The 119,308-nt window shown below is 40.2% G+C and overlaps 6 protein-coding genes across 11 annotated transcripts; 2 read left to right on the forward strand and 4 right to left on the reverse strand.

Moving 5' to 3' along the window:
- The first annotated feature begins 896 nt into the window (after positions 1-896).
- ntn5 (netrin 5) lies at positions 897-25,049 on the forward strand. Of its 3 annotated transcripts, XM_014998691.2 has the most exons (8): positions 897-1,023; positions 2,828-2,901; positions 12,283-13,751; positions 15,575-15,763; positions 18,610-18,759; positions 21,194-21,244; positions 22,453-22,533; positions 23,920-25,049. In XM_014998691.2, exons 3-8 carry the CDS (start codon positions 12,293-12,295, stop codon positions 24,480-24,482), a joined length of 2,493 nt encoding a protein of 830 aa, XP_014854177.2. In that variant the 5' UTR covers positions 897-1,023; positions 2,828-2,901; positions 12,283-12,292; the 3' UTR covers positions 24,483-25,049. The 3 variants fall into 3 exon arrangements, with proteins under 3 accessions (XP_014854177.2, XP_087872322.1, XP_014854176.2); XM_088016196.1 differs by lacking the exon at positions 2,828-2,901 and having other exon boundaries at positions 897-1,025; XM_014998690.2 differs by lacking the exons at positions 897-1,023; positions 2,828-2,901 and adding an exon at positions 5,831-6,503.
- A 5,997-nt stretch (positions 25,050-31,046) lies between these two features.
- On the reverse strand, positions 31,047-50,592 carry LOC106924806 (active breakpoint cluster region-related protein). Of its 2 annotated transcripts, none has more exons than XM_014998685.2 (22): positions 50,057-50,592; positions 49,782-49,876; positions 47,127-47,231; positions 44,682-44,915; positions 44,062-44,169; positions 43,936-43,987; positions 43,799-43,851; positions 43,217-43,354; positions 42,993-43,114; positions 42,681-42,837; positions 42,460-42,579; positions 42,269-42,344; positions 39,921-40,016; positions 39,660-39,734; positions 38,277-38,374; positions 38,024-38,122; positions 34,467-34,630; positions 34,054-34,193; positions 33,684-33,818; positions 32,867-32,972; positions 32,532-32,673; positions 31,047-31,263 (listed from the first exon to the last, which is right to left on the reverse strand). In XM_014998685.2, the coding sequence occupies exons 1-22, from the start codon at positions 50,106-50,108 to the stop codon at positions 31,162-31,164; spliced, it is 2,469 nt and encodes an 822-aa protein (XP_014854171.2). In that variant the 5' UTR covers positions 50,109-50,592; the 3' UTR covers positions 31,047-31,161. The 2 variants fall into 2 exon arrangements, with proteins under 2 accessions (XP_014854171.2, XP_014854170.2); XM_014998684.2 differs by having other exon boundaries at positions 49,782-49,879.
- A 2,353-nt stretch (positions 50,593-52,945) lies between these two features.
- LOC106924805 (cornifelin homolog B-like) lies at positions 52,946-64,611 on the reverse strand. Of its 2 annotated transcripts, none has more exons than XM_088015944.1 (4): positions 64,401-64,611; positions 57,476-57,556; positions 54,302-54,447; positions 52,946-53,328 (listed from the first exon to the last, which is right to left on the reverse strand). In XM_088015944.1, the coding sequence occupies exons 2-4, from the start codon at positions 57,552-57,554 to the stop codon at positions 53,197-53,199; spliced, it is 357 nt and encodes a 118-aa protein (XP_087872070.1). In that variant the 5' UTR covers positions 57,555-57,556; positions 64,401-64,611; the 3' UTR covers positions 52,946-53,196. The 2 variants fall into 2 exon arrangements, with proteins under 2 accessions (XP_087872070.1, XP_014854169.2); XM_014998683.2 differs by lacking the exon at positions 64,401-64,611 and adding an exon at positions 60,239-60,387.
- Positions 64,612-69,154: 4,543 nt separating this feature from the next.
- On the reverse strand, positions 69,155-88,007 carry ponzr1 (plac8 onzin related protein 1). The gene is made up of 4 exons (XM_014998682.2): positions 87,866-88,007; positions 77,834-77,938; positions 74,606-74,751; positions 69,155-69,575 (listed from the first exon to the last, which is right to left on the reverse strand). Exons 2-4 carry the CDS (start codon positions 77,934-77,936, stop codon positions 69,438-69,440), a joined length of 387 nt encoding a protein of 128 aa, XP_014854168.2. The 5' UTR covers positions 77,937-77,938; positions 87,866-88,007; the 3' UTR covers positions 69,155-69,437.
- A 6,694-nt stretch (positions 88,008-94,701) lies between these two features.
- LOC106906749 (olfactory receptor 5P53) lies at positions 94,702-101,742 on the forward strand. The gene is made up of 2 exons (XM_014972153.2): positions 94,702-97,065; positions 100,502-101,742. Exons 1-2 carry the CDS (start codon positions 96,134-96,136, stop codon positions 100,638-100,640), a joined length of 1,071 nt encoding a protein of 356 aa, XP_014827639.1. The 5' UTR covers positions 94,702-96,133; the 3' UTR covers positions 100,641-101,742.
- Positions 101,743-103,228: 1,486 nt separating this feature from the next.
- Positions 103,229-118,814, reverse strand: acadvl (acyl-CoA dehydrogenase very long chain). Of its 2 annotated transcripts, none has more exons than XM_014972152.2 (21): positions 118,678-118,814; positions 118,331-118,418; positions 118,152-118,221; positions 116,810-116,881; positions 116,629-116,701; positions 116,477-116,541; positions 116,246-116,380; positions 114,655-114,799; positions 114,376-114,505; positions 114,138-114,263; positions 113,375-113,573; positions 111,280-111,384; positions 110,944-111,030; positions 110,543-110,605; positions 107,233-107,334; positions 106,665-106,762; positions 106,116-106,188; positions 105,716-105,788; positions 105,465-105,537; positions 105,239-105,314; positions 103,229-104,371 (listed from the first exon to the last, which is right to left on the reverse strand). In XM_014972152.2, exons 2-21 carry the CDS (start codon positions 118,402-118,404, stop codon positions 104,234-104,236), a joined length of 1,977 nt encoding a protein of 658 aa, XP_014827638.1. In that variant the 5' UTR covers positions 118,405-118,418; positions 118,678-118,814; the 3' UTR covers positions 103,229-104,233. The 2 variants fall into 2 exon arrangements, with proteins under 2 accessions (XP_014827638.1, XP_087871294.1); XM_088015168.1 differs by having other exon boundaries at positions 118,643-118,786.
- Between the last annotated feature and the right edge of the window lie 494 nt (positions 118,815-119,308).

The raw sequence follows: 119,308 nt of genomic DNA on the forward strand, positions 1-119,308 counted from the left end.
AAAGTGCCTCAATTTAAATGGGTATATTGGTAGAGGTCCTTTAGAAAACCTGGAGAAAATATTCTTGAAGATCACCATCACATTCAAAAGATATGAAAGTAAAATATGAATCAATCGGAGCTTTCCCAAAAGTATAAATTAAGGAGACCTAATCTGATAGGACAACTGAGTCATGTTGAAGCTAAAATAATTAGAGATTTTTTTTTTTCACTGTCAGATGACTGAAGCAGAGAGAGAAACTCACCTGTTTACTTCATGAGTGAGATGGTGGACATCCTGGCCTCGATAGACCACCATCATCATCATCACCCTCCTCCCTCCGCCTGTATGCATGCAGCTGCGTGGCCACCCTGACTCCTGATGTGGCCTCTCGGCCCAGATACCCCTTCATAGACCACCGGGGGCGAGCGCTGCGGTCTTTAACGTCTGCTGCGGTTCCTCCACGGCCGATCCATCCACTTCCTGCTTCGCATTATGTCCGGGCTGCAGGGGTTAAATCTGATAAGGACATGCCTGTTGTTTGCAGATGTTTCACAGACTCCCAGCTGAGCGGCTCCGGCTCTCGCTTCCTGCCCCGGGTCCGGGACGACCTCCTTCACATTCAGCTGGAGCCTTTCCTCTTCCATCAGGACCGGACACGCTCTGTCAGTGCCAAATTTCAATGCTTTATCATTTCAGTTCCTGCACAGATAAAAAAAGAAAAAGAAATGTACATTCTACTATCCTCCCTGCAGATTTACATCACTTGCTACCTGGAAGCTGTTTCCCTCTCTTAGAAGGACCCAGAGAAAAAAGCCTGCGCTTTTACAACCGGGAGGTCAGTCAGTGTTTGGGAAGACGGTCATCCTTAAAAAATCCATGCGATGCAAAACACATTTGGTTTTGCTTTCAGGTGGAGGTCAGCAGATGGGGACGATCATGCGTGCGAGAGCTGTGACAGACCCGGAGAGGCGGCCGAAGGCAGCAGTGCTTATTTCATCCACGAGAGGGCGCAGAGGAGCAACAGAGAGCGCGGACTAAATGGTGTAAGTGTCCTGGGTTTCCCCCTGGGTCGCAGTGTGCAGGTCATGTGAACAGCAGACGATGACCGAGATGTCGTTTTATTGCAGAGCTGCTCAGAGAAGCAACTCTGGGTCCAATCACGTTTCTTCCAGAGCGAGATGACGAGACGGCAGGACTTGATTCCGCGAAGAACAATAATTGAATCATGAAATAATCCTGGCATCTGGAAGATGTCTGTCTGGCAATTCTGCTACAATTTAATAAAAGCAAAAGATGTCAGTGTGTGGAGCAGGATTTATGACCGCTCTAGGATTATTTGCATGCATCTGAGCTGTGCAGCTGTGTAATTCACCTTGTTTAGATAATTGTTCGCTCGAATATTTCTGAGTGAAAGGAAGCATAAAGCATTTGGAGATAAAGAAAACAGATAAGGCCCGTTTGCAAAATGAGACGTAGATGCAGAAACTCATATATTATGAAAATATATTACAGGCTTTTGCAGCTGCTTTGTATTGAATCGGGTCCAATCTGATCACAATCTTTAAAATGTCTGCGAGGTTACTGATGTGCTGATCTCTCATTGTGTGAGTGTGTGTGTGTGCGCCACAGAATAATAGTTCATTATGACAACTATGAGAGTGTGAGAACAAAAAAGGCACTACTTTAAAGATGCCTAAGCTCACATTTTAATGCACAACTAAAATTATGATTCAGTTTCCATGACTTTAAGCATCTCGGCTACTCAAGATGTGCATCTGGTGTGGGCATTAGAGGTACTTAGTCCTTCCGACTAGCTTAATATGTTATCAATATGCAGAGAGCGAAGGCCTGACACTTGAAATGTAATGTGCTACCAAAAATTGCGTCTAGGCAATCATTTGGGATTGCGATTTTGCAAACACTCGTGGTGATTACCATATGTTCAGCTCTAGCAGAGACAGATGGGAAGATGGATGGAAATGAGAACAAGGGAAGAGTGGAAGAAAACATGTTGGCTGCAAAAGATTTGAGTGAGAGGTTCCCATTCCAGTAGGATAACGGCTCTGAACAAACGGGTAGAGACGCAGCAGAATTATTCAGATCAATATATGTAGGAATAGTCCAGTCAAAGTTTAAACTTAAATCTTATTCAGAATGTGTGACAAGAGTTTAAAAGTGGTGTTTTTGTTTGTGTTGATAAGAAGAGCATGGAAGCTACCAGCAGGTCCTCCAACACCGTTGCCGTGGACACGCTAGGAACAAAGTTCGGCTCCATAAGTCCTGACAAGCTGTTATCTGGCTGAATGGCTGAAGCAGTGGCTCAGGGGAGCCGTAACTTTTCTATCTTCCCCTCGCAGCCAGCTGTACTGCAACATCATCTAACCTGTAGTACTTGTACAATAACACAACCCATTCTCTGTTGCTCTCTTACTTAATTTTTGGTACGTTATTTTTTCTTTCTTCTGCTAAATGGATGAACAAGATGCGATAGGAAATAATGGGAAAACCAGGGAGGAGTTTGATGATCCATGAGCTGCATTTTTTTTTTTTTTTTTTTTATCCACCAGGACATCCCACACGGGGAAATATTTGACAGCGTGTAACCATGTCAACATAAGCAGAAGCTGCGGCCCAGCTTTAAATCCTGTCTCTCTGAGCTTTGACTGTGATGAAAATCAGTTTTCTTTGCGAGTCTTCCTCCCCCTGCAGATCAACAGCCTGCTCTTCATCTCCAACTGTCAACACTCACCAAAGACACAAAGCGAAGAAAACTCTGGAGAAACAAAACATTGTGTTTGGACTCATGACAGACAGGGATAATTTTCCACTCTGCTCTCTGTGCCAGGTTGGATTTGTGCAGCCAGAGGCGCTCAGCCACGAGCTTCCTGGAGACATCTCCCTCGTACGGTAAACTAAAAGGTGAAATTATGTCTAGAAAATAGCGCTTTTTAAAATTTTTTCTGGCAGTATGTGGATCCACCTGCAGTGATAAACATGGATGGATTGATTTGGACATAATGTGAACAATTTGATTTCAAAAGATCTAGCAGATTCCATATGGGGAATGATCTTGATTGAGTTCACTTCACTGACCTTATTTATTTCACTCGCATTTTACTCTTCACTTGCACTGAAACTACTTTTATTTCTTATTTTATGCCAGATTCATAAGTACATGCAATGAATACTACCTTAGTATTTAGGTTATTAGATTAAAAATAAAGGTGTAAATACAAAAAGAGATTCATCAGCGTACAGCACTTTGTGAAACTTTTACAAAACGTTTTAGCAGAACACAAACCTCACCCCGTATCATGTTGAACTGTGTAAAGCTCTTCGTGTTGACGAAAAGCATTACCGCATCATGATGCATTTACATCCTATTTGGAAAAAAAGAGAAATTATTAGGGAAATATGTTCAGATTTTCAGAGATCCACTACTTTATTTGTAGCTTGAAGTTTTAAAATAAAACATCTAAGTTTTATAAGAACAGAAAAGAATGACTACATCTTATTCCATAGATTGTTGGTATTTTTGGGAAATTATGTTCAAAAATGTTTGCGGTTTGTGATGTAAAGATACAAAAAAAAGTTTCAAAAAAGTTGTATTTCTTGCCATGCTTTTGTCATTACCCAGATATCACGTGAACACGGAGAGAAGCGACTAAAAACATGCTCAACCGGTTAGAGTTTTTTGAGCCCCTGTCGAGGGAAGACGGAGCCACCTGCTGCTCCGGAGCCGCATGTTTTACACCACCGCTATATCACATAAAACATCACATAAAATGGTTACTATGTGACAAAGCGTGACACAGTTGCAGGGTGAAGGGTGACCCTTAGGAGGCTATATAGATTCTAGGAATTTCAAGCTGCTCTTGAGGGCCCCCTGCTGGTTTAGGAAGGGTTAGCAGCGGCGTGGATTGCTTGTTTCTCAGGCCGGTTCAGGACCTCGACTACACAGTCCGTAGGAGTTGACTTATCTTATGTTTGGATGAAAGAATTCAGTTCATCAAACCTCCGACCAACAGAGCGCCGTTCCTGCTCCGCGTTAAGAAATCCCGTTCTGTCACAGAGGTTTATTGCTGTGTTTTATGACTACATCGCGCTGGTACTTTGTTTATTATTACTTTTTGGTCTCTTAGCACCTCAGAGCCTCCGGGTGTGAAGTTTGGCAGCGCGAAGCACCTGTCAGCAGCAGCCACCTCAAAGAATCTGATTAAAGCGGTTAAACAATACCTTACATCATTTTTACGGAGGCCTTCTGTTATCAATTAGCGTGTGCTTTATTAAAACCTTTATCAAACCGTGCCAATCCACCTCCACCATCACCGCCAGCCACCTCACGTCTCTTGTGTCTCTGTATTTATGTTGCCAAAGTGCATTATTGACGCAAAAACGTGCTATTTCACCCCTCAATTTAGTTTATTGCTCTTGTTCCTGGTCCAAACATTTCTTAAGTGCACTGTAAGCACACACACACACACACACACACACGGCACACCTGGGGAAACATTCCCCGAGGGAAGCCATCAATCAGTTTTATGTCCTTCTCTGGGAAAGTTTCCTCCTCTCCAATCAAGCCCCCCTGCCCCCACGCTTCAATTCCTCTTCTTATATTTCCATCTGTATCAGTTTTGCTTCACATCTGAGAACCATCCAGGCCAGCCAATTAGCTTCAAACATTTTCTTTTTCTCTTGTTTTGCCTCTCTGGAGGATAATTGGAGCAAAGCGGAGGGCGAGACGTCAGCTCGGTCAGTGCTTCGAGTTTCCTGTGTGTCCCGAATTTGCCCGCCAGGTGCTAATAAAGAGGATGTGTTTGGTGTAAAATAAAATTGCATAACAAGCAATGAAACGTAGAGCCCAGCTTTTATTTTTATTTTTTTTATTTTTTCTTCATTTTTTAAAAGGGAAAAGCTGCCAGGGGAGGAAAATAAAACCTTTTTTTTTCACGCTGATCAAAAATGTTCAAGGTGATTTTTTGTTTCACCACATCCCAAAATGACGGGGAGTGGGGAAAGCTATAAAAACATAAACCCTGAGAGTTCAACACAAAGATACCAGAATAATAGCAGCATTTGTGTTGAATTGGCACTTTTACTGTACTAATATAACAAACTTAATAGACGCATTCTGATATTTACACAATGCAACCCCTCGCAGAAGCGTTCACATCTCATGTTCTCATGTTACAACCACAAGCTTCCATGTAGTTTATTGGGATTTTATGTGACAGACCAGCAGAGCGCTTTGAAGTGGAAGGAACTGACAGACGCTTTTCAGCAGTTTCTACCGTAAAAATCTGCAAGGTGTGGCATGCATCTGTATTTGTATTAGGGGCAGCTGAATAAAAGGGGCTAAATATACAAAAAAAGAATGCACTACATTCTGTTTTATGCATAAACTTCTCAATAATTACATTGATTTTGTGTTTTGTTACAGAGCACCTTATTTACTTTAGTGTATTTGTTTCTTCTTAACAGTAGCATTATTGTTGCCTTATATGTTTTAGTCTGTTTGTATGCATGACACAAATATGTGTGTTTCTATATGTGTGCATATATACTTTAAGGAACAATGACTACTAAAAGAATCAGAAGAAAATGTAATAAAACTCAAGGAGGACTTTTGCAATACGCTGTAGGATTGTTTGATTTGGAGAAAAGAAAATTCTGAAGTTGATTCAGATAAATTTAGAAAGAAGAAACAGTCACAGAGAGGTAGAAGGTCTTTGATAAATTAATATAGGAAAAAATATTCCCACTCTCAACAATAAATAGGCAAAAATATGTGGAACGTAAGGCAGATACTTGCAAATGCAAATGTTTAAAGTTTACTAATAAAATCTTGGATAGTAGCTTACATTTATTTTATGTTAAGTTTTTGTGACTATTAAAAAAAATCTAGTTTATTCGCAAATGTTGAACATTTCTCCACAGAAAAGTTCTTTATCGACAATGACTGCGTCTGCTGCGTTGAGGCATTTTTTTAATTTATTTTTATTTATTTAATAAACTCTATCGTTAACTGCTTTATTGCAAAACGCAACTCAGAAAACAGCTTTGCAGGAAACGTGAATTTCAGGGGGGGGGATGCCTGCAGCATGTGTGTGTTGTTCCACAACGTCCAGAGCAAAATTCAAACGCCTTCCGCACATATTCAGATCCGAGTTCAGATTTATGGACGTTTGGTCCTGCGTGTGCGCCAGTTTGAGGCGCGGCGTTTCGAGGTGGAGACTCTTGGCTCAGTCGGTGTAAGGAGAGACACCTCCCAGCTTATCCCGTTAATTTCCAACTGCTCTCCTCCTCTTCCTCTTCCTTCTCCCTCCCCCCCCCCCTATAGACACACACACACACACACACGCGGCGTGTTGCCCCCCTCTCCTCTCCTCGGTGTGCGCTCCTCTTCTGTAAAGTGCGCACACTTTACTGCGCCGCTCTCGGTGATCAGGAGGCGCCGCGGGAGCAGAGGGAGAAGGAAGAATTTAAAAAAAAAAGAAAAAAAAAAAGCTGGGACGCACATGGTGAGCTTCTCGGTCCGGCTTCTCGGACCCTTTTTCACTTGAAAATGTGATGGATTTGAAATGTTTGTCTGCGTCTTTCTCTGCTGGAGCGACTCGGCGCAAAAGGAGCGCATGTGCGGCGAGACTTTAGGAAAAAATGAAGGGAAATGAGACGCGAACTGTTTTCCGTATGTTGCTCTTAAAGTTTGTGGTCGGTTATGATAATCTTGTGGCTTTTTTTGATTATTCTAAATGATGTAACTTAGAAAATTCGTAGCCTTATTTTCCACAAATGTTCTTGAATTATTACTATAATTGTTATACAAGCAATAATAGTAATTATTAATATTATATTAATATTTTTTTAATTTCGCTCATTCTAAAAAAATGTATAATTTATTTATATATATATATATATATATATATATATATATATAAGAATGAAAGATACCTAATTAGGCTACATGCATGCAAGTCATCATCTTAACTAAATTGACCGTTGCCTTTTACTTGTTTTCTTTTAAATGTATTTTTTTTTAAAAAGTTTTAGATGTATTACATTTATTTTTTTATATAATTATTCATTACTGCAAGATGAAAATAAAATAAAAATAATTACATCTAATAAGCCTCGTTGGCCCCGGTCTTTTTCGGTTAATTGCCCATAATTCGTCCAACAAATTCTGAAAAAACAAAAACCAAAGCAAAACACGTGATTTCAGCTGTTTGATCAACCTGACCCAGCCCCGCTGAGCAAATATTATCCTTTCCATTCGCGATAAAGCTAATTGGCTGCAGCCAATTTCTGCTCAACAAGCGCAATTAGCCGGAGTTTTCCCGGGGCTTCACTCTCAGCGCCTGCCAAAGTAATCCTGACTCAATATGATGAACATCAGCTTCTGACGAACCGCGGTCGGTCCCGGGTTTGAGCGCGCGCTCCCTCCAAGTGGCTGCAGGCTGTTTTCTCATTAGCATCCGTCCTCGTTTCCACGAGAAACTCAAACTTTACAATGTTTGTACTGCGCTGGAATGTAAATGCGCAAAAAACAAAGCCATCCACCCAGTTTTGTTTTTCTTTTCCTTCTTTTTCTTCCCTTTACATGAAACACATTTCCGTCTATGAATTAGCAGCTCTTTGGCTGTTTTTTTTTTTTTGTTTTTTCAAATTCTCAACAACAGCCTCAGAAACCCTGCAGGCGTCTCTGATTTTAATTACCAACCTGCCAATTTCAGCGACACAAAATTACAACCCGAGAGATTTTATTTATTGTTTAATTATTCGCCCACAAGTTGTCTTTGGCTCAGCTGCCACGTGGAAATCAGAATGATTTCATCTCCATCTGTTTCTCAGTCTCATCATGTGGAGCTGGAGGCCCGTGGAGCCTCCCTGCCAACTTGTGTGCGGCTGTAAAGAAGAACAGAGGAGGAAGGGGAGAGAGGAGGAGTGGGGGGGGGGAGAGATTTGCAGGGAAAGTTGTCTTTAAATATCAACATGTGTTTTTTTAGTCAAAAAAAAAAAGTAAAGAAAGCAAAGCTCTGGCGTGGGTCAGTGCAGTCAGTGGTATGATGGCCAAGTAGCGCACGCCATGTGAAGTTGGAGGAGGGCCCCAAGTTGCACCAAGTGGTGGTTTGAGTCTTTTAGGCCACAAGCAGATACAATCTGCTCTAAAATTAGGTCACTACACCTAAAACCAGGAATCTGCTCCGTGTGGAAGTCGGAATGCGCTTTGGGAATACGCGGACGAGCGCGCTCGGCCGTCGTCTCCTCGCCCCAGAGGTCCAGTGTTGGATTTCTGACCCCGGCTGAGAACAATTGCGAAATTAACAAAAGGTGTCAGTGTGGGAACATGGGCCAACAGGTGCAGCTTCAAGCGCAACGCGAGAGACGGCAAGCCTAAATAACCGATCATATTTATCCGCGAAAGGCTCCCCCAGTCTTGGGAGTGGAGCTGCAACGTAAGAACCCTGCTTTGGAAATCTTCTGCCTCGTTAAACCGAGCTCATTTAGATCGTTTAGTCCGTAGAAATCCAAAACGTGGAAGGAGAGCAGCTTGAGTTGGCTTCGGCGTGAACGGAGAGGGCTGCTGCTGCTGCTGCTCCTGCTGTCCATGACGAGGAATGTTAAAATGTGTTAGACCGGCCAAATCCAGCTCATCTGCTGAGCAGAACATGAGTCACGCACGGCAGGCCCGCTGCTCCCAAGTGTGGACAGGTCTTCATCGGTTTAGCAGGTAAAAAGGCACAGAATGCCACACACCAGCTTGGCCCGGTGTAGAGGGAACATCTGACACCAAGAGGATGAGAGTAAAACTGGAGTTACAGATCTTAACTTTTGAGTTGAGATCTGCCCTTCTGTCTAAGCTTCATTTATTTTACAAGGCTTGTCTCCGATAGTCCAACGCATACTTACAGAAATGATCCCGGACAGATTAGATCAGGGCCTTCTAGCAGAAGGCTGACCCTCAACACACAGGCGGCGCGAGCACGACGGCTTTCATCGAAGCATATTAGACCGGCTCAGTCAAAGTCCGGACCTGCTCCCAAATGACTTGGAAACTTGAGTGGAGGTTATTGTTTCCCACTGGAGCTGTGGGAGGATTCCTTAGAGAACGGCAAAGATTTCAGTCTCTAGATGTCCAAAACCGATAGAGACACACAGCAAAAGACCTGTAGGTATAAATGTAATGATTCAAAACATTAGAAAAACAAAATCAATCAGATCAGTGCATCATTTTCCTGACACTTTGGAATTAGTTTGTGGTTATAATGCGAGAAAATGTAAAAAAAAATAAATAAATCCAAGGTTCATTAATGCTTTTGCAAAACGCTGAATACAGTGAATTAACAGCATTCATTCATTTGCATTGCTGTGCCGTCTCTGCATCTACTTAGATTTGTTGTTGCTAATCCCAGAATAATTTTAAAATAATAGTAAATTTGAAAAAGTTTTGACCAAAAAAAGGAGAAAAGAACAAATCGAACTATCCTCATGTTTCACACATTTCTGCTTCACGAGCAGCAAAAAGAACATTCAGTAACCGACGAGGACTCCAGATCCGTCGCCCTCCTTCGCTCGCATCTGTCGGGCCGCGCCGTAAACAAGCCCCCAGGTTGTCAGCAAGTATTTTTCCGGCCCCCTCGCTGGCCAAGCATAGCTGCCTCCACAGATCACCCGCCGGAGATGCGGTTGATCTCATCACTCCACTATTTGACTGTTTGAGCTTTCTGCGAGACGTATCACTGCCGGCCGGGACACTTCAAAACTCTCCGTTTCATGGGCAGCGTGATAAGTGTCCATGCTTGTGTCTCAGGAAGACGTCTTAGTGTTTTATGTCCTATTTTGAACTGATGAGATTTTTTGCCTAAATGGCATTTCAGTAGTGAATGCTCTGTGTATGTCCAGAATCAGATGGATTATGTTAGATGATGTAGTTTTGGGAGAGGAGAAAATCTGGATCAAGCCCTTGTTGTGGTCGTTTAAAATGACAAACGGGGCTCTTATCTCGTATCTTCACTCTCACTGAATCCTTCAACCTTTTCCCTACATTCATTCCCCTCTATGCCGCCTTCCTCGTTTTTTTTTTTGTTTTTTTTTTATGCGTCCGTGGTACAAACACCAAATAATACCAGAGAACTAATTAATCAACCAACAACTTATAAGTCCAGCTTCTTATCGGTGCGTTCATGTTCCCCCGGGGCATGTCTCGACACGCCAGGAATGGCTAGCTGAGGCATCCTGGACGTCAGGAATGTGGCTCTTTGGGACCGGGGTCACAGTCAGACCTCTCATCGCCGCATGTTTCCTGCACAATCTGCAGCACAAAACTTTACTCCTCTCCCAGATTTAGCTGGCCGCCGCCTTCGGGAGGTGAGGGGCGCAGGAGTTTGGAGGGCACAGACCCCTCGGAGCTGTGTGGTCTCCCAGGAAAGCCTCGGATTTCGGTCGTTTGCTAATTGAGCGGGATGACGAGGCCAGAGAGGCTCTCTGCCTCTCCCCCCCCCTTCCCCCATCCCCAACCCCGTTCTCTCCTACAGGTTTGGTTTATGCTGCCCTGCTGACTTTGCTGTCAGTGTCAAATGCTTGTTAGGACGCCATCAATCTCACAGCAGTTAAGAATATTCCCAGAACAGAACGAAGGGGGCAGGTGACAGGAGAGAGACGAGGAGGCAAATGGCAAAGAGTCTGGAAAGAAAATGCACAAGGCAGGAAGATATATTATGTAAAATAGAGAGTTTGGAAAGTATTTACACTGTTTTTTTTTTTATTTTATTTTCTGTGATTTACCTGCAGAAAATAATATATTATTATAAGATAAGAGGAAAACAACACAGTTTAATTAAAAAAAATATCGGCACTTTGACACTGATTTCTTCTTGGAGTTTGAAGACATTTCTCCCCCCAATTTAAATATTTTTCTTCTCCCTGCTAAATTCCCACAGCACTACGTAGGCACTACCATGCATCTCCTTAGAGATGATGTGTTCAGGATGATGAACAGTGTTGGGTTTTGTTAGTTCAGATTTTATTTACATTTTGTTCTCAGCTGATTACCTTTTTCTTCCATAAAAGAGGAGGAGTGAGGCGTCTTTCTTTCGACCTGTGGAAAACTGCAAATGGGAATGTATTTATTTATTGAAGCTGTTATTGTTCTTGCCACTCTTAATCCCATTTTTAATATCAAGTAGCTTTTTTCCTGTGTAAATAAAGGCTAAATAAAATGATTCGACTTGATAATTGACATTTAGGTGAGGGCAAATTCTCCCACAGGAGTTATGGACTGTTGCAGCTCCTCCAGGTTTACCACGGGACCATAGACTGAATAGATCTCTGTGAGATGTTCAAAGATGGTTTGCTTTATAACTTTTTCCGCTTCTCTGACCTCGGTGTGGACAGAACAGCTGGATTTATTCTGAGATTAGATCACACGCAGGTCGACTCTGCTGGTGACTTGGAAGGCAACTGATTGAACTGGGTTTTATTTACGAGCATCAGAGTGAAAGGGGTCGATGGAAAAAAATGGAATGGTTTATTTTTTTAAAAATCCATTGGTTTTGTGAGTGTATTATCACCAAATGTGGAAAAGTGAAGCAGACAGATTGTTTGCTTTGTCCGTTTTGGCTCCGTCATCAAATCTCGACAGAAGAGTAATTTACAGCTATCAGCCGTTGTAAGCAATAGGAAGGGATTTGTTCACACTCTGGATAGACACAGGTCCGTGTTTGTTTTCCACCACGGAAGTAGCAAAAGCAGGGCTCAAGTCAAACGCGTCTTTCAGTCCATAAATCACTTCCAGCCAACCCAGGAACAAATCTCTGGCTCCTCTTCCTCCCTCCCTTTCTTCAGTTTTTCCTCCGTTTTCTCATGTGCTCTGCTCTGCACCGTGACAGCGCCCGCTGCTCACGCTCGGGCCTCTCCGAGCCTGCAGAGCCAACCAAGGGTAAAACGGTTTGAAAAGAGAGCAATAAATGTGATGGATGTGGGCCAGCGCAGGGTTTAGCTCCAGCTGTCGGGCATGTTTTTTGTCATTACAGACAAGATTATGGGTTTGAAGCGGTGGCGACACCACTGTGATGATCGAGGTCACGTTTTTATGTGATGAGTTCTTAACCGGGATCCGCAGAAAGCACGTAAGGTGCGAGTGGCGGCAGCATGTGTTTTCAATGAAGACACAGGTGGTCGTCTATCTTAGATTTCGTTCTCATGCTTCACATGCCAACGTAAATCAATCAGATTGTCTCTCTCTTCTTCCACAATGCTCATGAATTTCCTTTAAAAAATGTTCTCTTTCTTCTCCCTCAGGCTCGATGACATGATGGTCCGACCCTCTTCCCTTCCCCCCTCCATCTCTCTCATTCCTGTTCTCCTCCGACTCCTCCTCCTCCCTCCGTCTCTCGTCTCCTCTTCCTTCTCCAACGCCCCGCTGAGCTGGACCTCGCCTCACGAGCCCTGCTACCACCCAGATGGCCGTCCTCGACACTGCCTGTCGGAGTTCATCAATGCCGCTTACGGGGTCCAAGTCAACGTCACCCACTCCCTGCACGGGCCCGACAACAACCCCAACATCACCACCCTAACGGACCTGCACAACCCGCACAACCTGACCTGCTGGAGGGCCCGGGCTGGAGCCGACTCCGGCGATTGGGTCTTCACCTTACCTCTGGGCCGCCGCTTTGAGATCACCTACATCAGCTTGCAGTTCTGCAGCCAAGGGCAGCCGTCTGACCCCATATCCATCTCCATCCTTAAATCCATGGACCACGGGCGTAGCTGGCGGCCGATGCAGCACTACTCCAGCAACTGTCTGGAGGACTTCAAGCAACCCTCTCTGACCATCGCCCAAACGAGACACCAAGAGACTGAGCCGCTCTGTTCGGACCCCCGGCCCCTGCAGAGGCAGCGGGGCAGCACAGTCCTCGCCTTCTCCACTCTGGACGGTCGCCCGTCTTCTCCTGATTTCGATTACAGCCCCACCCTCCAGGACTGGGTCACGGCCACGGACATCCGGGTTGTCTTCCACAGAACTTCCAACAATGTGAAGGCTACGGATAAAATAGAAGAGACCCAGTGGCGTGACGGCCTCCATGACGCCAAACGAACTGGGATCCTGAAGTGGAGGTCGGACACAAAGAGCGACACTGGAGATCAGGTGGACAAATTAAGAGACAATACACTGGCTTTTTTTGACAGGGACAAAAGAAAAAACTCAGAGTTAAGTAGGGGGAATAAGGAGGAGCGGATAGACAAGCAGCGTCGGAAGGACCACCGCAAAGGTTCTGGCCATGGCCAAGATGGCCACAACGTGACCAGCAAGGAAGGGGAAGACACTTTTGGCACCACCGACTTACTCGCTTCGCCAAAGAAAGGTGGCAAGGCCAGAAAGCGAAATCGCAACAGGGACAACAACTTCTGGGTGCCTTGCTCAAACGGAGACTGCACGTGGACGGTGGAAGGGCGGAGCAGGACGAACGGCGGCCGGGAACTGAGGAAGAGGAGGAACAACAACCCCAACACTAAACAGAACTTAAGGACTTCCCAGCCCTCTGGCCTGATCCTTCCTGTCCGAGCTCCTCTGGCCATTTCCGACCTGCAAGTCGGCGGGAGGTGCAAATGTAACGGGCACGCTTCCAGGTGTCGCCGTGACGACGCAGGCCAGGCAGTATGTGTGTGCGAGCATCACACGGCGGGCCCCGACTGTGACATGTGTGAGGATTTCTATGTTGATAGACCGTGGCATCGCGCTACACCCACTCACCCAAACCCCTGCGTTGGTGAGTCTTGCTAAATGAAGGCATGCATTAAAACACAGCAGGCTAATGGAACCAGATGGTAATGCTGACCACACAGAAACTCTGTTCTTGCTTTTTGATTGTTTCAGGATTGTTTTTTTTTTTTCCCTAACATCTGTTTTCCAGACTGGTGGTGAAGAAACCATTTAGAAAACCTTCCATTTAGATCATTTTGTTGTTAGAGACACATGAGAAATTGTTTTAGCCCGTTTAAAACATTAAAAAAATACACAGTTTTAGTATTATTTTAAGTGAGAAATTCTATTGAAACACAAATTAATTTTTTTCTTTGTTTAAATGATTGCAGTCAGTACCTCTATTATAACTGTTCTTTTCTTCAAATGTGAAAAGAAAATTATTTTTCCAGACTATTGTCACTATTTATGAATACAGATGAGACCAGATGTTTACAAACACTGCATCAAAAGACAATCTTTTTTACTCTCTCTGCTTGACATTAAATCAGACTAAATGCTTCCTGTTTTAAGTTAGTTAGAATTTCCAAAATTATTCTTGGTATTTGACAGAACTACATTTTAGTCTGTATGACTCACTCCAAAGTTTTTGGGTCCCTTTCCAGATGTCTTCCACAAATAGTTTGGAGGAATCTTGTCCCATTCTTGCTGACAGAACTACCAGGAGTGAGTCAGCTGCAAGGTTGTCTTGCTCAAACTCCGCCTAGAAATTATCTATGAGACAGACATCAGAATTGACCACTCAAAAACATTGAACTTCTTGTTCTTTAGCCATTTCATTGTACTTTATAGGAAGACACATTTACTCTCAAGATTTCAACATAATGGTTTGAAATGCACCACCCCCTCCTACAGCTGAGTAACCACATAACTTGATTTTGAATCCTCAAGGATAGTTTTCTTAAGCTTTTTCCCTTCAAATGTAACAAGGATAACTATAATCAGACTGTACCATTTTACTTTCTCACACCACATGACATGTTTTAAAAATGAAGGTTTTTGTCCCCTGGTCATATTGGTAAACTGTTACCTGTCTCCCTTATGTTGTTTTGGGGGTTTTGGCTTCTTCCTGACTGAGTGGCCGTTCAGCTCATATCAGAAATGGCCTCCTTTCACTGCAGCTAATGACACTGTCAGCTTCAGTCAGCATCGTCACTGGGTCTTTGCTCTGAGGTTGAAGTGCTTAGAGGAATTTCTCCAAAGACTTTTGTTTAAAAACTGTTATTTTTGACCATTCCTTTCATGTTGGGAAGGGTTAAGTTAAGCTCAAGCTCAACCAAATTGGTTAGAGTGTCTGTGAACATCAAATTCTTGGTTCAGACTCTGTTGAATTTAAATCTGGACTCTAAAACATGAACACATTTTAAACCATGTCATTCCAGCTCTGCTGTGTATTTAGACTTTTTTTTCCTTCTGGAAGATTAACTCTGCCTGTCCTCAAGACTTTTGCATCCCAAAATGTTTTTTTTTTTTCCAGATTGTTTTTCCCACAGTTGTCACTATGGTCTGCTCGTGGTTCAGGTTCATTGTTAAATTATTACTCATTTGAATTTGTTTATCATATAAAATCTTAGAAAAATAAATTGAAGATTTTAGTTGTCTATCCAATTACAACTGATGTGTCAAAACGGAAAATATAAATTTGTAAACATGACGTCTACTGCGGTTGTAGTGCTCTTGGGGGCCCCCTGGTGGTGCGGAGACATTAGCTCACCGCTTAGTTGGCCACCGTTCGGCTTTGCGCAGCTATCACGCTATGGAGCATAAAGCACGTTTTGATTGTTTCATTATATAATGTCAATACTGCTCTTTATTTTCGCTTTTGTCCAGCCTGTGAGTGTAATGGCCACTCCAACAAATGCCGCTTCAGCATGGAGGTGTTCCAGCAGTCGGGCAGGAAGAGCGGAGGCGTGTGCCTGAAGTGTCGCCACCACACGGCCGGGCGCCACTGCCAGTACTGCCAGAACGGCTTCACCCGCGACACCAGCAAGCCGCTGGACCACCGCAAGGCCTGCCAACGTCGGTCACTGTTCAGGTTTCTGTGATAACGCTCTGTGTGAAGGGGGAGGTGGGGGCAAAAGAGGGCAGAAAGGCCAGGAAGCTGTTCGTGACGTAAACGAGACCAACATACGTCATTTGAGAACTTCATCCATATTTGATTTGACCTATAACTACGGAAGACCATTAGGGCCACTGGGAAAAAAAAAAATAATAATAATAAAAAATTCTGACTTTAATCTCAGAATTCTGAGAAAAAAGTCAGAATTTTTTTTTTCAGTGGCCCTAATCCTCTTCCGTATATAACAACTGAAGCTCAATTTAAATAAATCTTATAAGGTGTAAAAGGAAAAAAAAACAATATGGTTTTGCAATAGCGGACAGGCTTAATTAAATCCTGCAGATTTTGATCAAAGTTATCAAACTTTTTGAATTGGAGGAATTTACAGTTATGCCCAAAATTATGTAGACAAATAGGAAATTTCTGTTTAAAATAACCTTTTAATTTTACATGCATGTTTCTTCAGATTCATCTGATTTAGCCAAAAACCCTCAAATCTGAATTAAAAATGATTAGACAGTGATAAGAATTAAGGTGATGACGAAGAGACCTTCAAAACTCAGAGATAAATCATCAAAATACAAGTGTCAAGTTACATTTTGTAACTTGACACTTAGAACTTTAAATGATCTCTCTGTTAAGAGATATGTTTCTCGTTTCCTATCAGAAGCATAAATGAAAACAATTTAAAATCTGAAATTAAAAATTCCTGCAGCTCCTTAAATGTTGCTTTGCTTCTCTTTGCTGCCTCCCTGATAAACGTTCTTCGTGTCTTTACATTACTTTTGCAGAAACATCTGGTTAAATGTTCATGAGCAACGTTTTGACTGCTTGCCTGTGAATGATTTAGAACCCATCTCCTGACTGATACCATTTAGACAATGAGATCCATCCTGCTGCTTTGGAAGCCCTTTGGATCATGACATTTGTTGTTGTAGCAATAATACTACTTGGGAGCATTATTGCTGCCAAAGAGCTGAGGAATGTGGAGACTTCTTGTTTCCACTCAATGCTCTCTGTTGCACTGCGTCGCTGCTTCTGCTTACATGGTCGGGATTGTGTTAGCAATGTAGACACAAAAAGCTTCCCGCTGAGCCTTAACACCTGTATCCTCATTGCTAGCACTGGTTGGCAAATGCCACGACTGCTGACCTTTGACCGGTCACAACTGACTGTGACACCTTGGCGCGCTCACATGGCGCCTCGACCAGCAGCCTGACATATCCAACGTTAATAGTTCCTCTAGTCTTGACAAGAAAGGGTTAAATAAGCTCATATTTCACCATTTTTTGTTCAGACCAGCAAATTGACATTATGCCTCGGCATTGCCTAATTGAAGCTTTACATCACTGCCATTCTGGAGCAACTGGGGACATTATTCTTTATTTTCTCCAGTCAGGCTGTTAGGAACCATTACAAGTTTCTGTGTAAACAACACTCGAGTGTGCTGAAGTGCAGCTTCCTTTTTTTTCCCCCGTCTGTCCTCTCTCATTTAGTCGCGTGATTGAAACGTTAAATAATAAAAAAAAGCTTTCCTATGTAAACTGGGTGGTAATAACTGTGCTGCTTCACAGCCCTTCCTAAAGGAAACGTATGACTTAGGGCACAACATTTGTCTTCATTTAGACGAAGGTTGTTCATCCTCTCAGAAAAGCGCCGGAGCGGTACGGATACCGTGTCAGGATTTGTTATTTTCTTGTTACCCTTCAAGGAGGAATTTGTCTTTGTTAGCCGTCGAGACGGCTACAAAATAGATTCGCCGGTCTCCCGGGGACGTGCTTTGTCTCACTCAAGGACGCACGTTTAGGACAGATGCCTGCTGTCGTTTGGGATTAAACCACTGACTAGTTGTCCACTTTGGGACGGGTTCTGTCTGTCTTTGCCTTTCTAAAAACCTTTATGAATTGCTTTTACTTTGTCACTCCACGGAGATATGCCGGGAGATGCTATTTTTTATCCATTTTTCAGCCAATTGTTCTGGCGTAATAATTCAATTAATTTGGTTTGTTTTTCCTGCTTCTATTAGTGCAAATAAGAGCAAATGTTGTTTCAAGCCATAGCCCAGTTAGAGATTCTCACATTGATCATTACAGCTGTAATGTGCTTTGATACAGTTTTTTTTAACCCATAAATTTAAGAAGAAAAAAAACCTGAATAATATTTAAACACTTACTATGCAAAATTGTAACAATTTTTGCTGTCCTGATTGTTGTAATATAACAAAATATCATTAGGACTTAAATATAACACTTACACAAATTGCTTAAATTAACTTAATTTACTTAACAATTAATGTTAAACTCATCTTGCATGGTCAGCTTGTAAATGCTGTGTTAATGAAACTGATGTTTTTTCATGCTTCCCTTTTTCAAGTGCAGCACTTGGTAAGCTTGGTGACGGTTCATTTTAAGCTCATTTTAGTGTGTTTTCAAGTCAAATATATGCTTTTCAATGACAAACTTAATGTTGCTAATTGAGGTAAAAAGTACATCTTGATTTTAATTGCGTAAGAAATTAAGCTAATTTTCAACTGATGAATTCCTGTCAAAAAAATAAAAAAAAGACTTGTTGCTTCCCAGCATTATGGACCTTGTAGTTTTGTTGCCATTTAAAACAAAACTACTGCCATTTTAACTGCAAATGACAATATGAACAAATACACTTTCTCCCCTCGAAAACAAACTAAACATAAAGTGATAGAGGAAACGTTGAATAAATGAAGAAACATGATGGTTTTTTTTGTTTGTTTTGTTTGTTTTAATTCCTGAAACCAAGACTTTTGGTGTTTTGTTATTTCCTAACCCAGCATGCCAGTGCCATCCTCTGGGAGCTGTGGGCCGCTGGTGCAACCAAACGTCGGGTCAGTGTCTGTGTCGAGAAGGAGTGACCGGCCTCAGGTGCAACCGCTGCGCCCCAGGATACAAGCAGGGCAAGTCCCCGCTGCGGCCCTGCATACGTGAGTCTGAATGAACGAAAGAAAGATCCGGTAACACAGAACGGAGTCGTGCGAATGCAAACTTTTTCTAAGATTTAACTGTGTCAAGAATTGCTATGAAATTCATAATATTCTGTGGGGTTTTTGGTGAATTTCTTTCCTCATGGATGTAGCTTTTGCTCTTGAGTTGTTATTATGTTCATGTATTAAAAGTGTTTTTTTTTAATAATCAGTTCTTTGTTCTTTGCCAAGTCAAATTAAGAACTGTTTTTACTAAACTGGCCCTGTCTTGTTTTTAATAACTTGCTATTTACTTAACAAAGAGACATCTTTCATTTTCCCTTTTTTTTTTCTAAATGGTTGAAGCTGTTATATAAAGCTTATTCAGTATTTTATTAAATATCAAGAGGAGTGATTGTTTTTCAGGTAATCATTCCTCAAATTATGCAATAATTCATGCATTATGACATTGCCTATAACTTTCGCTAATTAACTCATTTGAAAAATATTTTAATAAACTCTTGCCTAATTCCAGCAGCCTACTTTTGCCAATTTTACAGAAGAAGAACCTGAAGCTAATTACTTTTCTTTTTTTTTTTTTTACTTAACACACCCTCTGTGGTTTTTAATAGATTCATGTCTATTTGATGTACAGACATCTTTATTTTTTTTCCATTAGCTTTATTTGCTTATGGTTTACTGTCTTAAACCCTAATTTAATCTCTTAATCCTTCAACCAAATGAGAGGCTGGTGAAGGAGAGCAACTTGCACCCAAGTTCACTCAGCCCAGTCTTTCGCAGCGTCTCCCTCTCGTCGTCCCCGGAGACGGTTTCCACGGCAGCGTTAAACATGAGCCGAGCAATACAAGGAAACCTCATCTCACGCTGATCTCTGATCAAACGGATCGCTGCTGCTCCCCTCTCTGCCTGCGCAGCAGCAAAAATCAGCCTGCGGTGATAATCCGCACGCACAGCCCCAGCTAATCACTCGAGTGCCAACAACTACACAGGCAGCGCTGCTCTGTGAGCCCCAATCAGGTGACGCTGTGAGCCCGAAGCAGGGACCGCCACACCTGTTTCACGGCTCAAACGCCCACCATGACACCCCCAGACCCATAACTCTTCCCAGTGAAAGCAGTGAGTGAAAGAAAACCTTGTTTGTTTTTACTGCCAGACCATCGCAGGCTATATATAGCATCCCTCCGTCCCCACTGCCGCCTCCAGCACCTTAACTCATCTCCAATGAGGCGAAGCTCCAAGCTGGCTGCTGCCAGACACTTTTATTTGCTTGGTATTTATGCTATTTTCTCCTACAAAAGCAACACAATTACTTTTAGCAGCCTGCTAGCTGGCACAGTTAGACTTGTTAATTAATAAATAATACAGCTCTGGGGAAAAATTAAGAGCCCACTGCACTGAACGCCACTGAAAACCTCCTGGTTTTTCCACCCAAGACTGATTCCTGAACTCTTCCTGAGTTAAAACATTAGTATTGTTGTTTCTAAATGAATATCAACTTGTTTTCTTTGCATTATCTTTTCCCATATTTTGACCGTTTCTCATTTTCAGCAAATAAATACTAAATTTTTGCTTTGAACTTTAACATGTTGTCAGTAGTTCATAGAATAAAATAACAATGTTCATTTTACTCAAACACAAACCTATAAAAAGTAAAATGAGAGAAATGGATCATTTTAAGTGGTCTCTTTATTTTTTCCAGAGATATGTTTTTTTTTTACTAATTTAGTCAACCATATTATTATTATTGCTAAAATATTTGATTTGTGAGACTTCAACTAACTTTAAGATAAACTAACTTTAAAAAAAGAAGACGTATCGCTTTAAAAAACTGTGGATGTTGTATTCACAAAGGAAGTTTAAATAAACGTTCTCCTTTGCATACAGCGCACTGACCACCCTATAACAATGGGAGGATCAGACACACACCGTGTCCAGTTTACGCCTGCGTCTGCTCCGGGTCGGGTGTCGCTGTGTCAAAGACACGACACACAGAAAGTAATTCATTTGTGAAGCCGTCATACATGGGCTATTTTACAAGAAGTCTGTGTAATGTATAAGCAGGCCACAAGTTATTAATTTTCACTCCTGAATTTGACACACACACACACACACACACACACTAAAAGAGCAGCTGACTTTACTAGCCTCTGTTTAATGTTTCGGCTAAAGCTGTACAAGGAGTTGAAAGCCTTACCTTACTGAATTACTGAAAGTAACATTCACATCTGTGTTTGTCTGAGCAAGCCTCGCAGGCTGCGCTTCCAGGCTGTAAAAGGACCACACACCCCTTTTGCTTATCTTTTGCGAAGGCATGCCTGTGCACCACGAGGCATTCGAGCTCAACGCCTATAAAACACGACTGCAGCAGAACTGACGGCCCTCGCAGGTGAAGTTTGTCTGCGTCTGACACCTGATGGTGTGTTTCTGCTCGCAGGCATTCAGGAGGTCGCGCCAACCCCTGTGTACCAACCTCAGTACAGCATCAGTGAGTAACTTACCAAAAAATCTTTAATCTGTTTGTATAAACACACGATTTCTTTTTGTAGTGCTTTTTAAAGTACTATGAAATCTGTTCACTGCGGCATATATTGTGACTTTTATGGCTGTTACGGATATGTTTGTCTTGAACCTCATCCAGTTTGAAAATAGGAAGCCTCTCGATAAAAATAAAATTCAAACTCCTGCCTTGTCGCTTTAATTTTTACAGTCTCATGTGTACATTTTAACCAGAGCTAATTTCTTTTCCCTTCCTGTTATTTTTTTCTTCAGACTTTTCCTACTTTTTCACCCATTTGCAGTTTATGTACCTTATCACAATATCGTGTAACTCTTAAAGAGTTTAAGAGCCTCCTTATGTCTGATCTGGTTCACTTGTCAGAGCTAAAATTAGTGTGTTTTCAGAAAAGTCCAGAGAAATGTTGGTCAAAGCCAGTTTAAAAAGAACGCCTGACTTCAAAGCAAATTACAAATAAGTATTTGTAATTTTACAATTTTTATTTTTATTTTTACAAAATCGTTCATTACACACAAACGACAGTCTTAAATAACATTTCTCATACAAACTGTTCAACTTCTCCAGGTTAAATACTTACATTTCCAGTTGAAATTTTTCCTTATATTTTATTTTATAAGGCAGACAAAAGTTATATTTCTGTCTCTATAAACACATTATAAGTAGCACTTATTTGCACTTTAATACTTTTGAAATAAATTCAGACAGTCATAGCTGGCCGGTCAAACCTACTTTGATAAAGCATGATGAACACATCTGTAGTTTTATTATATAGATTAACTTAAAAAACAAACAAAGATTCTTGCATGAAACAGTTTAGTACAGAATAAGATGAAATAAGGATACATGAGCTTTCAGCATGAATTTCCAGTACAAAGGTTTTAGTCTCGCGTGTCGACAGATATCAGATCTGTTCTCAGGCGTCTCTATTGCCTAGCGGATCGGCCCTCGAAACGCTTTCGGCTGCTTTACGCCGCGCTGAAGTAGGGAACCGGTCCCTCCTAGTGGCAGCTTGGAGAAATCCCCAGCTGCTGCCGCTGCCGAGATGATCAGATCCAGCGACGACACGTGGAAGGAGTCGTACTGCAATTACACTAAAAGACGCGTGTTGATGTGTGTGCTGAGGAATGATGCGGCCTCTCACCTCGCTGCATTTTTCTCTGTCTTCCTTTTTCCTGCAGCGGAGGAGTGTGTGTCTTACTGCCAGCCCTCTGAGGTCAAAGTCAGGATGAACCTGGAGACGTATTGTCTCAAGGACTACGGTTGGTTTCAAGTTATTTATTTTAAAAAATTAGTGAAGATCCTAGATTTGAGAATTTTAATGTATCTTATCATAAATTTGAGGTATGATTAATTACACTACACAATAAGTAGGTCTTATTAATTAAACACACTGCAAAACTGCTAGGTAAAACACAAATTTGTATATTTTTTTGTTATTTTTAATCACTTGTTTTAGCACAGAACTCAGGAAACTTAGACAAATTTACAACCCAAAAATTTTAGAAATAATTGAAAAACTGTAGTGGGAAATTTATTTACCTTTTTACAAATTTCTTCTTTTTTTTACTTTTTCATCTCATTTTAATGTTTCAGCCCACTGAATAAATTTATATATATATAAACTGTTTTTGACGTCGCTTACTAAGGGAATAAATCTGTCCAAATTAATCGGGCCTTTAGTGAAAAAGTAGTTGCCTGTAACCATAACATGTTTGCACAACCCACAGAACCAACAATTGCTCTGACGAATCATAAATTAACAGTTTTTAAACACAGTTTATATACATAATTCAGTTTCACACCCCGGCCTGAATAGTAGAGTCGTGAAATCACTTAAACAGAACCAGTCTGGCAACATTAAAAGTTTAAAAAAAAGCAACACATCATGTGATTTGAAGGAATTTGAAGAGCTGGGGGAAAGAAAAGCAATTAACATCTAAGGATTTGAGAATGAAGAATGAAGTGAGCCAAAGCAGAAACCATCATGCTCAAATGGAAAATCGTAAAACGGTGGTGAATTTTCCAAGGAGAGGCTGGCTGACCAAAATTACTCAACAGGAACATCAACAACAACTCATCCAGGACGCAACAGAAAGACATTTTAAAATGTTTCACCAAGTGAAACGTTTTTAAAAATGTACATCCTACTACGCCTGCGATAAAAGTATAACAACATAACACTGGAGGTCAGATAATGATGGTTGTAGTTTGATGAAGTGGGACGGCTTTGCTGCTTCTGGACTTCTTTTGAAGGATGGAACCTTGAGTTCTGCAAGAAGATACAAAAAAAAAAAAAAAAAATCCGACCATCACTTAAAAAGTCTTGCGTCTGACATGCAGCAGAGCGATCGTCCAAATCTCACCAGTAGGTTCTCTGATCGGCTCCAAAAACATTCATGAAAGAAACGGGGTGGTCTAGTCAAAGTTGGGAATTAAATCCAATTGAAATTCTGGATGTTTTACGGGGCACCTTTCAGTGTTGCTGAATTAAAATAGTCCTATAAGGAAAAGAAGGTCAAATCTCTGTAAACCAGTGTAAAAAGATCACATACACCTGTCACTCGCTGCTGTATTTACTCAGATTATCTTAGCGTAATCCCTTCAGAATGTAAAGGACGACATTACAGTGTTTTTCTCTTTGTCAGTGCTGAAGGTGCAGGTGAGAGGGATGGAGCGTTCAGGACCCTGGTGGCAGTTCTCCATCGCTGTACAAACCGTCTTCCGGACCGGCTCTAGCTCCCGCATCCGGAGGGGCTCCCAGTCCCTCTGGGTTCCCGACCGCGACCTCGGCTGCGGCTGCCCCGCCCTCCACGTGGGCCGGACGTTCCTCCTCATCGGCGCGGAGGAAGGGGAGCGGAGTTTGGCTCCGGAAGAGAGTCGCCTGGTGGCGGACCGCTCCACGCTGGCCCTCCAGTGGCGGGAACACTGGAGCCCCAAGCTCAGGGGCTTCCGGGGGCAGGACAAGAAGGGCCGCTGCCCCCAAAAACCCCCAAACGCCCACCGGCCCCGGAGCAGGGAGCACGCAAAGACACGCTCTGCATACATCCCCCCTCACCTGCTGACTGAGAAGGACGCCAGCGTTCATTTTGACAAAACTGTGAACTCGGATGAGGCTCAGAGCAGCGCAGAGAGAAGCGTCGCACCCACAGAGACGGCGCCCGTTTCTTCCACCGTCGCTCTGGTGTGTTCGACTCCAAATCCTGAGTAAAATAAAAAAAATTACAACTACAAAAAAAAATATATATATATATATTTAAAGACAGGTGTTCTTGTCATGTTGAAGGTTTTAGTAGAGAGTTTGGATTTCTTTGTCCATTTTGAGGGAAAAAAATCCATCTTCACACATGAGAAACATCTGGATTAGCTTTTAGCTGCTGCTGCGTGAATTTACAGGAGAAAATTACAAAAGTTAATCGATGACAAAAGTATCTCACCAGGAAAAATGGTGCTATAAAATATTTGTTTTTTTAACCCATTAAAAAAAATAAGCACTGAAAAGTCATGCTGTATATTTTCTTGTATTTTCACTGTTTATAACCAGAATGTTTTATTTATTTCCGAAAGAGAAAAACTTAAGGCATAAAATAGGAGAATTTCTTCACAGTGTTTCATATTAGAAGACTTTTAGTCAAACAGGCTGAAAAATAATCTGGGTCAAACTGTTTGCAATATGACGTAATGCTTTTTATAATGTAAAAAAAAAAAAATCTTAAAATTTCATTTGAATGAATAAAAAAAAAAGTTAAATAATAAAACATCTGCTATGAACTAAAAATTGTAGATTTGTCCATGATTTCATTTTGCTTAGAGCAAAAATCGCTCAGGCCTGCAGTCACAGCTGCAGCAGAGCAAACAGACTTTATCCTCGGTTTCCGTACTCAACAAACACATTCACCAAACCAGCTCCGGCTTTCTACGCTAATCCTCCCGCAGATCCGAAAAACATCCGTCTGACTTGTCGATGTGACTTCTGCTCCCATTTGGCACATATGGCGTCATGGCTCTGGGGAGCTGGTGGTGGGGGGGCATCAGGACAGATGGAGGGGCTCCGATTTGTCGAGCGGCGGCCATGTTTTGGCAGCAGCGGCGGCCGGGCTGCCATGTTGACGCTTGTGATTGAAAATAAAGAGAGAAAAATAGACTTGCTGATTGAAGACCTTGGAGCAGAGCATACAATACGCCCCGGAGGGGTTTTATTTTTTCCTCTTTGTGCTTGGAGACCCACATGTCCCTAAACTCAGCTGGCAGCTCGTCTTACAATTAGATGTAAACGGCATTTTAAGAGTTTTGCTTTAGTCATTTCTATCTCCTCTATCTCCTAGGTTCTCCTTCCCAAGTAATTTTTTTTTAATTGGTAATCCGATAATGTTTGATGTGTTATTAGGAAATGTTATTGCAAATAAAAATTAGCTAGCTGCCAGAACTGATGTGTAATGTGCATATTAAAATTATTCATACGGTTCAAGAGTTTTATAGTCAATTATTTAGAAACCAAAGTAGCAAAAGGAAAAAAAAAATCAAGTATCTTTTTTAATTAGCAAAAACAATGAGCACCACACACTATAAACTCATTTCTTCTCTACACTCTTGTTTAATTAAACCATTAATACATTGTTTATAATGCCACAAATGCACTGAAGTTTAGCGTAACCAATGAGCCAAATATGCTTGTTGAAGGAAGCATCCAAGAAAAATTAAGTAATCTATGGAGTCAAACTTTCTGTAGTGTCACAAAAACAAACTATATACACAATAAACAAAGTACAAAACAATTTTTTATATCTGTAATACACTCACACCTATTGGGGAAAACAAGTCCACTGAATGGCATCAGACATTTGTTTTTGTCTGATTCCAAAATAAAACGAACGCACACATTAACACATTTCAAAAATCCTGATCAAATTAAACAATGCCTAAATGAATCTAAATCTGAATTTTAATAACTTTAACTTAAAAAAGAGGAAGATATGCAGTGAACAGATTACATAAAATGCATTTAAACCTTTTATATTTTTTATTATTGCATAAAAACAAGCATGTCTAAATAAGATTTTAAAAAAAATCTTTTAAGGGATCAAATATCTCACGTTCCTCAGTCATATTCATTGAATTAAAATATTATTGAAAAGTTCATTTATTTCAGTAACTGTTCACTGAGTGACACATCTATGTTAGTTTCACATATTCAAATCTTTATTTCTGTTCATTTTTAGGTTTTTCTGCTTGCAGGTGATAAAAACATTTAAGTTTATAATGTTACAAACAACTTTAATGCAGAAAAGTGAAATGTGGGCTTAATAAAAAAAGTATGTTGAATATCTCCTTAAAGGTTGATATTTTAAAAAGCTGCTTGTAATTTTACAAAGTCTCATCAGACTCATATTCTAATTTATTGAATAATTCTCATTCAAAGTCACAGTGGGGGAAAAAAGGATCGGAGTGGTGTATCCCAACCATTAGATCTTTGATGGATGTTTCCTGTCTAATTACTCTCAATAAATTCAATTTAATTAAGATAAACGTCGTATCTCATCATCCATGTATGTGGACGGTAGCAGTCAGTCTTGCTACGAATCTCAAGAGGCCTCTGACTGAAGACTGGCTGTATAACAGTTATGCTATGCTAGTTATGCTAACTTCTCAATATCCAGATAATCAAAACAATTTTCCACAGTAACATGTCCTGGATGACACATTTGTGATTAGCTTGTACTGCTAATCCACTTAATTTGCTTTTGTTGCTCCTTAGAGTTCAGCCATTGCTGCTAAAACATTTAAAAGAATAGAGAGGAGTGTCGTCATTCGTGATATAGCAACATTATCTAACTGTTAACTAGCTGAATTGGACTCCTAAGAATTAAATTAAATGTGTTAATTCCCAAGAGAATTATTGTGCTGCGGTCGGCCTTGAAAAAAAAAAAAGAAAGAAAAGAAACGCTAATATTCTGCAGGGACAATTTTTAGATTTTACTACTTCTGCTTTTGGTTTCCTTCTGGTAAAGTTTCAGTTTTGGTTCCCATTCAGTGTTTTCAGGACAGCTTTTAACAGCAGGCAGCTGCTGAAAGTGATGCTATATAGAGTGACTGCAAAACACCCGGCTGACATCCGGTGATGCTGGCAGCTGAACGGACCAAAACAGACCCGAATGAGGGGATTTCATTTGATCAGATGAGCCTCCAGAAGACGGATAAGACTCTCCTTCATCGGCTGCGGTTTCACGGCTCGAGGCTGAAAAGTGAAACTTTAGGCATAAACCAGAGTTAATTGTAGTAAATGACAGTTTTGCTAGTCAACATGTATTTTCTAAAAGCAACAAGAGAGGCCGCTTAAGAAAATGATACCAAACGAACTGAACCCTGAGATGCACCAACAGCGGCTGTGAGAGTTAAGTTTAGCCTGCAGCCCAGCTTGTGTGTGTCAAAGGGGAAAGAAAAGTGTGTGTGTGTGTGTATTTATGTGCGTCAGTACACATAGAATCGTGGTAAAGTATCTGTAATACCTTGTGGGGACCATTTTCCTGACACATACTACGTTGTGGGGACTGAAGCCTGGTCCCCACAAGGAGAAACATTGTTTTTGGGGTCAAGGATCAGATTTAGGACTAAGGTGTGAATTGAGTTTTGGTTTGGGTTAGGGATGGGATAAGGTTTAGGCTGTAGAAATGAATGGAAGTCAATGGAAAGTCCCCACAAAGATAGCCACGCAAACATGTGTGCCTCTGCCTGTGTGTGTGTGTGTGTGTGTGAGAGAGAGAGTGAGTTTGAAGCACCTGCTGTGTTGCTCCAGGAAGCACCTGTCAGCGGTCGTCTCTTCAACGCCGGCTCTGTCGACATGAGGGTTTGATCCCAAAAACTTCCCGAACACACACTTACACAGACACTAACAGACAACTTAAGCTGGCGGCTCACTCTGCTGCAGGCAACCGCTCTGCTGCGGTTCTGTTCCTCCTAAACCAGCAACACGTTCTCTGTTGTTTGAAGCACCGGTGGTGTGGGGCTGCGGGGGGATGAGAAACAGCCGGCTGTTTGGATAGTGCGTTCATAAAAAGGCAATCTGTCTCTGGGACTGGTGGCAGCAGAGTGTGAGTGTGTGGTATTATGTTTACAGCCCGAACAGGGCGAGTTTTATGAGAGGTGAGCTCTGCTGCGTTGAACCCAGAGCCAAAGTTCAACTAGGCCTCTTACAGACTCGCATGCGTCCGTGTCACTACTTTTCCCGTCGCTTTCTTTATTAAACCCGCAGCCGAACATTGTGCGGATGATCCGGACAGCGATTCTTCACACGCCCCAGATGCCTGTCTCTTACACCCGAGAGCAGAGATGGTTTGTACGTTTCACAGCCAGAGTTTTCAGAACACACACACGCACACATACGTGGAGGCTTCTGTTAACCTGAGAGGCTGAGGGTCAATCCCTGTGATCTGCAGCCTGCATGCTTTCCATACACACACGCCGCCGACACGGCAACCTGACTCCCAGCCAGATTAGGGCTAATCAAGCGTAGCATGGCTGCAGGCAGCAACACAAAGACGCGCGCGGTAACAACATGGAGCATTACAGGCATAAGCACACCGGCATTCCTCTAACATGTCATAAAAGCTAGACTTAAACGACGAGAAATCTGGGATTTCTACACATTTTACGTTTTAAAATTCTCTCTGCTCAATTTTTCAGCTCCTTTTTGCACATTTTAGCAAATTAATACAATGTTGGGTTCTCAGCTAGTTGACTGGTAAAGGTTTTCTAGCTCTACTTTAAAATTTGACACTTAAATTTATCAGATGTGGACTGAATTATCCAATACTAGATATATTCCACTGCAGACTTGATGCTTTGTTCCATACCCTAAACCAGACGTAGTTTTAAAACAACACACTGAAAAAAATCTAAAACTCTGATCTAAGAAGCCAATGAAGGGAAACCAAATGGTTATTTTAATTTTTTAGAGCGTTTATCTGTGGGGATAGTTGGATTCTATATTGGATTCATAAGTTTTCTGTGACGCTCCTGTAAAAGATTAGATATAAAATATGAAAACAGTTTTTCTTTTCTTTAAATCTTCCCTATAGATTTTTTTTCTGCATCTGTAGAGAAGTAAAAAGTTGGTTCGTTCTTTCTGAGAGTTACAAGCAGTTAGAAAACTTATAATCAGCACACATAGTGACTAAAAAACATCCCAAGTAAATGGGCCTGCTATTTATTTTTCCCTCAACTGATCACATGAAAAAAAAACATGTGTGATCAGGATTTCCTGACAAGTCAGTTAAAGCTTAGACAGAAATATATTATCATAAAGCTTTTTATTTATTAACTTTTTTTATTTGTTGACCCAGACTGCCAAAACTGACCAACATCAAACAGTTTTCCTGTGAGTTTACGGTTGTGTTGGAGCGTCAGAAACATGGCCGCCGTAACTTGGCCTCCTGGATGAAAACTGTTCCCGCTGCCCCCAGGTGTCAGCCCGTCCCGTCTGGGCTGCTCCGGGCCTTTCTTAACTCCGTCCTCTTTGTAGTTTGCAACGGGAACCTGGTTTTGTCTTTGTAGTTGTCGAATGGTGGAACCCGACTCTGGTCGCCGCCGTGTTTGAGGGAGACATGTGATTTATGCCGCCAGGGGCGACGGGGTGATCCCGCCATCAGTCTCTTCCCTCTGTTACGGCGTCTGCACACACACACACACACACACACACACGCACACACACACACTCTCTCTCTCTCTCTCTCCCCGGTCTATTAGTACCCTGAGAGTCAAACTCAAGAGTCCAGGATTAGCCATCAAAAGGCTGATCGAAGACGGGAGGGAGGGAGGGGAGAATTCGGCTAAGAGGAAACACTAACCGGGCCTTTGCAGGTGGTGCGACAGAAAAGAAACTCGCATCTGTGGCAGGGGCGGGTCAAATGCAGGCCGTGTGTGTGTGTGTGTACGCACGTGTGCTCCTGACTTTTACGGGGCATACACTGCGTGGTGAACTCTGTCTAGTTGGATTTGAACCACGACCGATTGTATTTCAGGCTCGGAGACGGGACTGGTGACCTTTTGACAACATGTGCTCCCCTGATTTTTTTTTTTCCTCAACTGCATTTTAACTTGATGTTCCTCCGTTTACCACCCAGGTCATCCGGACAGGCCTGCACATTTACAGTTAAAGCATCCCTCTCTCGTCCCCCTTTGCTTTCCTGGACACCTTTTTTTGTGAATGATTAAAACAGTTAAATATTAAAATATCTTTTATAAACTGATGCAAGACTGATACATATTGATAAATGATAGTGACAGATTAAAACCTTTTTGGTTCGAATGGGTTTGTTATAAAGAAGCGCAATAAATGGGCTCTTTATTTGGCTTAAAGTTATTACATCTCCTCGAATGGCTGCTTGTTGCGTCATGTCGTGTTGCTCTTATGTGTTTCAGGTTTAAACGCTGCAGTTTTTTTCAAATATTTTAGACATGCTCCCAAAAAAACAGGTGAATTTTCCATGCATGACTTGGAGTTACTTTTCTCAGAAAAAACTCCACAAACACTTGGGTCTTCAAATATGAAACTACTGAACAGAGGGGGGTCTGTAATGTTTCTAAAGCACATAGAAATATTTTAGCACGGTGGATATGGAGGTTACTTCTGTTGCTCCACAGCAAGATGGCACTGTGTTCAAATCCCATCTTTCTGTTTTGAGTCTGAATCTTCAGTTTTCGAAAAGCAAAGTGAAACTGCCACACAGAGTAAAAACGCAAAACCTCTAAATGTTGCGAAATATGACAAAAACCCAAGTTTCGTGTTCTGTTAAACAATAAATTAAGTTTATTATCTTACAGCTGAGCTTAAACACCCCCCAACCCCCTCTTGTTACGTTGACCTCCCGCCGGCCTCCAGGCGGACGGCGGGCTCACATGTGGGTGGTCTCCTCTTCGGTGTCTGAGCCGTACGGCAGAGAGGTCTGGGCTTCAGGGAGGTTGTTGCTCTGCAGGAAGGAGAAAACCACCTGGACCTGAGTGCAAACACACAGAAGGAGCAGAAGTTATGGAAGTGTTGCTGCGACAATTGGTTTTATTTTTGTTGTCCTATTTCAATTAGAAGAAAACACAAAAGCATATAAAAAAACAGCTGGAACCGAGACTCCACTTTTTCTGGTGAAGCTAGAGTTAGCAGCCGTCATGCTAATGTTGGCAGACATCTTTTCCAGGCTTCATCAGGGCCTTTTGCTGCGGAGCATGCTGTCGTATTTTTATTCTAATTCATTTTATGTCATTTTTGCTGTGACCGTCGTCGTTAGCCGGGTCTTCAAATATTAAACTACTGAACAGAGGGGGGTCTGTTCTTGAACTTGAACTTATAGTTCAAGTTTTGAACTATAACTTTAATGTTTTTGAATTCTTCTAAAGCAATACTTGAATTAGCACTGCGCATAGAATGTGTTGTGAAAAATGTTCCTGTCTGCACATCGATTTAGTCGCATACTCCCCACATTGTTGTTTCGTTTCTACATTTGCTACGCGCTGCTGCACCAGATGTGGTTCAAGCAGCAAGACGGACAATTACGCAACAAAAGAAATAAATATATTTCCTGCAATCTTCTCCGACACAGTAATGGAACAATATTGTTTTTCTAATTTGTCTGGACTGCATGGTGAGACATCATCTTCGCTTTGCTTTCACTTTTGTTTTTCACTTTGCGTGTCAGGATCTCCTGTCTCTATTTTCTGTGTACCTCACGACCTGTAAATTACAGATAGTGACAATTAGCAGTTTATAAAATTGCATTTGCATAATATGCATCACTATTTTGTGACCTGACATGTTTCCAAACAGCAGAATTTTGCCCTGGTCTTGTTCCCCATCGGGGACTTATACCAAACGATTAAGATAATGATCTGCCTCAGACTGCTTATAACCTTTTATCAGAAACTACTTTCAAACGTTTTGAACTATAACTTTAATGTTTTTGAGTTCTTCTAAAGCTGTACTTGAATTAGCACTGCGCATAGAATGTGTTGTGAAAAACGTTCCTGTCCTCACATCGATTTAGTCACTTTTATAAATATATAGATGTGGCTAGAAAGACATTTTTTGTCAGAAGAAAAAGAAAAAAAACATCACACCATTTTTCACACCATCCATCGTGTTATTTGTGTGCACTGGACGCCGCCTCATTAAAATGTAAACCAGAAGTTAATGAAATATTTCTTTTCGTCGCTTGGTTAAAACCTTTCGGCGTTGTCATTCTTCTCCAGACTAAGCGTTTTATTTTGTTCTGACCTGTATCACCACCTCCTGCGAGATGTCCACTGTGACTCCATTGTGCTCCAATCCTGCCGCCGGGGGGCGCAAGAGGCTGGGACCAAAAACTGTAGCCAGGTTCATCAGAGTCATTTTGTTAACATCTTGTCTCTTAGCAACTCTGAAAAAAAGTAAACCAAATATAAAATGACTTCTTTATTTGCAGGTTCTTGTTGCAGTCTGACCTCAGTGTGAGGATCCTGTTACCATGTGATTTTATAACATAGCGGCTCCGAAAACAAACATTCGGTGGATTTAGAATACGATTTAAATTGCAGTTTTGCGTTTTCGCGACGAGCAGCAGGTTCGCCGACCTTTGCAGATGATGCATGAGGTAGAGGAAAGTGTTGCGGCTGACGTCAGGACTGGACTGCAGCAGAGACAGCATGGAGACGAGCCGCGAGTTCATGTCCTGGATGTCTGCAGCGCAGAGTTACAAGATGATGCTACAGTAATGGCTGATTCATGCAGAGATATATCAACAGGAATCACAATCACAAATAAAATTTTATTGTTTTTTTTTTAAGTTTTAGATCAACACAAAGCTGTGCAAAGTTCAGAGATGGAAACAAAATTACTCATTTTTATAGGTTTTTAAAAATTAAATCCAAAAAGTCAGACCCCTGCTCTCTGTAGCACCGAAATAAAAACAAATCAAGCTTTTGCCTTCATCTTCTTTTTTTTTTTTTCTTTGCCTCTTCTCAAAGCAGGAACGACTTGGGAACATATTGTAATAAAGGAGAAATGTATTTTTCTGCATAAGATCCAGACATAGAAACAGGAAAAATACTTTCCTAAACGTTAGTATATTTGAAGTTGGAGCAATACTGCTCATCAACTAAAAAGTTTTAAACAACTGGAGCTGTGACAAACAAGCCTGGAGGAGGAGTGACATTTTCCAGGCTAGTCTGCAGCTCACAGATTAGCTTGAAACAGCATAGGTACCTCATTCTCAATAAAAGCCATTTATTTTAAGGCTTTTCTGCACATCCTCTCCAGGGGTGATGTATAAAAACAAAAGGAACTGGGAGTTGACTATAATTTTTTTAAAAACAAACTACAAATTCATAACTTTAAAATCCTCCAGGTCCGTTTCTGAAACTTGGTGCGTTTAGGATGTGTTGGTCTTACCCAGAGTTTTTGCCAGACTCTGGAACAGATCCGAGGGCACGAGAGGCTCCGGCAGCTCTCTGAAGTAAAGTTTGAGGACGCCAGACACCGTGTTCACTTCAGCACTTCTCAGTCTGGTCACCGCTTCCCTTAGATCTGAGCAGACAGACAACGGTAATGATTATTATCGTCACCATTACCCTATTGACATTGAGTGTGCACTTCCTTCATTCTCGGAGCACGAAAACGCACGTAGCGAACGCGGTGAGTGTTTGCAGGCAAGTTTATGACCCCGATGTTCTCGCAGTGATGATGTGAAACTTGTGCTCGGGTCAATTTGAAGTCTACCCGCGTGAAGCGTGTTGCGTTTTCGCCTGCTGCGTTTTCTTACTGGTGTTGAACACGGCCTTGAGCGAGCAGATGTCCGTGGCGGTGCCTGAAATCCTGTAGATTCCCACCTCGTCCATGCCTCTCCGCTCCACCTCCTCCACGCAGCATCTCACCACATGAGGAACCAGCACTCCTTCCTGTCTGAGGACAGAAATATAAAAGTTAGAGGGGAGGGGGGGGATTACAGCGTCTATAAGCAAGTCCCAGCTGACTCAGGGGTTGTTTCAGTTCTTTGCTCATCTGTTCTTGCTCGGGCCACACTTCTGCTTCGCCCACTTCACCACAGAGACCAACCACTTCTGTTCTGTCACACCAACGAGCGCACAATGGAAACGGAACCGTGCGAGGAACTGCCGCTTTCGGCTTTCAGGGAGCTCTTCTGTCACCGCCGAGACGTCAGAGACAGGCACTTACTGGGCCACCTTTTCGATGGGGACACAGAAGACGGGTGGCTGTTGAATCGGCGCGCCTGGTGCTTCCAGTGGGTGCGGACAGTACTTCAGGGAGAGAGTCACCTCCAGCTGGCCCACCTGGAGGGTCTGCCTCCTCCACCGACAACTCAGGCTTGTAGAGTCCAACTTGGAAAGAAGAGATACAAAAAAATAAGATTTAACTTAAGAATTGTTTTATTCTAAAGAACCTGCTCCAGCACACTGAAACAATATATATATTGTTTTCTACACCTCTTCAAACTTTTAGCTGAGGCGTACTCTCATGCAAATAAAAAGCATCCAACTTTTAATTTGAATGCATTTATTTAGTGAGGAAAATGAATCCTACGTTAAAACAAATATTCTTTACTTTTTGTTTTGCACAATCATCAGTAAAGCTCCTCATAAAATGGAGCTGAAATATTTTTTGCATTTACGTTTTATAAAGTTAAACAGCCTGTTAATTAAATGAGTAACCCATCGCTTTCTATTTCGCTATGATGTAAATGTGACGTGGCACCGGTCCATTTCTTTTACCCATGTTTCAAAATGGGAAACATGAGAAAACATGCTATTCAAGTTGGGCGAATGAATATCAAGAAAAGGCTACAACGGGAAAAAAAAAGCCTGCGATTTGGCTAAAATTGTCCATATATAAAGGTTAAGCAACAACTAAATGGCTTAAAATAACTACAAGTGTGACCAACAAGGCTGGAGAAAGATCTACGTTTATGAGGAGGATGCTCAGTGTTTAAAAACTCTAGTTCCTTGTTAGATTTCAGACAGAGGAGTCAATATAAAATAAAAATAATCAAGATTTGTCCAAGAGTTTCACAGAAAACTTCAGGAAGACCTGACCATAACAAATTGTCTCTCAGCTGTAACGGCCTCTATCCGCACTCACTGCACAAGACTCCACTCCTGAAGGAAAAGTTTGATAAAGTTGGCTGCAAAAGATTTGGACAAACCAGTGGAGTACTGGGAGAAGATACTCTGGTCAGATAAAAGCAAAGCATCATGGTCATTAGATGACTGAAGGAAGAATTAACGAAGGGTCAAATCTACTCAAAGTGCAGAGAAAGGACGCCCCTATCCTACGGGATTTATGGGAAATTTATGGACGAATGGGTCAAAATCACATCTAAGCAACTTTATAAATAGTTTCTCTATACTGGAGGTGATTTTAAGTGAACATAAAATCGTTTATCAGGTACACACAGTACATTTCTGTAAGTACGTTAAATGCCAATTCACTGTCATTTTACATATAAATTCATTTGTGGTCAACTTTGCTTAGATGTTTTTTTTTGAATGTGTGAATTATTTTGGTTATTGCCGACATCATGGTGATTTTTTTTTATATCAGCGGCAACTCCTTTGAAATATAACTATCAATGTGGCATAAAACTTAAAAAACTAAAAAGAATAAATCATTTGCAGCCATTTAACATTTACTGTGGGTGCAAACATGCCTGATAATAGTATGCATCACATTCACACATCACATTCACACTGTATAACAGAATATGCAAACAGTAAAAACACACAAACACTGCTTTCGAAAGTCGAGGTTAGGTGTTTCCTTTAGCAGAATAAAAGTTTAACAGCTTCTCTTATGTGTATTATAAACTACCTGTAGTTGTGCAAATGACTCATTTGCATGTATGAAAGCAAGAAAAAAGAGGAATGGCTTCATGAAGAGGTGAGGCTTCCTCACTTTCTGACACCTCTTCATGTCACAACTTGTAAACACTTCTAGCTGCTAGCGCCGTTTGGTTCTTATTGAACCAAGCTTTCTGCTTTCACCACGTAACAGACTGCTTGTTCTGCAACATTAAGGTGTTATTGAGTGAAATAAAAAAAAAAAAGATTTTATTGATACATTTCATTACATAGCAAGGTTTAAACTTCAGGATAAGTTCTTAGGAATTAGAAGGTTAAATTACAAGGAGCTCTTCCAATCCTACAAGACGAATTCAATCCTAAATTAAACATAATCTTGTTGAGTATTCAATTATTTAAGCCTTAGTTGTTAAAAGAGCCAATAAAGTGCAGGGTTTTTATGTTAAAAGACATTTTTGGGATTGAAACTACTTATTTGAAAAGTTACAAAGCCTTGCAAAACTATCCATGCCCTTTGACCGTTTCCACGTGTCGTCATATTAGAACCACAAACTATTTCATTTTAGATCAACAAACTAGTTCAAAGCCATGAAGTGGAAGCATCTTCTTTTTTTTTTTCACAGATAGAAATCTGACAGGTGTGACCCGCCACCATGAGGTTGGTGCATTCTGGGTGAGGTGCACCACCCACAAAGCTTTCTGCATGCAGGTTAAAAAGTTTAAAGTTGCTTTTGTCAAACCACAGCACGTTTCACACGTTTACTGCTTTACCTTAGGATGCCATAAAGTTCTGCAGAAACCTGCTAACGATCAATTTATTGCACGAGCTGGAGTAGAGACGCATCTGATCTATGGAGGACAGTTGGCCAAGAGGACCAGGGGGACAGACAACTATCCTGCATGTCCCCCCAACATCAAGCTGCATTTGCCAGGAGAGACTACATCAAACTTCTCCAGGACTTCCTCCTTGACCACATGAACTGCACACATTTGAACTCTATTTACTAATTGATCTTGTTGAATGCACTGGACTTTATTACGAGTTTTCAGGGAAAAAATTTGACTAAGGATAAATGCATGTCACCCGGGGCGGCTGCAGAAGATTAACAGAGGCTACGCACAATGTTATCACTGCTCTCGACCCACATGAGCACAACCACATCTCTAGCGCTCATCATGTGTATGTGTCCCACAAACCCAGCAAAAACTTAAACCCCACAAACATAAGCCACATGAGCATAGCCAACAAAAATAGCAGATCTAATTTATTTTATAAATTATACTAAATAATAAAGACAAGAAAGCAAAGCCTTAATTTCTACTCTATTGGCAATGTTTAGTCTAGATTTAACTGTTTAACCCTCCTGCAGTTTCAGCACAAAGTTCAGCAGATGTCACGGTCGGCCAACCAGGTAACCCGTCAGCTCCTCAGTTCACGAGAAAAAAAAAAAAAAAGCTATTAAACTGGCGAACCCCGCCAGAACCGTGTGCACGGTAAAAAGCTCAGGCGGGGTTCACTCGACCCCTCTGAGAACTGCTGAAGGGTTCAAACTCCACTTACTCGTTCTTAGCTCGCTTCACTGCATGTTCTCATTTAGCTTACAGGAAAAAGCGTTAAGCCGCCAAATAAACAGAAGTAAACCAATAACTTTTAGGCTTTGACTCACACAGATGTGCACTTCAGATGTTTTGACACAAAGGACCTTTTTTCCTTTGTAGTAAAGTGAGATAGATAATAAAATACCAATAACTACTTTTTTTTTTTCTTACAGTGCGTACAGCTGCAGGCGCTACTGCATGTCACAATTGTTAAATCTGCTATTAAACATTCTGAAGACTATGCATAATTCCACTTCACAGTTTTGCACCTCAAACCCTGACGCCCTGGAGCGATTCTGTGGGTTTGTTCTTTTGTACCTGCACAGTAGTTTTTCCCAGAACCGCCTCCTCCCCATCTGACTGGCTCACGCAGAGCACCATCATCTTCTGTGCACCGTCCACCAGGAAGGACAGCTCCTGCTCGAGACCAAACAGAGGCTGTTACCGCTGGCACCAACCAGCGACTCGCTTCCTCGCTATGTCAGTCTTCAGCTCTGACCGTCTGCTGGATTTACTGTACTCGTAAAGTTTAAAGCTTTGCTGGTTCTCAGGTCCAGGCCTGCATACACACCTGGTCCCAGAGAGGGTTGAGGCTGCGGACGGACGAATGCGTCTGGGCTCGTTTATCGTAAAACTCATAGCCATCCACCTCCACGCACACATAAACACCTGGAACAGAAGCAGAGCAGTCTTCATCGCTCACAGTCCGAACTACTGACTCGGTTATAAATTTATCCTAAAATCTCTCTATACACCCTGGGTGTTCAAAGTGAAGATGGGGGGCCTTTTGCAGCACTTGGAATGGTACAAACACGGCCCGACAGAACAAGCAATTGAAGCAGATGGAAACCTATAATTTTAATCGTATAATGGAAAAAAAATGCCACAACGACTTTGTCTTTTAGTGGACGTGTTTTTGCTTTCATTTTAATTATATAAAACGTTGAAGTTTAAATGTCAATCAACTTTCAGTCTAAAACAGACTTGAGGCCCCCCAATCATGAATATTGACAAAAAATAAATAACAGACATTTCACTCAAAAACACTTTGAAAATGAGACGTCTTTTAAAAAAACAAAAATGATACCCTTTTTATTTTTCTGATCTGCAACGATTCACAGATTATTTATCGCAAGAAATTAGAGAACATTTCTTACAATATTACATGTTTTGTTAATTGGTGAGCAGATTAAAAAGAAAACTGTTAAATTATTTTGGGTTTTTATCTGGAAATTTCTCCTTTTTTTTTTTTTCCTTTCTGTAGGTACTTTTGACCAATTAGGCAAAATGTTTGGACACCGCCCAAACATACACCCACTATTGCCATGTTATATGGATTTCAGGTCTATGATTATTTGATCAGGCAATTCGCATTCAGAGGGAAATAGTTGCACATTAAATAACTTCAGTGAATTTCAATATGACAAACTGGGTGCAAAGGTTTGATTTTATTGTGTAGTACAGGGTCAGAATGAGAAAACTAATTGTTCGCACAGCACAACTGATCCCAAACACAGACTAATCATTGGCTTTCAGAGCCTCAAACCACCAAATTTCTTTGCACTGTGCTTAAAAGTTCAGTTTAAAAGTTTGAAACCAGCGAAATCAGATTTGGTTGGGTTTTACCAATTCGAAAGAGAAGAGTAATAAAATATGCAGCTTTAATCATGCTAGAGTGATCTCAATGGAAACAATATGGTCTCTTTGCTTATATGTCCGTAAAGTGAGCATATCAAACACAAGTGGGGGTGTTGGCATATACTTGAGCCAATTTGCATACATTACTACTAATAAAATCCACACTAAATTGACATTTGTGTGAGCGGTGCCAGTTTTTGAAATTGGTTCTTGTGTAAATGATTTGACCTCAGAAAGAGAGCAGATCGACCGGTGAGAGGTGCAAACCTGAACACGTTCATTCCTCATACAGCCATTTAAATGCCAAGATACATACAAGCTGGTTCCTGCAGGCCAGAAGCCGAATGGATCGCCACACTGACAGTCCCACACAGCGACTTCCCGTCTTCTCCTGGCGAGACACAGAGACAACGGATTGAACCAGTCATTGAACGCAACACCCGTCCGGGACAGGCTTCTGAAACGTCGCCGTGCAGGACGAGGAGGTGACAGCAGTGAGGATATCTGGGTTTAGACACAGGATGCGATTCTGTGGCGGAGGGAAAAATAGGCTTGTGGCGAGAGAAGGTGTTTGTACCGGCGACAGAGCTGTGTAGATGTGGCTGCTGCGTCATTCTCAGTTTCACACAGGCGCTGGTGAGCGTGAGCAGGTCTGGAGGGATGGTTTCGATGTCTGACAAACGACACAAAAGGTCCAGTCAGCTCACAGAACTGACTATAATAGAAAGACGGTTAAACTCTAGAGATTTATCAGAAAAAGAAAAGAAAGTTTCATAATCTGCTCATTTTAAGCTTTTCCTCTGTGATTTAACTGGGATTTCATTATCTGTGCCTCAAAATGACACTTTCAGCTGAAGTGGGAACAAAATAAGAATTCCCAAAGGAGCTACTTGTATTAGAAATGTAATTAAGGTAAAGTAAAAAGAAAAAGCATAATTTATTTCTTACTGTGTGTATGTTTTAGACACAAACACAGTTGGATAATTTGGTTTCTCGCGTGTATTTTAGGCTTTTTATTTTAACAGGTGTTAAATTAAGTTTATTACTGGCACAAGATAAGAACATTTGAAAGCATTACGTCTGACAGGTTGCTGTAACACCTAATATGGTTGCGAGACTTTAACCCCGATTCCCTGAGATCACACTGACTGCACACAATGACAAATAAGGTGCTGACTCTCTGTGGTCGCTCCACATAACCTCATTTCTAATGAATAAACAAATGATGGTTTTTATAGGAAAGCGGCCGAAGCCACAGCATGGCACAGAAAAGCTTGAAAACACGGAACCTAATTGTTGGAACGTAATCCTGGGAAACCAAAACTCTGCACTGCTGAATAGCAACGTGGAAGGTTTTTTATTACCTTTTAATTATATCGGTTACACTTTGAAACACAATCTGCCTTAAAATCTGACGCTGCACGACAAGAGAATGTTTGCATGTGGTGCCTTACGACAGCCTTTAAACGTTTTCACATTGTGTTCTGTCAAAAACCACAAACTTCAATATACTTTATTTGGAAAGGGAAACATAGTTTTCTTTTTTTTTACAAGTAAAATTTTAAAAGTGGGACATGCTTTTATAACTAACCACCCTTCATGGAGTATGTCTTTGGTTTTGAAGAAGTGACATACATTTTCTCCCATTTCACCCAAAAAATAAAGCTCAGGCTGAGTTAAAGATGTAGAAACTTTACGTTTCTGTTCTGGTTAAGGACATGGGAGTCGGTCGATTTCTCTCCGAAATTTTATCATCAAGCAAGTGTCCTTTGACGTAAACCGAGATAAACACAGTGCTTTAGCTCCATAGTTACTTCCTGCCCTAGATACCTCACTGATACGTAGCATGACCTATAGTTTGACAAAGCTATGTAAGTGGAGGGTGTGATAAATAGAAACTTCACTGAAGTACTTCTTTATCAATATTCATAATCTGGGCTCTGATCAGAACAGTATGCACTGAGGGAGCCGTCTTCTCTCTGTGTGGGCAGAGGAAGGACAGCAGGTCAGCGATCCGTCCAGCCTGGCCCAGATGGTTTTATTTATCTAAATTATGTTTCATTTACACGTTACTGTCCTCTTTAAATTGGCACTGAGTGATTATTTTTCTACCTTAAGAGTATCTCTTAATATATATATATATAAAATATGACACATGATCAATATCAACAAAATACGTCTGATTAAATGGAATGTTCAATAACTTCACTGAACTCTGATCCAGAACCGCACAGCATTCTGGGGGATGTAGGCAGAGGAAGGGCTTTACGCTCACCAACCAGCTAAGCAAGGCTGGTGGCACCAACTAACTCACTCTCTCTTTGGTTACCTAGCAACAACTCACTCTCCCTCTGGTTACCTAGCAACCATCTGTTGAGCAAGTTTCACATTTTACCTCTGCGCCTCATGTTTTATTAAAAACGAAAAACAACAATGTGAATTGAAAGGAGACAACGACTTGAGAGGAAATTGTGAATAAAACAAAATGTAAAGTCACCAGTTTGGCAGCATTTCAGATATTTAAAACAACAACAACAAAAAAACTAATTAATAATTATCTATTTTGACTGATATCAAACTCTTATATCGTGATGCGTTTTTCAGCCATGAAACATGAATCTGCTCTGATCTAAACGTCGCAGGAAGCCGAGCATCCTCTCCAGTCTCAAGTCTTTGCAAGATTTCTTCTGGGGTTTTATTTCCTGTCTATTTTGACAATTTCTCACAATTTTCCTTCCTCATCACAGGTGTGCACAACTTTAAACACTAAATAGCGACACTGAAGTTCACGGTTGAAACGTGGAAAACGTGCCAACAGCTTACAGAGGATGATCATACAGGCTCGTGATTCTCTAGATTTTTCCTGTATCCACTCAAATGTCAGCGACTGTAATCGTGTTGAATGTGAGCTGGATGTGAACTTACTTCCTGTGGTGAGTTTATGGATGGCATCTCTCCACTCTTCCAGTTCATACAGAGAGGAGAAGAACAAAGTGTGACTCTGTGGTGACAGAAACACAGATCCTTTCATAGATCTTGTTCGTTATGATTTAGGACTGTAAATGTAGCAAAAACATAACCAAATGTGTGTGTGAGTTTGTGTGTGTGTTTTGTACCTTGCCACTGGGGCTGTGCAGGTCCAGTCTGTAAACTGGGGAGTGTGTGAGAAGCAGGAGCTCCATTTGTTCCAGTTTCTTCCTGTTGCGAGCCGTCCAAGTCAAGCCTCTGGCGCCCTTCTTCATACGGAGAAATGTTGATGTTCAACTACTCGCTTTGGTGAAAACGGACCTTTTTAAAAATAAAAGTAATAATAAAAAAGGGTTTTCACGACACGCACCGGATTTTGCTGCAGCTGCTGCCGCAGGAGGAACATCTTGGTCCTCAACGTGAGCAGCCGAACGGTGGTATCGGGAGGCTGCTCGTGATCTGCCACCCAGCGGGTCCTGAGCCCGGCCAGCGGCAGGTACCAGCTGAACCTGTACTGGTCCTGCTTCCTGGAACCAACACAAGCACTGGATTTCAGGGGCTTCACAGTCGCCACGTCGCTGTGGCGACCGCAGCCGCTTAAAATTTGGGATGAAGAGACCCGGGCGGCGCGCGTCGACCGCGTGTCCCACAAAGCGGCTACGCGTTCAGGTGCGGCGCTCACCCTCTGCCTGCGTGTTTGAATCTGGTGCACAGCAGGAGGTCGGTGTACAGGAAGAAGTGGCGCAGGCTGCGGACGCCTTCGCTCGCATCCACCACGAAGCCGTCGCGCATCAGCTGTCGCCTCTGGCGGGGAAAGGAGAACGGGCTCAACTCTGAGGGTTTTTGCTCTGACAAGTCTCGCCTGTCTGCTCAGCTGTGCGGGAGCTAAGATCCTGCGGGTCTCACCATGCCGTGAGTGAGCGTCACCTCCCGTTTGCTCTGCGAACTCTCGTTGACACCAGACAGGAAGCTTTGAGACAGTCTGAGAGCTTCTTGTAAGGCTGCGTAATCTTTGTGCTCCACCGGCGTCGTCTTCAGGAGATCCTGCCAAACCGCAGACAGACGTTCTTCAGTCAGAATCAAAGCCGAGCTGAGCAGAGTTTTTGTTTCACATCGAAACCGGGGGGTCCCTACATCTGGTTAGGTTCGCAGTTTGATCATTCTCTAAAAAAGTAACTATTTGCAAAATGGATTTTTTATTTCTGTCCTCTAATTCCTTCCTTTCTTCCTCTATTGTGTCCTGCATTGGTTCCCAATTTATCTTTCCTTTTATATGTCCTTCCTATACTTTCCCCCCCCTTTTTTATCCTTTGTAACTTGTGTCTTCCATCTTTTCCCATTTTCTTCCTTCCATCTTTTCCCATTTTCTTCCTTCCTTCTTTTCCCCTGAATTTGCCGTATAATTTAGATTCTAAAACCAACACAAAGCAAATGAAACGTGTGGAAACACTGACGGAGGGCTCATGTACCACTCCCAGGTTTTCTCACCCGCAGCACTAGTGTGGTCTTAGTTACTCGATCCAAAGGCTTGTAGAGCAGAGCTGCAAAAAGAGAGAGAGAAAACATCAACTAGACACAGCCAGGCTTGGATGTGTCCAATAAGAATAAATATCTACTCCTCTTACCTTCTAGAGTGCATGCCGTCCGAGCTTTGTCGGCACCGTTAATGTACAAGGTCTGGAAAAGGCAACAGGTAAAGTGACACACACACACTTAAAAGTTCACCTCTGCAGTTACAGGACCTTCTGTACCTCAGCAAGAGTCCGAAAGAGAGGATTCGCTTGTGTGCACTTCCTGACCACTTCCACCGCTTTCTCGTAGTTTTCGATGAATCCTCCATACAGCCCGAGATGGTTTACCTGGGAGAGAAAAACAAAACAAACAAAAAAAAACACGAGGTGGTTGGAAGTGGTCCGTGAACTTCCTCTGGTGAGAAATGAACCCTGGTTTGCTGTTGTTTTGTCTGTTGTTGATCCAGCATTTGTTGGGCTTTGCAAACGTGTTCTTACTTTCACAATTTTGCCCCATCAAAGCACGAACTTCAGCTGGTTTTATTGGGATTTCATGCAACTGATGCAAATGAGGGAACAGTTTTAAACACTAAACACGCCATCTTCATGATGACACATATTGGCAGCATCAGGCTAAATGTACAAAACCCCTAGAAGAAAACCTGTTGGAACCTAAAAAAAAAAAAAAAAAAAAGACTTCCAGCACTAAACATGAAGCCAGAGCTTCACTGGTGCAATTTAGATCAAAAGGGTAGTCATGTGTTTGAACGGCCTAGTCAAAGTGCAGCCATAACAGATACAACTGAAAATCTGTGATGAGACTGGAAGCGTAGCTGCACCCAGGGCAGAAGCAAACGTACCAGTTTCAGAAACAGGTCTCCCATCTCCAGCTCAGAGTTGCTGCACGACGTCACCGTTTCCTGACCGGACCCGACGTCCGGCGGCGTGTGAGAGCCGAGTCGGGCCTTCAGGCCCGAGTAAAAGCTCTGGTGAATGTCTTTGAGCTCCGGGATCTGGTAGAAAACCGTCTGCACCTGCTGACTGGAGAGCACCGGCTGGGACGTCCCGGCCGAGGCCCGCAGAGCCTTCATGGGCTGCGGAGAAAAAATTTAAATAAAAAACTTAAAAAAAAAAAAAAAAAAAGTTGAGTTCAATAAAGCTAAGGGCCAACTGGTGAAAATAACACACTAAAATTAAAAAAGGAGAAAATGGGTCTGAAGGTGTGAACAACACGCAGACAAGCGAGCGCTGAGAGCACACACACACGCACACACATCTGCAGAGTTCAGTTCTTAGATGGCAGTATAATGCGGCGTGTTTTCACGGTGATAACAAAGTCACATGACTAATGCATGCAAACTGCTGAGCAAAACCACCAGCATTCACCTTCTCACTAGACGTTTTATTTAACACACAGAAAATGTTTTCTCTCTTTCTTCAGCGCGTTACGCCCGATGAGAATGGGGAAACGGCAGTGGCCGCTGTAAATAGCAGAGAAAAAGAGAGAGAGAGAGAGAGAGAGAGAGAGAGACAGAGAGAGAAGAAATTGGCCTTGAATGCGTCGTGCTCTCATTGTTGCACCATCATTTCCTGTCTGAAAGGGGAAATACGCTGCTGGTGTCCAGCTCTGTGTTCATACTGTGGGAGTTCCTTATCAGAGGTCTGAATGACGCACAGCTGAAGATGGGATTGGGCTTGTGGGGATGTTGAACTTCTCGGGATGTTCGCTTTGCTCTGAACGTGTTAGATCAAATCGAACGTTTTGGCCTGAATGCAAAACAGCAGGTCTGACAGGAAGCTGCTGCTGCTGCTGCTGCATGTGCTGCTTACGTTGTTCTAGGCTGTGGCAGAGAGAAAGTTTTGTTTATTCGTGAGATGAAACTCTTTTTAATTTACGAGTCCGTCTGTGTTCTCACGCTCACTTGTGCGTAAAAGATTTGCATGGGAGAGAAACGGCATCAGGTGATCGTCTGGGTGTCTAAACTCGGCTTTGGAGAAATCTAGCATAGACACGCCCAGGAAAAATTACACCCTGCAAACACCGTCAAGCAGTTTTTATTGCTACTTTAGCTGGTGCAACTCATCCTGAATGGTTTTCAGGTTGAACAACCTGTCCAACCTGGTGGGCTGCAAAAGTACTGACACCGTTTCTAGAGCAGGAGTGAACCGACTGCGGTTATTGGCCGATCACCGATGTTCAAAAAAAGATTTTTACAAATACTGATTTATGTTTTTCCACAAATGACACCTTTTTCATATCTGACCAGAACTGTTATAACGTCGCATTATGCCACAGACAGACAGACAGACAGACAGACCAGACTTTATTGCCCAACTATCAATAAAAATAAAAGACTAAAAAGTACATCAAAAAGGTCCCTAACCATTCAGGATGCAATATTAAGGACTTATTGATCAACTGGTGAGCCCCTTACATAAAGACTTACATTTTTCTTTACAAAAAAGCTTAAACTCGGTCTGATTTGATTGATAGTGTGTAAAAATCAACACGTTTTGATCTAAACCGTTCCAGCTCTGCTTTTCTGCACTTCGCATCAACATTTTCTGTCATTTCTTGTAACAAAAACAGGAATTTTGTTTGTCATCTACATATCTGTGCAGAAGCTAGTAGTGAAATTACTGTTGCATAATTCAGACTAATGGACAGGAATAAACGTCTTATATTGCTTCCTCATACAGAAAAGATCAAGTCACAAACTGAATTTACTTGTCAATCGAGATCTTAAGTGTTTGGTTTTAAATAGGCGTTGAATGTTTCCGCACATCGCCCGTGTTTTATTTTTAGATTAAGTCACATTAGCTGAGAACTGCTTCGGTTTTTTAAGAAAAAGGGGAACCTTATATACAATGGTTGAACAATCCACAAAGAGGGAAGCAGCCACGTTTGGTGTAATAAGTGACATCTGGCCGAGCGTTGCTCACTGAAACAGCCGTTTGGATCCGTTTTCAGACAGAGCGCAGTCCAAACACAAAATGAAAGATTACCTTCAGCTGCACAAATACATGCATGAATTAAATAAATGAAGTGGTGGTGGTGGTGGGTGTCGCTGACTCAATCGGTTATGTTTTCACAAGTAGCTGAACAATAAAAAGGAAGTTATGCAGCAACGAGCAAATTTAGGGGGGGAGGGTTCAAATAAGTGTGCATTAAGGGTTTCAGTGCAACAAACTTTCATTTGCATGATTTGGTTTAGAGGTCAAGTAAGAATATACTGTGGTTAGACTGAAAACAAAGTGTGCGGAAAAAAAAAAAAAAGATAGAAACAAGAATTCGTTAGCCTTACCGCCAGCAGGGCGTCCAGCTCCCTGAGGTACACCTCCTCGCTCTCCAGGATGCCCCTCAGGACCACCAGCCTCTTCTCCAGCATCTCCTCGCGGCTGCATGACGTCTGGGAGAGATGCATGAAATCAGTCAGTGAAATGGACGCGATGCTGCCGCACGAACTGCGGCGCTACCAGTGAGGCGTGAGATGGATAGCTGAGATCTCTCAGGTGAATCATCTCAAAGCAATTTGGATAAGCAAATCCGTCAACTTATTTATAGATCTGGTCAGACGTTTGCATGCGCACATCAAAGGCGTCAAGAGCTAAAATTGATTTGGGACTCAAAATGATTTTTTTGAGGTTTTTGTCCAGGGTGAAATGACGACGCAACTTCAAGGAATTCATGCGATTTCTTTGGGTTTAATATGATATATGTGTAGATGCTCTAACTGTACCACCCCATGCTAATACTTGGTTAAATATTCTTCAGCAATGTGCAGAAAAAACACACAGACTTTTTATAGCCGCCTTCTAGCTTCTGTAAAAATTTTGCATGCAACTCCTGTCTTTTAACCATTGACAAAGTTCATATCAGTGTTTGGGATCTTTGTTCTGCCTCAGCACTCATCTGTGTCCGATTTCCATCCGTTTGACCCAAACTGCCACCTCCGAGGAGAGAAAGCTGGTTAGGATTTCCACGAACAGCCCACCTCACAGGTTCTGGTCTGACATAAACTAGAAGATTTTGAAAACCACATGGAAATTACACATCACCAACGAGTGAGAGGGTGGTAGTGCTGCTCCAAAACGACGCCTTCGAGCTCCACTGACACACACACACACACACACACACACACACAGAGAGAGAGAGAGAGAAGCCAAGTATCTACTGGTGAGAAAGTTTGTGGTCGGATGAGACGTAAATGTATCTGTCAAGAGATCAGAACTGTGTTGAACACGATGGTGGTAGAATAATCTGTTGTTGTCGGTCACTTGCTGATGGCCACAAACACAACGTGGTAGATTTGCAACTCGCTAACAGGCATTTAACCAAATTTTGTTGGGGGAGTATGTAAATATTTGAGCTGGTTTGCATGAAAAATTAAAAAAAAAAGTAAAAAACACAGTAACTTCAAACTACTTCACTCCGTCATTGCTTTACAGTTTGCAGTTGTTGGTCATGTAACGCTTTGCATAAAGCATGAGTCACATTAAAAGGCCAAAATTAATCACCTTTGGTGAGTGTATGTAAACATTTGACCATCGCTGCACCTTTTGTCACTGACTGAGTTCAGCTTCTCGGCTGCTTTAAATAAACTTTAAGTTCTTCTGTTTTGGTTTTCAGCAGCTGCTGTCTGAACTTTGTCGAAAACGATGCCTTCAGGCTCAAACACAGTTTGAGATGTTTATCTGCATCCGTTTGTTTATATTTTCCCTGCAGCTTTCCCGAGGTAGTCGTTTTGCATCAGTGGATGTAGGTGGAGGTCATCAGCCAATCAGTGAAAAATGGACAACTGTGTGGCACCCTTTGGCTGATTAAATTTTACTCTTTATTGGTCATTTTTTAAATATTTATTTTACTTCCCATTATTCATGTTGCTATTAGAGATTCCTTAAAAGCAGAGATGATAGAGCCGTTATCAGTTTTTCTTCTCATGTGAAATCTGTGTGACCTCTTGACACATCTCCTACATAAAAATCAACAAATAACACCATGCTTTTGTTGTGAAAGTCTTTCTTGATTATTAAAAATGTATTGTGCTTTTTTGTAACGTCTTTTTGCTATTCATTCTTGATTAAGTGTATTTTTTTTATTTATTATTTTTTGCTTCTACTCTGTTGGAAACACAGCACTCTCCACATTTATTTGCACCCTTGACTAAAAATGTTTGGAAATTCTTAAAATAAATAAATATCTGTTACTGCAGCAGCAGTTTCTCTTTAAGAAGATATTTTTAAAGAGGAGGAAAGAACTAACTCTTCTGTGTCACTCTTGTTGGCGCCGAAGCATTTTTTTTTTTTTTTTTTTTTTTTGCTTTTTTAAATTCAAAAAGCATCGAGGAACCTAATTATTTTTTCTTTTTGTCCTGCTATGTAAAAGTGTCTTAACACAGGACTAATTTGCCTTAGCCACTCTGCAATATGGAAAAGACGTGAGAACATTCTATTACGTCAAATTACGTCCTCATTTCTAATAAATCTTAATTTGGTATTTCATGACTCACCCTGGTTCTTGTCACTTATATTAAAGAACTACAGTTTCCAAAACAACCAAAAGAAGAAAAAAAACATGGAAGAACGAAAGAGGAAGTAGTAATCCAAAGAGGAATTGCAATCAGTGCAGCGGCCTGTTATTTACCGTGGTACAATTTACGTTCAGCCTTCGTTTGCTTTGAATAAGGCAAACTAAAGTTTGTCACAAAACAGGAGCGCACATACGGTGAAAGCGTAATATTTCTCCGGTACGTGTAGAGCACTTGGTGCTGAAGGTTTCAGAAACATCAAGGGCCCTGTGTGTGTTTTCCATTTGGCCCTTGAACGCGTCATCGTATCCCTGCTGGCATTATGGGAAATTAAGTCACTGAAAGACTTAACTGCCCGCCAGAGACAACAAGAAACCCAAGCGCGTCCACTGAGTGACGTGATGAGACATTTGGGATGCGGGACAGACTCACCGGGGTGTCGGGGAAGTCGATGCTCTCAGAGCAGAGAGGGGAGAGGAAACAGGAGACCGCCTCCTCATGGAAAACATCCTCCAGGGCCTCTCCTCCTGCTTTTCACAGCGGAATAAACACAAACAATCAGCAACAACGAGGAAGCCGTCTTTAAATAAAATAAAAAAATTAAATTAAATAAAAGCTCCGCGTGAAATGACACCAGAGAGATGTGCTGTCAAAGCGAGATAAAGTGCATCAGTTGCATCCTTCCTCCTCTTCCTCCTCCTCCTCACCTGCAGCATGGTGGGACTCCAGGTAGCTCAGCGCCTCTTGGTAGACGTTCATGGCGGAGAGGAGCCCGCTGCTCGCCGCTCAAGCAACACGGGACTGGAGACGCGGTGCGCGATCGCACCCAGACGGGGGAGAGGAAACTTCCTCTTTCAGTTAAGAATGAGCGTAAGAGGAAAACACAGCGGCTTCCTGTCTGTGTGCAAAGTCAATAAAGGTTGATGAGAACCGAGCACCTGTTGATCCATCCATTCCTCGCTGTTGCTTCCTGTGAAAAACGTTTTTTTTTTTTTTTTTTTTCTCTCAGCGCCGCTGCTTGCAGAGAGGCTGCGGCTCGAAACGTCACCACACCGACTGGACGCTCAAGTGGCTTTTTGCGTTTTCGGCTCTCTGACAAGCAGCTGTTAAACATTGACATTAATCATGCATCAGTATTTGAAAGCAAACGAGGACAAAGCTGAAATATATTGCAGAGAATAAGATAGCCGCAATGAATTCTGAGTAATTAATTTAGTTTACTTTGTTATGTGTGTTTTATGAACAGCAAAGATAAACAGATCGCAGTTTACTCCCGCATCTGGGTCTGAATGGCCTTTTTGTAATTTAACGGCGCCCCCTGGTGGAGCACAACTGAAGGCACAGATTCAGATCGACACCTGTGCAAACGAGATGAATTACTAGGGAACTGTTTTTTGTTGTTTTTTTTACATTTCTGTAGTCATTTGCACCGAGATACAGTCTGAGACACGTATATATATACAGGAACTATAAGACATTTTAGAAATAAAACAATAAAACTATATTATTTAATTCAATGTAGATGTTTAATTAAAATAAGAAAAAAAAAACCCCACCTGTATTCACATTAACTTTATAGATTGTAAAAATACCTTTACAGCTCAAAATACTGCAAAACAAAAACACCCAACACTAGACTGTCGCAATCAGTTAAAAACAAACTGTGAACCTTCTGTGCCACATAAAAATATGGTTTAATTTGTAGAAGGTCATACTTTCATACTTTTGGTAAAATTCAAAAAGTGGAAAAAGCAAAACAAAACTCAGCAGTTTGGTTGGTTCAGATTTACCAGTGTTTACTAATCCAATATGATGATTTCAAACTCCCATCTCCGTGAGAAGTGAGGAAGCTTTACAGTTATTCAGAGGAGGAACTTCATGCTGATAACATAGATTATCTGACAAGTTTATGACTTTAGTTCAGATTTACATACCTGGCCAGAAACAAATAAAGCTAAATAATTATCAACACGTCTTGATGTTGTAGCCACTTAACAACAGCAACTTCCTTTTTACGATCTATTTATTATTATATTACATGTTATCTTTCCACTGGAGTTGGATCAGATTCCACTTTCACATGTGATTTGCAAATTTCTTCATTCGGAGGCCAAAGGATGCAGCAGTTTAACTATTTTTGTTTGAACAACCCCCCTTCCCTCCCCCCCCCCAAAAAAAAAAAAAAAAAAAGTTTTCTTGTTCACCAGCAGAGGGGCTCGAAACGGGCTTCACACCAACAAGACGTCAGAGTGCTGTTTGTATTCAAATCTGTAGTTCCTGTGAACCCAGATGGATGTAGATGCAGGGAGCTAAACAAAGCGGTTGTTGTGCTACTCAACGTTTTTCCTGCTGCGCTGGTCGTTATGTGGTCGCCATGGAAACTACAGGCAGAATGATGGAGACGCTTTGCACAGGAGGATGGTTCTCCTTTCGTCTCCATGTGTTTGCGAGGACAAAAAAAAAAAAAAAGTTCAGAATTTGCATCTTATCTGATGAAACAAAACCAAACTGGAAATAATTCATGGCAACACACACCGGCTCCTTAAAAGAACTGATCTTTGTGATTATGTTAAAACATTTCTAAACTCTTTTTAAAAAATAAAAAAAAAAACATAAAATGTAACATTTATCTAATAAAATTTTACTCTAAAATATATTAAAGCTAGCCCTTTTGCAGTTTTCCTCTTTTTTGACTTTATGGGATTCTTCCAAAACTTGTAAGATTGCAAGATTAGTAAATCTTCTCCTGCAGTATTTCTCAGTGATGTGAGCAACATCCATTTGTTTCTATCCATCCAAACTTGTCTCATCCGTCTCCTTACGGGAATCCAATTCAAGTCAAAACATAATTATGAGATACAAGCTGGGTTTTTTTTTTTTTTTCCATCAGAGTGGCGGAAATGGACTTCCATAAAAATAAACAAATACGTTAGATGGAAGGAAAAAAACATTCAAAATGAGCTAGCTAAAGTAAACTGGTTGCATAAGCGTGCACACTTATGCACGTATATTTTTCAACTGAAATAGTTGAAGCAAATTTTGGTTCAATCTCAACACTTTGCTACATTGTAGCAGCATCCAGCGTCTCGGCAGTATCCGCCTGTTCTATCTCGTAAACGTTCATCAGATTGTGGAAACGTTTCCCGTCTGCAGACAGAGTCCCTGAAGCCAATCTTTGACCGAATTTGCTGAATGCTCCGTCTAAACATTACACCGAGGAAATAGTTTCTTTCTTAATCTTCAGGTGTCTTGGTTAAAAGTGAAAGATCTGGATACAAATTGACGGGTATTTGGACCAGTTCCTCACCTTGGAACCCCCCCCCCCAAAAAAAACCATGTTTTTCATTTAAAGTAAAGCGCCGCATTTGTGTTTTGTTAATGTTCAGTGTCAGAATGCAATCCAAAGTTCAATTCCTTTAAATCCACACACACACACACACACACACACACACACACACACACACACCCCCACACACACACACACACACACACACACACACACACACACACACACGTGCGCGCACACACAAACACACACACACGTGCGCGCACACACACACAGAGTTTTGGGAGATTTTGGCGAGAAAGAGAGAAGATTTGCAAAAAGTATTTTATTGAGGAACAAAAGTCAGAAGCGTCAATCCTGTTGTTATAAAACACAGACTGCTAAATACGCCAGTAAGAGGCATTCGCTTTATAATTCCAAAACCTTCGAGAAGTAGCAAAAGAAAATGTTGCTGAGTAGCACTAAACTAACACGTTTTAAACTGCGGTCCACCTGAAGCATCTGCAGGACATTTCAGACAAACTCGACACGCCGCCTCTGAGTCGGCGGCGCGTTATAAGCTCAGCCGATTTGAGCGGTGACCACGTTGTCGCCCGACTGGCTGCTGCCCCTGAGCTTCAGCTCTCGATGCATCTGGCACCACACGCAGGGGTAGCAGCACGCTATTTTTAAGCAGTCGTCACAGGCTGAGCCCTGCAGAGGAGAAACGGGAAGGGAGGAAAAAGCAAAGCATTGTTAAAAAACAAAACAATGTTACTGGAACTGATCTGGGTCTCTGGACGACTTTACGACGATGTGAACAACTTGATGCACACTCTAAAAGATTTTGGGTCATCAAACTCATTCTAACGGCACAAAGACAACCAGAGTGACCAGGAAAATAAGTTTTGAAATCCTGATTTCATTTATTAATGGGTTTATGAAGCCATCCAAAACAACATGAACCTATCAGAGTAGTTATCCTCCTTGTTTCTGACAAGCTTAGGTTGATTTTACTAACTATATTTGGTGACTTAACTTTTAAAATAGGCAGTTATACACGTTTTCAGAGGGGTAAAGAAAACATCTTTAAGCCTGACTGATGAAACTGTCACCTCACCAATTCAACAGAAACATAAACTTTGGAGCTCATTAATCAACTCCGACCCACCGTTACCCTAACCCTACATACCTTCAGTGGAAGATGTGTGTCTCTGCGACAAACGCAGGTATTTTCCTATCTTTAGCTCTAAGTTTGGAGCACCTTGAGTCGCTCTTCCTCCTCACCCACATGTGAAAGAATGAGGATTTGACAAAGCGATGCAGTGACTAGGAAAATTATTATATGAATTAAAACGATCAAACACAAAAATAAAAATGAAGTCAATGAAAAAAAAAAACACCTCCGCAGACAAATAATGCTGCATGGCTGAGGCTGAAAAGACCCATCAGGTTAAATCGGGCCTGTAAAACCAGGGAAACATCTGAATCAAAGCCGTTGTCGAAGAGGAAACATGATGTTTCACCGGTTTCGTGAAACCGGTGAGACGTGACTTGTTGTTTGACTCCGGTTTAAAATCAGGAGAAGTCGCTACAGGCACTGATAAGGCCTGGCAAAACCATCTGAAAGCAACGAGAAGCTGCTCTGAAAGTGAACGCAAGCGTCGAAACAACAAAGTGGCCTTACAGGAATGTTGTGGCGCTCTCTGATGTTGGAGCGGAGTATGCAGGACACGATGCCGCAGAAGTCCAGACAGGGCATGAGGCTGCACCAGCCGTACGTACTGGCAGTCTGGCACTGCAAGCAGGGGAAGCAGCACAACCCGAACAAACCTGCAGGGGAGACGGAGAACGTTTTAATGTCTGATACCCTTATCAGGCTGATTCAGGCCACAGAATGGACTTCATCTTTGAAAAGTTAGAAACTAACATGTGATGAACCAGATGAAACCATTTTGTCTGTTTTTCATTGTCTTCTTCTTTGACTAGGCCACTCCGATACATGATTAGATATAAACCTAAGTTAGTTTTACCCAGAAGAAGCTTTAATTTCATTGTATTTGAGTAAAACAAAAATAACAAAAGCCTTACTAGTTTAATGTAATGTCAAAAATACCAAACAAAACAAATTTAGTTTTAATATAATAAAGTCGCTCCAAGTTGAAGTCATATAATCACATCTGCACTGCATCGACTGTCTTCATTTCTGCTGATATTCTTTCTTAAGAACAGTTGGGAACCATTAAAGGCAAAACGTGTCCAGACCACAGTAATCCCACGGTGCATTTCAAGGATGTTGAAATGTCAATTTCACAACACCTCTACATTTTCTCACAACAGTCTGACGCATCCGCTCCCTTCAAATTCCTTAGAATTTCATGGAAAGCCAAATTATGTCATGAGAACATGCCTACAATTCCCACAGACCACCGGGGGCGCTGTCACGTCACCTGAGAGGAAAACCTCTGACATGCCAGCCGCTGTCAACTCGGACAGGAAGTTTAGAAGTACTAAAGGTGCAGTTTTCTGTCCAGTCACTGAGATTTAAAAAGCTGGACCTGACAATCCCAGTTTTGGCCAATACAGGCTTATTGTTTCTATATCTGACGCTGTCAGAGTTGTCTGAAAGCAGGGAGACTATTGTTAGCCATGCACATCCTGGGGGATCAGCTCTCTCTCTCAAGAGTCGGCCGATCGCCCAAAAATGAAGCAAATCAGGGTCTATCGATGAGCTGGATGATCAAACACTGAACGAGCCTAGAGGCGTGTCGACCTTTTTCTAAAATCTATTAAAATAGTTAGTAAGTTGGAAAAGATTTTGAAATCTTGAAGATCTTATGGTTGACATCTCAGAACAGAGCAGAAATCAGTCAATAAATTCACTTAAATTGTCTGTAGACCCTCCAGTCTTGATTGCATCTGGAATCTGCAGAAGGTCACGCCCTCCATCAGCCCAACTACACGACCAAACCGAGGGATAAAAGCTCCAACGTTTCCTTGTTTCCGACTGCCGATGCGTTCTGCTGGCCAGGTGAATTTACGTAAACAAATGTTAGATGTAATCAGATCAGGAGATCCAAAACTATCCAGTCTAATAAAAGTAAAATAAAGCTCTTTTAGTTTGTTCAGTTTGTTCCTTATCAGGTAAGCCATCCCTGCTGTCACGCATGGTGGCGGCAACGGCATGATGTGGGGTTGGTCTTCTGCAGCAGGAACCTGACCAGTCCACTTATAAAACGAGAGAAGCTTCATATGCAAACCTGAGGCGTTTGTCTTCCAACACCAGAACCACCTGAATCACTTGAAATACATCAAATGCACCCCTTGTTACCTTTGTTCCTTCTGTAAATGTAATGTGACAAATTACAGAAGTACAGAAAGTGTTTACTTCTTGAACAAAAGCGTGACTTTTTGGAAAACATGATAAGTGCGCATCTCAACAGAAGTTTGTCGGAACAGGCCATTTTATCTGATTGCGGTTCGACGTTTCGGCCTGTTTTACCGGAGATATGCTCATCTTTTGAAACCTCTGGGCTCCGACAGCGAGTTGACAGCCATATTTCACAACAGCATTGCTTAGTTCATCATCTCATGCTGCAGATTCTTCCAGAAAAAGAGCAGAAAAAGAGCCGTCTTTCTTTCTCTGGCATATTGTCTGCAAACAAACACAGCGAAGGAGTTTCTGGTTTCCCATGTCGGACCGTGTGTGTTGTTGTTACTTCTGTGATTTGGCATTACGGCGTGAAAACAAAAGCATCACACATAAAGTACAGTCAGCATGAGGTCAACACAAATTTTCTCTGCTGAAACTTTCACAGGTTTGCGTAAGAATGAACCACTAAATTTCCACGCAAGCATGACACGAAAAAGCAGAAAGAGCCGAAGTCGGCAGAGAACTAGACAGAGGAGGGGGCAGCGAACCCGCAGCTCTTCGACGGATCACGGGCGGCTCTTCGATACCAAAATTAACTGAAGGCAGCACCGACAAAAGCTAGCGCTACAAGTCTGCAGTAGTTGTCGGAGAGACTTTAGGTGATAGATGAAAGCTGGATCATTTAAGAATAAAATCTGTTTCCATGGTAGCAGCTTTCCTCAACAGGTCTCTGTATTTCTGTCGGCCGTTGCTGCCGTTTCAGCAGCAATGTGGTATAAAGCTAATCTTGAAATTGTTGTGTGGATCTTTACGGTGATGATGAGCTTCACTTGGCTCTTAATGCTGAACTGGTTCGCCACCGTATTATAGAGGCTGTTGAACTAAATGTGAAATTGTGTGCTGTCTATCGGTGAGTTGTTTCAGCCGCACACTGAGAAGAAAAAGCCTGTTTCAAAAGGTTGACGTTGTTGAAATGACCCTGAATTAAATGCTTTTATGTTGTTTTTATTAGTAAAAAGTCCCCTACACAAATCAATTTACCAATGCAGGTCACGTCAAACCGTGAAGAGGTGGAAAACAGACATTTCTCTGGAAAACAGGGGTGGGCTTTCCAAGGCAACGGGGCAAGTCAGAACATCTCTTTGTCTTAGTGAAAATCAGATGCACCTGGAGTTGGTCCAATAAAATCTTCTGTAGTGAAATTTGAGTGGGAGTGATTTGTCATGCTGTCATGATTCCATAATAAAAACACTTTCATTCACATTAAATCCCACTGAAAAACTGGATTCATATAAAAAGGTCAGAAATGTCTAAAGAATTAAAACAATATTAGTGCAATTTTTTTTTTTTTTTTTTTAAAGGCCACATCTTTTCCAGCAGAGCTCATCAACGTGGAGGCTGCTACCCGTTACGTCTTTGCTCATTAATTGATGCTCCTGATGTTCAAATTTCAGGTAATATTTCAGTAAATTTGTCGCGCTAACTCACAGCCGCTGGTGTCTTTGCAGCAGTCGAACAGGCCGGTGCTCCAGCTCCCAGGGCTGGACGAGGGCGGATGGTAAGCCATGTCTGGAAGAATCAGAGTCAGAAAATAAAATTCATTTAATTTGGAGCTTTGCATCTTATTGCCACCCCACATTCTGCGTTCTGAGACGTTTTAGGCGGATCTGTACACAATCTCTATGTGTGATACTCAGAGAGCTTTACAGACATGGTAAAAGAAGCACAGCACCTGTGAACTGTAGGGTTGTTTGGATGTAAGCCACCAATATTTTTGACTCCATCCTTACATGTTAAGCTCCAACATGGTGGAATCTGTGGAGTGTTTTTTTTTTTTACACTTCATATCGAAACACGTTAAAATCTGCTAAAGAATATATTGGTTTTGGATTGAGTGTGATTGGCTGATACAAAATAGTGAATCACTGCAAATCGTATTTAAAAAAAATGACACCTCCTTTATATAAATATTTTCAAATAAAAGTGACTGAAAAGTGTATCATTCCCCTTTTACTCTGATACTCATAAATAAAACCATCTCCAAAGTCAACAAGGTAGAACATATATCCTGTATATACACTGTATATTTTTTAAAACATTTTAAAACCAGGTCTCTTTTGGGGGTTTTTCCAATCAGCTTATCACCGATTCCAGCAGTTGCGGTTTATGAAAACAATGACAGAGAGACAAGAAAAGTTCAATTTGTAAAGCTTTCTCTCCACTCAACAAATTCAGAGTTTAATGGTGTTTATCTCGTTTTTTGTGTTGCTTCTTCGTGATATAGCTGCACTTCTCGTTTTGATACAAGATTTGGATACTTTTGATTTACAACTCAAGCAAACAACAGATTTTATATCCACACCAATCATTTAAACATTGATTAAAAGTTGATCTTTTTAGCATTTCCACTTGTTAGCATTTCCAGCTGATCAGATTTCATCTCATTTCTAGCGAGCCAAGCTTTCAATGCCTCAGTCAGACCCACGTAGAGTGAAAGTGAAGAGCAAACAAAACACAACGACAAATAACGGCAGTAAAAACTACATTAAGAGTCCAAAGTCTTAGTGTCAGGAGCTTAATATGAGAGGCATGAACAAGCATGACTATAATGGAGTGGTGTAATGTAGACAGGCCGGTTGCATTTCCTGCCAAACTTCATTATGAAGGTTAAATATTTAATGGGGTGTTTCCTGAAGAGGCTGAAATAACGTAGAAACACCAGTTTAGGAGAATTAAAATCAACTAAGTGCAGTTTACTTATAAATCACCGATTCACAACGACTATTAACGCACAGGAATCCGGTTTATATAAGGAAAACCTAAAGCTGCTCGGCTGGATCTGCCGCCATATCTGTGTTAAAACAGGAGATTCACATCATAGTTTGGCAGCAGATAAACCTACAGCAGCTGTTTGATTTCATGACGTTGATGGGGACCAGAATATTTTGAGGGAAATGGCGAAGTGCACAGTGCCAAAATGGACCTAAATGAACGTTGCATTTTCAGATGGTGCCTCGAGCTGAATGATGACTTTATAATAGCTTCAGTTTAAAAAGTTGAAAAATTTTGGTAACACTTAATTTGAAGGGGTGTGCATATGACAGGACACTGCCATAAATATGACCTGTCATGAACATGAAGAAGTCTTTATGAATGACTATGACAGTTGTCATGAAGTGTCATTCGGTAAATAATGACACTTTTAATGCAAAGTTGCTCTAAAAGTTGCATTGAAAGTCCATTAAAAATGCCAACTTTGCATGATTTTGCAACTTTAATGCAAAGTTGGCATTTTTAATGGACTTTCAATGCAACTTTTAAAGCAACTTTGCATTAAAAGTGCCATTATTCACTGAATGACACTTCGGTAAATAAGTGTCCGAAGTGTCACTTATTTACATGAGAACAGTCTTAGGCATTCATAAAGACTCCTTCATGGCCATGACAGGTGTTACGTCATGATTATGACAGTGTCATGTCCTACGCACCCCGCCAATTAAAGTGTTATCAAAGTGTTAATAAGTAAAAGTCACAGCTGTCCTGATCATAAATTTGAATGGTCAAAAATAGATCGATTAAAAGGAATACAGGAGGAGCTAAAGGCAAATAAAAACACGGAAGGAGTAAATGAAGCAAGTGTGTCGCTGGTAATATAAACCAATATTCACTCAATTCACTTTGAAGAAAATCACCGACCCAGTGGTTCCTCTCATCCTTTCACCGAAGCTAAACTGGGCTGGTTATACTCATTTCTCTTATTCGATATGAATCCCTTTGCTTTTTTTTTTTTTGCTTTTTTTTTTTTTAAGTCTGCGCGCAAATATAAACATTTTCACTGGAGGTCGATTTTATCTACAATCAACTTTTCCGGGGTTTTATTTTTAGAATCATTTAGATTCAAAAGCAACGACTAGTTAACATCCATCATTAGCTTAATTGACTAAAACAGGTGGATTAGTTAAGACTTACTACTAGTCAAAATAGTTATAATAAACAAAGTATTTACATATGATCTGTAAATTTTGTCATTAATGTGAAAAAAAAGGAGCCATAGATAATATTTTGGCGAAGACTATAATATTTAAGTTGATGTTTAATGTTTTTGTGCGACGTTAATGTGTCGTGTCGCATAAAAACCTCGCTGAAAATGAAGCATCTTGTTCCGTGAATCCGGTAAAACGAACACATTCAGCGGTAAAAACGAGCTGCTATGAAAGTTTTGACCAGGTGTTCCGGATCATTTTGTCTTACCTTTTTAGCGTGAGTTGATAAAAAAAAAACGACGAAGTGAAACAGCTGTAAGAATATGGAGCAATGATACGGACCTGCCTTCTTGCAGAGACAATCCCTTTGTGACCAAAGCTTTTATGGCTGCCTCGTTATGACCCAACCCCAAAACACACCTCACTATAAGCACTCTTTACAGTTTTATGCCCCTCTTGTCTCCCACCGAACACACAAAGTTCATAAATTGTTTGAAACAATAAACAAAAGCTCTCATTTAGAAAAAAAAATCTTAGAAAATGGTAGAGTGGAGATTTAAGTTCGTTTTGATGGTCTGTTCATGGTCAAAATACATAAAATCATCGAGATGAGCAAAAAGACATTTTATTGATTTATTTCCCCTCGAAGCCCAAACATGCTCTTTATTCCTGTAGGGGGCGCTGCTTCTTCTCTGGAAATTAGATTTCCAGATCGGTTTTCCATGGACCTGCTGGTACTGCTGGTGAGGGACAGTGGCGGAGCCAGACTTTTAAAGTTGGGGGGGCCAAGGGGGGGCCAGGACTACTTCTGGGGGGGCAAAAGGCAAAATTTATGTGCGCACATCTCTCTCTCTCTTTATTTATATATATATATATATATATATATATATATATATATATATATATATATATATATATATATATATATATATATATATATATACACTTTACACAAAGAGTTCATCACAGAGGCAACTAAAATCAATCAATAAAAAAAAAAAGAATCCTTTCTGAATATCATCTCATGGACACTGAACTAAATGCGTCTTTCAGACCGAGAGCTGACAGCGTGTTGAAGAGTGATGGTCAGGACACCTTGGTTAGGAATCTCATTGCAAACCTCTAGTTGAAATGGCGCCTTTAACTCCAGTCTCCAGTACAGAACAGAGAAAACTAAAGACAATGCAACGTTGTTTTAATCCATTTATAGTCTAAACAGAGGAGACAGCAGTTTATTTTGAGGAACTAAATAAAGGTGCAAAAGTTAATTAGATCCATGCGCAGTGCGCTGCACAACCAATGCGGACGCGGCTCCGCCGCTCCGAAGAATTAAACTTAACTCGCCCTGCAGTTTTAACAAATGGAGTTGAAGATGTTACCCTCCCGCACCCAGAAGGAGAGCGATGCTCAGAAGGAGCGCGGCAGACGTAACATCTGTCCGTTTTGGAGAAGCGAAACCATGCAAAAAATAAAAATAAAAAATCCTGGTAAAAACGCCCGAACCCTGCACATGGTTAAAAGGGGGGAAAAAAAGGGAAAAAAAAAAATCTCGCAGAGTTTGGTTCATACAGATCTGTCGATGAACCAGCGCAGATTTTTCTGCAGATGCAACCAGGAAGAATTTGTGAAGCTGAGCGTTCAGACCGCAGCGGGTGAATTAATGGTAATTTAAGTGGAGTCGCTTAATTTCATTTGTTATAAGTTATTGGAGCCACAGTCAGTGGTTTGTGTCACTACGGAGAAAAAGTTAGATGCATTTATCTGCTTTATGTGTTATGGGAAATATACAAAATATAGTTACACTGTTTACGTTAATGGTGTTTTAAAAACAAAACCAGTAAAAACTTAACTGAGTTAATATGTCAGATTCCCTCCTTACCCTCGTCTTAATTAGAACAGAGAGCAGTCCGCTGGTTCTGTCCAGACTGTGATCAAGCGCAGCTGACGCTTGGTGCGCAGGCAGTTTCAACTTTACACGCAGAGAACAGAGAACATCGCGGAGCTCATTATTAATCATACTAAGAACAATATCTGTCAGGGAATCACCTCTGATCTGGACGCTTTAACGGACCAGAGGCTTTGGAGCGACCAGCAGCTGATCCGCTTCTGCGGGGTTTTTCTCCCGCAGGCCGAAGGAAGTGATCAGGAAACGATCAGAGTTCTGCCGTCTTATAATCACGTCATTTCTTGAAATGTTACCTGATTTCAAAAACGTTCTCACAGAGAAATACTAAATGTTTCGTTTGATGACTACAAATTGGAAATAAAATTATTTTTTTCTTTGACGGATAACGAAAAATCTCTATCGCCACCTCTGCTCCAAACTACGAACATTGTCGGCCTCTCTTCGTATTTTTTATTTTTTTTTTATGGAGGATCAGTAAATAACTTCTTGGTGTTTTACAACCACCAGGTTTGAAGGGCTTTAGCCTTTGAGTTGCACCACAGCGCAGCACATTTGAAACATCCAGGAGATCAATATCAGCTCGTTATTATGAGTAAAAGTATAAAAGAGGCTGGTATCACGCCTGATGTAAATCTATTTATTTCATCACATGGACTTATATAAAGTTTTATACATTTTCTTTTCATATATTTATTATTGTTTTTCTTCTTTAGATATTAGGTTGGCTTAGAATGATTCCAAATAATGTACAGGAATGACCTGGTGCTGTTACATGTCAATCATCAGGGGGGGCCACTGGGGGGGCCAATCAGATGACAGGGGGGGCACTGGCCCCCCCGGCCCCCCCTCTAGCTCCGCCTCTGGTGAGGGATACGATTACGATGTAAAATCTGGACAGGTCGCCTGTCCGTCACACACACACACACACACAACCCCCCCCCCACACACACACACACACACACACACACCCACACACACACACACACACACCCCCACACACACACACACATTATGGTGATTTATCGTATTCGATTGAGCTAACATATCTTTGGACTGTGGGAGGAAGCCAGAGGAAACCACTAGGTCTATGCAGAAAAACACCAGGCTGTTGCTCTTTCTTGCTGCAAGGCAATCAGGAGCACCACTGTGCACCCAAGACATATTTTTCAAAACACACATACACACACACGTGTTTATTTATCAACATGAAACATTCATAGTGTTGATATTTCACATGATATTATATTACACACCTCTAAGCAATTTTTCAAAGTAGTTTTAATTGCTACCTTAAATATTCCTACAAAGTTTTGACTCAATTTAGCCATAAATTTGTCGTTTTTGTTTAGACTATTTTCACTTTCAAATCATTATTTTTAGCTGTGGAAGCAGCAAAACCAAGATATCAACAGAAACAAATGCAAAAAAAAAAAAAAAAAAAAAAAACCTCAATAATTTTGTTAGCAGTGGAAGAATCACAACCACAATGAAAGTTGTTTTTATTCCACCTTTTACTTTGATGCTCCTCTGCAGATCTGTGCTTTTTCCCCCCCCTGAAATGAAAAATTATGAGCTGTATTTTATCTCGTGATCTCATTTAGCTTAGCCGATGAGACACATCAACAAAATTATTCTCAGTCCTGCCAAATAAACATCTCATATTAAATATGAGATCACTTGGGGGCAGCATTTCATACCTACCTGTTGAAGCAAATAGCATATGAGGATGTGCTCTAAAATTTTATTTCTTTCTTGTTACAAGTGTTACAGTAAAAAAAAAAAGCTTTAAGTGTTTTTATGTTATGCTTTTTTTTTCTCGTGAAATTTTGAAAGATGACAAACATGTTTATGTGATTTTAGTAAATCGTCTTAAGGACTTACAGCAACACATGAACCCAGAACGTGGTTATTTCTGTTTTCTTTGTTCATGTTTCAATGAATGTTTTTTGCTTAATTTCATTTCTGCTTTATTTAAATCAGAACTTGTTTTGATGTGTGCCTTGGATATTTTTCCAAACATACATCTTTTCAAGTCAACACAAATTTGCAGAGCACCATTCGTCCTGCTCTACAGGAAAAAATATATAAAGCACAAATAAAGAATCACATAAAAGCATTAACATATGGCATAAAAACAAAGAAATTGCAATATTTGCTTAAGTTTAATCAAATAAAAAGCAAAAGTATGACAGAAGAGATAAAACAGGATTTGGATTTTTTTTGGGTAACTTAGAGTTAAAAGTATTTTTTTCAGTCCTGATAGCTTCTGCTTTTTCTTTAGAAACCGTTTTTTTTTTTTGGCCCTACAAAACAAACGGTGAAAAAGCTGGAGTAACATTTCACAGGAAAATATGCAAAAAAAGTAAATCTGCAAAACCTGAACCTCAAATAGGTGGGGATCCACTGTCGTCCACCTCCTTCATTATTTTATCTACTTTGTACAATAGACCTGGAAGCAAACCTGACCTTAAGATGACTTAAGATGAAAGATCGTCTTAAGACTTCTAGACATGAAAAGCCTCACCTTAACCAGCAGACTTTATGTCACTGTAGTGAAATCACTGAATCTGTCTCCTCTGGCACTGAATCCTTTCTGCAGAAGATCATGTTTCTGGTTCGTATGGAAAGCTGAAAATTTAAACTGGGCTTGAAGACGTCGATTCAGGAGCCGGATCAGCCACTGTGATGTGAAACTGGCTTCAAATAGTGGGCAGTGATGATGTTCCGGCAGTTTCCTGGGTGATTCTTTAACATTTTAACTTATTTTTGCTTTATCTCATTCATCCTGAGGTCCTGTTCAGCCACATTGGGCAAACAGGATGGAATAATACAGCAACTAGAAGAGGAAGTATAGTGAAGAAAGATTAGGGTCATCAGATCAAAAGGAGGAAGAGAAACAGTGTGATGTGAAGCTGCGGAAGGGCAGGGGTCAGAAGACAAAGCATGGTGGACGGGTGAGCTGTTGGCTGTTGGGTAATTAGAGGTGTGGCTCTAAACATCTGAACTTCCACACAAATCAGGACAGCGCAGGAAAACCAGTCAGTAATAAGCTAAATTGCACCAAACATGGTGGAATATCCAAACAGGATCATCCTGCAAGACTCTTACAGGTTGTAGATTGTTTGTCGAGCTTGTTAAGAGACGTTTATCCAGATATAGGTGTGCATATTTGATGCAGCAAAGTAATTCCCAATTAAAACACATTCAGGGCAAGTGATGTAAAACACATTCATCAAGTTGTTAGAGAAACCATTTTGTGGCTTTTACTCAATTAGATGCACAAATATGGGGGAATTTTTCTGCTATAATTCGAGAGAGCAACTTTTCAGTCTGAAAGCAGGATTTCATGTCTTTTGTTCTCAACACTCTGAATACTTGTGCTTACATTTTCATTTTAGAAGCAGGATTTTCCTCTCAAAACTTACAAAGCTTGTATTCCAAACTTCTGCTCTCTTTCATTGTTTTCTTTCTCAAACCTTTCTCCTTGCGCTCAAAACTGGTTTCTGCTCGGATCAAATTCCCGACTGCAAACCTCTCTGCTGCCAAAGTACCGTCGCCTGGCAACCTCTCAGCCAATAGAACGCAAGTGGATACACTGGGTTTGTTTCCTTCTGGTGGGTGTGCCTGTGACTCTAGATAGAGAGATATCTGTCTCTCCTATATCAATATAATTTAGATAGAGTTTAAGAGAAACCCATTAAACTGATAAAAATCAACAGCATCCTTTTAAAAGATATCATAAAAGACAGATTCTACTAAAATAAAGTTTGTCTACACCTGAGTGAAGTTATTCCCTCCCTTCTCCCCAGCTTCTTCAAATCAGACAAAATTGGTGTGAATCCAGTAAATCAAACACTGGATTCCCACTGCTTTGGTTTTGAAGATATTAATGAAAGTTTAAAGGTCAAAAGGTTAAACAGCCCCCTGAACTTTTATAAAAAAACTTTCTGCTAGTTTGTGCTAGTTTGTGCACTGCTTTGAAGTAGTGAACATAAGTGTTGATGATGGCTGTTGATCATGAAATAGAGCTTAAAAATCCTGATTAGATGGCCTGCACGTTTTGCTCTAGTTGTACTTTTTGTATGTCAAAAGTACAGTTTGGCTAATAGCGCCCTCTGGTGATAGGAGACTAAAATACAGGTCAGCGAGTTTGTTTTGGGAGGTGATGTACCAGTTCATTCTAAATAAGACCTACTTCAAAGTAAATTTCATCCATTTTAAAATTAAATTACTCCTGTTCATAGGTCAACACCTAAGCATTTTCCACTGAAATTCACAGTTCCAATATGAACGGATTTTCCCTGATTTTTGATTACCTGTTTTGAAAGAATGGCGTGATTCTTTAAAGTGTAACTAACCCTCTGTAAGCTAAACCAGAGAGTGAGGGGGATGAGCAGAGGGATGAACACACTTCCTGGATCAGTGAAGCGTCAACTTTCACATAGTTTCTCTTCCAGATGTTAGTTTCACTTGTCAGGAAAGAGAAAGTTAACGTGGAACTTTTATGAAGACGTTGACGTTCTTTTTGTTTATAACCGAAGGCAACGTAATCTGATGAGAAGTTTTTGCTTTAGATCAAATCGCATGAAAGAAAAAAAAAAGTATTATTGTTTTAGCGCCTGCAATAATTAGTCAGATTACTGGAAAATTGTCCAACTCAGACTGAAACATGAACAACAGCGACAGAACTCATGATTTATTTATTTTTCTTCCTAAATCCAAAAGCCTTTTTTTTTTTTCCTTGATTTTTTTTTTTTTTGACATTGCAGAATTATGTTTGAGCTCAGGGGCGTTTTATGGGGGAAGAAAGTAAAAGAATTCACATCTTGCTTTGATTACTGCTGAAACTCTCCTCCTCGTTTCTCCAGTAAAATATTAAACGAGAAATAGAAACCTAAATAAACCACCCCAAGGGTTAAGAACGACGTCACGGCAGAAATATGTCTCATTATCAAAGGCTGAAACATTGAATTTCCAGTAACACTTAAAAGAGTCACACAGCAACGCCCAGGTGTCAACACTTGTTTGGAGCACAAGAGTCCAGATAAAATATGAAAGCGAGGTCAACCCTTAATCATTTACCGACTTTGTTCCTTCGTTTTACAAGCATATGAGACAAAGTTAATGTTTTCAAGGTCTCAAGTAAAACACGTCACTACTTATAGTCTTACAGCTGCATTTCAGTTATAAACCTATAAAGAAACAAGCCTCAGCTCCATGTGTTTCTGTCAGGACGAACGTGGGTGCGCTCCCTCCTTTTTGTGTCTGTTTTACAAACCCATAAAGAAACATCCAGAGTTGCTCACCAACAGTTCTTAAATGTTTAACAGTAAAATCTTCCCTGCCGTGTCTCTGCGGTCTGTTCTCTGTGTTTGCTTAAGTTTCCACCGTCTCACATCTGTCCACGGTGGAACCTCTTCTTCGTAGCTAAGGTTATTTACTCACTACGCCACAAAAAGAAACAGCTAACAGACTTTGTGAAAGAAGACAGAAATGAAAGTAGTAGAGCTAAAAGTGGATCTTCGCTTCCTTTTTTTCCCCAATTACTGGCAAGCACTAGCGTTGTAGAAACGTTAGCAGCTTAATACAGCGTGGTTGTCCAGGGTGACATTAGAAAGGGGCGCAAATGAGCACAGTACAGAAAATGTGTTTTCTGTGTATGATGTATTTTAAATGTGGAAAATCTAATTTCCAAAACCACAAATGTCCAATTAAACGCAACAGGTGGTTTGGTTCTTGCACGTACTTCCGACTTGATTGTTTGGAAAAACACACATACTTTATTTCGTGCAAAAATATAGACAAAATAAAAATCTCTCACAACTTATTTGAAAACGAAAATTAGCTTAATCTGATGTTTCAAGTTCATAAAAGTGTGCGCAAGAACCAAGCCACCTGTTGTCACCCACAGCCTTCATTGGAAATTTTTGTTTTTGGAACTTAGATGACCGCAAAAAAAAAAAAATAATAATAATTTTACAAAAACATCCTGTCATCACACCGGATATTTGCCAAACAAAAGGACCCCCCATCACACACCAAGTGGGTTCTTAATTACTTGAATTAATGGGAGGGTCAAAAAGTTATCAAAGTAATCTAAACAATTTCAAATACAAAAATGAATTACAGATTTTGGTTCTAAACTAACTTAAGTATTTCCTAATTGCCCAAAGAAAAACTAAACTGATAGAACTCAAGACTTACAAAAATTCAACATAAATGGCCACAGCAGAGGCTGAATATAAATTCATGCCGCACTATTCAGATTCTGATTTGCAACATAAAACCGTGATAAAATGTTAGAAATATTTTGTTATCACTTTTACAGTAGGTTAGTTTGTTTGTTTTTTTAAAGGGTTTTAGCTTTCTACTGTGTGTGAAACCTGTCTTCCCATTATTTACAAGAATGTCTTTGTAACATGATTATCTATGACAGGAGGCCCCATTTTCCTTTCCGCCCTCATGTGAAAGAATTAACTGTGTGAAAAGACAAAACTTGAATCCTTATCTACCGGAATACTCCTTACGTGTGAAACTGCCTGCGTGCAGCAGAAGTATTTTCTGTTTCCTCCCTCCCTCTCCCCTTCTTGATAATAAAGACAAGCTTTGACCAGAGGTTTTCAGAACATACAGTGAACAGCTTGGAGAAGTTTACTGTATTTTCTCCCTTTTGCAAAAGCCTGGTTGAAGATTGATATACGTTGTCTGTGGTTCTTTTATGTAGGTGGAGAAAAAACCTATCAAAATACATTCAAGGTTGTTGTGTGTTTGGTGACACAACATGAAAAACTCAGAAAGTGTGAAGAGAATTTGTTAGGAAACAAACTTTTGGGTTTTCAGAAACGCAAAAAAAGTGAGATCCTGGGAGCTAAACGGTTAAAGTCAAGGTTTGATGCAGCAAATGAACCAGTGTGATTCTTAAACTGTCTGGTGTTTTCCTTCCTCTATTTTCTGTTTTCCCACATTTATCCAAAATGAGGGAAATTATCTACAATGTTTTTAAAACTGCTGTAACTCAACAGTTTTCAGGACAATGTGGGAAATCTGTGAGTACATTAAAATAACAGATAAGAAGAAAGAATTCAGGTTAAAATAACATTTCCAACTCAAAACCTTGGCTAAAGCCCAAACTCTGATACTCTGGTTGGAGACAGAAAAGCTTATAAATACGCTTTGTCAGCAAAACCCCATTGCTCAAAGGCATCATGAGATAAAACCTTCTGACATACGTGGATATCGGTCGTCATCTGACAGGAGAAAAAAGAAGAAGTGACGGCGTTCTTGAGACTTGAAGGAAGTATTTTATTAAGTAACAAAGATCAGAAAAATATCAAACTCGTTAATGTGGCACTCAAAACCTAGAAGATCTTAAACATACGGGTGATAAAAAAAATTAAAAAAAAGCAAAGTTGACTTGAAACAAATGCATTCACACTAACACAGCTCAACAGAAACGCTTCTCTTTGCATCAAAACAAACTCCAATCCGTAACTCTGCATGACGGTGAAATGACAAAATATGAAATGCATGAACCACGTGACGCCACCTCCACGTCTGCAGGCTAAATCCTGCCGACCTGAGTGGTGACCACGGTGGTGCCCGACGGATTGCGGGCGCGGATCTTCAGCTCTCGGTTCATCTGGCACCAAACGCAGGGGTAGCACCACATCACCTTGCAGCAGTCGTCGCAGCCGGAGCCCTGTGGACGGGAAACAGGACGGGGGAAGTCAGACAATATTCTAATTAATTGACACACGCCTCGTTTTATTTTTCCATATCTACCCGGAAAATACTTAAACAACTTTCTCTGCTTTTTCATCAGCCAGCGTGGCTACATGAGTTAATGTAACCATGATTTTTTTTTTTTTTATGCCTTAAAGCGAGTTTAGTTGAAATTTTCTTTTTTTATTTAAGATGTCTTTCATTTGTGGATTTGTGGAGCATATCTGATATTCTAAAGAAAATGAAGCTTGGTGATCTTAAATATCTAGGAAATGCAGCCAATCCAGGAACTCCATTCATTTTCCTTGGAGCTGATTGGCTGTAAGGCCAGAAGCAGAAATAAGGAAGGCAGCAGACAGTTTCCATTGTGCTTATTGTTGCACATTAACATATTTTTGGTGTTAATTTTGCTCCACTTGGAGCATTTGTAGAGGTATTCACAGATTTGAGCTGTTTTCAAGCGTTCATGGATCTTATCCCTACATACACCAGCGATCAAAAACTGAAAACTCAAACTTTTTTCTGTCAGTAAATGCATCAGGAAACTCTGAAAGAGATTAAGGGACACCAGGTTAGATTTTGCTGTTTTGCCTCACAGCAGTCAGACTGCTGTAATGTTGTACTTGCGTCTGACTATTATGTTTTTTTTTTTTTTTTTTTCATTTGAATTTGCAAGATCCTGTTCTAAGAAACTATCGCCAACAGACTTCAATAGATGAATCCTCTTTCATTTGATCTTCCACTCTTAACTAATTAAAGTCAAACGGGCAGCCTCTCGATGAGTGTAAAGATTTCATCTTGAATTCGTTGGAGCCTTTTATAACCAAATTCACCAAAGCTCAGAGTTACGGTAATAATATGTAAATTTTTTCTCCATAAATCCTGAAGACATTTCAGAGGACTGTAAAAAATCTGGCTCATTTAACGGAAATCGCAAAGTAAAAAGGACTGTCTTACTCTGGTTCATTTATAAACCGTTTCTTTTTTTAAAACAGGTCTGTTCAGTTTCTGTTTCTAGGAGTGTTTTTCCACACCTCTCTGCACTTGTAGCGTTCATGTCGATCAAAGAATATCTGTTTGGGTTGCAGGAAATATTACCGCAACGCTCTGCCAGTGTGGCGCCAACTCTCTAAAAACACCTGGCACACAATTGCTTTCATTTATCTCTGCGTTTTGTGTATTCACCCAGAAACACTGACTCGTGATTCTCAATTTAGATCATTTTAACTCAATTTGAGGAGGAAAAGAAAATGTGATTTTAGTTTTTGCTCCCTCAAAGATCTCTTCTGTCACTTAAATGTTTCTGATATCAAACAAAAAAAGTCAAATAATAATTCATTTTTTATTCTTTAACATCCTTGACATTAAAAAGTAATTTCCATCTTGTTCAATCATCTTGTGTACATCTTGTGCAATTTAAATAGAACCTATCAGACAACATGAAGTAGGCTAAAAAATAATTAAAAGGAGTAAAGCTTGATTGGGTTAATTTTTGTATCAAAGTGTCCAGAGTTAGTTTTTCTGTTTTTATATTCCTGCGAGTCTTAGACTGTTGGTTCTGTTTAGTTATTCAGGTATGTGTGTGTGTGTGTGCGTGCGTGTGTGTGTGTGTGATTGTTCGTTAATAAAGTGTCAGAATCACAGGAAACCAGTTTGCAGCTACGCACAGCTTGGCTTTTGTCACACTTGAATGTTTCAGCTTTTCAACCTTATTCTATTTGGTGTGAGACAAAGACAAGCTGAATACATTCAAAATACAGTTTTCAATTCGATAATTCATTTATTAAGGGAGTAAAGCTAACCAGAGCACAAGCTACGCCCGTGGCTGCCCTCTGGATGCCAGGCTGCAGACGAAGAGGAGAAGAAACAACACTTTTCTTCCTAAAGCTGAACTTCCGCTGGATTCATAACCTAATTCCTGATCTTTGTTTGTTTATAATGATGTGTTTTTTAATGCATTTTAATTGCTGCACGTCTCTTTAAATAATAATAATAATAATAATAATAATAATAATAACAGGATTGTTCATAGCATTGAGAAAATCACAGACAACCCTGAGGATCCTTGTTATAAAATGCTGCTGAGTGTCGTCAGTCAGAGGCTTGTTCAGAGCCGCAGTAATGCAGACTGCTACAGGAGAAGCTTCCTCCTCACTGGCGGGTTACCAGGCTTTACATGCACCTCCACCAGGCTAAGAATTGTTTAATTCAGATTAAACGACATGAACAACTTTCTTTTGTTTCCCTTTTTTAAGACGTTACGGTTTGTGTTTAGATTTGGCAAATAATGTCTTCCAAAAACACATAATCAGCTGGTCATATTTTCACATTTCCTGTCAACCTTAAACATTTTTAACTCAAAAACATGGTGGCTGCCCCAGAGCTCCTACCAGTGGGTTTACCAAGTTTTCTGCGGGAAACCATGCATGAACATCAACAACTCCTTGAAAAAACTTACGAGTAACAACATTTAATTTTCCTTTGGCATTGCTAAAGTGTTTCTTTAGCTTTATTGACCTAAACTGAAACCATTTCTATCAGACCTGCCAGAATAAGAAATCACTTCTGCATGACACAGCCCCAAAAGATCTAAAAACAAAGCTACAAATCGTGCCTTGATGTAAGGAGACCCAGATATCCATTAGTGTAGAAAAGGTTGCAAAGTCACTTCTGAAGCTATGGGATCCCAGAGAACCACAGTGAGAGCTATTATCCATAAATGGAGAAAACAGCGTTCAACTCTCCCAGGAGTCAAATTTCATTCCATGAAGATGTAAAAGACTCATTGCTGGTTATCACCACGCCCGATAGACGTTGTACCACGACTTTAGCTGAAGCCGACATGCGGATGGCTCAATTTGACAAAGAGCCAGAAAACAAAACCTGTGGCATTACGCACTCAGAGGTTGAAACATCAGAGTTAGATCCTCTATTTTATGCTAAAAGCTTTTATGTTTGAAGCAACAAAACAACAAATCAGGGAGCAAGTATTTATTATCTCAGCATTTCTTCTGATTTTGCTACTTTGTCATGTCTAAATGTTTCAGATCAAAAACGGTTTTAAAATCATTTTGTACACTGACAAAAAAAAATAAAATTGAAATGACGTGAGGCTGAGTGAAAAAATTATAACCAGCAACTGACAATGCTTCAGACTTTTATGTGACAGCGGAAGCAGCTTGGCTCACTTCTCTTTTGCAGAATCATTTTAATTCAGACTATAATAATGAGGGTTTTTGAGGAGATACGTCCGCTGTAAGGCGACACCGCGGCATCTCATCCTGGAGTAATTTGTCCCACTGGGAAATTTTATTCTATTGTTCCATCGTTCCATGTTTTGTTTTTATTACAGACACTCACAGTAGTTTGGACTTTACTCCTCATCTGTACTTAAAATGTCTTTATATCAGGTGATGATGTGTTCATTTTTAGCCAACTTTAGGAACATTTATTTGTGACAAAATGGCAAAAACAAAAAAAACACAAACATCTTTTGACAGCATCACACATGTCAAACATAGTTTAGGATTGTAAAATCGTTTGTGATTGTGGAACGTTTTGGCTGGTTCATGTTGGAGAACTGAAGAGCTTTTTCTTTCTCACAGGTCCGACTTCAAATTCAATCTTGTAGCACAAAGAGAACTGATAAGAGGAAGGAGTTTTAATTCACTTTGGAAACTATGAAAGGGGAAACTCTTTAAGAAGGAGGTTCCTAAATGTTTTTCTTAGGAAATCCCTCTTGAGAGTGAAGCAAAGGCTTAAGCTTGGTTAACGCAGCAAGATAATCATGCAGATTTTTGTCCCGATTTGCCATTTCCGACAACATTGATGGCTTTAAAGATAATCTTAGGAGATATTACTGCCGTGTGGTGAGTTAAGAGTGATCTAGAATGATCAGCAGGATGTCAGGGTTATTCAACATGACGGACTGTTTGGAGGGCGTTCCCTGAAAACAAACGAGAAGGCAGCCAATCAGGAAGTGCGGTGACGGAAATGTGGAAAAGAATCCAAAATACAGAAAAAAAAGCAACTGTTATGACACACCGCAGAGTTCGGTGGATGTCAGAGACGTCTTTGTAGTATTTCTTTCTTTGTTAAATGTATTCCACAAACCGTCTCCGTCACTTCTTCCTCGTCGGCCATGTTGGTTTACTCTGAAGATTTGTCCAAGAGAGGATTTGCGAGGTTTTTCGTCTGAGATCTGAACGTTCCTGAGTGAAATTGATTTGTGTGGTGTTTGGTCCTTGCTGTGTGACTGCAAACCACACCACAGGACCAAGCGTGCTATGTTTTCACTGTCGTGTGGTCGATGGGGTTTTGAAAATCAACTGACAACCTGAAAATCTTGCATGAGGATCAAGTTAGTGGCTCCTCTACACGTAGTTTCTGGAAAACGTGTCAGTCGCTTGATTGTCTGACAGATGAATAGATCTGCATTTTCTTTAACAGCAAAATGAAAGGAACTCAAATCGGAGCAGCTAATTTGACTTTTCATTCATGTCAACGACGTCAAACAGATTAAAATCTCCAATAGGATTTTTTTTTTCCTTTTTGGCTTTTCCTGACCCGAAGAATATCTAATTGAAATTCAACTCTTGCACAGACTTCATATGAATCCTGACCGTCACAGTTGTTCTGGTTCAGTAAAGTGTATTTCATTGTAGCATTTCAAATAAAAAATCTCTATGAGAAATGCTACAACGGAAACACTGCCCTTTGATTGACTCTGGAACGTTATGGTCTCTGGGTTTTCCATGCCTAATAAAGTTAACAATGTTTTCCTGCAAGCCCACGCCGGACTCGAGTGAATCTTTAACCGCTTCTGTTTCTGTCATCTATTTCTGACAAATTACTCAAGTTAACCCAAACCCATTAACTAAGGGAAACCCCAGAATCATACAGAGCAGTGGGCCTTGACAAACAGAAGTTAAGGATCTGGTCACTCCAAAAATAAAAAATAAAAATTGGATCACAACAACTAAGTATTCCTGAAGTTGTCCGACTTACAGGAATGTTGTGGCGCTCTCTGATGTTGGAGCGGAGTATGCAGGACACGATGCCGCAGAAGTCCAAACAGGGCATGAGGCAGCACCAGCCGTACTTACTGGCAGTCTCACACTGCAGGCAGGGAAAGCACCACAACCCACAGCAACCTGTTGGCGAGAAGAAGAGTAAAGCTGCTGTCAGGCTGCACCAAGCTGCAAATTAGTATTAATCGTAGCACATATTAGCTTCTTTAAGAGATTGTCGTGTTTGTAAGTAAACTTGTCCAGTTGGTTTGACCAGCTGAAGTGAGCAGGTGAGCAAACAGTTTGCATAAAACCCCTGAATATTTACACAAGAATGAGAAATCCACTTTCTGTTCTTAATAAATAAGCACAGGATGCACTTTGAACTTTTGGTGTGTAAAATAAAGTTCATAGCTAAAATGTCATGCAAGTCCAGACCATAGTACACCCACTCCATTCTTTCAGTCTGATAAATTTATGAAACATCCCTGGAAAGCTGGAATTTACATGGGCTTCCACATGCATGATGAATATCTGTAGGTAAGTAAGATCATGTTCAGTCTTGCAAAACCCGCAAGACTGAGAAATAAAATACCAAGTAGACGAGTATGAACACTGGCAGACGTTCAGCTGGCAGCTCAAAGTTTAGCATCAGACGTTTCAGTTTTATGGTTTAAAGGAACTTTGATTATATTTAATGAAAATCTAAACTTGAGTTTAACTTTGTAGTGGTGATATCTTTTCGATTCATGGCAAACATGGATAACATGTAGTTGATGAATGAGTTCCCCACTTTACCTTCTAAAACATTTTAACACTGCATTAAGCAACAAGCATCAGTTTCACTACTGATTTTCAAACAAACAGATGGTAGCTCCTCCTATAGATGACCCATTTTATTACCATTCAATCTACTTAAATTAATTAGTTAAAAACTATCTGAGAATGTTTGTAAAGGAAAAAACCGGCTGCAGAAAGAGGAGTGGGGCGGATTGTGGGCGGGGTTTGATGTCCAGCTCCACCCTCAAACCATTCTGATTGGATAATTTTTCTACTTCCCTCAAAATGACTGGAAAGGAGATAAAAAATCAAGTTATTTGCCAAGTGAAGTTAATTTTCTTATGTTATAAAACTTAAAATAAATGGAAAATTAAGAAGTTATTTGATATTTGGTTGTATTTTTAACTTAATAAAGTGTATAAGAAGGCCTGGATGGACGCATTATAAAGTACTTAAAACCACAATCCATAGAAATATTTTTAGATTGAGTTTTTCTGAACTGTTTGGTCACAACAGCTTATAATCTGTGAAACTTTCATCCTATTAGAATAGAAAGTTGTAGCGATATAATTTTTACAAATGATTGTTTTTATGGGAAATCTTGATCAATCAGAGTCTCATTACAAGCTCATTAAATGTTTGTCTTTATGCAGACACGTTTATACAAAGTGGATTAGAAATGGGTCAGATGTCAGACTGTGGTTCCGGCTTTCCTCTCTTCCAGGAAACACATGCATTTCCGTTTGACATCACAATTATGATGTTTATCTCTTCTTGTTCTCTTGTCTTCTTTCTTTACGTCGTGTTCACATGAATGCAGGATCAGTCTCCTCGTTCAGTTCTTGTCAGCTGTCAGTTTTGTCGACAAGGCATTTTGAACTTTGGTTTCTCATGTCAGACTAAATTTGTTTTTATTGTTGCGGTTTTACCTCATGGTGTGAAAATAGGGATAATTCACACAAAGAGGTCAGTGCATGAGAATGCACCTGACGTAAACAGAAAATAATCCTTCATTTCTGAGCCGCTTCAGATGCTGTCAGAAAACCTGCACACTGTTTAATTCAACATTAAATCAAATACTTCTGGACTGATTTAATTTGCCTTTGGGATTTATAAAGTATTTCTGCATTTGAATTTGAGCAGACAAGTGTGTTGGGAAATAATTACGCATGTTTCTGTTCTCACCTTGGCGCTGCTGGTCGAGGGCGCATGCAGGAGGGTACGCACAAAACCATCACTTAACCTGATCCACGCGAACACAACCACAGCGCCAGTGCACAAACCAGCACAAATTTGACCCACATAAATAAGCCACATGAACCTGACAGCCAACTAGAACGCACAAGCCCCAACAGAGCAACACACTCACTTTGATGTTTTGACACAAAAAATAATTTTCTTAATAGTAAAAGGGAAGAAAAAATAATAAACAAACTTTTATAACTTAAATTTTTTTTTTTTGCCCTCGGCGGAAAATCAGCTGCAGGCGCTATACTGTCAGCAGTGACTGTTTTTCAAAAGGACAGGGATTAATTTACTTCATACTTTACTTTTTTTTAGGTTGATCAAAGTGTTTCAGAAGCTTCCATTGTTTCTGTTTTACTTTATTTCAAACAAATAACATTAACATGCATAGAGGACATTTAACACAAAGACAAATAATCACAGACATTGACAGTGCTGGGTTTTAAGGTCTTTCAATCTTAAAAGTAGAATCAGAACCTTTCACTGGTCATCTGTGAGTTAATGTTTCTCTGGGGTAAAGATATGATGTGACACAGAGGCCCATTTCTCAGCTACTCTTTAAAACGGGTAAAATCATCAAACATGGAATACAAGTTAAGGCAAAGATTTACGTTGATACTGCAAACATTGAGCAGGAAAGGAAAGGAAGTAGGAAAAAAACACCTTTAAATGTGTCTAAAACAGGTTGCATCAACAAAACAAACAATGAACTGGATGGAAATTTGGCTCCATCATTCAAGTGATGAATTAGGATCTTAATCCTATTAATGTAATTATTTTGATTACACCTCATAAACCTTGAAAGTATAACCTTTTTTTTTCAGAACTAAAGAAGTTTTTAGAATGAGAGAGGAAACGTCTTCAAGAAACAAGACAAGACGTCCAGACGCCTTTATTTTATTACGGCTAAATACGCCTCAGACTTTACCTAAGACTTAACTCTGTCCCCCCCATAAATTACAAGTGGGCCTTTCGTTAAATCAATGAAGAATATGTGGAAAAGAACCTCTGATCCACTGTTAGGCAAGGGAGAGGTTCTGGCATTCTGTGGGCTTCTTTCTCACAAGATGTCTTGGAAAGGCTGGTATTAGGAGGTTTTTGCAACATCAGGATATCCAAATAAACACCTGGCTCACTTTGCCAGAACGCTGAATTTGACAGCGAGGACAGCGAGTAAAACTGGTGGCGCTCGTTGACTTACAGGTGCCCATCTCGGAGCAGCAGTCGCAGAGGTCGGTGCTCCATCTGCCCGGACCCTGTTGGGTGATCGTCACCACCTGGTGAGTCTGGGGTGGGTAAGCCATGCCTGCAGGACACAGATCAGACACAAACTCATCAGAAGAGGAAATGTGTAGTTTAGATTTGTAACTTTTGCATAATGCTCCCCCACATTGTTCCTTTATGAAAAGCACTTGATGATGTGCGGACTCGTCGACAAGCTCTGTTGATCTTGCACAGGAAGCTATTCAGACGGCTTCAACACAACACAGAGGCCACGCTCGATTTTAGCTTCGACTTTGTTCAATGTACAGTAAAATGGAATGTGAAATGTTTCTCTGTTCATTTCACCTTGAAATTGAAGCTTTTCGGTGCCGAGTGAAGAACAAATCTTTAGAATCAACGGAGGGTGTACTTTCTATTTTGTATGTCTACGTTCTTTATGTATCTTTTTTATTTATTTATTTATTATATTTGGGTAATGTAATAAGTCCAGACTGAAAGTACTTTGGTTAGTTTGTCATGAAAGACTATAAAGAAACACAAATTATCACTTAATATTAATCACCTATAGGATTTCAAACATATTAGCTTCAGTTTTAAGTAGTTTTCATACTTCTGGTAGACTTGGGATTAATCTGACATGTTAGTTTTACAAACATGTTTTCTCTAAGTGAATCTAATAATACCGTTTTGGAGCGGCCTACCTGGTAAGCTAGCTTCAAACTAAAGTTAAATCTGTTGAGGCAGCTACAGATTAGGGAGATGGCATAGAGGTCTTCTAAACTTTAAGACTTGGATCAAGGGCATTCATCCTCAATGTGTCCTCTCCACACACTTCTGCAATTTAAAGCCGTCCACCTGATACACTTCTCTAAAGTTAAAGTGTCATCTATTTACCAAAATGTGCGCCCCACATGTGACAACAGGTGTGGGACTGCACCTGCTACGTTAAGCCTCATGTTTTGGTCTTGATCTCTTCAGGCCATTTTCTGGAAATCAGTCTTTCGTTCTACAGCTGAAGTTTTGCGCTGCGAGATTCAACCAAACTCCTTCTCCGCCATCTTTGAAGTTGCCCCAGAACTGGACTCGTTCCAAACAGAGCTCCCGTTTTCACCGATGATTGCCAGGGGAGCTTTCGTGTTAAACGTCCATCAGAACTTGAAGTTTATTGATCTTTGAGAATGTGCTGTTTCATAATTACACCATTACTTGAAAACACTCTCAAAACAACAATCTTATGGTTTATCGCAATAACGTCTGGGAACATTTAACTGTCTGGTAAAATGAGCTATTTTGACAAGCCCAGTTTGTGGCAAACTGTGAAATATTTTTCAGGTACAGAAACCAGTGGCCAGCTGCAGAGAGAGAAAGTTTAAGGAAATAAGTCCATGTTGTTGATAAGAGACAACAGAGGATGTGGGTTGCAGACGAACACTCACACAAGACATGTGTGTAAAACAACAACACGTAGATCACTTAGATTACAACCGAGAGTGCAAGGAATCCTCCCCCCCAGTTTGTTTCTCAGGACAATGGACAAACTTTTCTGTTTAAATCACTATATGACAGGTTACCTCACCTTACGAAGCAAACAGCCGCTGTCGTTTTGTTTGTAAGTCGATGTGTTTTATAAAACATGCATTCACTGCGAGACCAGAGCCTTTTCTCTGGCAGCAATGTGTGCAGAGAGGTGGCCTTGCATAAGCAAAACAATAAATAAATTGATAAACGGAGATGAATAGCTTAGTGACCTGATCTCCTTTGTACAAACAAACAAACATTTTGACTTAACACGAAGCACCGTATAAGTGTGAGGTGAAAGAAAAACGACGTATGGGTTAGAAGTTTTTATAAAAATAAAAATCTGAACGTCGTGTCATGTTTTTGTATTAATGTGTCCGGTCAAAGTCCAGACCGAAGTCAGATTAAAAATCCACGGAAAGACTTGAAAATTGACGCTGGTTCAATCTGACTGAGCTCCAGCTGTTTGGCAAAGAACGACGGGGAAGAGATTTCAGTTTTATAGCTTCACAGAGTTCACACTGAGTAAAATGTGGTTCCAGAAGGAAATGAATTGTTTCTGCTAAATACACTTCCGCTTTTGTTATTTCTTTCTCTCTGTCAGCTCAGCTTCTTGTTGTAGATAAATTCCTGTGAATAATGTTGATCTTACTTCCCCTAATTTGCATTAAAGGGTTTACTATAGATGGCATGTAAGCTGAGAGAAAAGACAAAGCTTTCTGTCGTGATGGAATGAAATATAAACCGATTCAGGATAAACTGGGAGGTAAAAAAAACAAAACAACAAAAAAACATTCTAAAAGGCCCACCTCTATCAATTAAACATCCATTAATTGATGGCCAAACATAACTAGAGAATATTTTCTCAATCTAATGAGCAGCTGGTGGGCTTTCAGTTCTGAATAAGCCACTTTATCCATCCATCCGGACTGAGACTGAAACTGAAGAGTGAGAACAAGAATAGCAATAACTGAATCACTGAGAATGACAGGAAGTGGAGAGAAACACCCTGAATGTTACAGACGGCAAACATTTCTGCGCCTACTATGCACAGGAAAAACTAAACTGTGCAGCTCATATGTCATGACGTGACTTTTTGTACAACTATCAATGCTTAACTTTTGATTTGAATGTCTCACCTGGTTGTTCCTCGTATTCTTTAACTTGATGTTGCAACAACTACCCAAATAAAAAAAAAAAAAAAGGAAAAACTTTCAGGCTGGATTTGGGGCTGCCAGCCTGAACTGGTTATACTTCTTTCTGTTTTCTGATAATAATCTCTCGTCTTGGTTTACATTCGGGAACAACGGCTTACTTTATTGGCCCCCAGCTGAATATTTGAACCCACAGAAAAGTTCAGTGAAGTCCCAACTGATTCACTGACACTAAGCTAAGCTGACAACTGATTTCTTGAAGGCGGTTCTGCAAGGCTTCCTGGTGTTGCGTGCATTTACTTGGAGGGAACAGATCCCATCTTTTAGTCTCTCTTTTTAAAGGAGTAAACATTTTTAATGAGCAAAAATAAAGATATTAGAGGAAGACTAGATATATATCTGTGACGCTATGTTGTGGTACAGTGATTTCTCTGGTTCTCTCAAGGTAATTGTAATTTGTGTTATTGTAGGAGTGCAGTTACAGCTCCCTGAAAATTCATCAACACTCCTGATAAAGCTATCTGGAATAATTACTAAAGATTTAAATCATATGTTATTTTTTTTAATCTATATGAAACTTTTCACATGCTCTTATATCAATTTTGCGACTGTTTCATATGATCGAATTTTGGCACTTGTGGCTTTCCTTCCAAATTGTTCTAATTTAAAATTTTCTGCTTGTTTAGATTTGAGCTCCTGGTAGGAATGTTGATCTGAAGCTTCTGTTAAGGTAGAGAACGTCAGTCGGAGTTAAGGGAGGTTACGCCAGTGGAGGTCTTTGAGTACTTCTTAGAGGACAGAACTATGTGAAAAATCTGCTGTGTGGTTTAGATAAATCCAGCCAGCTGGGTCAAGTCCTGACAGGTCAGGGCATTCAGCAGATAAGACGCTGGTCAGCTTATCTGCTCCTGCTGTTATACAGCAGGAGCACCTTTAATGTTCTCCTAAACAAGTTAAATTAATAATGATGTTCATCAATGGAGCACCTATGGATTGATTATATGCTAAGTATCAGTGAAGTAGAGCACCTTTATGGACGAGGGTGGAGGGATTGGGTTATTATTATTATTTATTTTTTGTTTTACCAACAGGCCTAATTTGAGAACAATATTCTTGACCATAATTTGATCATGTGAGGGCTCATGCTCTACTGTGTCCTGGTCCAACAGCTTCAACTATAAAGAATCAAAAGGAATCTTGAGAAAATCATTAATGCTGCAAGAGAATAATCAACAGAAAGGAGAGATGGTTAAAAATAAAGATTAATCAACCAATTAGGAACAATACCAATAGATTCATCAACTACTAAGATAACTAGAAGCTGCAGTTGCATTAAGTCTCCACAACTTGACTCTTAAGTGCCTGTAATGCAGATCTCTGTATTTCCCAGCACAAAAAACTCAAGCTCTGCAGCAATTTCCCTTTTAAATATATCATCCTGTTACCCAACCACTTTCTCAATTATTTTCCAGCTACAGATAAAATAAAAGCAACTGTGATAAAACTGAAAAGCAATCCAACTTTAATAGCACACAAAGCTTTCCTATGCCATCCCTTAACACCTTTAACATCAGGTCACAACAATCAAATGGCCACTAGCAACGTTTCCTTTATCTTAAAAAGCACTTCAGAGCAGTAAGAATGAACAGACAGCTCTGGATTTAATTTGGTTATGCAACATAAACATGCAGTGAGAATGGATGGTTTGCTTTGCAAAGAGCTGGAGCATCTTGAAGGGGATATCAGTGGAGAGAAGAGGTTGCATAACGAGTAAAGCAACGCAGTTACAGCCAGTTTCCGTAACATCCAACGGTCAGAAAGGTCAGATGGCTGCTGCTCTTTACACCATTGTTGTAGTTTTTAGTCTTTTCTACTCGTGCAAGTCTATAACTGAAGAGTACAACCCAATGGTGCCTTAAAGCACCTGAATAAAATGAACGGCTTTTCAGGATGATTTCCAACACTAGTCAAAACCAGTGACCATGTTCAAAGGGCTAAAAACACCAGCTGGAGTGGCAGCAAAGAACACAGCGTTTGAACACAAGTTTGGGCCAACATCGATATATAATGTTGTATTGTGGTCGATAACACATATTTGACAATGTTATATATTTCCTTAACATTTCGACACCATGAAAAATGACCATGTCGCTGACGTTGCTCCCCTGATTCTCAGAAGTGTGAGCAACCATCAGCACTCAGACCAAGTCCAATGATTCTGATTAAGAAACAAATGACAAAAACATTAGCCATGTCCCTTAAAGAAAGACATTTACGTCAAAAATCCAGTTGAAATCCAGTCGTTTTCATCTGCTAGTGAACGCCAAAAAAATATAATAGACGTTGCCAAAGCCTACTAGTGTGGCAGTAACTCTGAAATGACTAATCTACAAGGAAGGTGTGTTTTTTTTTACGGGAAAGGAGCTGGATAAAATGCATTTTCATGCATGTTTGGGTGGTCCTGCATGCCTTTCAAACACTTAAATATAATTTTTAAAAATCTGATGATACAAAAACCAGCTACGTATGGACCATGCAGGTGATCGCTGGTGAGCTTTAGGAGCTCCAGAGACGAATCAGGGAACAAGGGTTGTGATCAATACGCCAAACGGCCTCAGGAGGAACAACATGACCTGCTGTGATCATTTCTTCAGATTACCCTAGAAAAAGGAAAGATGTTGTTCTCATGAGAACCTGAAAGGAACAGAAACCAAGTATGATCTTTTACTAGCGGCAGCAAAAACAAAAAAAAGTATATAATTTTCATAAATAGCCATTGTTTTTCTCTGTGTAGGTTTTCTTAGTGGACGTTAAAACATTCAAATAGTTTAATTATTCTCATTCATCCTTCATTTCTAAGAAGTAAAGAACATCATTGCATTAAAAACTTAGTTTAGAGTTGATATGATACAAAATGTTTTGAGGGAAGTCTTTGGAGTCTTAAAAAAATCCCTGTGTCAAATTGACAATATTGCTGCACCGCAGAAATGAACATAATAAGAGAGTTAAAGACCTTTCAGTTCTCCACTGCATCACAGTCACATATTTAAAACAGTTGTGTCATTGAAATTCCCCTTCTCTTCCCCTCCAGCAACACAAAGGACAATGAGATGCAAATAACCACTCAACAAAACACATTTCTGACTTTGCTACGTCAGAGAATCTCCCAGGCTTAATATCAAAAATGCAAGAACTGAATCATGGAAAACTGTAGAAATTGAGATTTTCCAGTTTGTTTTATCCACATTGGTCCTAATACTCTGTTGTACCTAGATGTGTTGGTCTGAAATGTAGATGTGTTGGTCTGAAATGTATACGGTTAGAGTTGGACGGCACATATGCTGGCAAGCTGTCTCTTTTTATTATTCTCTGAATGTGAGAATCTGGTTGCCTACATGTGCCAGAGCATGTTTGCTCTACAAAAGGAAATATCAAGATGGAAATTTGAAACTGTATCCAGTTTATTAAATCAAAGCTGGATTCAAGCAGTCATTCGGATCATCCGGTTCATTACACGTTGCAACCAACTCAAAGGTCCTGATGCAAAATTAACCCTGCAGCACAACCAACCCCAATCCACCTTTGAAAGAGGTAGTAAATACGCTGTACGAACTGGAAGAGTGGAACGAATGTGACACAGCGCAAATAAAGGCAGCAGGGTGAGACTGCTGATATCATGTGGTTGCATGTTTGGTACAGAAGTATGATCCGAAATGACGATCAATTATTTACAAGAGAAACCAATGCAAGCTGCAAAGAAACCACTGCCCCCATTAAAGCAGGTCATCTCTGTCCACAGGACATGAGAAAACAGCATAGAACAACACACTGCTGCTGCTTCTGAGTCTTTTCAAGTCGAGTCGAGTTAATTCACTCAGCACAATCCAGCAACAAGGCAGTTTCCAAGTGCTTTACACCAGAAAAACAGACAGCAATTATGAAACAAGCAAAGAACATTACGTTTTGTCAAATGCTGTCATCAAAATCATAAAGTGTGTAAACATCAAATATGTCGACCAATGTTCCAGTTACCATGAATCAACAGCATCTCTAAACAGGAAGGATCTGAGTTTTGATTAAAAGGAACTCAGTTTTGTAGTTTTGTAGTTGTAGGGAAGTTTGTTCCAGATTTGTGGTGCATAGAAGCTGAATGGTGCTTCTCCATGTTTGGTTCTGGTTCTGGGGTTGCAGAGCAGAACCAGAACCAGAAGACCTGAGAGGTCTGGAAGGTTAATACAACCACAGCAGGTCTTTAATGTACTGCGGTGCTAAACCGTTCAGTGATTTACAAACTAGTAGTAGGACTTCAGAACTGGAGTAATGTGCTCTGCCTTCCTGGTTTTAGTCAGACCACAAGCAGCAGCAGCGCTCTGGGTCAGATGCAGCTGTCTGACTCATTTCTTAGGCAGACCTGTGAAGACACTGTTGCAGTAATCAGAGAACTAAAGATGGATCTTGTGGCTAAAGTTCTTTAGAAACGTTCTTGAGGTGATAGAAGGCTGACTTTGCAATTGTCTTTATGTGGCTCCGTAGGTTCAGGTTGGAGTCCATCACTACACCCAAGTTTCATTTCTCTTCAGCTGGTTTTAGTAATTCAGTAACATGAGAAAACAGTAAGAAATGCTGATTAAGAAATGCTGATGTTACACATAACGAAGGATTATGTTGACCTTTAATATAAAGCAGACATATTGCTAGACCTATCAAAGTAGTGTTTGAATTTGGCAAAAAGGATGTTGATGTATGAAATGTCTCCTTTTTAAGAGATACAAAACCTATAGTTTTAATAGAAAAACGTGATCAAAGTGGTTTACAAAGGTGTAAAAAAAACAAACTAATTTATCATGATTCCGCTTTTCTTGCCACACAGTTAATTAAGACACATTATGAAAGAAGTAACTTCTCTTTTATTTTGAGCTACATCTTTTCTGAAAACTTAACACACCAAACTGCAACACGTGGATCCATGCAATTAGCTGAGTTGGAAACGACTGGGAACATGTTGCTTGTTGCTTTTAATGTTTTAATTGGGGCCTGCCCATAGCAATGCATAGGGAAGAGCAGTGACTGACTTGTGACCCCAAAACAATATTGAAATCGCTCTCATGGCTGCAAAAATTGCTCTATTAATATGAAAGTTGGTCATGACATTGATACGCATGCCTGCTCCCGTAAAATGTTTTCAAAATTTCTCTAGGGCGGACGGTTTTCTGTCAAGGTGCTTCAGAGCAAAATAAAGTGACAGGGTACCTTCAGGCACTCAACCATTCATTTTCAGACTTTTCTGAAAAATTTCTAAGCTCAGCGCACACCATTTTTCTCTCATCGCTGCTATTTCTGTGAGTGACCTACAGATATGAATCGTGGGACTATTGGAGACGACAAATAGCCCTCTCATATGCTTCAAACGGTTTTTGGATTGGCCTTACGAATCCTGAACGGGAAGGAGTTGTTCGGACAGCTTTTTTCATCAAAACTGACTGGGTGTCTCATAAAGATAGAAATCCTTCTCCGCTTTTCTGTCTCACACACACAGCAGTTGGCTGAGGATTAATCGCTATAGCAACAGAATACAGAGAAAGGCAGAGCTGCTGGTTTGGACTACAAAGACTCTGTAGTTCTAAACATGGCGGAACACTTTAATACAGAGGGCAGAGCAGAAGGTCAGAACTACAACATGGTGGAACACTCAGTTATTACAGAGGAGGGCTGAGCTGGCAGTTAAGAACTACATAATGGTGGAACTCTGACTTACTACAGAAGGGTGAGCAGAATGTCATAACTACAGATGGGGCAGAATGTTCTGGGCATTATATTACTGGTTTAACCCAACCACTGTTACACATTGGATTAGTGTGGCCATTTAAAATGAAGCTTACTGAAAGTTTCAAAATAAAAGCCTGCATATTGCTCTCACGTCAATATTAAGCTTTTTTTTATGTTTTTTTTTCTCAGGATAGTGAACTGCCTTGCGCAGCACTTCAGTTCATTAACATCAGCACAAACAATAGCATTTCATGGGTGTCTGATAGAGATAGAAATCCTTCTCCACCTTTCTGTCTCACACACAGGGCAATTGGCTGAGGATTAATCACTATAGCAACAGAATACAGAGAAAGGCATAACTGCCATAACTGTAGTTCTATCTATGGCCAAGACTCAGTTAAAACAGAGGCCTGAGCAGCATGTCAGAACTACAACATGGCGGAACTGTCTGTTACTATAGAGGAGGAGTTGGCTGGTATTCTGAACTACTTGTGCTTTGAGCAACATATAACTGATTTAACCCGATCACTATTACACATGAAATTAGTGTGGCCATTTCAAATGAAGCTTATGAAAAATTTCAAAATAAAAGCCTTGACAATTTTTATATCATGTAATTGCTCTTTTTTGCATTAGATAACTGTTTAAGAAAACCACTGTTAGACATGGGATTAGTGTTGCCATTTGAAATGAAGCTTACTGAAAGTTTCAAAATAAAAGTCTGCATACTCCCCTTTTTTTACGTTTTTTTTCTCAGGATAGCTTTAATGATCTTTTTTCCTTGAGTTAGTGCTCCACCTTATGCAGTGCAATAATATGAGCCTTTTTTAGCATTTTCTTTCAAGTTACTTATTAGCCATGTTTAGTATACTGAATGGAGTAAGTGAATGACAGACAACATGGTAGTGATACCCCACATTCTACTGATACCATTCATGCTATTATTAGCATTTTTGGCTCATTTTACAGTATGCAACATACTGAATGGTACAAGTACAGCTTAGTCCACATGCTTCTGACTCTCCACATGTTATTGACTACATTGAAGCTTTCTTTAGCATTAATACTAGCTTTTAGAATCAGAACGCTGGGTCCAAACCGACGGGCACACTTTGGCAGGCCTCATTTAAATTTCTTCAGGAATTTTCTAGTATATAAATACAATCATTCTCACGCTCAACGGTTCTCGTCGGCCTAATTAGCTGAAACAGATTAGTCAGTCAGAAAATGCCGCCTTTCAACACCGTGTATTACTGATTTAAGCAGGTGTAACGAGCCAGTCATTTGCATATTAAATTAACAAGTAGACAAGAGATTCAAATAAGGAGAAAACAAGCTATATTTCCGATTAAGCTTACATTTTAACTCATTTCATGTAACGTAGATAAAAAAATAAATAAAAAAATTTTAAAAAAACATGCAAAGTCGCATAAAACGTGGACGGAAAATAAATAAAAGTACGGAAAGTACGCAGCTGTACAAAAGCAGACAAAAACTCCCCGAGTGGCTCAAATGAGCAGCATTTAAAGCTTACAGCGGCTGTTTGTAGCAGTATCTTTATTTTTTCTTACCTTTTTAAAGCTGAATTGTGGGGGGACAAAAGCAGCGAGGAGAGCGCCGTGTACTTGCTGGGTTGTTGAGTGTGAACGGATGGAGGCAAATTAAGTTTCACTTTTCAGACCAGTGGGGTGGTGGTGGGGGGACGGGGGGGGCACCAGGAAAACAATGAGGAGGAGGAGGAGGAGGAGGAAGAGGAAGCAGCTTCTCCTTGTAGCTCAGCGTTTTAAGATGAAATAAGCAATAATGCTGAAATTACACTGGCAAAAAAAAAAAAAAAAATCTACGTATGCCATAATTTGTGTAATTTGTGTGGGACTGAGGTAATTTGGAGTGAAGAAGGCCTTCTTTTCTTTACACTGGTGGTATCAGCCATGTTCTGAGGAGTAGTTTGATGGAGCAACAGCTTATCTACGTGAGAGGAGGCAGATAAACCCAGAAGCTTATCTCAGCCGCACTCAAATAAGAACAGGATAATCTCACATTTTCACTCAAGTTAAACTAAAATGTAGCCGTCCAAGAAATTACTCAAGTAACATTAAAGAAGTAAATAAGTTTTATGTAAAAAAAATAAAAAAATAAAAAAATAAAAAAAAGAAACAGTGGTAATTTTGCCAGCAGACAAACATGTACTTATTTGCATATGGTATGTTTAAACAGGGTAAAGTACTAACAGTGAAAAGTGTGGTGCAGTAAAAATAGTCTTAAAAGTTCCTTTTTTTGTAGAATAGTTACTCAAGATCACAGATCCATCAACCCAGCAGCTGTTTGACTTTATAGCCACCTACTGCTCCCAACAAGCTTCATAAATGTTTATATCTTTTCTGTTCTTTGCAGTTTGTCTTATAATGTTCTAGCTGTTATTTGCACATCCCAGGTGATACTTTTACTTTTTAACTTCTTATAATCTGTTGCTGCTGCTGCTCAGTTTCACATTTCTTTGGATCTGAGCTGTGCTTTTTTTTAATACTTGTACAGTATTATTTGCCTAGAGTCGTAAATTTGTTCTTATGTACCGACTTCTATTCTTATTATTTTCAGGTTTTTAAATATATATATATATATATATATATATATATATATATATATATATATATATATATATATATATATATATATATATATATATATTTTTTTTTTTTTTTTTTTTTTTTTTTTTTTTTTTTACCTTCTGTATGTATCTTACTGCTGATATTTCCCCACTGTGGGGCGATGAAGTCTATATTTTATTCACAAAATCTCTTGGACTTACAACAGACTATCATGAAAAGTTTTAACATGTTTTGTCAATTATTTTAGAAAGTAGAACTCATATCACATCAATTCAAAGCACACCAAATGAACTATTGCAAACTAAATATTGCATATATATATATATATATATATATATATATATATATATATATATATATATATATATATATATATATTTTTTTTTTTTTTTTTTTATTTATTTATTTATTTATTTATTTATTCATTCATTTATTTATTTATTTATTTATTTATTTATTTATTATATCAGTCTTTAATGGGTCTGGGTCCTATTAAAAAAAGAAACACAAATCCATCAAAAAATGGCCACACTTTTCGCCGTCTTCGTCAACAGCTCCCGCAAGAAGAGATTTGTAGATTTTAGTTTTAGTAGTGCAAGCTAGGAAATGGGGGCAACTCTGTCTAACGACTCTATTGAATGGCTCTGCTCTATTTCCAGAAAATGAGTAATCAGTCATGTAAGCACAGTTCAGACTGTTATCAGCAGACCACGCAGAGTTCCTCAAAGTACATCTCCTTTGGTTTTGATCTGAATTTTGCCACACCGTAAACTGGAACAAAGTGTCCATGAGGTTGGACAGATTAAGCACTTTGGCATCAAAATCTGACCTCTTTGTCTTGTACGGTGTCTCGAGTGTAACTGTAATGTATTGTTTGTTATGAAAACAAACTGAACTTATTCCTGCTAAGTAGCTGTTCAAGTTTCAGTTCTGTCATCTTGTATATTACAGCATTGTCTAACGTTATCCGGATTTTTTGTATCCCTATGAATGAATAAATAAGTAACCCAGAGAAAGAGATTAGTTACTCTTACAAACATGACTCATCTTTCCCTGTTAATTGTTTTTAGTTTGTACGTTTCTTGTGGTTTTGGAGGTGTACTTGGTTACTCAGAAAACCTTTTAGTTTTGGCTTCATCTTTGTGTAATAAATAATGACATGTAATTAAAATAATTTTAGAAACTGGCATAGACTGCAACATTTACAAAGTTGAATTGATTCAGACATTTCAGGGGTCAGGTAGGTACGTTGGCAGCAGGACCAAAACGCAGACACGGATACGGAATCTGCATAAAATACACGTTTTAATGAAAAAAGGAAAGAGAAGAGCAGAATGAAATGGAAGGAGCCAGTGGAGAATAAAGAGGCTGGAGAGCTTAAATACTCAAGAGGGAGTGGAAATGACCAGGGGACAGATAACTGGATGAAGAGAAGCAATGATTAGCAGCTGAACCAGGGACAAACTGGTAGCTGAGATAAGGTGAAAACAAAAAGAATGAAGGAACAGAAATAACAGGGGAGAAAAACAGAAATAAACACTAATGAAACAAGACCAAAACACAAGCAATTGGAATACTTGAATCAAGACAAGAAATAAACCAAAATGGAAAAAATATGAGAAAGCAAACCAGAAAGAAGGAAATTATCAAAAAAGAAAATAACTGAAACAAGATGTCCAAACTCTAAAGGTTCATATGAGCAAGGGGGGAAAACCGAGACATCCACTCTCAGAAACGCTCTCCCTGAACAATCCCCAGGGTTTCCCAGCCCAGAATGGAGACCTGCCAGCTGGTTCTGGGTCAGACTCTCTTCCTGGTGGGAGGTGCAAAACATTTAGAAGACGTGACTCTTATCCTGTACTACATATATTCACACAGCCTCTCAGATACTCTGCAGGACTTTTACATGCAGACTACAACAAAAATATCCTCATATTCTACAAGGCACAGTGTTTTTCTTTTTATCACATCTACAATAAAAACATATTGTTTATCTTGTCTGATACTCATTTCCTCATATGCAAAAATAAAAATATAATTTTAACAATATATCTCCAGCATCAAATGTCATTTAGATAATATCAAGTGGAAAGGAGCTTTTTCTTAAACTTGTTCTGTAGACAAATGATAGAACTTGTAAAATGATCCCGTTATTTGTATCCTTAGGCGCGTCTGTGTCGGGGATGCAAGAAATGCAGTAATTTGTTACAATGGCGCCCCCTGGAGGTTGCAGAGACAATTACATATTCGAAGCCGAAGTCAAATTCCTTGTTTGTTTTCCCCAAATGAAGCTGATTCTGATCAATCACAGATAGTTGAAGGACAGGACAACATGTTTACTTTTCAATATTTAAAGTCACTTTCATGGAAAGCTTTGCTGAACTTACCCTTCAATTTCTTCCTGTCCTGAAAATAAAATCTGGGAATTGCAGCGATTTTTGCATCAGGTATTTTTTTTTCTTTTTTTTTTTTTACATCCATAAATTAAGAAGAGCAAGGGGAATAGTAGTGCTATTTAATAATTCGCATACACATATTCCAGAAGGTTAAATCTAATCAGCAGCAAGCTATATAGCTTGGAAGAAATGTTCAATGTTATGATTTTTTGTTTACTTTCATTTTGGGGGGTAAAGTTAGATTGTGCATTCCTAAGCAATCAGTGAAAAATGCTTTTTCCAGCTTGGATGCAAGAAAGAAAAACAATTTTTACTCTGTTAGTAGACACTTGAATGTTCTTCCTGGTGTATGTGCACCCAGGTGTTGAATCAGTTTTTAATAGCTTATTTTCAGTTCCACACTGGGGTATTTCACCATTTTTTAATTGATCTACATGGTATTAAATCATCACTATATTAAAAAGAGTTAAGCTTGTTAAACTGGAACTTAATTGTTCTAAACAGAACAGAAAGAGTAGCTTCTATTCTTTGTGAAAAACACATAAAAAACATTTACAATGTTTTTTTAAAGCATGAGGACAAACACTGGACTGTGATAAGGGGGAAAGAACCCGGATTGTGACTGAGGACGTGGCCCTAAAGCCAACTGGTAGACCACTGAAATATCAAGTGTCCCAGGGTCTCCCAATTAACAATACCCAGGTAGGTCTGGCTTAGAATGATGAAACAGAAATAGTATACAAAATATATTTTATTTATACATTCTTTTACATTAAAAATTGACTATTATTCCACTTTAAAACCCAATAAAGGACGTGAACCCAGGACAAGACTAGAAGCAAGCAATCTGAAACTTAACCAAAAACAAATGCAAACCAAATTAATAGAAACACAAATTAATAAAATAATCCATCCATCCATTTTCTTCAGCTTATCCGGGGTCGGGTCACGGGGGCAGCAGCTTCAGAAGGGCGGCCCAGACTTCCCTCTTCCCAGCCACTCCTTCCAGCTCCTCTGGGCGGAACCCCAAGACGTTCCCAGGCCAGCTGAGACATAGACCCTCCAGCGTGTCCTGGGTCTTCCCCGGGGCTCTCCTCCCGGTGGGACGTGCCCGGAACACCTCACCAGGGAGGCGTCCAGGAGGCATCCTTACCAGATGCCCGAGCCACCTCAGCTGGCTCCTCTCGACATGGAGGAGCAGCGGCTCTACTCTGAGTCCCTCCCGGATGGCCTAGCTTCTCACCCCATCTCTAAGGAGAGCCCAGCCGCCCTGCGGAGGAAACACAATGTTAACAAATCCCACATTGCCTCAACCCAGTCCTAGAAGGCTGTGCCCCATAAGCTAATTCATAAAAATAAGGAGATATAAACTGTTGTTCTGGTTCTGCACTGCTTGTGCTACAACTCCAGCTCTAGAAGACGACCTATTAATTGATTGGCTGAGAGCATCTAAACTACTAAACCAGGGGTCCCCAAACTACGCCCCTCCACATTTGGTCCGGCCCCCTGAATAATACCAGAGAGCATTCAGATTTTTTTTTCATTTATTGTATTTTCCGGTTTATATGTGGATTCTTCTTCAACTACCAGGGGGCTCTTTAGCAGGAAGTGTGTCCTGTAAACTGTGGGGCGCATTGCTGCCATCTGTTGGACTATAATATATATATATATATATATATATATATATATATATATATATATATATATATATATATATATATATATATATATATATATATATATATATATATATATTATTATTATTATTATTATTATATATATAATAATATATATATATAGTATTATATATATATATATATATATATATATATATATATATATATATATATATATATATATATATATATATATATATATATATATATATATATGGAGCAGTGGCTCAAACAGATCCCAGGAACAACATCAGACATCTCAGTCCAGAAATGTGCAGTTCTAGGCACAGCCAAGATACTGAGATACTGTGCAGAACCCTCAAGCTCTCAGGCCTCTGGTAGAGGACCCGAGCTCAGAGGATGAAAGAGACCACCCGCGGAGGGTGAGAAGGGAATTTTTATATATATATATATATATATATATATATATATATATATATATATATATATATATACACTATTTGCAGGTTTTTCTGTGGTATGTGACTCCAAATTTTTTGTAGAAATGTATTGGTAAATATTTTCAATGCATATATCTAAAATATTCACACAGGCTGAAGTGAAGAAACCGCATCATATTTAGGTCTGGGTTTATTGTAACTATAGTGTCATCTCTCCTCACTTCAAAACCAGGATTTCCTTTAAGAACATCTCTGTCCCTTTTTTGTCACATTGGAAACTATTTCGCATTATGCTGCCACTATCATGTTTCTCAGAAGCTAAGTCGACCCATATTTTCTAAGTCAATATGTGTGTGTGTGTGTGTGTGTGTGTGTGTGTGTGTGTGTGTGTGTGTGTGTGTGTGTGTGTGTGTGTGTGTCTGTCCATCTGTTTCTAACTCGTACACAACGTGTTGTGAACATCTATGACGTTGAAATTGCTCCATCAATGCTGTAACTCTGCTCTGCAGAGGTTTAATCTACCAGCAGGGGGCACCACGGTGCTTTTACATACTTCTGATGGAGAAAAAGAAAACACCTGTTCAACGATAAATGACTAATGCGTTTCAAATGCAAGAAAATTTGAACTGTGAGAACAGCGAGTTTCTGGAAAACCCTAATATTAGAATATGCAAAACAAAAACCAAAAAAAAAGCGTTTTAAATGAGATCATAGCCGTCATTTCAGAACTGCTGATTCATAGCCAAAACACAAGATTAGAAAGTGAGATCACAAGATTTTTTTTACAGTAATTAATAGATATTACTCTACAATTAGAAGACGTACTGTGATGGTATTGTGATTTTTGTTTGTTTGCTTTTTACATTTAGAAATAGTCTAGATTTCAGCATTTTCAAGATTATAAGAGAGAAAATGACCCCAGATTACCAAATAAAATCAGTTGGACAAACTTATTTAATGCAAAACTTCTGTTTGAGGGTAAAGTGAGATAAGTGGTTGCACTAAATGTGTGTGACACTGAAATATAGACTCATTTTTGCACTGTTCTAAGAAGGATGTTGTTTGGGGAAGTGTAGCAAGTCATAAAGCAGCAAATGTTACTTCTGACTATACAAAGATCACTGAGCACACAAACTGTATCTCAGCAACAACTCACCGTGTAATCTGCAGATAAATCAACAAAGTGTGTCAAAGTTCATGTTTTGTACTTGTATGTTAAGCAGAAAGCTTTAACGCACAAAAAGATCAGACTTGACACTGAAAGAATAGTTTCACTACTTTACTTCTGAGGACGAAATATGGGATTTTTATTTCTTTATGTGTTCATTTTGGCAATAGTGACATGATTTGGCACAAGAGCACAGACAGAAATTATTCAGAAATAAGAATATCTTTCCCCGTTTTACCTAACAATATTTTAGATTAAAACTTTTGTTTCACTTTTTTGTATTCACAAATTAAAACAGTGTTGCAAAGAATCAGAGACAGAAGACAGAATATTTTTAGCAAAGGTTTTAAAACCTGTGCTAAAGTGTGTTGTGATTTTCACAATATTTCTCAGTCCAAAAAGCAAACAAAACATTTTTTTAAACATCAAATGTCTTTTCTTTTTTTTTTCTTTCTTAAAACGTCTACACTTGTTCGGTGTAGGTAATTAATTTCAGGTTTGACCATTTTACATATTTTAGATGTACAACTAGACATGGTCAAAGATGCTAAGGTAGCTGAGGCAATGGAAATTTAATCAGTTACAGTGTTTCAGTAGCAACATTTCCATCACAAATATGCGCAAAACGTTAATATTTCGTTAATGTCGAGAAAACACCATTAAATAAGAAATTAAATTGAAATCACGTGAATAAGTCCGTTCACGCGATAAGTCAGTAAAATACATATGGCAGCTACTTCCTGTGGTCGATCTTCTTCCTCGTAGTTTGCAAGGTCCGATGGTAGTTTTAGGGTAGTTTTGCGAAATAACCTGCAAAAAAAAAAAAAAAAAAAACCTACCTAATGCTAGAGCCAAAACGTTAAACAAAGGAGAAGTTTTTTTTTGGCATGCTTCCATTAAGCAAATTTATTTTTACTCTGTGCAGCCATATTTTCCTCATAGTTGACTCTGTACAACTGAGCTGAACAATTAGCAAACTATTTTCAAGAGGGCTGCCTTAGTGTCCCTTTGTGTCATAATGGAGATATATAAGAGGACTCAAATGCAGACAAGCAGGAAGAGGCAAAAGTGGAAATAAACAACTGGAATGAGGAGCGTAATGGAAGCCGATGTGAGAGGAAAAAAAGAACAAAAGGGAATAAATACTAATCTAATTAAACAAATCCAAAACACAATGACAATAACTGAACTAACTCAATAAAAAAATAAAGACATGATTAAAACAACCAAACATCAAAGGATCAAAACACCTGAAAGCATAAAAACCTTTATTTATTCAATAATCTGTTAAACTATTTTGAAAGAACAAAAACAAAAAAAAAAAGGGGATTTTTAGTTTAATACCCAAATGTATGTCTAATAATAACTCTATTACTGTTAAAGTGAGTTGGAATTAGTTTGACCGTTAGACAGACGTGACAGACGTGACTGCGTAAAAAAAAAAAAAAGAAGAAGAAGAAAAACTGACAGAGCGCGCGCGAGGCGGAAGACTGAGTCAGTCTTCAGTCAGGCAGCAGACGGAGAGGATCATGAGGCGGACCAGGTTTCCTTCCCATCACCAGCATCACTCCAGACCCAGCTAAGGAACGATGTGCAACAACACCACGGAGGTGGTGCAGGACTACCCTTGCGTGCGCTTCTACGTGTCCACCCTCTCCTTCTCGGTCCTTCTCTTCTTCAACCTCATCATCAACTGGACCATAGTTCGGGAGGAGCGGCTGCGGAGCCATGCGCGCTTCGTGCTGGTCTTCCACCTGCTGGTGTCCGCTCTGGTCCACCTGGGCGTGAGCAGCGTCTTCTACTACCAGATCCACCTGAACGCCCAGCTGAGCCCCAACGCTTGCCGGGCCATGATCACCGTCCTGATCAGCAGCGCCTCCAACATCCTGCTGACGCTCACGGCCATGGCTCTGGACCGCTTCGTGGCCGTGTGCTACCCGATGCGCTACACCTCCGCCTGCACGGCGGCGTACTGGCCGTGGCTGCTGGGCGTGCTCACCTGGATGGTTGCCCTGGCGATCCCCCTCAGCCTGCCTCTCAACCCGGGTCCCTCGGCGGGAGAACATGTTACTTGCGACCGGAATCAGCTGAAAAGGGGCGAGCTCCAGAAGGTGGTGTTCATCGGACTGTGCACGCTGCTCATTCTCTACAGCTACGTGAGGATCCTGGTGGAGGGACGGCGGCTCGGGGTGCTCAACCGGAGGAACCGGGCTGGCTGCAGGACCATTGCCCTGCACGGCACCCAGCTGGCCGTTTACATCCTGCCCAACTTCGTGAACTTCGTGTTGTACCTCATGTTGAGAAAAAACATTATTGAGAGTGAAACCAAGGAGCTGTCCGCCGTGGTTATCTTTGCGTTCTTCAGCGTGGCGCAATGCGTGGCACCCGTTGTTTACGGCTTGCGCAAAGAGGAACTTCTGGAGCAGCTGAATCGTCGGTTCCCCTGCTGCTCCCGGTACCTGAAGGCTGTGCTCGGCTGGACCGTGAGAGCCAACTGGCCCCATACACAACCCAGAGGAAGGTATGTCGCGCTCGGTCACATTTCTCGATCTCTTCGGAGTTACGCAGGGGCGTCTCCAGAAAGGTTTTTAGAGGGGTGCCCAAAAGGGGGCCTGGGGTGGGCTACCAAAGCCACAATTAATTTATTCATCAACTTATGCATTTTCCTTGTTGTATTATTATTCATTATTAGTATTATTATTATTATTCTGAAGTATTGCTATGGCTCTTAGCCTGGTTTTCACCCCTCCACCTCATCTGGGCGCCTCTTTCAGAGCATTCTGGAACAATTCCTGCTGATTCTTCATTCCTGCACAAAAAATAAACATGTCCAGGAGTAGTTGGCAGAAGATAAATACCAGAAAAATGTAACATTGTCCTCTCTGCTGAAAGCTACTTTATGGGCTCAAAATATGAATCACTAACAAAGTTATTTGTTACTTTGTATAAGCAGATCGTTCTAAATTGCAAATGCAATCTAATATCTAATTTTGAAAAATGGTATGTCCTGAAAAACAAAAGAAAAGGCCATGTAATATTTTGTCAAGTAATTTCAGAAATACATTTGTTTTTGCATTGTTGCACGAATTCTCCGTTTGGCAAGTGGTCGTTTAGAATCTGAGGAAATCCGTTCCTCTGACTGGAAAGTGGAGCGTTTACCATCAGCGCTTAAAGTTCGGATTCAGCTACAAGGGTTTGTAACATCCTGTGTTGCGTTCTTTGATGTTTTGAGTTTTTGAATTTCTCCACTAAGGGATGAAACCCTTAAGGCCGGTCAGGTTGACACCCGCACTTCTTTTTTTTTGTTGTCAGCAGAACAATGTTGGAATACCGTTGGAATGTAGCTTTGATTTGTCTTGCTGAAATGAACCTTAGTTTTACTGGGAAAATGTAGGATTCAATTGGTGGGTCCATTTTTCCCCAAGTCCAGATTCTTTATTAACTTTGACCAATTTCACGCAACATTTGAAGCTTGGACTTAGACACATTTGATTGGACTGAGACATTAAAAGGGGAGTTGAAGACAACCTGCAGTTTTAACACCTTTGAATCACCCGGCGACATGGTGACAGCCTCTCAATATGGCTGACTTCCTTAAGCGTTAGTGGGCATCTGGGCTTGAGGGTGTGATCCACCGCTGGCAGCTGGTCTGTGTGGTCAGGATATTAAAGGAAAAACACACAGAGACCGCCACTGTGGTCCATCCTCTTACCATTTACACACATGGGCTGCAATAAAGTCTGAGGAGAAGGAAAACGTCACCGGACTTCAGCTGAGGGTAGTTTTTTTTTTTTTTCAATTACCTGACACATTTTCCGTGCAAAGCACCATGCTGACATCCACTCCTCGCTTCCACAATGTTGGCTCAAGTTTTTTTTTTTTTTTTTTAGCTGATGTATGTGATGTCTTGACACTCGTATTGGTTTGTGGCGTGTCATCACTCAGAGAGAAACTCATCTTTGTGGGTTTAATAAGTTTATATGTTGGTTAAGTGACTGTAAGTATAAATTATAGGTGTATTTATGTTCCACCTTCCAGTCATTGCTCTTCTAAACACTCACTTTCAAATAACTGTAAAAAGGATTGGTGCCATTTGAATACAGTTTGGTAAAAATGAGGGTCATCAATGGGTATGTAAGTTGATTTGGTCAGAGAGTGCCATCAGTGTGCTACAGGCAGTACTGGGAGCACCTGACAGTCAATCAAAACTGTGACTGACTTGCATCAGATAAGAGAGATGATTCATGGACAGTAGTAGTAGTAGTAGTTAGAGGCATGATGCAGCTACCCAGAATGCAGGGCATACAGATGTCAAAGTGCCTTGATGTGATCCTGCTCTTCAGTACTTTTCTGGGTCAGAATGTATCTGTTTTGATCTTGTGTATTTTCTCCCATTTTAAAGCCACTGATGGCTGCTGCTGCTTTTAAGTCTCTGTAAGGCAGGAAGTACACTCTTGGACCGGTTCAGTGTTATCTGCTCTCACCGAGCGAGGTTTTGCTGGAGATTTCTTCCAAGTTATTCCTTTCCGCTGTCGCCACTTGCACACTCAGGATGAGGGATTTCTGCACACTTATTGACTCGACTTAGTTTCCTTTGATATAAAACTTTTGGTAATTCCTGCAGCAAACAGAACTTGAGTAAATTCTCTTATAAATGTTGATTGAATGGAAATGTGTGCAATTCAATGATTGGACCCTTTTAAACATATGTTTCTGTAAAAATTGGAAGCAGCATAGCTCCATGTTCATATAGACCTAGTCATAAACTCATTTAATTCCTGTGGTGCTTGACAATGTTTCTGAGCTGTAGCTTTCTTTATTTTTAATATCTGAAAGACGTATCCCTGCTAACATTGAGTTAAAGGTAAATCTCTCCTTATGTTCGCTCAAATAAGACACAAATTTTTAATCATCCTCAGTCCCGCCCCAGAAAAACTTACACTTCACTTGGTACCCAAAGCTCAAATCTTTTATTAATCCTAGCTAAAATTACAAATAGTTTTATTTTTAACTGACATATTAATGTTTCCATGCCATCTGTTTTGTCCAGAAAGATATAAAAATATGGTTAACGAGGTGCAGAGTGGAATATTTGAGGTGTGGGCTATCATACATGTCTTATTTCTATCCAACAATGCATTTAAACATTCATCCGTTGTTTATATTTACTTATCCTTGCAGAGTTGTTGGTGGCTGGTGCTTATATTTCCATAACTCCCTGAACATGTCACCAGTCCATCACAGGGTAGTGATTAAATATGTCTGTGAAAAAACCCCCCAGAAAAATTCAAAATATAGTCAACTATCATCTTACATTACAGGTACATTTAGTAGTTGTTTGGCTGTCAATAGGGGCTCGTTTAGTCTGAGGATCCTGTGCTGAGACCTTGTAGACTGTAAAGGCGTGATGAGAAGAGAAGTGGCCATTTCTAATCCCGATTCCAAAGAATAACATCTGAAAAGTCTCATGCAATTAACATAAATACAAGAAAAAAACAACAACAACTCTTGACGAAGAACTCAGACGTCCCTGAAGGGTTTAGCTGCCTTCACTACAGTTGTAAAATGACTAACATATTTTTGTAAAGTCCAGTGGGAAAATGTCACGCAGGATGCTTCCCTATTTAAAATAAACAACGCTAAGTCACATGAGCTGTCTAAATAAAGGTTCGCATTTCGTGAAACATTTAGGTCACACTGATGAGCAGACGGTGACATGGCTGAGGGAGTCATTGTTGATTTTGTGTGCAGCTGCGCCGAAGATGAGTCGTTCTGAAGAAAAATGAGAATCCAGGAATTTCGAGCGCCTAGGAAAAAAGCTAATGCGTTCTGGTATTACAGCTGCTACATCCAATGCGTTACTTCAGAAAAGGCGCTAAGTGGATTTCAAAAGAATTTAAAGAGCCACGTGAACTCACCGCATGTTTTGTTACTCTTGTTTATTTTTTTTTGTTCAGGGAGCGGACGATGACTGCTCAGACCATCATCTCCTTGGAAGTCCCACAAGAGAACCGGGAGGAGGAGACCGAGCCGCTGCCAGACACCAGTCGCTCACATGACTCACATTCATACGAAGGAATTATGGACAACGCCTGATGGGAAAGGCTAATTAATGTCAAGATTAGAGGGAAAAGCTTTTGTTTCCAAAAGATATTATCTTGTGCTGGAAAGGAACTTTGTGAGATGCTTCTAATGAATTCCTTCAGAAGAAAATTGGATATGCAGATGCAAAGGAAAACACAAAGCCAGATCTTGGACTATTAATTCTTCTTTCATCTGAAGCTTTCTCCAAGGCCAGGTGGAACAGTTGTCTGATTGCAGAAGTCCTTTCTACGGCTCAGGGGAAACCCAATCATCCGTCTGCATCCGACCTCAATGCTGACTGGCACGGAGGATATATTTGAACGTTTAGCCATCTGGATGTTTTGTGTCATTCATACCCTGGGATACCAAAAAACTGTGTCAAGCCTGAAATTCCTTATTCACGGATTTCCTGAGGCTGAAATCAGCAGAAGGAACTAAAATGGCTCAAGACATTTTGATTTTCACGAGAGGGATTAACACTTTGGCCTGTGTTCGAGAAACGTCAAAGCACACAACTCAGCATGCCTGTAAAAAAAATATATATTTTGTAAAAACTACTTTAAGTTATTTGTATAGTTTTAAGTTTGAGATATTTTTACGCTACTTATTTGTTTTATCTGGTATTAGGATTTTTTAACCAAAAGTTAAGCACCAATTGCATTTCGATCGAAGGTAAAATAAGAAATTGACCATGGAGCTTAATGCATGCGTTGTTTTGTGCAGCAAGTTTCTTGCTATGTAAGAGTTGATTTTCATCATTCATGCATGCATTTCAAGATAACTTGTTACTACAGGCAACCATTTCCTTTTTTTCTCCAAAGGTTAGAAAAAGGGTTTGGAAAAAAATGCTTAATACTTTGAAGTAGCTCTTCTTTTAAAGTGATGATAAACAAATGGCAGAAATCACATATTGTCCAATTTCTGCTTGTTCATCACACCGTTATGCAACTTACAACTTATTTATTTAAAAAAGACTTACTCCCCATTTACTACCTATTTTCAGCTGAGCCCATAAGCTACAGAACATTTCAAAATGTGAATTTCTTTTCTTGAATATGTTACTGTTTTTCTAAAATTCTAAAAATATAAGAAAAATAAAATATTCAAAACATTACATTTTATTGTAGTTTATTTTTGTTATTGTGTTTCTTCATAAAAACACAGTGTGACCAATAAAAAAGCAGCTTTCAAATGATTTAAGGTTTTTTTTTAAAGGAGCAGTACTACAATTTTACTTCACATTGAATCGTGATTTCAATGGAACTGAATACATTTTTCTTTTAATAAAATTTACAAACCGCATCCAGACTTTAGAACGATCTGATGTAAAGAAAAATATATCACTTGAATAGGACCTGTCTGATCACATGAAGTAGGCTAAAAGATCCCAAAAAGCAACAGGTCAGTCAAGATTAGGAAGCAATTTCTAAAGCTTTGCTTCCACAAAATGACATCCGGGGTAGGGTCGTTATTAACTCGTTATATTGTGTTGTGACTAATATTTTTTCGCATTATGTTAGCTTGTGTTTGAATACATTTGAATTAACCAAAACCTCAATGGTAATGTATTTTACACAGGTGTCATATAAAAAGGAAAAAGGTCGTATCCGGTCTCTAAAACCGTTAGCCCTGTTTTGCTGATATGCTAAGCTAAGTTAGCTCGCCTAAAAACTAAAAAGGCACATTATATCCCAAAATACAATAAAGGAAACTTAAAGCAGACGTTACATTATATAGGTTTCAATCATTTTTAAATGTATGTGCTCACTTACACAAGCTAACTTAAGTATAGAACTCAGTAAACACTCTTGATAAACGGCAGTTTGTACTGATAGCTTCACTGGCAGTTTAACATATTACTATTAATAGTCTTGTATTTTAACAGATGATTAGAGATTAGACAGCAAATTCTTGTCAAACCAAGCTAACCGATAAAGGCGCTCAAATTTTAATAAACACAAAATTTGAGGAACTACAGAGGGGGAGTTGGCCTTCAAAGAAAGAAAAATCCATGCATGATTTCTTTTTGGTTCGATTTAACACTGCATGCCTAATTTGCTCCCCTAGTGTCAAACTAAAACTTAGAGAGCCATTACAGAAAGTACCAGATTATTTCTGGGCAGCAAAGAGAAAAGTTGCTTTGTTAAACGATTCTTTCCAAACAATTGCTGACATTTGCTTCAAACTGCACATCCATTCCCTGGGGTTTACCACGGTAGGGGATTGCACTGCCGCCGCCTGAGTTGACAGTTGAGTTTCACGGCGATGGCAGCACGACAGGGGAATTCTGCTCACTGGATGCCGCGTTGCCTTGCGAGAGACGCTTCTACCACAGCCCGCGTCCGATCCGATCCGAGTCTCACACTCACAGTAGCAAGACTTGTTTGTACTTAAGTGCACAACCTGTGTACACACTCTAGGCGCTGCTCTTACGGGCATTCCTGCAGAGCGCCTTTTTCCTTAGAAGAGGTGCGTTGCAGAAATGAAACCAAGAGGCAGGCGGGTATTTTAGTACGGAGAGGAAGTGTGTTTTCAACACTCAGACAAAAAAACGCTGCTACAGCCTAACGGGTTTTCAAGAAAAGAGACGAAGTCAAAGCTCAGCAGATGCGTGTTTAATGACATGTTGCAAGTGCACCGAGGTCCACGCGTATTTTGGATGAGGCAGATAAGTTTATGGATAAACACACTTCCTAGATTAATCGATTAATCATGTCACATGAAACCCCTCCAATGTGATCAAGTCTAACAGCTGTTACACTCAATATGTAATTATACATATGATAAACCCAGGCTTCCAAAATAAGTACGCACTTTTACCTTAAAATTAAATATGCAGATGACAGTACATGTTCCACGATTACAGTTGAGGATTCCTAACGTTTGCCCTTGAGAACTGGCGGCTGCATTGATGAGTTTTGAGTCCAGTCACAGCACAGCAGGAAATTCAATCAGAATCTAAGGCAAAGGTTTCAATCTGATATTGTGTTTATAAGAGCTTCACATGCAGAAAGGCCTTTAGCACATTCTTAAATACATTACACACAATATAGGCAAATGTATGGTACATTAAAAAAAAAATAGGAAGAAAATCGTTAAAATATGCCCTTCAAAAAAAAAAACTCAGTTTAGAGCCTAAACTGATTTTTATTTTAGACGTTCCTGTTGACCGAGTCATCATGAGTCACATTGTGTTGTGTTATTGTTAAAGCAAAAAACTGCATATGTTCGTACTTTATCTGTGAATTATTGATCAGTCAGCTACAGTCTATTTACAAGCTCCCTGCACATATTCAACCGTCTGCTGCATCAGACATACACCAGGAAGAAGAATCTCTTGTAGAAGATTCACACTCCCAAGTTCAAAAAGTGAGAAATGAGTCAAGGCTTAACTGTTTGTCTTTGACCAACAAAAAAAAAACAACAAAAAAAACAAAGAAAAAGCGATGTGACTGAAATAGATGTATTATTAAAATGGGTCAATTCTGGCTGGACTTGGCATTCAAGATCGGATTTAGAAATCCAGAAAAGTTGGAGAGAGAGAGAGAGAGAAAAAATAAACTAATTAAATACAGAGATGCAGGTGACAGAGAGTGAGTGGGGCTTTAGAAACCCAGCGGGTGAGGAGAAACCGGGCCGCCGTTCTCCACCACAGCAGCAGAGATGGACCGCATGTTGTTGAAGAGCTGCTTGGACTGACCGGAGCGCAGCAGCTTAATGTCCTGCATGACCCGGTCATGAGCCTGGAGGATGAAGAGGTCACATTCAACAGATTGTCATTTTACATTAAAAGGACTGAAGTTAACTTCAAAATGTAGGCTTGTAGTTGAAGCTCAAAGAAATGCCGGCTTGGGTTGGATTCAGCATATCAAGCTGAATTACTGGTCTAGTAATATTTAACCAACTACATTCTTATACAGACCACTGCGACTGCTCAACGGCATCAGCAGATGAAAAAATTCCTTCATGTCAAGGTTAGTAATAAGAAACAAAAACGCGTATTTAAAACTAGAAAATGGAACCAAAATCAGTTTAAACTGCGTTGTTGTTGTTTTTTTTTTAGTCTCATTATGGTTTGTTTTTAGATGGCTTAATCAAACACAAATCTAATAACTGGTTTCTTCCAAGTTAAATCAAACATCCGACTGACTGAATCAGGTCAAATTAAGCTGCAGCAGCAGCAGTAGGAAATGTGACGAAATTACACTTTCACCACCAAGCAAACTATGAATGCTGGTTATTGGCACAGAGGTTCATGGGATATTTTTTTTTGTTTAATTGCACCATTTATACACAGCAAATTAAAACCAATTTTATCCCCCCTTTTTTTTTTACCCCTGGTCCAATTATTTTCCACTGTTTCTTTTTCTTAAATTTGACTAAATCATTAAAAAAAGAATTTGAGGAAAAAATGAAAAATGTAAACATGCAGTAAAATTAATCAAAAAAAAAAAAAAAAGCCAATAAGAATTTATTAGATCCATGTAAATTTAGAGAACCAGAGATTATAAGACCCTGCTATTGGTCGATTCAGAATTTCTCCCATTTCAACTTTTTTTATTTTACTCAAATCCGATCCATGTCCTGTGTCTCCGTGCCAACGACCTTACCTCCATGCACCAGGTGTCACACAGCATCTTCTCGTGCTGAGCTGAATGTTGGCCCTGACTCAGAGAGCGGGAAGCCCTGCAGAGAGCGGGACAAACGAAACATCTGCATTCAGGCTGCGTGGGAGTTTCTGTGTCGAGTAGGAGGAGCTGAGAGTCGCTCAGTGGGAGTTCAAATATGCAACTGGGACAACCGAAGACAGGAGACAAACAGAAGACTTTTGCAGACCTGGACAGGACGACCACCATGGCGTAGAGGTCGATGGCACAGTCGGCGACTCTCTTCAGAACAAACTGCTCATCTGGGGAAACAACAAAAACATCTAATTTCAATATTAAAAGCAAATAAGGAGGCTATAAAAGGCTTCAACCCACTTCTATGAATGTTTATATCCTGTAATAACATGGAAATAATCCTAATGCTAATCTGGAACCAGCTGCCAGGTAAACAGCTGGTCTACGACCGACCGTCTCACTCACCGATGATCTTCTTGCCGTGTTTGACCAACAGCTCCTCGATGACGATGCCGAACTGCTCGATGGCTTTCACCGTCTGTACAGAAGGCGAACAGAAACACACAACTCAGAGGAAGACGTGACAGAAGCCCACGGGGCCGGCTGTGGTGGCTAAGAAATATGAACTAGATCAGAAGTTGAGCGTTTGGGCCTTTGATCTCCTGTCCCGTCTCTAGAACCACCTCTGCTTTTGGAAAAACCAACAAACTCAGTGGAGGATGTGTGATGCTTAGAGAGTTTAAAATAGCCACAGATCTTCAGTAATGATCTAGTATCCACCATTAGAAAACTGAAAATAGGACATGACTGAACAATAATCAGAAAAACAGAAAAAAAAAAACCCACAACAACCCGCTACACTTACCAGGTCTCCACTTTGTGCCAGGTCAGGGTGGATGCTTCCCTGCAGAGTCAGACCTGTGCTCAGACCTGCCTTTCTACAAATGGAATAAAAAGAAGACATTAAAACAAGTTTTCTGGTGCAGATCCCCCAGAATGTGCTAAAGTGATCGTTGTTCTGTCTGTCTGGTGGATAAGTGCAATTAAATGTGTGAAAGAGCCAATTTATCATTTCAGATAAAAACACAAATTATGTTGAACAAAATAAATGAAATAAAATCAGGAAGGCAAATTTTCTGTTAGTCATAAATAGAAAAGAAACGAGAAGATCTTCAGTCTGTTTGTTTTCTTAATAAGGAAGTGGCTCTTCAATAAGCCAGCTATGTGTTTTAGATCATTTCTAGATAAAACCGTCTACGTGCCAAGTAATAGCACAAGCAAGGGAAATTAGATCATAGAAAGCGCTTTGAGCTCAGTTAAAGGCATCCTTATCTCACAGCATCATCAGCAGGTGCTGCCACCAGAAGCTCCAGAAGCAGAAATGGAGACATGTGGTGCAAAAATGTGCTGCAACCTTTTGGCTCTCTTTGTGATCTCTCCTGCTAGCAGCCCGGCGTTGCCTAAGGGGTTCTTCAGGGCCTTCTGTAAGCTCTTCAGCTGGTTCCCGGCGTTCTGCAGGGCCGCAAACACAAACAGCGCACACAGGTCAGAGCGTTTCTAGGAACTTTCAACGCTGTACTAGCAGATTTAGTTGACTATTTTTTTTTTTTTTTTCAGATTTTTATTTGTAAATAAACCAGGTATAAACTGGTTTATTTACAGATCCATAAGGATCTGTAGCAGTTCAAACAGAGAGCGTATCTGATGCTGGCCCACAGACATGTTGAGAAAAACATATGAGGGGTGTGGGGGGAAGTTGTTTGACATTTCAAAACAACCAGAAGCTGCTGCACCCGGAAAAGCATTGAGGAAGAACGGTTTCCAAAGAGTAAGCAGAAAAAAAAAGAGAGAGAGAAAAAAAACACACACACACACAAAAAAAACAGACTTCCTCTGCTGTATGTTTCTGAGCCTTACTCGCAGATAATTCAAAAACCACAATAAAAGCTGCCGAATTCAATCTGTGAATGTTCTCACGGTACCTGGAACCCGTTGAGGGCCACGAAGAGCCTCAGGATGTCGTTGGTTCCCTCAAAGATTCGGAAAATCCGCAGATCCCTCATCACCCGCTCCACTCCGGAGTCCTGCAGGAACACGTGAACACGTCGGTGCCTTCGGTTTGCTCCGAGTCAATTCAGCTCAGTCAACATTAATAAGCAAAAACAACAAGATAAATCATAACCCTCATAGAAGCTTGTAGAGAAGTCATATCAGCCAGATTTGCATCACGAAGTGGGCTTTTCTGAACTTATCGCTAAGTTCTTAAATTTAAGTTTCCATCAAAGCTTTGTGTTTATAGCGCAACCTGATATATAATGTACGGGAAGGTGGGGGTGGGGGGGCAAGTCACAGTGTATTGAAAAACAGCAACGGCGAAGAGGAACAGAGTCTCTTCCTTTAAAGGCTCTTCTGGAGTTTAAAGCAGCAGAGAAACTAAACAGACACAAAGTGAGAAGTTTGTCTCACTTTGCTGAAGTGAAACACCCCCCCGCCCCCCAACTCACACTGCACAACATGTGCAAAAATATGAAGAAAGAAAAAAAACCAAACAAAAATAAAACTTTTTGTAAGGCAGCAGCATCTAGTTTCACTTATTCACATGTTGATAATCAAAGATGACATATTAAAATCGTTTAGAGATTAGAATCTCAAAGGGATTGTTTGACTCGGTGTTCAAATTATTAAAGGGAATTACATATTTTAAGAATTTATAGCTCCTAATTCGTCTTATTTAATTAACAGCAACCCCCAATCACGTTCTTAGAACATGAGAAGATTGCATTAGGACTTAAAAAAGGTTCTGCGATGTTGATTTCAAAATGAAATGCAGAAATTGCTTTCTTTTGAAAAGAGGATTTAGCAACAGTCCAGTCCGTTTCCTCAGTCTCAGAGGCTCATCTCTGGTTTAGGACAGATTATATGTCCAGCATACGTTTCTGACTCAAGTTCAATGTTTCGGGAATCTTTCCCTACTACACGTTTTCCTTCCACTCAATTTTCTGTAAATGTTCAGTCTTCCACGATTTTCTGTATCATATCTGACATCAGTGGTCTGATGTAATGCTCTAATTCGGGTGTCAATTAAGAAAGACGAGTCTACAACATAAAAAGTTTCAGTTTCTCAATTCAACTTTTCTATCATATTCGACTTTACTGAGCTTCACCTTTTATCAGCTTCCAGCAAAATGGACTTAACTTGAGCTGGTTTTTTTGCTCCAATTAATGTGGAAACCTGCAGAAAAGTAACACAGTCCACCCCTGCAGTCAGTGCACAGCTGTAGGTGTTGTTCCATCTCGAGGCTAACCTTCCACGGTTTCAGAATCAGCTTCAGCCAACCCCCCGCTTCTGCAAAGTCGGATTTATTTTAAGCACCGCAACATAAATGTTTACAGAGTTTCACTTCGCCCACAGATCTTCAGCTAGCAAGCGGCTGTCACTTTTGAAAAGGTTTTGTAAGCTACAAAAGGGGAAAAAAAAAAAAAAAAAAAAAAATATTGCAACAGCAACTTCAGGTGCTAATATAAACACGGCTTTAGTGTAAATAAAATGCTAATTAAATACACCTGAGCTACTTTTGAGTGTAACTTTTAACTGAGAAAGCTGGCGTAAGGTCATGTGAACACCGAAGCAGGAAAAACGGTGCTACAATTCCCCCAGTGGTGCCGCCTGGTTTGACTTCCTTCCCCTTATTTACACACAGCAGCACATCAGCAGAGTTTATAGAATCCCAACATTTAGAAGAAGTGGAAGTGAAAACACCAGCGTGTTTGACGGGAAACCGTCCAGCACTTGTTGGCCAACTTATCTCCATTAATTCCCGCTCTCTTTTACAAGCTTGTTATTGTCAGCCAGGGAAGTTAGGTGCCATTTTACTGATCCACCCATCTTCCTAATATTGACTCAGATCGTATTTACTGACCCCGGGGATACCCCTGATGGACCACAGAAGAGAATAATGACTCTGCTGTAAACCAGTTCTCAGGTGAATTTTGATGTGAAAGTGACAGCATGGCGTGCCGTCGGTATTGTAATGAGCCCCATGAGGCGTTTCAGGGACTCCCAGCATCTGGGTCAAGGGTCAGCAGTAGCTGAACAAAATTAGTCCGGAGGAACAAAAGTAACACAAGTGAAATAAAATGGCCTTTTTTAATACTTACCGTGTGAAATTAGCTTAGATTTCTGAATTAAATCATTTTATTTTTGCGTTTAGTTTTAAAACATTTCCTTCAATGGGCCAATCAACATTTATAGAAATTCTTTTTAAAAAGTCAGTAGCTTTAAACCTACTCACAAAGTCAACTTTATAAAAATATATATATTCCCTACTGTATTTGTGTCATTTTTTTATGGAAATGTTATGCATGTTTTACAAGAATGAACTCTATTAATCCCTCAGGAAGGTTCCTCTGGGAAATTCAGTTTCCAACAGTGGAAAAAAAGACAGAAAAAAATAGCCTTAAGAAATATATGAAAAAGAAAACATTTAATAAAAATCTATATTTTATTTTATGAAACCCAGACAAAAACTGTAAAAGCAATTTTTTTTAATGCTTTTATGCTTTAAAACATTAAAGTTAAAGTAATTAAGAGCTAAAGAAGAAAGGCTCTTTCCCATTTTCACTTCCAATATTATTAATTCTGAAATTTGTTAGAACTGTAATACTTTTATTATTGCTCAATTTCTTATTTGAACTTGAACTTGATTGGGGGGGGTAGGTACGGCAGACTAGCCCCCAATCATGGTTTAACGTGATAATTTATACTATACAAATATTCAGATACAAATATTAAGCGACATTCACCAGTAGGTGGTGCTATAGTAGAAAATATGCATTATAGCTTATTACTCCAAAGCTAAAAGTCACATTAACAAAATGAATGCAGGCAAAGTGTCTTAGAAAGATTCTGCAACAGATGAGTCTGTGCAAAAGTTGTTGGTCTGGAATATTTTTCACCAGAGAGCCAAGAAAACTGCATTAGCCAAGACGACGTTTTTATTTGACTCCACCCACGACGCGTCACACGACATTTATATTTGAATCTCTCCCCCTCTGAGCCAAATAAAATTTGGCACAATATACACAAAGGAAGAAACAAAAACAAAAGTTTAAAAAAGCAAAAGAGAAGGTTTCACAAGGTTGTGATGCAAGGGGGCTGTGGGGAGGGGGAGGGGGGGACACCTTCCGGTTCAGGCGAGGAACCCATTATAACTGCTTGCTGAGTAAACAGAAGCACATTTTTACTTGCTTCTGTTTGGGTTGAACGTGACAGGATGTGGACCGCGCACTCACCTTCATAAAACCCATCCCTCCCATGACCTGAATACTCTCGTCTGTCACGGTCCAAGCAGCTTCCTGTTGAAGTGAAAACAAACAAACAAAAAAAAAATCAGCCACAAAACAAACTTCAATTCCACAATTAGATCAACAATCCTCAAGAACCTCACTTCCTCTCCAATCTTCAGCAGAATGAAGATTGGAGAGAAGATTGCACAATATCCATGTACTACTTGCACATGAATATTGTGCAGGGAGTAATATGCATTCTGGAGTGTTTGCATCGACACTCAAGACCTTAAATATGAAGGTTTGCATGAGCCTTACTGAGAAGAAGTGGATAAAAATAGCATCAACCACAACGATAATCTGCTAGACTAAAGGATGTCTGCTTTCAGACTGATTTCAGTTCTTACAGAGGCGAAGATCTTGCTGATGGCAGCTTCTATCTGGAAGTCTTTGGCGCCGCTGTCCATGTTCCCACTGATCATGTAGGCCATTGACTGCAAGCAGATAAAAAAAAATAAAAACAAAACTATGAACTGCTTGGTTCAAATGCAGAACCAGCCAACAGGGCATCAGATTGTTTTACAACTTGCAAGAAAAATGAGTTTAAATAGAAGAAGTTGTGAAACTTCCACGAGGAATCATTATCTAGGACAGCTTTTTACTGAGGTGGCCTCAGTGTATCAAAGTGGAAGTGACTCAGCTGAGGTAGAGCGTAGGAAACATTCGTTTTCGGATGGTCTGACCTCGGTCACGTACTGCAGCATGGCCATGCGGGCCACCTTTTCCTGGATGGCTCCGTAGGTGTGGATCTTGTTCCCAAACTGGGTTCTGTTGGCTGCGTGATCGATCTGATGAGGAGAAAGACGAGGAGGAGAAACGTGAAGCGCGATTCGTCGCTGCAGACCTCCCAAATAAGGTAATGCAAAGTTTAAGACGCCGTAGCACCTTAAACTGGTAGGTTTCTACTTCTAGTTCTTGCTGCAGAAAAAGAGGAAGTTTAAATGCTTCTGGTTAGTGGGAAAAAAAACACCAAAGCCCTCGAAGTTAAAGGGGGCGCGACTAAACTTCCTTCAACCCTCGTCAATCGGAACCTTAGAGCTTCAAATACATTTTAAGGTAAATTAAAAGAGCCTACAGGAAGTTCTGTTTAAATAATAATAATAATAATCAACAGCAGGAATGTTGTGAGTTGTACATAAAACTAAAAACCACATGTTGAGAGCATCATGAGCGATACTGCAGCCAGAACACACAGCTATACAAGTTGGTTTCCAGCAGCGGCAACTGGACTCCAACAGTTGCAGGGTGTTTACCCAACTAGAAGGACTCACTGTTAAAACCTATTTACCTTCCATATAACCATTTCAACATACATCACCTTACTGATACACACATCCTAGACATAAAACTAATGGAATGTAAAGCAGAAGACATTCTTGTCTAATTGGAACAGACTTTCTGTATATTTTCAACAAATGACAGATTTGTACAGCGTTCACAATTTGAACAAGAAACGCCAAAAGTCCGACACATCTAACCAAACAGCCCAGCTGGCTAATACTGGGTGAGATGACAGACGAATGAGCGGACGGATACATAGATGGATGAGGAAACAGATGTGAGTAGATGGATGATGCAACGACTCATCCATCCACATCCTCTTTTTCCGAACTTCTCCAGGCCTCACAGCCACCCTGATTTATGTTTTCCACAAAAAAAAAAAAAAAAAACCCACAATCATGAAACCAGCAGGCGTGTTTCCTACCACAGTGGCTGCAGCGCTACTGAACATCACCGGAAACCTACGTTTGCAATTTAGTTAAAAACTTTTTAATATTGCTCCTTCTTCAGGCTTCATAAACCAGTGAACACATGAATATTCATCACGATGACACCTGAAACTCACAAGACGAGACATGTTTGGTTCACGAGAACAAGACGTGGCAACATTTTAATATTTCTCGAGACAAACTCAACAACATTTACCATTTCCCAGTTAGTACTGATAGCCTGCTTTGTGATTGTGATGAAGCTTAATGTGCTGCTGGACATTCACCCAGTGGTCGTTATAGAAACGCCTTTTGCCTCCTTCAGCATCTGATCAACTTGCAGTGCTCACATATTGTTTGTCTTGTTACACCCATAGTGGAAAAAAATGCTGCTTTTTTTCTTACAAATTACTGGATTATCACTATTATTATAAACTATAGGTTCAGAAAAGCTAATTCAACTTGAAAACCTTATCTATATCTGATATTAATGCTTTGCTTCTACACATTTAGTTTTACACAATGAGCAAAATGACCCTCCATATCATCTTGGACAAAAAGTGCAGCCCGTTCCGTTTCCTAACATTGAAAGAGCAACATTACATGAGAGAGCAGTCGGTCGAGATTTTCTCTTGATGATGCAAATCTGTTGTGGGTTGACAGTAGGATCACTTCGTGTTAAAGATTTTCTACACATGAACAATACATGTTTCCCTAAATGCAAAGCAAATCTGACTAAAGCACAGAGGCTCCGAGTGTTCAAAGGAAACGTGCTCTCACACTGCCAGCCAATTTGAATCTCAAGCGCCCGACTGCCACTTCAGCAGAAAGCAGGCTGCGGTGAAGCACGAGCTGGGGAATTTCCCAGCCACCCACAAAGAGAGAAAAGCAAGACTGAAACAAACGAGGGGTGTAAAGAGACAATACGGACACGACTCAAAGTGAAGGATGGGAAACCTGACGGCCTGTATGAGAAGTGAGCTATGTGTGAAAGCTGCTGCTGCTGCTGCTGCTGCTGCACACCCCTTCCGGTCCACAGCATGTTCAAAGGGGACGCCGACAGACTCACAGCTTTGGCCATGACGCCCTTCATGGTGCCCGAGAGGGCGGCCGCCATCCCGAAGCGACCGTTGTTCAAGATGTTCATGGCCACTTTGAAGCCGCCGCCCACTTCGCCCAGAACGCAGTCGGCCGGCACGCGAACGTCTTCGAAGTAGACCTCGGCCGTGTTGGACGCCTTGATGCCCATTTTCTTCTCTGGGGGGCCGCTGCGGCAGGAGGAATAAAGACAGGAGCAACTTTAGACAGACTTCCTATTACATCTACTAATTAGCCAGATTCTGTGTGATTTTTTTTATGACATTAAAGAACAAGACATTTACCCAGTTTGAGTATTTTCCCTTTTTTTTAACTCTATAAATCATAAAACAGAACACCAGCTGTGTTCTTGTTCAGCATTGAAGTAAAGGATCATTGGCATCTGAACAAACTTATATCGATTACTATCTACATTATTTATGAAAGTCTGGTCTCAATTGTCTCGGATTAAAAATAGTTTCATTTATTTAGCTAGCGTCAATTCACAACAAATGTCACTTCAAAGCCAAGTGATTGCATCATGTTGACTTTGCCGTCATCCCTCCTGCTGGAAGAGCAACAGCAGAAATCGACGATCCTCCACCATCTGCTGGTAACCAATGACTTTGTGATTATTTCCCAAAGTTAAATACTTCAATACTTCTCCAGAATTTTTAAAATGACGACATTAAAGTCCAGACTATTCAAGATTAAGTCCTGCTCTTAAAGTTAAGGGGGAAAAGAAAAGTGCTCACTGTGTGACGCCTCCAAAGCTCCTCTCCACAATAAAAGCAGTGATCTTGTCCTTCATCTCTCCAGTTTTAGGATCCTTCATGGGGGTCTTGGCAAAAACAGTGAAGATCTCAGCCAGACCTCCATTGCTGAAGAGAAAATATAAAACGTATATGAAGACAGCAGCGCTTCAAGCCCTTCCCGTGTCTGATGTGGTGCTGCCCTCTTGTGGTGACAGCATGTCCTACAGTGAGTCCACACCTGATCCAGATCTTGCTGCCATTCAGAGTGTAGAACTTTCCGCAGGAGGAGACGAGAGCGGTGGTCTTGATGGAGGCGGCGTCGGAGCCGCTGGCGGGTTCAGTCAGGCAGAACGCGGCAATGTGCTCACCTGCGTGGAGACGCGGTGAGAAAAAAATGAATTAAGATAAAGAGGAGATTTAGGTCGTCTTTTCAAGATATTTGTTGTCTGCAGAACTGCTGTGTTCTTTTGGCTCTGGTTTCGATCTAGAAGTCCGTCCAGATTCTGATCCTGATCACCTGAGGCGAGTTTGGGCAGGTACTTCTCCTTCTGGGCTTTGTTTCCAAACAGCAGAATTCCCTTAAAGCCGATCGACTGGTGAGCTCCCAGTGTGATGCCGACTCCCAGATCGTGACCGCCGACGATCTCAACCAGGCGAGCGTACTGGAAGGAAACGCAACCGTCACGTTAGACTTCCATGGAACGGTGCAGACGTTTCAAACTGTCCTCATTTTCCCTCTCTTATCTGCATCTGAGCAGAGTTTGGAGCAACTAAATTCCCTGGGTTTTTTTTCTTCTTTTCTTAAACTTTTCTCCAGGATTGCCACCAATTATTAGATATCATAATTAGACTTTGAAATAGGGATGCAACTAACGATTATTTTAGTAATCGATTATTCTATTCATTGTTCTGATGAATCGGATTTTAAAACACTAACATATTGTACAGATTTTTCACTTAACCACAAGCTCTTTAATTCAATATTAGAAATATAGTAAAATAAGCAAATAAACAATTTATTTCCTTTTCTAGATTAGAAAATAAACACTGCCTATTATGGAATAATATGGCATTCCTTTATTGAATTTGAATAAGAAGCTAAAACTATGCAACTTGAAAAGTTTTGGGTAAAACATTTACAGACGAAGGTGTTTTTATCCTTACCATACCAACTTTATTTATAAAGCACTTTAAAACAACCACAGCTGATACAAAGTGCTGTACATTAAAACACAACATGACAACAAAACATGAATAAATAAGTAAAATAAAAAAATAAAAACTTACAATTTAAAAACAAACATACAATTTAAAACTAGATCCTGCTGGAGTTGAAAGCCAAGTAAAATAGACGGGTTTTAAGACGAGCTTTAAAAGTGGACAGTGAAGGGGCCTCTCTAACGTCCCCCTTCACTTAAACGCAATTTTAATGCCACTTATTTTTGTACAGTTTTGGCTTAGTTATTACTCTGAATCAATGCGGGGGGCAGGGGGTTTCCCCCTCCAAATGGCCTTTTCTTCTCCAGTTAATCGAATAAATTATTAATTGATAATTTCAATAATTATTAATTAATAAATCATGATTAATCAGTTTGAATCCTTTCCTATAAACTGAAGAGGCTAGTAAACGTTCATTAAAACGTTTAACCAGACATGATCCGTGTCATAAACTAGGACTTTCAATCGTTTATGACGTGGATCATGAGACTGAATCATTGTTTATGTTCATTAATATAGATCATCACAGCCCAGGGGTCTGGAAACCTGCGGCTTATAAGACCCTCCATATTGGCTCTTGATGTGAAGTGATCATTGTTTTAAAATATAAAGCTGGTAAAATAAGAGTTTGTGTAGTACTTTTGTGTGTTTTCATGCGATATTTGCACACAATCCCAACAGTGAAATGACACACATTGAGCAACAAATTTTTTTTTTTTTATTCTGTCTGTTGGATTATTTGATTGCAAACTGATATTTCTTACTAATTTTCCATGAGCATGGAAAACTGGAAAGTTTTATGCTTTAAATTGAGACTTTTGCTCAGGTCCTTTACGTCTGTTAGCAGACACTTAACAGACGTAAAAGTCAATCGAATCAAGCGGCTGTACCTGGGTGTTTGAGAGGCCGAGGCCCCCGAGGTCAGCCGGGACCTGCAGGCCGAAGGCCCCCATCTCCTTCAGACCCTCCATGGTGTGATCCTCCACCTTCTCCAGAGCGTCGTTCTTAGCAGGATCGTTCACTTCCTGGAAGACAGGAAGCATGATGAATGAGCCGGATGAGTACTAAACAGGTTGTGAGGCTGAAGGTAAAAGAAAACAATCTTTAAGGTTTTAAATTACCTCAAAAAACTTGCTGACTGGCCCCACGAGCTCCTGGAGGAACTGCTCTTGCTCCTCGTTCAGGGCTAAGACACAAACATAACTACACCTAATTATTTTCCTAATTAAAAACCAACAAATCTAATCTGATATGAGGCCTGTTTGGGGCTTACCTTTAGGGAAAGGGAACACTTGAGTTGTTGCAATTTGTCCTTTAAACATGTTGACGGCAAACGATTTGGATTCCTGAGAAAAAAAATTAGACAAGAAAAAAAAAAAAAAACTAAATTTGATTCAAATTCTGTTTTCTGTTTCTTACTGTGGCAATAAAAAGCAGAGAAAAAGGAAGCCTACAGTAGCGACGGCCTTCTTCTCCACTTTAGAAGCAGCATCGCTGCCGACCGCTGCAGGTTTCTCCAACACGGCCTGAGGAAGAGCAGCAGAGAATTTTAAACAAATGACAAAAGCCTTAAAAAGTCAGTGACACTACAGTTAGAAAATGTTTGACATGTCCTCAAGCAGCCAAGTGGACACACAGGTCAGCAGGAGGAGAGGTGTGTTCTGTTGGTGGACGAGAGCCAAAGGAAACCGGACTGAAAGCGTTTAAAGGCCACCGGTTGGGACTCATTGTTGTGATCTTTGGGCTGCATCGCTTTAGATATACAATATCTGACGTTTACAACAACCAATAAAATTAAATAGTTTTCGTCTCCGGAAGTACTTTACCCTGTTGTGACAGGGTTAAGATTAGAACACTGTTTGTTCTAACTTTACCTTGAAAAGTTTTATGTTGAAAAAAAGTTTTGATTTGGAAAACTGTTTTTTCTGCCTCAATTTGATTAATATGCAAGTTTGTCATTTGTATTTTTTTCCTCATTAGACCTTTAAAATAGCTAAATTTGCACATAACTTTACACTGTCTTTGATAACATTTTAAAATATTAAATCAGATGTTATGATAAGTTACTCAAGAAGTACCGAGTACTTTGTACTTGTATTATTTCTTATAATACAAGTAAAAACTGCTCACCTCTGCTTGGATTTTATATGCAGGCGTTATTGGAACAACTTAACTGAACAATTTGGAGGGGTGAGGGAACACTTTTGACAACAAGTCAAATGGCAAAGATCCAAACTACTATCGGTTTTTAAAGTTTAGACCTTCAACTAGTTTACCGTCATCACCACAATATGAACACTTATTTTTTATAACCGGTTTCCACAGTTCCCATTCCTAAAATGTGGATATTGTGTTAAATTAATTGAAAGTAACAAAATTAAAATGAGAACATTAACGCCTAGGAACTCTGATTAAAAAATATGACATGTATGCATACTTAAATCCATAGAAAAATTGTGGGACAATGCACCACAAACACAGCTAGTGAACGGATCAAGCCCACCAAAATGAGTGTGCAGATGGAAAATATTAGGACCAGGACAGATACGCAGAGGTCTAGATGACATTATGTCACATAAGAGTGTCATGTTGTGAACTTTTGCCTAGACAACTGCGGTGTGTCACCTTTAATAACTCAGTCATGTGACCAGTGAACTTTCCCCCACTTCCACACAGAGGGCGTTATATCATGCATACTTTATAGCTCATTCAGTATCCACAAAACAAACAGACTTTGTGAAGCAGTTACACCCGATAAAATTAATGTATTAATTCAACATATGACATTAAACATACCTGAGCAGCTTGACTTGCGTAGAGTCGACCGTTTGGTACAGCGAGTACAATCGCAGCTTGGCGCTGACCTCTGAATGCAGGGAGCAAAGTTAAAATAAAATCATGTTTTAGACTTAGTAGTCATTTCAGACAGAGATCAGGAGATTTTTTTTTAACAAAGGTCTGCGGCTTTTCCTCACCCCGACAGCACGGCAGGATTCCTGAGAATAGATCCGCATACCGCGGAAGACTGGCTCACCTTACGAAGCAGCATGATTTATTTTTGTTCTGAAATAAACAACAGCATTTACCCGTCTGAGGCAACAGACTATCACAAAGACAGTGCAGTTTAAGCTTAGATAAAGGTGTAAACAAGGTGCCGACACACCGCTAACGGAAATTGTTTTGTAACTATTACAGTTTTGACTTGTCTTCGCTCAACATCCGATAAATGCATGTAAACCGTCTAGTTTCCTCTGCGAACCATGCCAGAAACACCTTAAATGACAGACCTAAGTTAACAAACGGTGAATGTTTCTCTTCTCACCGAGTAAAAGAGCCGAAAAGCCGCCGAACCTGATTTTCTTCCGTTGCTACAGCTGCTGTTATTCTGTCTTCTTCTAAGGCTTGGCGCACCAACTGTTCACCTTTGTTAGATGGCGTTAGCGCCCCCTGCTGGGCAGTCGGATGAAGGTCCTTTATGAACGGTAGGTATTTTTGTTGCAAAACAATGTGTTCTTCGTGAGGATGAACTTCTTTCTATTCAGTCTTTCACAAATACAAAACAACAGTTACACCTCTTCATATTCATAAGGAAACAAGTTGCATTATTTGAGTCATTCAACAACAAAAAAATATTGTATTTAAAGTTTAGCTTCTATTAGTTTGGTAAATTACAAGCATTACAAAATTTCGTAATTTAGTATTAACATCTGTCTCCTGTATTAACATCTGCCCACTGATCTTTTTTCGAAACACAGTCAGTGAATGCAACTGTATAAATATGCTGAAGCGAGTCACAAATGCTGCTGTTCGAGTCACTTTTTTTTTGTAAGTGCATTTCTTTTTTGCCCCAAATTGTCCTTGTTGGGAGTGATTTCCTTGACCAAATAAAATAAATAGCATGTACATCCAAATAAGATTTATAAACGTGAAAGTTTTAATTTACCTCAATGTGT

Source organism: Poecilia mexicana, unplaced genomic scaffold (genome assembly GCF_051168715.1).
Source record: "Poecilia mexicana isolate PSO_F unplaced genomic scaffold, ASM5116871v1 scaffold_18, whole genome shotgun sequence".
Lineage (NCBI taxonomy): Eukaryota > Metazoa > Chordata > Actinopteri > Cyprinodontiformes > Poeciliidae > Poecilia > Poecilia mexicana.

Coding starts and splice junctions, on each gene's coding strand:
- LOC106924806 (XM_014998684.2), bottom strand. CDS start 50,108: ATGAACGTCTACCAAGAGGCGCTGAGCTACCTGGAGTCCCACCATGCT. Junction 42,580..42,680: donor AGCAGCTGCAGCAAAATCCG/GTGCGTGTCGTG, acceptor CTCCGTATGAAG/AAGGGCGCCAGAGGCTTGAC. Junction 34,631..38,023: donor TGGGAAAAACTACTGTGCAG/GTACAAAAGAAC, acceptor CTTCTTTCCAAG/TTGGACTCTACAAGCCTGAG.
- LOC106906749 (XM_014972153.2), top strand. CDS start 96,134: ATGTGCAACAACACCACGGAGGTGGTGCAGGACTACCCTTGCGTGCGC. Junction 97,066..100,501: donor CATACACAACCCAGAGGAAG/GTATGTCGCGCT, acceptor TTTTTTGTTCAG/GGAGCGGACGATGACTGCTC.
- ntn5 (XM_088016196.1), top strand. Junction 15,764..18,609: donor CCACCGCAAGGCCTGCCAAC/GTCGGTCACTGT, acceptor TTCCTAACCCAG/CATGCCAGTGCCATCCTCTG. Junction 18,760..21,193: donor CCCGCTGCGGCCCTGCATAC/GTGAGTCTGAAT, acceptor TTCTGCTCGCAG/GCATTCAGGAGGTCGCGCCA.
- acadvl (XM_014972152.2), bottom strand. CDS start 118,404: ATGCTGCTTCGTAAGGTGAGCCAGTCTTCCGCGGTATGCGGATCTATT. Junction 114,264..114,375: donor GGCAGCAAGATCTGGATCAG/GTGTGGACTCAC, acceptor TTTTCTCTTCAG/CAATGGAGGTCTGGCTGAGA. Junction 111,031..111,279: donor TGCTGCAGTACGTGACCGAG/GTCAGACCATCC, acceptor ATCTGCTTGCAG/TCAATGGCCTACATGATCAG.
- LOC106924805 (XM_088015944.1), bottom strand. CDS start 57,554: ATGGCTTACCATCCGCCCTCGTCCAGCCCTGGGAGCTGGAGCACCGGC. Junction 54,448..57,475: donor CTGCAAAGACACCAGCGGCT/GTGAGTTAGCGC, acceptor TCTCCCCTGCAG/GTTTGTTCGGGTTGTGCTGC. Junction 53,329..54,301: donor GAGAGCGCCACAACATTCCT/GTAAGGCCACTT, acceptor TCTCCTCTGCAG/GGCTCAGCCTGTGACGACTG.
- ponzr1 (XM_014998682.2), bottom strand. CDS start 77,936: ATGGCTTACCCACCCCAGACTCACCAGGTGGTGACGATCACCCAACAG. Junction 74,752..77,833: donor CTGCTCCGAGATGGGCACCT/GTAAGTCAACGA, acceptor TCTCGCCAACAG/GTTGCTGTGGGTTGTGGTGC. Junction 69,576..74,605: donor GAGAGCGCCACAACATTCCT/GTAAGTCGGACA, acceptor TCCCGTCCACAG/GGCTCCGGCTGCGACGACTG.